Genomic DNA, 144,179 nt, shown 5'->3' with positions numbered 1-144,179 from the left:
TGAAAAATATATAAACATGTTAATAGATGTTAAGGAGGTATTTGACAATATTGAGCTGTCAAAAATATAAGCAAAATAGCTATATAATAAGATTATTTAAATATGATAAGGTCTATTTTCTGAAAGTGAATATCAAACATAATTAGAAATCTGCTGACATTTTCAATTTAAATAAGAAACTACACTGTAGCATGAATCTTAACAGTTCTTATTAATAAAATCAAACCTGAGACGGGATTGGGGTGAACGCTGGAAGATCAAAGAAGCAGAACAAGCCACAGCCACCTCACCTTGCCACTTCCTCAGCTGATCCTGTTTCCTCAGACTAGAAGCTTCTGAGTCCTCATCCAAATGGATCTCAGCTGAACTGTGCTGCTCAAAGCCTAAAAGCTTAAGGAGGCACAAGCTTCTAGTTTCTGGTCCTCTTGCCTTACATACCTTTCTGCTTTCTGTCATCATTTCCTGGGATTAAAGGCTCACTCCCTGGGATTAAAGGCTCTTGTTACCATGCCTGGCTGTTTCCAGTGTGGCCTTGAACTCAGAGATCCAGGTGGATCTCTGCTAGGATTAAAGGCATGTGTGCCACTATTTTCTGGTCTCTATATCTGCTCTGTTCTCTGACACCAGATAAGTTTATTAGGGTGCACAATATTTTGGGGAATACAATACCACACTACACAGGTCACCAGTACTCAAATTTGTTTAATAATACCTGTGTACGAGCAAACAGATAACACAAGAAAATTGGACATAAAGGCAGAAAGAAGCTTTCCTAAACAGCTCAGCAAGCATTTAAAAATTATTGGTCAGCACCAGCGGTGTCATGGGCATGGGAGAGTTGGGACCCCAGCGAAGGTCAGGACTGACCAACTCAGCTACCTCCCAGGTCCAGAGCCAGGGTTTTGAGTTGACCCTTCCCAACATGCTGGAGCCTATGAAGGGGCTGTTCCTGTGAAACCATAGGTGTAGCAGGAGCCAGAGGCCTCAAACAAGACCAAGACTCATTGCAATGAACATCTGCAAGTAAAGATGTTGGGCAAAAGGGGGTATACTGGGAGACAAACTGCAGCCTCCAATGCCACTGTGACTAATGGAGAAGTGAGGAAGACAGAGGAGTGGAGTGGTTCATGCACGATGGAACTGGGTCAAGCCTGCTGTGACTGGTATAAGAGAAGGCTGCAGGTGATAGTGGAGCAGGTCAGTGCCCAGAGAGGTTGGTGAGATGTGTTTTCTTTATTTGATGATTTTAATTTTAATTTTTTATTTTCTTTTGTGGGGTGTAGGGTTACAAGAGTTGGAGGCAGACATGGAAGGGCAGGGAAATGAGTAAGATTGGGATACAAGATGTGAAATTCCCAAAGACAAAATAAAACATATTATGTTGAGAAAAAAATCACAAAATGTATTAACAGGAATAAAAAGGAATATTCTTATGTAAAATCAACTCAGCTGAAAAACATTGAAGCTCTCAGTGTGCATATAACTAATCAAAGAGCATAAACACTAGCTGAACCAAAAGTAGAAATAAGCAAATGCATCATTATAAATGGTGAAGTTAATATCCATCTCTTCTAGCATCTGAGTTTGTAAAAGTCAGCCAAATATGAGCGGCAATACAGAGAACTGAATTGCATTATTAACCAAGCTGACCAAAGAAATTCATTTACAGACTGGAATGCAAGACAACTGAAGAATATACATTCTGTTCAGTATATACAAGAACATACTCAATTCAACTATATTTGATTGATAAAATAAGTGTCAGATCAATGGCAAGAGTATATCATCTGGCTAAAACAAAATTAATTAAAATTTAAAAATATAAAATTCAAGTGACTTGGAAATCAAGATAAAACATTTCTAATTTATTGAGTTCTTTATATATTCTGGATATCAGCCCTCTGTCAGATGTGGGGTTGGTGAAGACCTTTTCCCATTCTGTAGGCTGTTGCTTTGTCTTGTTGACCATGTCCTTTGCTCTACAAAAGCTTCTCAGTTGCAACAGATCCCATTGATTGGTTGTTTCTCTCAGTGTCTGTGTTACTGGTGCTATATTTAGAAAGTGATCTCTGGTGCCAATGCATTCAAGACTACTTCCTACTTTCTCTTCTATCAGGTTCAGAGTAATTGGATTTATGTTGAGGTCTTTGATCCACTTGGACTTAAGTTTTGTGCACAGTGACAGATATGGATCTATTTGCAACCCTCTACACATTGACATCCAGTTTGCCAGCACCATTTGTTGAAGATGCTTTCTTTTTTCCATTGTACATTTTTGGCTTCTTTGTCAAAAATTATATGTTCATAGGTGTGCAGGTTAATGTCAGGGTCTTCAATTCGATTCCATTGGTCCATATGTCAGTTTTTATGCCAGTACCAAGCTGTTTTTATTATGGTAGCTCTATAGTAGAGATTGAGGTCAGGGATTGTGATGCCTCCAGAGGTTGTTTTATTGTACAGGATTCTTTTGGCTATCCTGGGTTATTTGTTTTTCCATATGAGGTTGAATATTACTCTTTCCAGATCTGTGAAGAACTCAAGAAATTAGACATCAAAATGCCCAACAGTCCAAATAAGAAATGGGCTATAGAACTAAACAGAGAATTCTCAACAGAGGAAGTTCAAATGGCTGAAAGACATTTAAGGAATTGCTCAACATCCCTAATTATCAGGGAAATGCAAATCAAAACAACTCTGAGATACCACCTTACACCTGTCAGAATGGCTAAGATCAAAAACACAGAAGACAGCTTATGCTGGAGAGGATGTGGAGCAAGGGGAAGTCTCCTCCACTTCTGGTGGGAATGCAAGCTTGTATAGCCACTCTGGAAATCAATATGGCACTTCCTTAGAAAATTGGGAATCCATCTTCCCAAGACCCAGCTGTAGCATTCTTGGGCATATACCCAAGGAATGCTCAATCATACCACAAGGGCATTTGCTCAGCTATGTTCATATCAGCATTGTTTGTAATAGCCAGAACCTGGAAACAACCTAGATGCCCTTCAACTGAAGAATGGATAAAGAAAATATGGTACATATACACAATGGAGTACTACTCAGCAGAGAAAAACAATGACATCATGAGGTTTCCAGGCAAATGGATGGATCTAGAAAAAAATCTTCCTGAGTGAGGTAACCCAGACTCAGAAGGACAAACATGGTATGTACTCACTCATAGGAGGATACTAGATGTAAAACAAAGATGACTAGATTGCTATACAACTCCAGAGAGGCTACCTAGAAAACCGGACCCTAGGAAAGACACAGGGATCGCCCAATGACAGAGAAATGGATGAGATCTACATGAACAACCTGGACGACAGTGGGAGTAATGAAGGGCAAGGTTTCAGAGAAAGAAAGCTTAGGGGAGCAGGAGATCTCAGCTGGATCAAGAACAGAAAGGGAGAACAAGGAATAACAGACCGTGATAAATGATGACCACATGCGAAGAGGAATGGGCAGAGTGCTGGAGAGGTCCCCAGAAATCCACAATGATACATCCTCTGTAGACTGCTGGCAATGGTCGAGAGAAAGCCTGATCTGACCTAGTCTGGTGATCGGATGGCCAAACACCCTAACAATCGTGCTGGAACTCTCATCCAATAACTGATGGAAGTGGATGCAGAGATCCTCTGCCAGGCCTCAGGTGAAGCTCTAGGAGTCCAATTGTCGAGAAAGAGGAGGGACTGTAAGAGCGTGAATTGTTGAGACCAAGATTGGAAAAGCACAGGGACAAATAGCCAAACGAATGGAAGCACATGAATTATGAACCAAAGGCTGTGGAGCCCCCAGCTGGATCAGGCCCTCTGGATAAGTGAGACAATTGAATAACTTGAACTGTTTGGGAGGCACCTAGGCTGTGGGACCAGGACCTGTCCTTAGTGCATGAGCTGGCTGTTTGGAACCTTGGGCTTACACAGGGACACTTTGCTCAGCCTGGAAAGCGGGGCCTGGAGCTGCCTGTACTGAATCCATCAGGTTTAAATGAATCCCCAGGGGAGTCTTGGCCCTGGAGGAGATGGGAATGGAGGGGAGGGGCTGGAGGGAAGGTGGGGGTGGGAGCGGGATGGGGGAGGACAGGGGAACCCATGGCTGATGCATAAAATTAAAACACAAATATAATAAAAAAAATTTCTAAATAACTTACTGGCAAGATAATACACAGAGAAATTAGCAAATGGTTAAAACAATAAAATGCAATGTAAAATAATTTAAAAGTTCTAAACACTTTTAGACAAACAAGATAGCTTTAATATACTATATCAGAAAATATAGAGGTTTAAAATGTCTTACATTAAGAAGTGAGACAAATAATAGTAAAATAAATCCACAGTAACTAAAGAATAAAATACACATGTTGAAAATAAACAAAATAGAAAATTTATATAAAGACAAAATTCATATGATTTAAAAACTACAACTGAACTTTTGACATTACAGCTGACTTTTTAGTGCAGGTAAAGCGATTAATACCAAAATCAAGGATAAGAAAGGCCCATCCTTGCGCATCCACAGCTCTGAAGAGAGTCAATGCAACAGCATAAAACTTTTGCCAGTAAATCTGTTAATATACGGGATATCAACTAAAAGCCAGCTTCCTAAAACTCTTTTGTACATTTAGAAATGTGGCAAATTCATATAATAATTTTTAATGGAGGATTAATTAACATTTCATAAATTGTGCCATGATTCTAGATTATGTATATACCAAAACCTAATATGGCCATTACTGAAGCCATGCACTCCCTTCTAATCCATAACCCAGCAATACGGAAAAAGAGTAATAGCTCATTATCAAATTGAGTTTACTTCAGAAATGCAAGAATGTAAAGCTATATTAAAATTAATTTAATTCACAATGAAAGAAAAACTGAAAATCATACGGCAATTTCAACGGATAAAAAACATTTAACTAAATTCAATGCCTACTCATGAGAAAACTCAGATTAACAGAAGAAGGGAGCATCCAGGATGTGCTAACATCCCACAAGACTAACATAGTAATTCTGTCTCTCATTCAGAAGCAGGGAGTGATGCTCACTTCATCACTTCTGTTCAACACTGCAGTGAAGGGGTGGAAAATGAAATAAACACAACCAACACCATCATAAAAAAACTTAAGGAAGTCAATAAAAACCGTTCAATAATAACTCAACCTGTTAGTCTCAATTCCTCAGGAAAAAGACATAGACTAACAGACTGAATTAGAAAACAGGACCCACCTTTTTGCTGCATCTAAGGAAAAACTTCACCAACAAGAACAAACAAAAACTTAGTATAAAAGAATGGAAAAATAGTATTTCAAGCAAATGGAATGAAGAAGCAATCAGGTTAAGATAATTTAATATTTTAATCAAATTAAATCAGAAAAGATAGGGAAAAGCACTACATGGGTATTAAAAGAAAAATATTAAAAAACTTATAAAAATATAAAAAATAGGCTGGCTGGTGGTGGTGCATGTCTTTAATCCCAGTTCTCGGGAGGCAGAGCCAGGCAGATCTCTGTGAGTTCGTGGCCAACCTGGGCTACCAAGTGAGTTCCAGGAAGGGTGCAAAGATACACAGAGAAACCCTGTCTCGAAAAAAAAAAATTAAAAAAGAAAAAATATATAACCATCTATGTACCAAACACAAGAGCACCCAACTGCATTTAAAAAAAAAAAGTACCACAGTTACAATTACCTGTTAAACTTAAAAAAGTGATAGTTGATGGCTTCAGTACCCTTCCAAAACTACAGAGAAACCCTGTATTGAAAATCAATCAATCAATCAATAAGAAAAAATAAACTGTCATAATCCTTAACAAAATGGTTTTCCTTATTATCCTTATCCCATTTTAAATAGTTATTCTTATACCCAAAATTAAGTGTGATCCTTAACATTTGTCAACAAAAATTCTGTTTGTAATAGACAGAGGCCATTACAGAATACTACAATTGGTCAAAATATGGAGCCCAGTGCCAAATGATATATCTACAACACATAATTACTGTACATTAGGCTCTTTAGTGTTTGGGTGAAATGTCTTCTTTTCTTCTTCTTCTTCTATTATTATTATTATTATTATTATTATTATTATTATTATTATTATTATTATGTGTCTGGATCTCCCTCCATATGGTTTTTTTCCAATTCCATACATTTCTGCAAATTTCATAATTTCATTTCCTTTACAGTGGAACATTATTTCAGTGCATATACACTACATTTCATTATCAATTCATGAGTTTAAGATATTAAGGGTATTTCTATTTCATAAGTATTATGAATAAAAAAAGCATGTTTGCTCTATGAACATGGTTGACCTAGTAGGATGTCCAGTCCGTTGGGCACATGCCAAGGAGTGGTATAGATGAGTCATATAGTAGGTGTTTTATTGTCGATAGTGTTGTTTTGAAAGCTTCTGAGGATTTTCCGCACTGAATTCCAGAGTAGCTACACCAGTCTATAACCCTACCAAGAATGACTAAGGGCCCCTTCTTTCACACATCTTCTCTAGCATTTGTTGTTGGGTGTTTTTTAGTTGTTTTAATGATCTTTACAATTCTGGCTGGAGTATGATTAAATCTCCAAGTTGTTTTGATTTGCTTCTCCTTAATTGCTAAGGATGATAGACAATTTTTTTTTTTTTACATTTTCTTAAGCCATTTTTATTTCTTCTTTTTTGAACTTCTTGTTCAGATAGATACCAAGTCCATTTTAAGGGTTGTTTCTTTGACTTTGGGCTTTGAGTTCTTTATATATTCGAGATACTATATTCTGTTAGATGTAGAGCTGGAAAAGGTTCTCTGCTGTTCTGTGGGCTTCTTTTTCACACAATTGCTTGTTTAGCTATATAGAAACACTGAGTTTCTGGAGGTCCTACTTGCCCACTGTAGTCCTCTATTTCTAGGCAAATGGAATCCTATTTGGAAGTCCTTTCCTACAACTATGGTAGGGTACCAACTCTTAATTTCTTATAGCAGTTTCTGTTTTGGATTTCACATTTAGGTCTTTGGTCCATTTATAGTTAGTTTTGTGCAGGTGATAGACAAGTCTACTTCCATTCTTCTGCATGTGTATATCATTCTCCCAGCACCACCTGCGGAAGAGGCTGGTGTTTTGTTTTTGTTTTCCTCAGTACCTATGTTTAAAAACACACACATATATGAATAGTTTAAGAAGGAATTGGTATAGATCTTTGAAAGTCTGGTAATATTCTACTGTGAATCCATATCTGACCCTGAATTCTTTTTAATTGGAAGGCTTTTATTACTATTTCAATCTCCACATTTGTATGAGTACATTTAAGTTGTTTACCTTTTCTTGCATTAGTTTTGGTGGCTTGGCTAAATCTAGAAACTCAACTGATTTTTCCTTGAGGTTTTCAACTTAATGGAGTATAGGTTTTAAAGTATTCCCTTACATTCTCAATTTCTTTGCTGTCCATTGTACTACTTCCCTGTTCATTTCTGATTCTGGTAATTTGGGTCCTCTTTTTCTTTCTTTTGAATAGTTGGGCCAAGGATCTGTCAATTTTGTTTCTTATCAAAGAACCAGCTCTGTGATTTTTAAAAATTATTTTTTCCTTGTCTCTGTTTCACTAATTCCTACTTTGATTTTTTATTATTTTTTGAATTATATTTATTCTTGCCTTTCCAAAGTTTTGAGTTGCATCTATAAGTCATTTATTTTTACTCTGATTTTTTAAAATGTGTCTCAGAGGCTTTTGGGATGTGTATATTTACTTTCATTTAGTTCTAGAAAATGTTTGTTTATCCATAATTTCTGCTTTGACCCATTCATCATTCAGTAATAGATTCCTTAATATCCATGAGCTTAAATATTTAGTCAAGATTTTTTGTTGTCAATTTTAAATTTCAATGAATTATTGCCCAGTAGAATACAGAGTTGTTTCAATCTAATTTGTAAATATGTGTTTGTGACCTCAGATTGTGGTCTATTTAAGAGAATAATTGTGAGCAGCCGAGCAGAAAGTATATTACTTGATGTTTGGGTGGAATATTCTCTACATATCTATTAAGTCCACTGGATGTATGATGTCATTCAATCTTGATGTTTCTCTGCTTATTTGTTGGTACACTCATGTGTAATATAGTAATGCCTTCTTGGTTAACTGATACCTTGCTTAGAATGAAAGGTCCTACTTTCTCTTTTCTGATTAGTTTTAGTTTAAAGTCAGTTTTGTCAGGGATTAGGATACTGGCACCTGCTCTCTTCCTAGTCCCATTTGATTGGAATAGTTTTGTTCATCCTTTTAGTCTAAGGAAGTGCCTATCTTTAAAGGTAAGATGTGCTGCTGGGAAAAAAACAAATTTGTTTCTTGACACATTCAGCCAGTCTGTGTCTTCTGACTGGAGAATTGAGGTGATTGATGTTTAAAGTTAATATTGAGAGGTGTATGTTGACTGCAATCATTGTTGATTTTTGAGGGTGTTGTATACTCAGTCGTACTTGGTGCTTTAGTAATTTTAGCTTCATATTTATTTTTAAATTTTGTCTATGCTCATTTCTTTCTTCATCCCATCTTTAACATAGACAAGGAAAAGGGAGTAATAAGGATTCATGGTAAAATAGTAATGCCTAAACAGAAGTTAGAAAGTACAGACTACCCTCAAAAAAACTGATCAACAACTAAATACACTAAGGATAATGGGATTCAAGTTTATCACTAGGAAAAGAAACCATAACAAATGAATATGTTTTTAAAATGCTGTTTATATTGTGGAAAGTTTTTTTTTTCTCCTCCAATTACGGCAGATATTTTTTCTGGGTATATTTGGATGTTGGTTATTCTGGTCATTTAGTACTTGGAATGCTTTGGTCTAGGCTCTTCTGGTTTTCAAAACTCCCAGTGAGAATCATCAATTATTCTAAAAGGTTTTCTTCTATCTGTGACTTTTGGTTTTTCTTTTACGGTTTTCAATACTTTTCCTATGATGTGCCATGGGGGTTTTCTTTTCTATTTGGTGTTCTATGTGCTTCTTGCATGTGGATGGGTATGTCTTTCCTTAGTGTGGTGATTTGAAAAACAATGGCCCCCATAGGTAGTGGCACTCTTAGGTGTGGCTTTGTTGGAGGACTTGTGTCAATGTGGGACTGGGCTTTGAGGTTTCCTTTGCTCAACCTACACTCAATGTGACACACAATTGCTCCTGTTGCCTGCAGTTCAAGATGGAGAACTCTCAGGCCCTTCTCCAGCACCACATCTGCCTATATGCCACCATGTCCTGCCATGATGATAAGGGACTAAACCTCTGAAACTGTAAGCCACCCCTTGTAGTATGAATCTTAAAAGGTCTTATTAAATAAATAAATAAATAAATAAATAAATAAATAAATAAACAAACAAACAAACAAACACACAGAGCCAGAAATTTGGATTAAAGCCTTAGAGAGATCAGGGAAAGACAGAAAGCCAACAGCTAACCTCACCTCACCAACTCCTCAGTTTCCAAAGAGAATGACTTCCTGTCTACCCAGGCTTATATGCCATTTTCTACCCTCTCATTGGCTCTTAGCTCAATTACCTCATTTTCTCTTCTTACACAGCTCTGTCTCTGTCTGTACAGACCTCCAAGTCTCTATGGTTGGTACTGGGATTAAAGACATGTGTCACCACATTTGGCTCTGTTCCCTAGTGTGGCCTTGAACACACAGAGATCCTGCCTGCTAAGGGATTAAGGACTTCTGCTGCCTGACTTCTTTGTTTACTTAAAATGGCTGGCCTTTCCCCCCTGATCTCCAGGCAAGCTTTATTTATTAATGCACAAATAAAATATCACTACAACCCCCAGTTAAATGTGTTCCTTTATAATAGTTGTCATTGTCATGGTGTCTCGTCACTGCAATAGAAACCTAACTAAGATACTTAGTTTGGGGAAGTTTTATGATTTTGTCAAAGATCTTGTCTATGCTATAGAATTGGGATCCTTCTCACTCATCCATACCTACAAATCTACAGTTTGGTCTTTCACAGTGCCCCACATTCCCTGTATATTCCTGTGCCTCAATTTTCATTTTTTCATATTCCTCACTGATTTGTTCTAGATCAGTGGTTCTCAACCTTCCTAATGCTGTTTTGACCTTTTAATCTAGTTCCTCATATTGTGGTGACCCCAACCATAAAATTATTTTTGTTGCTACTTCATAACTGTAATTTTGCTACTGTTATGAATCATAATGTAAATATTTGGAGACAGAGGTTTGCCAAAGAGGTGGCGACCCACAGGTTTAGAACTGCTGGTCTAGTTCCTCTATTCTTTGAGAGCTGATATTCTGTCTTCTACTTGATTCATTCTGCTAGTAATAAGTTATTCTTCTGAGTTTTCTAGTTGGGTAATTGTATCTTTTAATTCCATTTTCATTTCAGCTGGTTATCTTTAATGTTTCTCTTTACTGAATTTTATTTGCAAGTCCTCAATTATCTTTGTCATTTCCATTGGTCTTATGTTTGTTTTCTTGGATATCATTTGAGTATTCTCTTTAAGGCCTTTTTCTTTAATTTATTGAGTTGTTTGAAGTTTATGATTGTTCATTCAAATTCTCTGTTCTGGGTAATTATCACTGCTAGACATTTCTATAGGGCTGGCAGATTTGGGGGTGGTGGTATTTTCTTGCTCTTTTGTGTTTTTTATAGCTTGTGATGAATTCTTGGTATTTTGGTGTTATTGTTACTTCTGTGGCTTATATAGACAGAGGAAGTTAGGGCACAAACCAGGATGTGCTGTGCAATTTGGGCTTAAAGGCTGGATATGGCTTATGCAGAATGAAGTCAGGTGGATGCAGGAGACTGGGCTATGTGTCCTGGCCCAAGTCTGTAGAGTGGTAATAGGTCTTGGTGTTTGCCTGGGTGTGTGAAGAAGAGGATCAGTCACTCACCTGCTAGAACCTGGAGAAGTATATGTAAGATCTGGCTGGGTGGAGATGTTGGTTGTTTTGTAGGAGCAGTCAACCTGTAGGTTGAGGGCAGTCAGAGAAGGTTCTGGCAGAAGCCTAGGGGTTGGTATCAGAGTTGGCAGAGCTAGCCACATTAGTCCAAAATAATGGATCTGGAACTCAGATTAGCGATGGCATTTCAGGGAGTGTGTGGATGGGAGGATCAGGCTGACTCACCTTGGGTGGATCCTGACAAAGGTTGTTCATGATCTAACTGGGTATAGAACTTGTATATGGTGTGGGAAACATCTGAATGTTGAGAGCAGATGCAGTGAGGCTTGTATTAGCCTAGATATTGGTAGAAGTACAAGTAGGGGTGGTTAGACAAGGGTGGTACAAGGGATGTGGGTTATGGGCTAAAACTAGGGGGATGTCTAGGAGAGTACATGGAGGGGAGAATTGGGAGGACTCACATGGCTAGACTTTGGAGAGGTATTAGCATTTTTGAATGTTCAGAATGTTTCATCAGTCATAAGGGTATAATAAGAGTTAAGTACCAACTTCAAATCCATACTAAGGACTATATAATACTTTCCCCATACAGGATATTTATTTGTTGTTCTTGACTTTCACCATTCTGGACACATATTTACAGACATACTTATGCTTTTTCTTCTTAATAACAATACAATTGCTTATGAACAGCAGAAAACAGTGCAATAGAATAAATAAGTTCCAGTATATAACCTGAAGACATTATGTTTTCCTTATTTTTCTCAGGTATACTTTATTTGCTATAAGTACATAGATATATCACTTATTTGTCTTTCCTTTATATATCATCCATTTGTCAGTACAATCTAGTTGAAAAACTTTTGCCTTGCAGAATCCACATATCATAATTTTCACACTTTATCTATTTTCTGCAACTGTGATTGGAGTATTCATTTCCATAAATCCTGTTTGCCAGCTCATGTATGTCGCTGATCATCTCTAGATATTCTTACTGTTTTACCAGACCAGAATTAAATTTTGTTTTATTTATGTCTATTGGGAAATAATTATATGTAATAAATATTGGTCTTCTTAGCCAAAATTCTAGTGCTTCTTCTTTCGTATATTCCATAGATTAAACAATAAACAATATTTTCCTGAGTTTGATACCAGCTATAACAGGGACACAAGCAATGTATCACTAAGGTTTTTTTGGTTCTGGTATTAGACCGGAAGTAGGCCATTCACTGTATTTTTCAATCTATAAAGAATTCTTTCATATACTTGATTTGTAAAAAGGTTTCTTGTGAGAAATGGGTATAGAATGTTTGTTCAATTAAATTAGATGATCATGATTTTTAGGTTACCATTTCATGTGGTATAAAACCATTATTCTAATGAGTCAGAGTTCTCTGTTAATCTTTGGTTACTGTGGAAGTTTGAATGAGATGGACCCCCACAGGCTCAAAGATTTGGTCACTATTTCAAATGATTAGGAAGTGTGGCCTTGTTGGAGGAAGAGTGTCACTAAGGTTGGGCTTTGAGAGTTCAAAAGCCTATGCCAAACCCAGAGTCTCTCTCTCTTCCTACTGCCTAAGAATCTGAATGTAGAACTCTCAGCTACCTCTCCAGCACCATGTCTCCTTGCATGCCACCATGCTTCCCACCATGATGATAATAGATTAGACCTCTGAAACTGTAAGCAACGCTCAATGAAATGTTTTCTTTTATAAGAGCTGCCATGGTCATGGTGTCTCTTCACAGCAATAGAACACTGACTAAGACAGTTACTTAGTTTTTCTTTTTATTACTAGTTTCTAGCTATTAGCAATAAGACACAAGTCTGTGAATCTCAGTCGTGGGGTATTCTCTTAGAAAAGGGGAGAAAGAGACTGGGAATCAGTATTTATTAGGTAACCTGCCAGTGGCCATGTCAGAGGAGCTACTAGTAGGTGGCCATTGACTTCAGGGTGTCAGCCCACCAGGAGGAAAATCCCTGATGGGTGAATTTCAATACACAAGGATCTGAGACCACAGACCCCAGAGTGTCTTTTGCCTCCACTGTGCCTTTACATGCTTGCACTTGCCATCTTCCTCTGGTATCTGGCATGGTGTAAATGGGTGTGGGAGATCCCCACTGCCTGTAATGTGGTGTGTTGATTTCATGAAAACATCCCACTCTACTGGGCATTTTTACCCATGGATTATTATGAAGATTATTTCTTCCTAAGCTGTACTGTCTAATTAATAATAATAATGTTAGTTTATACAGAGTTTTGATGAAAATAAATACAAAAAAAGTCACACAGCTAGGGCCTATGAGTTTCACCTAAGGAGCTACATAGATTGTAGTTCAGGATAATGATTAAGGAAAATAATTGAGTCCCCAAGAACCAGGCTGGATTTAATTCTTTTAAGGCTGAACAATGCAGTTACAGGTTTGGATGTGCATCATTAGCTGGAACAAAGCCTTAAAATAACCTCAGGTTAGATCAGATGTTTTGATAATGGCTTTGAGATGAAAAACTCCAGAAAATAATCTAAAGGTCACAAGGACACATAGCTGAAATATAGATTTATTAGGTTAGAGTCAAAAATACAAAGCAGCCCAAGTGTTGCTAGATGATATACTTTCCTTGTTAGGTTTGGTTAGTGATCAAAGGTGACAATTAATTCCTTGTGCCTATTTTTGCTCTTATCTCCTGATACAAGAAACTACAGGGGTTGGGGATTTAGTTCAGTGGTAGAGTGTTTGCCTAGCAAACACAAGGCCCTGGGTTCGATTCTCAGCTCCAAAAAAAAAAAAAAAAAAAAGAAAAAAGAAACTACAGATGAGTGGGTATACATCCCAAAGAGCTGAACAATTCTTTTTCATATATAAAAGTTTAAGTTTCTCATTCCTTATAAGATTACCTTTCAAGGCAAGTAATAAAGTAACTGACCCTTTCTTTGTAATTGCAAAACTGCAGCCTGCCAGTAAAAGATCTGACTGAGAAAAATATCTTGCTTGCCTACACGGTTAATCTATAACAAGTTGCTTGGGTATGAATGTATGGGGGTCCTAGGGATACTTTGTTTTTCACCTGTAATGTGTGAAATGTTTAATCATGTAAGGGATATGGATAACATGCTGGTTTTTGTTTATTTTTTACTGTTTGTTTTGTATTCATTATAATCATTCACTTGAAAATCTACATAACCACATTGTAATTTTTTTATTGCCTGAAATATTTTGCTGGGGTATATAAGCTATGAGAAAAAAATAAAAATAAAGTTAAAATGGGTTAGAATAAGAATTAGAGAAAATGGTTTAGAAGGAAAACAACAGGAATGAAGGAGTTAGAATACCAAGAATGAGAGAAGAAAATCACCAGGAAAATAAAGAATAGAGAATGCAAATGAATACAGGTCTAAAGGAAAGCATCAAGAAAGTGTGTGTCTTTTTCCCTAACTCCCTCAGATAGAAAAGTCTAGTATGCGCTATCCCTGTGGATTTATCTCCCAGTCCTGTGCTGGAGGCTAGCCTCCCAGGCAGTGAAAGTAAGTGTTTTTGCTAGAACATTACATGAGTGTCTTCCATGCAACATTTCACTTATTGCCTTGCATTTCTCTGTACATTACTTAGTTATGTGACTGTCTAGTAGTCTGATTCATATTAATACTTGTTACCACTATTTGTTTCAGTTCATCTATCATGTGAATCAGCAGTCTAGAATGTTTGGGATAATTCCCACATAAAGTCATCCTACATCTAGGCCTTTAAGAAAGTGTTATTTATTCACTGGAAATTTAATACATGAATAGAATATATTTCCATCACGTCCACTCATTGCTCCCATACTACAACTCCTCATGTAATCTTTAATCTTAGTCTCACCCCTTCCCAACTTCATTTTGTCTCCTTTCTTTTAAAAAATAACCTACCAATTCCTATTAGTACTATCTACATGATGCACGGGTGTAGGGCATCGCCACTTGGAGCATGGACAAACCAGCTATGTGCAAAAGTGCTAAGAAAACTAGTTTGCTCCCAGTGGCTAATGACTCTTCAGCTAGGGATGTGGTCTTATTCCTAGCTACTTCGGAGGGTGAGATAAGAACTCCTTCAGACCAAGAGCTTGAAACCAACCTCAGGAACACAGCAATACTCTTAAGACCTCAACTCAAAAGAGAAAAATCTCTCTCACACTCAGAGTTTACTGAAACCACTGTCTTCTCATACCCCAGAAACTTCACACTGGTCCATTTAGGAACACTCTCTTCTCTGGCTAGCAATTAGAAACTGAGATGTATTCCTGATACCCTTTACTTCAACATTCACCTAGCTTACTTTATTAATTTACATCCATCCATTTCATATCTATTCCACAGACAGCTACAATATCCATTCCATCATAGCTGAATGGCTTCCTTTTATAGTAGTTTCATTTAACTTGTCACTATGATTCTGCTGAATACTTGTTATCTATGCCTTCCATTTTAGTATTCATATTTTTCTTTCTCACACTGCCATATATACAACTGTCACTGTCACAAACCAATGTTGCAGCTTGTGCTTTTATGGATATACAGGCCATTTAAGTTCTACCAATTGAGACTGAAAACTTAAGATTAAAAATACTTATCAATTATAAGTCAGTTTAAAAACTAATAAGAATTTTCATGACTATGCATCAAAAAAGAAATGTACATTTCTACTTCTTTCCTCTACCTTTTCTCTTTGTCCTTGCGTAGCTTCTTTATAATGTATATTCACTTGTCGTCTAATCTCGTAGGAAGTTAGCTTTCCTACCTGTTAGTTCATTACTTACTGCCAGGTTTTTAAAAAGTCTGTTTACTAAACTCAGATTCATTTTGACAAATCTAGATACATTCTCAGTTTGGAGAACTATGATTATCCTTAAAATTCACATCTATATAAGAGAAGCAAGTCATTAAGTAAGAATTCTTGGGTATGAAGAATTTTTACCACATTTAAATGTTTTATGAGGGACATAGAACCTTAAAATATACTGGTGAGATATCAAGAGTATTATTTTCTATTAAAAAATCAGTTATATCTAGGTTTAGGTGTTCAAAAATTCCATCTTTTCACTATGAATATTCTCATTTCTAAAGTTGATTACAGAATTAATATGCCTACCCAATGAGGAATCACTCTGCACACTTAAGAGATTAATAAATGAAAACACTCTTAATAATAAATAGTACACAACTGTTCTGGCTAATAAACAGAGGGGAACCAGTCTCAAATGAAAAATTTTACCAGCTTATATAGCTCTTAGGGTTACTGTCATTTCATAAACGCTGTAATCCATAAAGCTTCTACAGGTTAGTCTAGGCCCTTGAGCTCAGGGTAGGTTTACACAGCAATAATATTGCCAGAATTACTTTTTGTAAGTACAGCAGTGTTCTTTTCAAATAGTTGTTACCTACGGTCCTCCTGCATGCCTGGCAGAACTATATTTTCCTGGTAAAAGCACAGAGGACTCAATGGCAGGTCAGGGTTTAATGACAGCGGTGACTGCACAGCCTTCTTGCGCTGACCTTTATAGGCACGTTCTTTTATACGAGGATGGGCCTGCTACAGCACTTTTCAACCTGTGGGTCAAAACCTCTCTGGGGTCACATATCATGTATCCTGCATATTAGATATTTACATTGAGATTCATAAAAGTAGCAGGGAAATAATTTTATGGTTTGGGGTCACCACAAATGAGGAACTGTAAGAAAAGATCACATCATTGGGAAGATGGAGAACCACTGGCCTAATGGTGGTCTAAAGTCAGGGTTGTCTCCCTTTGTTATGAGAATGGGGGTCAATCTTTATGAACAAACATTAGTAGAAGCTTTTCCTCAGAAACCTTAATCTTCAATTATGGTACAAAATTTTCTCTCCCCTAGATTTTAACAAGCTTAGTTCATATACTACTTATCTTCCTGTCATGTTGGAGGCAATGCTCCTTTCTGTAAGTTAGTATACCCTAAGCAAGTTTATTAGTAAATCCTTTATAGCAGCAATTTTATTACTTCACTTTCCTCTACATTACTATTCCAATTACTTCTGTGGAAACACCAATTAGGAAAACAGTAGATCTCATCATCTGCAAACTCTTGGCCTCTAAACTCAATGAGCCCACCCATGCTTTATTTTCTACTATCAATTATTTCAACATTTACTAACATCTTCCAAGAGTCAAATCTTTTCCACGGCTAACTTTTATTAATATTTGTAATGGAATATAGCCAAGCTCAATGGTCATGTATTGCCTACAGCTGTATTCACACTACCATGACATGGTTAAGCTTGAGGGTCATCAAGCTTTAAAATATTTACTGTCTTATCCTTTACAAAGTAAGTTCATTTACTTCTGCTCCAGAGTAATCACCCTTCTTCTGGCCCTGAACATACAGTATCACAAGAGACATATATATGTACATGACTCACAAAGAGTCTAATATCAACTTTGGGTCAAAAAAATGGGGGAGGATCTGATTCTCCATCTATTTGTTTAATGTGCTACAGGGCAACTTTTCTATCTGGGACTAACTCCATTCTTCAATGACTACAATCTCAGTAACTCCATCTGCATTTTGTTCTTTGATCCCACTAGATAGTTAATTTTTCTCTCTCCAGCTGGTTCTTGCTTTGCCCTCTACAAGAATGAAGTAGGCAGAGAGCAAAGGGTGAACAAATGCCCAGAACTTTATTAATCCAGAATTAACAATTAAAATAGGAAAACAGCTCTGGGGACTGTTTTCTTGGTGAGGGGGCGGGGGAAGGGGCAGCTGGCCAGTCTCTGGGGCTCCAATGGGAACAGAGTAGGAGAACAAGGAAAGAGATACCATGATAAATGAAGACACCATGGGAATAGGGAGAAACAGTGCTAGGGAGGTTCCCAGGAATCCACAAAGAGGACTCCACCACAGACTACTGGCAATAGTCGAGAGGGTGCCTGAGCTGGCCTACTTTGGTGATCAGATGGCTGAATACCTAACTGTCATCATAGACCCCCTCATCCAGTGACTGATGGAAGCAGATGCAGAGATCCATGGTCGGGTTCCAGGCAGGAGCTCCAGGAGTCCAATCAATGAAAGAGAGGAGGGATTCTATGAGCAAGAGATATCAAGACCATAATTGGGAAAAGTATAGACAACTAGCCAAACTAGTAGATACACATGAACTGTGGACCAATAGTTGAGGAGCCCCCATGGTACTGGACTAGACCCTCTGGATAAGTGAGACAGTTGTTTAGCCAGAACTGTTTAGGGCCCCCTAGCCAGTGTGATCAGGACCTGTTTGTAGTGTATGAGCCAGCTTTTTGGAACCTAGTGCCTATGGTTAGTTACTCTGCACAGCCATGGTGCAGGGGGGAAGGGCTTGGACCAGCCTCAACTGATTGTACCAGGCTCTGCTGACTCCCCATGGGAGACCTTGCCTTGGAGGAGGTGGAAAAGGGAGGTAGGCTGAGGAGAGATGCTGGGGGACGGGAGGAGGGAGGACAGGGAAATCTGTAGTTGGTATGTAAAATGAATAGAAACATCTCTTAACTAAAAAAAAAAAATGGGAAAACAGGTTGCCACAGGTAAGTAACTACTTATACGAACAGTAGTATCTGAACTCTTGGTAGAAGTGGGATGGTAGCCAAGAGTTTGCCAACAAGTGTGATACAAGAAGTGCTACGGCTCCTGTGGTCTCTTGGAGAAGAAAGTCTGGAAGGCTAAAACTACAGGTCATAGGATTGGTGGATATGGAGAGCAGCAGGAACGTGTGCCCACTGAAGCCAGGGATCAGAGACTTGTAAGTTGTGGCAGGACCACAGGGGATCAAATCTTGTAAACTAGAATAGTAGGTATGTTTGGAGATAGCAAGTAAGAATATCCTGGTGACATTTTGAAGGCAGTCTTCCTTTCCTCCCATAGCTGATGAGCTATGAAAGGAGTGTACCTATCTAAAACCCACATACCTTGTTATATGGAGCCAGGAGGGCCCTGATAGGGTCAGTCTATGCACATTTAACTGTGGTATGCAATCTAAACAATCAAGAAAGAGCTGCCAAATCTAAACAGTGGGGGTTTGAGAACAGAAGCTGATCTCATCCAAAGAATTTTTAAGTGGGTCTGGGTTCCATTTCTCTTCCTGCCATAGAGGTGGTAGAGAAGTAGGGAAGCAGGGTGGCAGCTCTCAAATGGACACACAGGTCTGTAGGCACCCAGGAGTCTGTGCTGGTCACAAGTTGCTAAAGTGATGTTCTATATACTTCTCTTTGACTGGAGCTGTCCTGCTGTTATCATGGTCCACTCAAATAGACAATCAATTGGCCATCTATAAGGCAGTCCAATCTTTGATCATCACTGTAGGCTGTCACATACAGCTTGTTTCTGCCCCAATTGCACTCAGAATCTGTGTCAATTTCAGTTCAACCTGGAGTTTTGTGATTCATTCTCAGTTCTGTCATGATAACTAGTACCCCTCCTACCTCAATTAACATCTGTATCTTCCTGACTTTGTGTGTTATCATTCTCAAATCTCATCTAAAATAGCCAAGCATTATGTTCCACAGGAACCTTAAGTTGGGATGAGGGTTCTTTCAAAACTACTCTAATGTTTGTGACGCTCTGTCAACAGTGATCTCCTCCATCTGATTAGTCAATGCAAACCTGAGTCACTCTACTCTCTCCCACCAATCACACCCAACTAATCTTGAAGTTTTCTTCCTATTTCTTCCCAAATCTTCTCTGCTGCAATGTTCCAAAGTCTTACACTGAGCACTAACATCATTTACCTTTTAAGAGGGACTCTCCATTCTAGGCTCCTCTACTCTTGGTGAAGGATAGATTGCTACTCACAACAACACTTCTATTCTGCCCAATTTTAAATCTCTCAGGACTGATGGGTTAAATATAACTTCTATAATGAAGTGTACTAAAACTCAAATCCTGGATTTTTACATTGTTTTTCCTTCCATACTAGAAAAGTGGCATGTCAAATTCTATGAATGTTCCCACTGGACTTCACATGACAGTTAAGATAGCACCTCCATTAAGCAGCCTAACTTCTATATAACCAATCTCAATTTAGATGTATGGGTCTTCCACCTCCCTCATTAGTGTTCCTCTTGTACTACTTGTAAGACGAATTGCTAAATGGTCTTATTAATTAAAAACAAAAACAAAAACAAAAAACGGAGCCAGATACTAGGGTGAATGCTGAAAGATCAGAGAAACAGAATCACCTTGCCAATTCCTCAGCCGATCCTGTTTCCATAAATCCTCCAGACTGAAAGCCTCTGAGTCTTCATCCCTAGGGGTCTTAGTTCAACTCTTAAGAGCTTAAAAGTTTAAAAGCCTGTAGTTCCTGGTCCTCATGCCTTATATACCTTTCTGCTTCTTGCAATCAATTCCTGGGCCTAAAGGTGTAAGTCTTTCCAAAGCTAGGACATGAGATCTCAAATGCTGGGATCAACGGTGTGTGCCACCATGTCTGGCTCTGTTTCCAGTGTGGCTTTGAACTCAGAGATACAGATGGATTTCTGCCTCCAGAATGCTAGGATTAAGGGTGTGTGCCACCACTGTCTGGCCTCTATGTGTAATCTAGTGCCTGTTCTCTTCTCTGATCACAGATAAGTTTTTTATTAGGGTATACAAAATATTGGGGGACACAATATATCACAACTACTACCAGCAATTTTCTCAGAAATAGTAACATTTTCTTTAAGAAAATAAAATTTCAGAAAACTTAAGCCATTTCTACTTTATTATTATATACAAACCAGCACAGCACTAGACAGTCCACTTAATGTACTAATAAATGAAATCAAAGGGAAATCAGTTTCTTTTCATTTCTCTATTCTTGCTCTTGTATGACTGTGTCCTCTGCCAATTCATATACCTGCTGTTTAATATCCTTAAGTTTAATACACCCAACTTTATATTCCTTGTCAAGTGCATACCATTTGCATTTTTTCATCTCTGCTTTTAGTACTTTGAAAAGTATAGGGAACTGGCCGTGTGTGTGTGTGTGTGTGTGTGTGTGTGTGTGTGTGTGTGTATGTGTGTGTGTGTGTGTATGTGTGTACTATAATCATTCTTCTTAAATGATACAATTTTTCTCTTTAGTTACATCTATTAAAGCCTGGTTTGAATTTGAGGAAAAGGGTAAGATTGGGTTATATAAAGATTGCATGGATGCTGTATCACAGACTAGCAGAAGATCATCACATCTGAGTCCTTGGGAGAGAGGAAAAGAAATGAACAGAAATAGATATTGAAAGCCCCACAGTAACATAAATCTCATTATTCACTGCAAATGTGTGAAAACTTTCCTGGTGTTAAGAAAAAAAGGAATCGCATGTTTTGTGAATGAGTTCTACTAATTGTCTTTCATTTAAAAAGTAGGATTGAACCTCTTCACTCAGTCAGATTCTACACATCCTTCCTCAGATGTAGGAGGCATTGAGGTCTTTGCCCTTATCACAGATAAGCACTAGGAGTAGTAAGTCACGACCCTCTTGGGCAGCAAGTGACTCTTTCGCAGGGGTGGCCTAAATCATCAGAAAACAGATATTTACATTACAATTCATCACAGTAGCAAAATTACAGTTATGAAGGAGCAAAGAAAATAATTTCAGGGTTGGGGATCACCATAACATAAAGAATCATATTAAAGAATCACAGCATTGGGAAGGTTGGGAAACACTACACTAGGGGAACCTGGAATGTTAAACACATAAGGTTGTTTCTTCAAAGGAGGATGTATAACCTGTTATCAACCTAGAAGGCTGGGAGATGTAGGTAAGACCCTGGTGACCTTTGCACTATCTGTGTGGTAGGAGACCACACCACATCCACCCCCCAGTCCCTTACTGTAAGCTTCTTTTTCTCAATCAATCTATTTTTATGGAAGGTGTAATGTACTTTACAAAGGGTTTTGATGTAGTCACATCCGATCTTTATATAGCTTACTTTGTGCCTTATTGTGCACATGGTGATGTAATTATTGCCATAAGAGTTTTTGTCAAATTGAGCTGTGCTTAAATAAAGTACTTGGGGTGTGTGGTGATATTTTATTTGTGCTTTAATAAATAAAGCTTGCCTGGAGATCGGAGGAAAAAGTCAGCCACAACCCAGAAGTCATGCAGTGTTAGCACACACCTTTATTCTTATCATGGCAGGTAGGATCTCTGTGTATACAAGGCCACACAGGAAACAGAGCCAGGTGTGGTGACACAGGTCTTAAATTCCAAAACTAATTAACCATGGCGGTCCGGAGGTCTGTAAAGATAGACAGGAAATGACAGAGCTATGTAGGAAGAGGAAGTGATGTAGCTGAACAGAGAGAGCAAATCAGGTGGCAGAATAGCAAGGGATATAGGCGTGGGTAGACAGGAGGTAACTCACATTTAGAAGCTGCAGAGTTGGTGAGGTAAGGTTGGCTGCTGGCTTTCCCTATTTCCCTGATCTCTCTAAGGCTTTCACCCCTGTATTTGGCTCCATGTTTTTTATTTCATAAGGCCATTTAGAAATTCATCTACAGGGGTGAGACTCACAGAATTGGAATCAAAACCAGGCACTGAGTCATGCTGAGCTGAACTGCTTTCCTGCCTCACATATCATTATTCTGCTGGCTGTGATAGAATCAGAGATGCCTGCACCCAGGATCTCCTCCTCCACACATACTCTCTAACATGTCAGATCTAGCCAGAATCCCACATCCAGTATACCAGCACTGTCTGGTCACCCCTGTCCGCTCCAAACAAGCTCTAGGCTTCTACCAGGACCTGCTCTGTTTGCTCCCCAAGTCAAAGGGCTCATTCACCTCCACACTCAACATCTGGACCAGGAAAAAAATCTTACATACCAGCCTAGTCTCTTCTGTCTACCTGACTTCACTTTACCTAAGCCATTAACAACTAGGCCAAACCAGCAGCATATCCTCTCTTCTGCTCCAGCATATTCTGTACACAACAAACAAAAGAAGTCCAAATGCTAGATCTCATCTTAAAAATATAAACATGATCGAGCCAGTATCTCCCCTCCAAACCTATCAAGCCTGTAGAAATGTTTGCTAACAGATTTACTTAGGTGAATCCCAGCACACATAATTTAAAAGAACAACCACTAAATTCATCCGACAATTTAAGGAGTTGAAAGAAATAGTTTAAAAAAAAAAAAAAAAAAAAAAAACGGAGAAAGAAATTAAGGAGAATTTAAAGCCTGAGTGATGAACAAGAAAACATCAACAAAAGACTGATCAAAATGAAGTCCAACCAGGACTCGAAAAATTAATTCAGTAAAGAGAAACACTTTAGAAGACTCAAGCTGAAATGAAAATGGAATTGAAAAATCCAATAACCCAACTAAAAAATTCAAAGGAAAGCCTTACAGCAGAAGGAAGCAGAAAACAGAATAACAGGACTGACTCTAAGAACAGTAGAGAATCTAGACCAAAGAAGCAAGGAATATGAAAAAATAAAATACAATAAACAACAACACAGGAAAGAAACATATAAGAAATATGGGATACTATGAAAAGATCAAACTACTGAATTATAAGTATAGATGAGGGAGAAAAATCCTATCAATGGCATAGACAAGATCTTCAACAAGATCATAAAAGAAAAGTACAAATTAAGAAAAGGCATTACACATACATATGCAAGAAGCACATAAAACACCAAATATACAAGACCTAAAAAGAAAATCCCCATGGCATATAATTATTAAAACATCAAGTATACAGAACAAGGAAATGGTATATTGAAAGTTTCAAAAACAAAACAAAACACAAGTCATGTATAAAGGAAAATGCATTAGAATAACAGCTGATTTCTCAATGGAAATTTTGAAAACCAGAAGAGCCTGAGGCCAAGCATTTCAAGTCCTAAAAGACCATGACAGGCTAGCTAGACTAGAACCCAACAAAAGTATTGGTCATAGCTTAAGGAGAAGGAAGAACTCTGCCTGATAAACACAGCCTAAAAATATTCATATCCAATAAAACAAGCCTAATGAAAATTCAAGAAGCATTATTTTGTGCTGAAGAGAGGAATGAGACTGCACAAAGAAATATGATGCTTTAATTATTAAAGCACAAAGTACCACTGAGAACACAAAAATACCACCCAATATCAAGAACACAGTGACAACAACTGATACACATTTCAATAGTAACTTTAAATCAATTGTCTCAATTTTCCAATCAAAAAACAAAGGCTGAATGGATCAAGAACCAAATCACATCTGTCTGTTGTTTACAAACAATACATCTTACCTTTAAAGATAGGCATCATTTTAAAGCAAAAGGATGGGGAAAAGTACAACAATTAAATGGTATTAGGAAGTAAGAAAACATCACTATACTAACTCAAAAAACACACTTCAAATTAAAACGAATAGTTAACCAAGAAGACAAAACTATCCTAAACACATCACAGACAGGTCATCTGAACAAAACAAAAATCTAACAACAACAACAACAACAACAACAACATATCAGGATGAAATCACAGCATACAACAAATAGATTTAACTGGCATTTACAGAACATTCTCCCAAACATCAAAGAATATACATGGAAGCTTCTCTAAATATACAAAAAGCACACAGAAGCCTCTTTAAACTAGATTATATCCTAGACACAAAACAAATGTGTACTAATTCAAAAAGACTGAAACAACTCCATATATTCTAACTACAATATAAGAAAACTTAAAACAGACAGCATATGAATCTCTAGTACATACACAAACTTATTAATATTAAACAATTCATTACAAATTGGCAGATAGGTCAAAGTCAAGGAAGAAACAAAAAAAAAAAGGTACAGTTAAGTGAACAAACTATAACAAAAACTCTGGGACACACTGAAAGCAGTCCTACAGGAAAAGTTGTATCTCTAACTGCCTACATTAAAAAAAAATCAGAAAAAGCACAAATAAATGGCTTAATTATACAAGTTAAAACTCAGAAAAAAGAAAATAAGTCAAATCTAAATTCAGCCAATAACAAGAAATACAAAAAATCAGAGAAATTAATGATATAGATACAAAGAAAATACTACAAATAATTACCAAATGAAAAGCTAGTTCTTTGAAAAGATAAATTAAAATGATAGACCCTTGGCCCAACTGTGGTGGTTTGAAAGGAAATGGCTCCTAAAGGAAGTAGCACTATTAGGAGGTGTGGTCTTGTTGGAGAAAGTGTGTCATTGTAGAGAAAGACTTTCAGGTCTCATATACCCTCAAAATACCACCTGGCCAGTAAGAAAGATCACTTCCTGTTGCCTTCAAGATGAAGGACTCTCAATTACTTCTCCAGCACCACTTCTGCCTGCATATTACTTCCATGATGATAATGGACTGAATCACTGAACTATATGTAAGTGAACCACCTCAATTAAATATTTTCCTTTATAAGAGTTACCATGGCCATGGTGTCTCTTCATAGCAATAGAAACCCCAACTTAGACAGAAGTTGGCACCAGGGACTGGGGGTATTGCTATGATAGGACTAACAAAGTTTTCATTTGGAGGAATTTGGACTTTGGTACTTTGGGTTAGGAAAGCAGTGGAATGCTTTAAGAACTGCTTAATGGGCCAAACCAGTAGGAGCTTGGAAGACAGTGGTGCTAAGAGTAATTTGAACTTTTGGGGGCTGGATCAAGAGGTTTCACAGAAGTACGTTGCAAAGATATCAGTCTTGTGATATTTTGGTGAAAAATATAACTGCTTTTGCCCAGACTCCAGAAAAGTCTGCCTGAGGCTAAAGTGAAGAGTGTGGGATTGATTCCACTGGCAGAGGAAATCTCAAAACAACCTAGTATTGGCTCTGTTGTTTGGTGATTAGTGGTAACTCTAATAAAGATAAATAATGATAAGGAGAAAACTGAGCAAGGGGGAAAACATTTTGAGGAGAGGGAGCATTAGGAAGTAGAATGTGTTCAAGGAGATAAACAAATTAAGAAATGGTAATAAAGGGAGTGGTGACCTCAGGGCAAGATCTCACGCAGCTAAATTTCCAACTTGTGAAAAGGAATTAAAGAAAATCTTATAGCTGGGTGTGGTGGTACATGACTTCAATCCCAGCACTTGGAAGGCAGAGGCTGGAGGATCTCTGAGTTTGAAGGCCAGCCTGTCTCTGAGTTTGAGGCTTCAGTTTCAGGACAGCCAAGCTCAGGCAGTGAAGAACAGAAAGCTGGTAAAGATGTAATTGAATGAGGGGACTATGTTCCAGCCCCAGTAAGCAGCAGAACTTGGCAGATTCGGTCATATGGTTTTGGAGTTAATGATAGAAGAAAGGGGTTATGCAATGTGCTCCCACAACTAAGGAAAGCCGCTGAGGCCAAGCATGTGTCAGGGGCGTCCCTGTATGGAGGCCTAGATAGGTCATTGTGTGAAGCTGTGAAGGAAAAGCCTAAATTTCAAAGATCTAAGGCAAACTTTAAATATATATATATATATATGTGTGTGTGTGTGTGTATAATAAAAAAGAAAAGCAACAAAAGGAGTATTCCCAAAGTCTTTCAATGAAGCCCCTATAACTCTAATACAAAATCCATGTAAAGACATAACAAAAAAGAAAACTACAGGTTAATATCCCTAATAGACATAGATTTAAAAATGTTCAACATAATACTTGCAAACATATTACAGATACACACCAAAAAGGTTCTCTACCATGACCAAGTTGGCTTTATCCCTGAAATTCAGGGACGGTTCATCAAATGCAAGTCAATAAATGTAATAAACCAGATTAACATCCTTAAGAACAAAAAGCACTTGATCATCTCAACAGATGCAGAAAGTATTTTAGAAAACCCATATGCATTCATGATAAAAGTCCTAGAAAATGTAGGTACAGAAGAAACATACCTCAACACAGTAAAAGCTATATATGAGAAACCCACAGTCAACATCTTCCTAAATGGAGAAAAACGTGAATCAATCCCACTGAAGTCACTAACCTTGAAGAACTAGTTTGGAGCATTAGGCAAAAGAAAGAAATTAATGCTTTACAAAATAAAGAAAAGTCAAACAATTCCTATTTGCAGATGACATGATATTATGCATTAGAAATTTCAAAAATCCTACCAGAAAATTTCTATAAATGATACATTCAGCAATGTGGCAGGATATAAAACAAGTTGCACAAATCAATAGCTTTTCTATTCATCAACAGCACACTAAAAAAGAGATCATGGATACATACACTCCCATTCGCAGCAGCCACAAAAATAACCACCTATCTAGGAAAAAAAAAAACAAAAAACAAAACAAGGAGGTGAAAGATGTTTGCAATAAAATTTTATAACACTATCAAAGGAGATAGAGAAAGACACTAGAAAATGGAAAGCTATCCTATGGTCATGGATTGGTAGAATTAATACTGTGAAAATGATTATTTTACCAAATGCTATTTACGGATTTGTTGCAATTTCAATGAAAATTCCTATTTCATTATTTGAAAGTAGAAAATTCATAGGGAATCCCAAAAGAACCTGGATAGCCAAAATAATTCTGAACAACAACAAAAAATAATAATAATGCTGGAGTTACCATTTCAGTTCTCAAGATATATAAGAGATTTACAGTAATACAACCAATATGGTATTGATAGAAAAACAGACACGTCAGCCAATGGGACAAAACTGAAGACCCAAACATGAGTACATATAACTTCAGCCATTGATCATTTGACGAAGATGCCAAAAATATACACTGATGAAAAACAGTACCTTTCACAAACAGTGCTGGGAAAACTGGATATCCACATGCAGAAGTATGAAATTAGACCTGTACCTAACAGCTTGCACAGAAACTCAACTCCATATGGACCAAAGGTCTAAATGTGAAACCTGCAACAGTGAAACTGCTAGCTGAAGACACAGGCAGTACTCTACATGATCAAGGTGTAGGACTTCCTGAGTCAGACTCCATTTGCCCAATATTAAGGCCAACTATCAACAGGTAGGACTTCTTAAAACTTAAAAGCTTCTTGACAGCTTAGGAAATGATCAACCAGGTGAAGAGTAAGCCCACAGAATGAGAAAGGATCTTTGTCAGGTATGCATCTGTCAGAGGATTAATATCCAAACTATAAAAAGAACTCAAAAAAAAAAAAAAAAGTCAAAACTACACCAGAAAAAAACAATCTATCCACTTAAAAAATGGGCTTGGGATCTGAACAGGGAGTGCTGCTCAAAAGAAGAAATGAAAATGGCAAATACCTCAAATAATGTTTATGATCCCTAGCAATCAGAGAAATAAAAGTGAAAATAACTTGAGATTTCATCTTACCTCAGTCAGAATGACAGATCAACCTAACGACAGAAAAGGAATCAGGGAGGATGGAGGTGGAGAGGCGGTCACTGTTGTGGGATTGTAAACAGGTCTAGACACTCTGGAAATCAGTGTGAAAAACTCTCAAAAAATGAAACATAAGTCTACCACATGACCCAGCTATTCCATTCCTTGGCATAGGTCCAAAGATTCTATAAATACTAGCTCAGCCATCTTCATTGCTGGTCTAGTCACAATACCTAGAAATGGAAAGAACCTAAATGATTTCACCCAAAATGGATAATGAAAATATGGCACATATATATTTTGTAGTATTACTCAGCTATAAGGAAAAACTAATTCATGTCACTTGCATGTAAATAGATGGTTCTAGAATAGACCATATTGAATGAGGTAAGGGAGACCCAGAAAGAAGAAAGACACGTTCTCTCATCTGAGTGTGAGCATACATCTTAGAATAACTTCAGAAACCAGGAAAGTAAAAAGGGAGGAGTGCTGTGGTAGGGGAGCAAAGAAACAGGAACAGCATAGAACACGTTTTCTGACAGAGACATTGGGCAGAGTGGGGAGGGGCTCTGGCTAGGGAGGGGTGGAGATAAATACAGAAGGAGAGAAAAGGGTAAAACAATAGCAAGGCTATCTGAATAAACCATAAGGAATTATACTAGTACCTAAGATATATATATATATATATATATATATATATATATATATATATAACTACATATAAATATACATATATGGATTGAATGAAATTTTCTCATCTGGGTAATAATTCTCTCACCAAGGTCCAAAGACCCTCTAATGAAAACCTTACCACCAGGCAAGAGAAGCCCTCTTTTGAGTTGTTCATCGGGGTTTTCTAAGAGACTCCCAAAATAGTATAATACAGTGGTTTTCAACCCTTCTAATGCTACAGCCCTTTAATACAGTTCCGTATGTTGTGTTGACTCCAAACATAAGTTTATTTTCATTACTACTTCATAATATAATAATGTGCTAATTTTATGAACTATAATGTAAATATTTGTGTTTTTTGGTGATCTTAGGTGACTCCTGGAAGGGGTCAATCGATCCCCAGAAGGGTTGTGATCCACAGATGGAGAAATACTGCTGTATTACACACATTGTAATAGCCGTTGCTATTGCCCTTGGTTATACCCCAGAGTTGGAAGGTAAGTCTCTATTGTTGATAACACCATGTACTTCAGACAAAGGGCCCAGAGGAACCTGATCTGGATCTGACCTAAATGAATGCCTTCTTCCTGAAGATTACATTTCATACTGTCAGAAGGAGCCATACCAGTTTTGAAAAGAGGGAAGCAAAAGTCCTACCCAGCTATGATGCCTATGAACACAACAATGACCAGCATGGCATAATAACCCAAAGGGTGCAGTAATGCATACATAATTGGTCAGTCATCAACAGCTCTCTAATTGGACTTAAGACCCACTGAGCAAGAGAGAAAGTTAGACAACTGCTCGGGGCTACTGAGATGGATATTGGAGAACCTATAGCCATCACTTTACACTACCAGCATAATCCTTAACACCCACAAATAAGTGTAATCTTCACCCCTCATCAAGGAAAGTTCTCTTTGGAACAGACTTGGAGAATGTTAAAGCAGACAAGAACTAATAGGTTTTCTATAATAAGCTTCTCTGCCAACACAGTAAGAAAGATCAAACTGAATTGAAAAAGTATAGCAACATGCATAGTAAGCAAAGCAACTCCCAGGTGGATTCACTGGCGTCTGAGAATGAGGCCAGAGAAGATGTGCATCTAAACCAAGGCAGGGAGATTTTATAGACTGTAGGTGGGGGTGATGACATGTCTGCCACAAGCTGGGTTTGTGCCCAAGATTGGTCAAAAGCAGCTGGCCACAACAGGGGATGAAGCTGCAATAGGCACCAAGCATGAGGAAAACTAGGTTTTTAGTACCTTTCCTTTGTCTAGAGACTCTCTAAGCAGGTCAGGTTTGGAAAGAGACAGGAATGGGGCTTCCAGGACAGTGGAAGGGTGAGCCAAAGACTCCAACTGAACAAAAACCAATCAAAATCAGCTGTAGAACCCAGTCCCAAAGGGATACCTCTACAATACAACTAGAACACTAAGGCTCAGGGATCATGGCTCTCACACACAAAAATACTGGAACTACATAATTCTGAAAGCAGGAGAAATGTCTTCCACCAGGAAGAGCACTCAAATTGGTTATTTAATACCAAATGGTCATCCCTGAAAACATATATAGTACATAGAAGTAACATCATACAGACTGAGTAGGCTGTATTTATGTATTCATGAAACACCCCCACTCCAACCACCCATATACATATGTATCAACAATTCATGGAAAAAGAAGTCATGAATTTGAAAAACAGCAAGGAGAGTTTTGAGCGATGAAAGGGAAAGGATAAATGTAATAATAGTATAATCTCAAAAAATCAAAGAAACAGTTTAAAAAAAACTGTGAACAAGCACTATTCTTGGTCCTTTAGACCTCCTCTGAGGTAGAAGATAACACAACATTCATCTCAACATTCCCAAGCAGGCTGACTGTGGCAGTGTATGAGTAAAAGTCTCTTTTGAGTTCATTTTTGAGTCTGAATTCCAACCTCTCTATTTTATTTGATTACATTTGCATGGAAAATGTTCTATTTTATAATCCTAAGAAAAATTCAGTGTATGTACATATATCTATGTATGTATTAGGTATATGAGAGGCATGGTGTCCTTCTAGCTGACATCATGGCCACAACTATTAAGCACTTTGTTACTCTCAATGAGCTGATTTAGGAATATGCTGCCTAGGCCTGCCCTTTAATAGCAGTAAATATTTAAAACTGTCAAAAATATAAGCTTCCCTATGTAGAAGACACATGGTATGTGAAATTTAAATTTTCATGTTAAAGTAGTACACTAAAGCAGACTTTTTTGAGAAGACTCAAATAAACCCAAACAAGCAAATTAATTCTGAATAAGTAGTAACAATTTTATTTTAACTCAACGTGCTGAAACACAAAATCTATTTCCAACATCGAGACACAAATAGTATGTAACTCATCATAAAACACCAATTGATTAAATAAAGGCCGAAAGTTAAATGTTTATATATCTGAATCTTGAAGTCACCTTCCTTCAGAACTAATAATTAAATAATTTTAGCAGAACTTTATTTCCATAAATGGGCTCAATTCACTTTTAAGCAATGCAAAATTAACTAGATTATAGTATACAATAAGCTTTACTAACAGGAAAATATTTAAATATAAGTATTCCTTCTCAGACATAAAGTTCACATACAACAACAGAAGATACAGTGTGATTTCATTCCTAGTGAAGAAGTCTTGCATTTGAGGCACTCAGGATTTGTTCAGCGAGACCTAACATTGACATCATTCCATGAACACTTAAACTGGAGCTCACAATCTATATATAAAAAGGTTTGCAAAATATTCTCATGTGTGCTGAAAGTGCTGTATTTATACTCTGAGGACCCTGAAACAACTCACTCATCCACTCACTTAAGACCAGGCATGTCTAAGTCAGCTCAGTCTAGCTCTTCGTAAATGTGGCTTCTAGTAAAACTTACTGGGTTGGATTTTCATAAAACTTACACGAGTCTTTGTTGCATTTCTCTAACAAGGAATACTATCGTTGATTCCTCATTTGTGTGTGTGTGTGTTTTGGTGGTACTATGGATCCAACCCAGGGATCACAAATGCTGATAAGCACTCTATCACTGAACCACTCTCAAAGTCCTTATCTATAATTTTATATAAAAAATTCTTAGAATCTATATACAAAATTTTAAATGGGAAATTTAATATCTTTGACAATTTAAACTTTCAATTAGATCTAGTTAAAAAATAAAACAGTAATGCTCATGACACTTTTAAGATATGTAAAGCAATTATTTTAAATTTTAATTATACTTGATATCCTAAACCAGCACTGTTTTCCTATTTTATCATGCAGAATGCTGGTCACATTTTTAAGGAGTACACTGTCTTCTGGCAATTCACTCTCTTCTCAAATAAAGCACACTAAAATGAGATACATCAATTAATCTGAACTTTCAGCATATTTTAACTAAGTTCTATTTTCATAAATTCAGTCTTAAACATATTACACACAGCCCAAGGGAATACAGATACAAACACATACAGACCTCACACAAATGACCACATTTGATTCAAGGTTCTCCAATAGCTATCTGAAGACAGTGACAGAGAAGTATTTAAGGAGGTAACATCAGCAAGCCATATTATGGCACCTTCATATTTGTGCTCCAAATATCAAACACATTAAAAGTAAAAAATGAAAAAAGGCACAAATAACAGTGTTTCTAAATCTTAGTCCAAAGAACAGTTTGCCAATGGCTACATTTCTTAACTGTAATATTTAAAACCACTCCTTGTGTTGTGAGGAAAGCTTTGTTTGGGTGACTAGAGAGTAATTGGAGCAAACTGATAACTTAAAAGACAAAGATTGCATTAGACTGAATTCGTACCATTTTGGCCAAGTTTTATATAGTTTAAAACTGGGGGAGGTACATAGGGGAAATGCTATTATGACACTTCAATAAGAATACATTAACAGCCTCTTATCACTGACTCAAGAACCTAAAATATGCTACTTAAATATACATAAAAAATTGTATGATTCTGTGGGTATAATGGTGGGTATTGTATTATCAGAAAAGTGGGCATTTCAGATAACACTGACATTTGTAGAGCACAGTGTTTGACATTTTTGGTAGAAAATATGTTAGCAAACTAAAAACAAAAGTCTTTATAAGAAAATCCTTAAGATCAATAAGCATTTATAATGACCACTATATGGTACTATTACTGATTTCATTGTATTTGGAAATGTAGACCAAATTAATGAGAATCAGTTTATAATGTGTGGTATATAGATTTCAGTGTTTTTATGATATGTGACAATATATTTCACAGCTGACTGGCATCTTTGTTTTTTGTAAGACCACAGGAAAATCTTGTAATAAAAGTATATATATGTATGTATGTGTGTGTGTGTGTGTGTGTGTGTGTGTGTGTGTGTGTGTATTTTAAAATCGTGTAATGGTAAGGTAATAGGCTTCATCTTATGATGAAATTAAGGGAGTAAATTTTTGCTTGTCATGATTCTCCTATACAGAGTGAAGCCCACTGTCAGCTGAAAACTTTTCTTCTATCAAGATAATTTGTTCCATTTTAATGTAACACAAGAAAGACTCAAACTAAAACAACTAAAAATAGATTTTTGCTCATTTGCTCTTTTGAATTGTGCTAATTTGACAATATTTTCTCAATGTAAGTATTTTAGAATTGCTTCAGTTAACATCCAATAAAGCTATAGTAAAAATAAAGTATATTTTAAATTCATATGCTTAATTATTTTGTCCTGAATTTTAAGACTAAGTAAACAAATTACACAAATTTTAATATGGGAAATAAAGCTTTAAATGCAAACATACAGGCATATGTACCTGTTTCTTCAGCAACATGCTCTGTCTTTATGTAGGAAGCATACTACCATGCTTCCGTCATATATGATCCGACACTGACCACTTCTGCTTCTCTAGGACAAGGCATCAGAACACATCTCACAATAACTACCAACTTCCAAACATTTGTGTGTGTAAAGCTAAATTCATAATAAAGAACTGGCTCATGAAAAACAGTTGATATCGTTTATGCTGTTCACATTATGTAAAACTTCAGCAATCTACAGTTAATCAGTAAGTGAGTCAACAAGAAGAAAACAAGGGGAAATAAAGTTTCCCAATGAGGCTGCACATACTTTCAGAGGGTTCTCTACTTTCCCACATCTCCCACAGGCAAATATTATCCATTCATTGTTTAAAAGAAAGTAGATTGTACAGGACTCATTTATTGTTAGGTGCCTTTTCCAAAGCCTGATAAATCAGTAATAAATTCAATAATGACTATTTGAAATCCAAATCAATCTATAATCAAGCAAATGTTTATCTATTATCCCAAATATCCAAGTTGGCTCCATGTGTCATATAAATGTTTAAACGTAATTATACCTTATTAATCCCCTCAAAAGGAAAAAAAATATATGTACCATTCATCATAGAAAATTTACACATTAAAAGTGCATATATATCTTAATTGGCCCACTCATGAAATGTACATTTGGTCATCCTGACTTTAACATCTACTAAATTATTCTTTCAAATATAAGTCATTATAAATTTAAAACTTTAGCAAAAACCCATGCTTTCTTTTTACTGAAATCTTAACTTCAAATCATTTCTCAATCATTGAAATGCACATAAACCCAGTTTCTTGAGCAGTTAATATACAGATAAACACGAAAAATTTTACTAAAAGTTTAGGCCAACTCATTACTTATCTGCCCTATGAAATGAAAAATAAATTAACCAGAGCAGTGTGTGGCCACCACTTACCTCAACAGTAATAGGCTCTTTAGTGTCAACAGAACTGAGACTGAAGGCGCCTCTGGCAATCTCCAAATCCAGGAGACCTAGTTTTAAACTTGGAGACTGCATAGAACAAAACCTATAAAATTCTTTTGTTTCCAAAATAATGGAAGATCCTTTTTAAACTCAGTATCTTCAGTTATCAATATTACTGCATTGTGGAGCTAGTGCAATCCTGCATAGCCTTGGCAAACTGACAAGGCACGATAAAAAAATTAAACTATTATGAACAAGAGAAGTCACTGAAGATAATTTAAGGCCTTGAAGTGAATTAATCAGTCTGATTTAAAGCTGAAGTATAAACCATAAATTATCCACCTGAAAGCAAGCAATATGCTTTTCTAGCTTTTGTTCTGTGGACAAGAGACAGAAACAACTGTTGCTTATGGTTTGTATTGGAATCCTTCTGGACCTGGGGGGAGTAAAGGCAATCAATTTTCCTACTGTCCATGGAAGACTCAAGACTGCTTTAGCCGTTTGCGTGGAATACCAAACTGTGGACACTGTGCAGATGCTAGTGCTCGGAAGGCTTCTGCCACTAAATGAGGATGAGACTGAATCATAGACTTCCACCCTGCGGTTTCCATGATGTCAGTTGCTTGGCTGAAAAAGAAGATTAAGTGATGTTTATTAAAAGAACACTTCTCAAATACATTGCTGAGTTATCAGTTTTGCTTTTTCTAATTTGTGGATTTTGAGATTTTAAATAGTGTTCTACCTCTTTCCATACATCCATTTGAATTTTAAAAAATATTATCTTTATCTTATCAGCATTTTTGTCAAAACTGAAAAGAGTTTTCTGCATGTTTGAACCCGAGGACATGTGTGGTTGTTCTCAGAGCTCTCTGTCCACTGTTAGCAAATTCTATTCCAAGTACTTGATGATCTATTTTCCTTCTGAGTACCTGCTACAGGTTTTCTCTAGGGTCCCAATCTTTTCCTTACACTCTTCTCCTTTACCTACACTATGCATTTTATCTCATCTCTTTGTCAAATTTCTAATATGTGCCCAACAGTTAACTACTGATAAGTTCAATCCTAGTGCTTCCCCACAAGATCCATCATCAATCATTGGCTCTTTTCATTTGAATGAGCCTCCAGCATCAGTCACATAAGAACTCATCATCTTTCTTCCTTAAGTCTCAAATTGTTTGTCTTTCATTTTGGCTGAGGTTTTCACCATTGCTTGGCATTTAATTTAAATATCTGGGAGGTATCCTAGAACCAGTCCTCTAATTAAGCATCAAATTCCCATTTTAATTCCCAAAGGCATCAGGTGTTCATAATGCATCCTCATAATCTCACAACTGATTCATTATCACATTTTATTTGTCTTTAATCTTAAAAGTTGTTTCTCTTATTGCAGCTTCCATAAGGCTGCTATAGCAACAGGAGTATGACTATATTATGCAGTACCCCACTTTTCCCTTTCCCTGTATTTAAGATTTAAAAATGAGGAATGTGGTTCTATCATCTTTATTGCTTTTCATTCCCACTTCTATGCTCCAGCTGCTCTGTTACTATTTTATTTACTGTGTCCTATATGTATAACATTCTCAATGAGCAATCAGAGTAACTGGAAAAAGTAACACATTAGTTCTTTATACTTTCCTTCTCTCCTCCGCCCCTTCTATTTACCTGAATTTAACCTTGTTTCTCAAATACCAACATTACTCCAACTTTCCTCTGCCCATCTATCAACGTGCGGAAACACTGCTAAGAATGGAAGCCTTATTGTGTTCAATCAGAGGCATTAACCATTACTAGAGATTCATTATTCTTCACTTCACTGTCAAAAGTCCTAATTTTGCATGGTTTTTAGGATCTGATCTTTGCTTGCTTTCTCTAGCTTTTATTCACTATATACCTACTTCACACACCTTTTTTTCTGCTTTTCTGTAATATAAAGGAAAGTAGATACCATAATTTATTGCAATTGCTTGTTTAATTAATCTGCTATATACCATAAACTACTTGTATAGAGGGGAAACATCTACTATGCCTGCCACTATATTCTCTGACTGAGCAATAGTGTTTGGGAAACTCAGAAAACAAATAATCACACAACTCTGTACAGTGCTCTGCTTTGTTTCATGTAACCCCTTTCATCCTGTCATATCTGCTATTTCCTTTTTATTCCTTCTTCTACCTACCTCTTATTCATGTTTTGAAATGAATAGCCTGCTCTGTGCAGCCATTCCTAACTCCCAGGGCTTAGTCAAGTATCTGTACATATCCTCTTCTATCATCACCATTTTAAAATAAAAAGGGACATATGTGTGTATCTATCTCTGTTAGATCAATTTCTTAAAAACAAAGACATTTCATCAAATGTGATTTTACATGCAGTACCTTAGAAAAGTGCTTGAAATATAATAAAAAGTTAAGTATATTGAACAAAATAGTAGCTGATATCAACAAAATAATATTCTTTGTCCAGTATCACTACTATATCATCATGGTCTTAAATTTTAACTAGTTGTTTAGGAGAACATTGCTAGTTATTAATTTACTTTAACCTTTTCTTTTACCAATTCAATAAGTATTTATTGAAAGTTTGTACATATAACACCAAAGTGTATAATTACCTCATTTTAATAGAAGGAAAGGTGCATGATGTATTTTCTTAATAGAGTAAATAAATCTTGAAAAACTAAAGCTATGTAAAAGGATCAGAGAGAGCCATTGCTGCTAATGTACAATGTTAAATTTAAATTTTTATTCTGATAATCCTCTAACATCTTACATTTGTCAATAAACACGACTCCCACAGATTTAAAAGCAGCAAAACGCTTTACTTTCAGAAAACAAAATTTAAAACTAATATGAAACCAACAGATTAATGCAATGGAAAAAAGTTAAGTGAACAATTATCTTTAATCCTGCCCCCTTTTAAATTTTATCAACTATCCCCATGCAATCATGAGGTTTGTTATAGATATCCCAGAGTGGCCTATAACTCAGTATGTCAACATCTCATAATTTCAAAAGTAGTAAAACTTAGGGGTTTATAAGTAAAAATAATCAAAACATTACAAAACCCTTTAATTTATCATTTCTTCCTTTTGTTATCTCAAATAATTAAAAAGAATACTCTAAAATAAGAGAAAGAAAAAGGTAAAAATTACTTCTAACACTTTGTATATAAACATCTAGAATCATCCAATCTCTTAGAAATTAACATGCTACTGATTTAAACTATTAGGCAGCTTAATGTATAATGCAAGATGTCTAGCTGATCTAAAGAGTAGCAAGTTAGCTCTTAAGGTAGAACAAGAAGTCTCTGAGTTGGATGACAGTCTAGAATACACAGCAAGACCTTGACTCAAAATCAAGCAAACAAATAAGCTCAATAAACAAACAAAAATAAAAGAGTTTCATGGACCTATGAAGTCTTTTTAGTCTGCAATCCTCATTATTTGAGAGATTAGGGCAGGAAGAGTAAAATCTGAAGCTATCATAGAAAACTTAACAAAATCTTGCCTCAAAATTCAATTTCAAAAAGGTTAAGATTCAGGTAGCTCTGTGATAGAGTCCCTGTGTAGCATGTGAAATCCAGGGTTAAATCAATAAGCATTATCAAAATCAACAAAAAAAATTAAAGACTTCCAAGGCAAATCTTGAGGATGTAGTCTTCCTTAACACTTTCTAAAATGGCAGAAACCAGATTTCCAGCAATGCCTATAATGCCTGTACTCAGCTATATACTATGTGATATGTATGCATGTGTTCAAAAAATTAAGAGCACCCATCCCAGTTTGTGTGAAAAGACAAACTACAAGGAATTCACTAAAAGCAGTCAAATTATTATTATTATTATTTTAAATAACTGGCAGTTAGCTTCATCAGGAGCCACACTTACTGCTCTAACTTCTTAGGCTTTTAACTCTGCTTTTGGCTCTGTGTAGATGTAACCGTCTTGTTAAATAAGGAACACAGAGCCAATTGCAGAGTTAAAAGCCAAGAGGTCAGAGCAATAGCTGAGAGCTAAAAATCTTTCCCTTCACTGTTGCTCTGTCTTTCAGCAAGAGAGCTAATTCCTGTGTCCTGTCTTTTATATAGACTTTCTGTTCTGCCTTCTCATTGGTTGTAAACCCAGACACATGACCTCCTCGTCACTGCCTGTCTGTACAGACCTCCAGGTCTTCAATGGTTAGTATTGAGATTAAAGGTGTGTGTTGCCATGCTGGCTGTATCCTTGAACACACAGAGATCTTGCCTAGCTCTGCCTCCCAAGTGCTGGTATTAAAGGCGTGCACTACCTCCACCCAGCTTCTGCTATGGCTTGCTCTGACCCCAAGGCAACTTCATTAATATACAAATAAAATCACATTTCAGTACAAATAAAATATCACTATAGCTCTGTGTTTCTTATTTAATAAGACCGTTTAGAATTACATCTACACTTATTGTTCGTGAGCAAAAGGCTATATAAACACTTCACTAAACGTATAGTATGCAGACTGAAACTGATGCCATCTTACTTGTTATTCCAGTTTTTCCCATCCTTACATCCAAGTTGTCGAAGTACACTGCACCTGCATGGCAGATTTAAACAATGTTTAAGAAAAGCCCAGTGAAAGAATGTTAAATGTGTCATATACAATGAAACCCAAGTATAGCTTACCTATTAATAAAGTCTATTGCCTGGGCTTTCAACTGTTCTGCACTGTGCAAATCTGCAAGGACAAGGGTATCAGCAACATTTTCTACTGAGAGGCTACTACACAAAGCTTCTTCACACATGACCTTCAGCCGTTCCAGTGCATACTACCCAAAAGAAAAATATAATCATTAAACATTAATTCCAGTTATTTAGAGTGTAAGTACTTGATATTTGTAACTTAGCAGATAAAGCACAAGAAAACTTGATTTGAACTAATGTTATATTAAATCAATAAACTGTTGCTTTAGCTTATGAAGAAAATGTAAATGAATGCTTTTAGGAGAAATACTAATTTGTTTTAGAAATCATAAATGCAAAATATGGTGGATTTTAAAGTAGGATTTACAAGACAGTTATCTTAGTATTCAGTTATCCTAAAAAGTACATTGTCAAATAAACATTTATCTCAGTTCTTGTCTTCTCAAAGAAAAGAATTCAGCTGAGAGAAAATTTAAGCTGTATTTTATTTAGTAAAAGAAAGTGAAGTAATGACCGTATTTCAAAGAGAGACCTGAGTGGGCTTGTCCTTAAGTGGGAGAAGCATAGCAGCAGTTGGCTGGATTTTGTATTATGGATTTGTAAGTTTTATACAGTTCTTATCTCTTATGACATCATTTTTAACTTCCTTCTTCTAGGTAGCACTTTCATTTCATCTCACTTGGTGCTGATATCGTATTCCCCAAAATATTGTGCACCCTAATAAACTTATTTGGGATCAGAGAACAGAACAGTCACTAGATACAGAGGCCAGAAAATGGTGGCACTCACACCTTTAATCCTAGCATTCTGAAGGCAGAGATCCATCTCGATCTCTGTGAGTTTAAAGCCACACTGGAAACAGCCAGGCATGGTGACTCACACCTTTAATCCCAGGAAGTAAACCTTTAATCTCAGGAAGTGACGGCAGAAAGCAGAAAGGTATATAAGGCATGAGGACCAGGAACTAGGCTGGTTAAGCTTTTAGGCTTTTGAGCAACAGTTCATTTGAGATTCATTCTGGATGAGGACTCAGAGGCTTCCAGCCTGGGGAAACAGGATCAGCTGAAGAATTGGCAAGGTGAGATAGCTGTGGCTTTCTGATCTTCCAGCGTTGACCCCAATACCTAGCCCAGGTTTGTTCTTACTAATAAAATCTGTTAAAATTCATGCTACCTCACTCTACTGTGCATGGTCTGGGACCAAGATGCCCTTTTTTTTTTTTAACTCCCTGTTTATTAGATCTTCACTGGTGGAGTGTATGTACCATTGTGAAAAGTGCCCTAAAATCTCAAGTTCTCATTTAAGGGGAAGAAACCAATCTCAGCTTCAAGATGTCAGACCACAGAAAAGCATCCTGACTACCAGGAGATAACAGTTACCAAGTAGCTTAGCTAGCTCCCTGCCTACTCATTGTGACTGACCTAACTACAGAAGTAGTGGTAGTCCAGGACATTCCCCACGCGCCTGCTCATATGTGCTACTAGTTACCTACTTTAACAATTCTTTTTCTTTTCTATTACTTCATACTTAGCATGTATCACACGATATTTTGTCACTAATCTTGAATGATTAAATTGAAAGCCAAGTAAATATTAATAACCACTAATTTTTGCAACTATTAATGTAAAGCTGCAATATTAATACCTGCATTGAGGTTTAATGACACACAATAAACAGCGTCCACTTAAAGTTTGTACTTTGATGATTTAATACCCATGGTAAACCCAACATCTATGCACGAAAGAGTAAATATACTCTAAAGTCTTTCTTCTCCATACCATTCCAAGCAATATTTGTGATATGCTACTAAGAAATTAGCTTGCGTTCTTGGAAGTTATTTTTCACAAATGTAATCACACAGTATATCCTCATCCTCTAGCACTGCTACTCAGTGTGACTACTTTCAGATTCATGTACATCACTGCTTTCATAGTTCAGACCTTCTTAATGCTAGGCCATAGGCCATTAAATATGAGTATCTCTCTCTTCTCTCCTCTCCTCACTCTACACGTATTTGTGCGTACGTGTGTACATATGTGTGTGTGCTTGAACACACACATGTGCATGCCAGTGACCTACTGTAACAATTCATTGTCTTTTCTAGTACTTCACACTTGGGTTTACCTTGCCTATATTCAGTCCTGAAGAATGACCACTGAAAGCTAAGTAAATGTTAACAACCACCAATTGTTTGGCAGCTAAATATATACATATACATACATACATTCACTAACTGAAAAATATTGTATTTGTTGCCAGTTCTTAGCTATTACAGTTATAGATACTCATATAAATCTTAAATTAGCAGACATATATGTTGTTGTTGTTGGGTTTTTTTTTTTTTTTTGGGGGGGGGGTACTACAGGGAATACAAGCCTCAAAGTAAACTCAATGGAGTACATGGTAAGTTTACATTTAACGTCAAAAGAAACTGTTAATTTTCCAAAATGGTTGTACCATTCTATACTCCTATCAGCAGTGTCTGAGAATGCTAATTTTTCCAGATCTTTGACAAGTCTTATATAGACTTTGTAATTTTAGCTATTATGATTGATGTGTAGTGGTGCATCATGATGGGTTTAATGTCTCTTTCTTTAAGGACATTGGGCATCTTTATTTAATAAGCTTCATTGGTTTTATTTGGGAAGTATCTATTTAAACATTGTGTACTCTTAGCAATAACATTTCTTTTTAGCTGAATATTAAATATTCTTTACACAGTCTGAATACAAAAGTCCTAAATATATGTACCATGAATATGTTTTTAGGATTGAGAAGCATGAGATTCAAAAATTTTCTGATATTTCTGCATTTTCTCTGTGTTAAAAAGACATAACATATTTATAACAGAACAAAATTATTAATAATTTTGCTTTCTATACTATCATATTAAAAGAAATCTACAAAGAGAATAATATAAATATACTGCTTTTAAGAAAAAAAAAAACAAAGGTTATGTAGTGTATCTGAAGACTAAGAACATCTGCAAGTTCCAATACATTAGATATGTAGCTGTATTTTGTATTTACCCCAGAAATTATTAAGCTTATGATTTAATCTTCCATGAGAAGATCTAGGCCCCTCATATTTTCCTATCATATAGATCTTTTAGACAATTTTATTTCCATAATATTCTACATTGTGCTATTTGATAAAACTCTTCAAGCTATCTATAAATAGCAAAAATTATGTCAAAAGTTATTTGTAGTTTTTATGTATGATATTTTCTATGAATGTCAATTTGAGGGGTTGCTTTTGTTTTTGTTTTATGTTTGTCTCTTTTTTGGTCCTTTAAAACCACATCACTTACTTTGTCTGCAGCTGCCAACAAGTTGTCGGCCATTTTATCAAGATTTGGTGCTTTTCCTGTGTAAACGAATCTCATCATTTCTTTAAAAACCTCAGGGTCTAAATCATTTATTTCCACTCGATTCTATTATTGAAAACAACACACACATATATTAGGAACAGGTACATATATGTGAATTCACATGAGTTATTTATTTCCACCCAATTCTATTACTGAAAACAACACACACACACACACACACACACACACACACACACACACACACACACGGGAATGGGTACATATATGAATCCACATGAATCTTTGACAGTAATTAAAAAAACATATTAATATTTTCAAACTCTACTTTTACATCAAAGTTAAGTAAATCTGTAGTAACTTAACCATCCAAACCTCAGTATAGGTAGTTCTAAGAAAGAAAGCATATACCTTTTTTTTATAAGAGCTTTGATCAGCTAGAAAGTAAATACATGGATAGTGAGACCATATTAAGTATTATCATGGGGTAAGCTTATGAATTTTCATAATTAAAAGAGACAAAATACTGCAGAACAAATAAATTTCATCCATGTTCAGTTTCTGATCACAGTTTCAGAGGACAAATACTGACTTTTCCCTGGTTGAATTTTAGGACCTAATATAATACCTAAACCCTATAACCACAAACATTATTCAAAGTTATTAACCAAAAGAAGAGTCTGTATGTAATTTTGATGAGAGCTCACTCTAAGAACACTTGCTTTTGCAAAATGCCACGTAACATTATTTCTGTTCCTTCTGTGCTTATTTGAAACATACTCCAGTTCAAGCAAGACCAGTTGCTTTTTATACTTTGTAGCCTTATATCCAAATCTCTTCTAAGATAAAGGAAGCAAGGAGTGTCAACACTTCAGAAAACCATCTTGGGTCATTTTTGTGAAGTCAAGGTGTTAGGAATGTAAGTGAAATCATTTTGTGTAACTTAAAAACAATTTAGTGTGACTTGTTACAATGTGCTGCCTAAGCTTTCCACCAGTGAGCTTTGATAGAGCTAGGCATCAGAAAGAAGCCCCAGACAGTTCAGATTAGTACACAGCCCAGGACAGGCCTTGATATGCTAATGAACTAACCCCAAGGTGGTACTGATATGCCCTAATAGAGCACAGCTAGCATCCAATGAAATGATACAAAAAATTGGAACTTTGGAAACGATCCCTAGGATCACACTATTATGCTCCAAAGAAAAGTTTCTCTAGCCTCTATTGATAGTTGCAAGAAGATGAGAGACTATGTGGCCCTGGCTTCAGTGAACACTGAACTTCCAGAGCTGTCCAACACCAGGGGCAGTTGCTGGGCTCACATATGCCTGCCTGTCAATTATACAGCCTCTTGCCTATGCTTTTCTAAAGGATCTCCTGGGACCACCACCAGTGCCGTCTTCCCAGCCTTTTCACTATGGATATGAGTTGAGCCTGCAAGCTTCTGAAGCATCCCACTGGAGAAGATTCCCCAGTGGAATCCCACAACAGCATTTTCCTCCCAGTCAACTGTTCCCCACTTGGAGATTTATCTATTTGGTTTTTAAATTCGTACACTGTTATAAGGAGTGTTTGTGTGAATAAACCAGGCATATTTGAAAGACAAATCTTGTGTGAATATCCTAATTGCTGAGCACCACACAGCCCATTGGCCACTGCTCTCCACATAAGGCATGGGCTGACACTTCAGACCCCATCCTGTCACCCTGTGAAATATGGGAGTGTGTAGGAGACTTTGGACTCCACCCCTGGCCACCCTCAGAGGTCAGGGAGCACACTAATACTTCAGACTCTACCCTAGGATATGATGAGAAGTCAGGAAATATAAGACATCAGACCCTACCCTGGGTCAACATTTCAGGTCAGTTAGTATCAAATCTGACCAAATGGAATAAAGTTTAAGACCAATAGCAAATGAATCTTGAATAATTGTGAAACTCACAGAGATGAAATAACATAATCGTTAATGATGAAAGGCAAAGAAATCAAGGAAGAAATTTAAAAAATACATGGAATTCACTGAAAATGTAAACAATACAACAAAACCTCTGAGACACATTGTAAACTGTTTCAAGAGGAAATTTTATAGCTCTACATTCCTACATTAAATATTCAGAAAGAGCAGAAATCAACTGTTTCGGCAAAGTGACAGGACACAAAACCAACTTAAAAAATATAAAGTCTTTCTTTCTATATACTAACAACAGACACATTAAAAAAGATCATAGGCATGCTTCAATTCACATGGCCTCAAAGAAAAGAAAGTCCCTAGGAATAACCCAACCAAGCAGGAGAAAAACTGATACAATGAAAACCTAAAATACCTATAGAAACTGACTGAAAACACTAGATAACAGAAAGACCTCTAATGTTCATGGGTTGGTAGAATTCATATTGTGAATTCTGCCAATAATTTACAGATTCAATGTAATCCCTATCAAAATCTCCACAACATTCCTCACAGAAAGACTTTAAAAAATCCTACCATACATATAGAACCACAAAAGACGGAGGGCAGCCAAAGCAATCCTGACAAAAGTGAGCACTATTGAAGAAATTACCAATACAGATTTCAATATAAAACACAGTGCCATAGAAATAAAACAATATGATACCAGCACAAAAAACAGATATTCAGACCAGTGGGACAAAATAGAAAACCCAAACACAAGTGCATGTAACTACAGACATCTGATATTTGATGAAGATGGCAAAATATATATATATAAACTGGAGTAAAGACAGCATCTTCAAGAAATGGTGTCAGAAAAGCTAGATGTTCACATGTAGAATGAAATTTAGAACTGTGTCTACCATCCTTTACAAAAATAAACACCAAATGATTCAAAGACATCAATGTGAAATGCTAAAATCTGAGAATACTAGAAGAAAACAAAGGATACAGGACAAAGGAGTAGGAACCAGCAGGATAGAAATGCTAGGAAGAAGGGCATGGGAAAATGGAGAGGGCTTTAAACTAGAGAGAGGTGGGGGGGGCAAGAAGAATGGGGGAAGAGCATAAGTAGTGTAAGTATAGATATTTGAAAAAGCCACAGGAAAAAAAAAGATTGTCTAGTTACTAAAAAATGCTTTTAGAGTATATATGCATGCTCACTTGTGTGTGTGTGTGTGTGTGTGTGTGTGTGTGTGTGTGTGTGTGTGTGTTTGTGTGTGTGTGTGCATTTTTATTTTTAGAAATGTTATATCACTTAAGTTAATAGTGTTCCCTCAAGAACCACAGACGTTCTAACAAAAATCCAAGTATCAGGCATGACAACCTCCCTTCTAGTTTCTGGACAGAGTTGTCTAAGTAACACTGAAAGCAACGTAGGCTACCACTGTTGCCCTTGGACGCCTTCATGAATGTGAAGGTTAAGTCCCTATTGATGAAGCCACCATGGTCTTCGGACAGGACTCAGAAGAAGTGACCTGCTTCAAACCTTGAAGTTTCCTCCCTGAAGACTAGAAGCTACAAAGGAAGAAAAACAAAGAACAGTCCTACCAAGCTGTGACACCTACAAACCACAGCAATGACCGGCAGGGCAAGATATCTTTAAAGGTGGAATGGTGGTACTTATATCCTGGGAGTAGCTATCAGCCATCTAGATGGACTCAAGACCTGTTCTATTGAATTCATGCTGGTACTGAAAACTAGCTAACACTCGTATCTGGTGAGGCTGTGGAACCCAGGAGACCCTACTAGTGCTATTTGCCCAACCCAGTGGAATCTAACTAAATTCTCACTCCCCCCAATGAAAGGGCCCTCTTTTTGCAGCAGAGGAGACCATTACAGAAAACCACGACTGGTAAAGTGCAGAGAACAGTGTGCCTTGCCCAAATGGATACATCTACAACACAATCCTTACACCTGCAAAACATTACAGAAGTGGAGTTAGAGCAAGATTATAAGAGCCAGAGGCCCAGGAAGTCTACTGGAAGACTCCATCTTCCATATATGACAGAGAAGCTCTGCCAATGAAATTTCAGAGCTATAGCAGCCTCAACAAGAGAAATCTTAAAAAATAGTAATAATAACATAATGATGCACCTTAACACTTCGGGAAAAAATTTAAAGAATATGACTAATATTTCTAAGAAGTTTGGGATATATTCAGCAGATCAAAATCAGAATGCACGGGATAGAAGGAGCTAAGGTAAAGTACAAGGAATTGATACCTAAACTGTAACAGAAAATCCTCACAACTACAGAAAAAAAATTGACTTCCAAACATCAGCTTCATTTAGAACCCCAAGTAGACATGACCAGAAAAGAACTTCTCCATGACACATCATAGTAAAGAAGTCAAAAATACAAAGTAAGGGGGCTATAGAGATGGCTGAGAATTTAAAAGCACTGGCTGCTCTCCTAGAACACCTGGGTCCAGTATTCACACTGTGCCTCACAGATATAATATAATAATGCTAGGGCCATTCTTAACAGACATAGAAAACAAAACAAATATAAATCCAACAAACACTCCCCCCCCCCAAAGAAAAAACTGTCCTAACACTATACAGAAGTGCAAAATACTCTACATAACCAAAACCATCTTGAATAAAAGAATACTTCTGGAAGTATTACAATACCTGATTGCAAGTTATACTACAGAGCCACAGTAATAAAAACAGCATAAATATGTCTATGTTCTACAGATACCTGATATTTGACAAAGACGCCAAAAACATTAGGAAAAAAAAAACTTTAATAAGTGACGTTGGGAAAATTGGTATCTACATGCAGAAGACTAAAAACGAGAACCTTCTTTCTAACCTTGCTTGAGGGAGAGGGGGAAGGCAGGAGAGGGAGGGAGGGAGGGAGGGAGGGAGCATGCAGGAAGCACAGGGGAGAACACACACTTCAGTGGATCAAGGAATTCAACATAAGATGTGAACTTCTGAAATGCCTAGATGAAGAAGCAGAAAAGATACTACAATCGTAGATGTAAGGAAGGACTCTGTAAAGATGACGCTGGTTACTCAGGAAATAATGCTAACAATGAACAAATAATTAATTAAACCTCATATAATTGTTTCTATACATCAAAAGAAACTATTGAGCAAAGAGACAGTCTACAGAATGGAAGAAAATCTTTACCAACTATGCATCTGATTAATAATTAGAATATACAAAGAACTAAAAACAAACTAAAAATCAAGAAAACAAATATTCCAGTTAAAATGGACCATGCTTTAAAGCAGAGACCTCTTAAAAGAAATGCAAATGAATAACAGAAGCAGTGGTCAATATCCTTAGCCACTGGGAAGAAGCAAATTAAAATACCTTTGAGATACCATCTTAACCCTTTCAGAATGGCTGTTATGAAAACAAAAGAAAATATACTGAAGATGTAAAGAAAAAGGAACCCTTTATTTACTTTTGGTGGGAGTCCAAACTGATACAACCACTATGAAAATCTGTGTGGATATTTTTAAAACTCTAAAAGCTGGTCTGCCACATGACCCAGCTATACCACTCCTGGGAATATTTACAAAGGAATGTATACCTGACTACAGAGAAACTTATACATCCATGTTCACTGCTACTCTATTCAAAATAGCCAGGCAATGTAAGCAACTTGGCGGTCCCATCAACTAATGAGTAGATAATGAAAATGTAGTAAACATGCATTTTAAATTTTTAATTAGGTACAAAAAATGAATTATGAATTTTTTAGGTAAACAGATGGATCTGTAAAAGACTATATATTAAATGAAGTAATCAGGCCTTGGAAAGAAAAATTCCCCATGGTCTCCCTCAGGATACTAGCTTTGAATTCTCAGACTGTGATATTTAACTTGGAGAGACTATAGCAAGGGTCTATTAGTGCAAGTGGAACAAAATACAGGCCTAAGTGGAAGAGGACATTAACAGAAAGCATGTGCTATGAAAGTAGAGGGAGGAAATATTGAGGCTGAAAAAATTTACTTACATGGGGAACAAGTTGGGGAACACAAGAGAAGTAGGTGAAGAGATAATCAAAAGCAATGACAAAAAAAAAAGCTCTTCAAAGCTTACTATTGGTTATTTTATAAGCCAATTTATTAAAAATATAATTTAAAAATATGTAAATACAGGTCTTCCACATGGGTGGGTAATGTATGCTGCAGAAGCCAGAAGTTACTCAACAACATCCCCAGTGTGGTTCCTCTTCCTCTCTCTTTCTCACTAGGGATGAAACCCAAGGCTTTCTGCATGGAGGCAAGTGTTCTAGCAATGAGAACATCAAAATAGCTGTTACTTAGAATGTTCACTGAGCATTCACACTGAGAGGCACCTACTGTTTTATTTCAGAACACATTTCCCCTAACTCTGGTTTCTAAAGTTCTTCTCTGTTAGAACTTGAGAACAAGAACATGCACAGATCTTTTTTATATGTGCATTCTATCATGATACATGTACACAAATTAAATAGTATTAAGCCTTTTAACAACATTTACCTTTTTGCATTCTTCCATTTCATGTTCAAACATTGCATTAAAAACTGGGGATCGAGCTACAACAAGAATAAGCACCATTACTTATTGCACAAATTTATTTAAAAAATATTATATTATCCAAAGGAGAAGATACCTGCAAGCACAGACTTATGAGCTTTGAATTCTTTTCCTCTCACAAAAAAGCAGCAATCTGTAAATCTTGTGTTTTCCCAGAGATTACCTAAGTCTTCTGCTAGTCGACATTCCGGCACCTTCAAAGTGTTTGTATTTGTATGTCCTGAGACATTGACTGAATCTTGAACCACACTCACCTGATAAAGAAGACAATAGGAAAACATATTCATACAGTATTATAAATAATCAGTTACCATGTGTACATTTAGTTTTTAACTTAAAATGCCCTGGTTAATTCAATATATTGCTAATCAAAAATCCTAGTAATACCCTAAACAAATTTAATATAAGTGAAAGAAATAGCACAGAAACCTAGAAATAACCTAAATCGTTTTCAGTAGTGACACTGTATTTAAATAAATGACTTATCAGTTGATTTAAAAAAAAAAAGCTCAGTTATTACAATCACAAAATTATTTTCTAAGAGAAACTCCACAATATCATCAAACTTGACAAGTTGACATTTTGTTCATGCCTATTAGCATTTCATTTTTATTACACATACAACTTATATAGTTAACGGAGTCCTTTAAGGTCCAGCCTCAAAGTCCCTTTTAGGGTTCAGAAAAGACTTTACAACAAGCAAAGGAAACCTAATGATCTGAGGGCAAAAGAATCGGTTCACACCATTCTCCTTCTATGTATGTCTCTTTCTTATTCTCTACTATTCTCCTCTTACTACAAAGTTTCCAGCTTACAGACATTCACAATCATCAATTCTTGGCAACCAAGGTACAGGGCTAGAACTTCTCAGGATCATAAAACGCAGGTAAGAGTTACTAACAAGGCAGTAAGTGTCAGCTTCTTTTATGGCACAAGGTGAGAGTGGTAAGTAGAAATTCCCTGGTGAGGTCAGCTAGAGATTAAATCAACATGTGAATCTACATTCCTAGATGTGGCTAAGTATGTAAAATCACAAGCAAGGTAAAAATTGTCTTTATCTTCCATGTGCTGCCTTCTTCCCCAGCAAGCAGAGGAAGGGTCAGGTATGTGGGTAACCAATGTAAACAACAGGGGAAAACATGCAATGATTGGTCCATGTTAGCACTTACAGCAAATGTTAGCTAGCTATAAAGAAGCTTTCAGATCTAAGGATTAAACCTTTACCCTGAGTGGTTAGAACAAAGAAAGGATCCAAGCCTATCTGGTATAGGATCCCCAGCCTGGCACCTCCCAGCCACCCTAGTCATTTGCGGCGTAAATCTCAGCAGTGTCTGTGGGAAGATTATCTTTCTCCAGGAATGAATAAATGGTTAATTGCTTTTTCTGTTATCTTCTCAGGGTAAAACTCAAGCAGTAAATCTTTTAAGCTAAAATCTTGTATTAATAAACCGAGGTGAAAATAAGTACAAGGAGTTAAGAATTCGTTTAAGGTAAGTGCAAGGTTAGTTTAGGGCATAATTTCTCTTACCTACTGGCAAAGTGAAACCAGGGCATGCTTGTTCCCTAGCTATCTGAGGGCTGTGATTCAACAAATTCACACATGTTGTAATTCTATGTCCTTGGGCATCTGTGAATGTCTCAAATGAGATCCTTTTGCCTGGACACTAACACTGAACAACTGTCTGTTAATAAAGATAATTGCAGGAAGGCAGACTTCTAAGTTTATATGGGGAAATGGAACAAACATCTGGTTGTAAGAACAAAGGTTTTGACTGTGTGACTTCTTCCACACATTGCTGGGGGAAGTCATCCAATATACCAATGCATGGGGAAATTGTGCTCAATAAATGATAAATACACTGCTAAATCAGTGGGATACATCCCAAAGCTGTAATAGATGGGAAGAGCTAAGGCTTCATGTAAGAAATCTACAGCAAGAACAGCCAATTCACTCAAAGGCAGTAATTCCAAAATGCATTGCATGATGGTTTAATCCTCCATCAGAATATCCATGTCTCTGGTGGGTTGACTTTCTAAATAACAGCTGAAATCTTACTGCATAATCATGAGGCCTGCAGTATATAGTTTTCAGAGACATAAAACTATTAACATATAAAACCTGAAAACTTCAGGCTGGAGAAATGGCCCAAGAGTTAAGAGCACTGCCTTCTTTTTCCAAAGGACCTAGGTTTGATTTCCAGCACTGACATGGAAGTTATCAACCATCTGTAACCCTATGGGACACAACACTGTTTTCTAGCCTCCGTGAGCACCAGACACTCTGGTGGTACAGAGACATAGATGCAAAACACCCACACACATAAAATGATAAAATAAAACAAATATACAAAGGAAAGGAACTTAATTGTTATTCCTAGAAGTTTCAACATCAGCAGAATGGATTTAAATATCTGCTAAATTGATGTATTTTCTTTTTTTTTAGTGTTCCATGTTTCCTTTATTTCCTGTCATATTTATTACTAATGAACAGAGATTCAGCAGGGACTCTCTCCTTTTCTCAGACAGGAATTTGAGAATAAAGGAAAAGGTGTGGCCTTTAGAGGCACCTGGATCAGTCTTGGCCTTCTTTTCTTCACTTAGACTTGCGTGGATTTACTCTACACCCCATGAACATAGTTTCTTCATCACAAATGACTGCGATGATACACATGGGGGTGAATCAGAGAAACTGTGCTTAAAAATGGCAGGGGCTCTCCTACTGTTTCTTTCACATAGGTCAGAGTCCTGTAAGTCATCGCCTCCAGGAACCATGACGTTTTCTTAAGTGCGTTGTTTGTATACAGAGAGCAAGTCCATACATTAACTGATAAGGATTTCCTGGGACAGGTTATCAGAATAGTTGTTAGAGAGGAGGGGCTGTAAGACAGAACCAAGGCTGCCACCACTCCAGCCCCGTCTTCACTCCATTTTGCTCACATTACATGGGTGGTGGGATACCTAAGCTTAAATGATGTTGGGGCAGTAGAATTTGTACATCAGAGTAGAAAAAAGCTCAAAACTAAAGCCAACTGATTTAAAATTTTAAGTATAAGAAGTCCCACAAAAGTGACTATAATTATCAAAGTTCACAAAATTTTATAGAAAGTCCAAAGTGAGTTCAATACAAATGTACTTTAGTTTAGTTTGCCACTTTGCAGACACTTCACTGTCTGTGAGATCATAAGTAAGTGTGGGATAACTTTCACTCTGCTTTTATGTAGACTCCATGAAATATCATTGTTTACTGAATCAAAATAACTTCCACATCATCTTTAAGAGAAAGCACTCCATTACATTATGTTGGAAATTTCATGTTACAATAAGCAACAACAAAAAAGAAGTACTTCAACTAACAAAGCAAATAATTCAGGGCAAATGAACAATTTTTAAACATTTAATTTTACATGCTATTTGAGTTATGTTTTTTTTTTTCCTCCCCGAGTTATGTTTTTGAGTGCTAAATATTGGGAGCATTTGCAATAAAGCAATGGATAATTGAATTCATTTCTTGAAAGCATAATTTAAAGATACACAGTGGGGTTGGTAAAATGCCTGCTATACAAACATGAGAACCAGAATTTGCTCTCTAGCACCCATTTGGAGAAAAAAAAAATTACAGCTCCAAATGTAATCTCAACACTGGGCATGCAGAGAGAGGAGAAACCTTGGTACTTATATTTCCTTGTAACAATTATGATCAAAAGTATTTATTACAATAATCTTAAGCCGGGCAATGGAGACACACACCTTTAATCCCAGCACTTGGCGGGGAAGCAGAGCCAGGAGGATCTCTGTGAGTTCAAGGCCAGCCTGGTCTACAGAGCGAGATCCAGGACAGGCACCAAAGAAACCATGTCTGAAAAATACAAACAAACAAAAAAAAGAAAGAAAGAAAATACAACAAAACAAAAATGTAAAATAAAAAGTATTTATTACAATAATCTTATGAGATGGTATTACAAATATGGGGATATGAGGGCCAAGATATGCACACAAAGCCATCCATAAAGGTTCTATCTTAAGACTTCCATCATTCAAATTAATTAAAATTTCAGCAACTTCAAAGAGAAAAAACCACTTGATTGTCCTATTTTACTATATTCAGAAGTCAATGATACACAAATGAAATGTGCTGATGTAAATAAATACTCAGGGTTTATCTAGATATCATTTTTAGTATATAATATATTTAATTGCTTATATTAAGCATTATTCTTAAAATTTTTTGGGTAGAAATAACTGGATCTGTTTATTAACTTGCATAAATTATATAGTAGTTATAAAAAAGGTATGGTAACATTTGATTTAAAAAAAGATTTCTTAAATTCTATGTGCTGTCTCTATTTCAAGATAATATATTTGTGTGTGTGTGTGTGTGTGTGTGTGTGTGTGTGTGCACGCATGTGTGCGTGTGTGTGCTGCAAGTACACAAACGTCCTCCTACCACTGTGGAGGCAGAGGAGAACTTTGAGGAGTCAGTTCTCTCACTGCACCTTCTTTCTGAAGTTAAGTCTGTCTTACCATGTTCTTCTAGCGAGACCACCATTTGTCTGATTCTCCTATCTCAGACTCTAATCTGCCATAAGAGTCCTGGGATTACAGGTACATGTCAAAACATTTGGCTTTTCATGTGGGTTCTGGTCATCAGGCATGTGTGTGGCAAGTGATTTTATCTACTAAATCATCTCCTTGGGCCCCAAGATAATATATTTAATGTAAAAACTTGGAAAAAACAAGAAAGAAAGAAAGAAAGAAAGAAAGAAAGAAAGAAAGAAAGAAAGAAAGAAAAAGAAAAGAAGAAAAGAAAGGGAGGGGGTAAATTACTGAATGAATGAATCAATAAGAATGAAAGAAAATAGACATTATCATCATAGTTGTGAAGTACAGCTGCATTCTGTATAATCAAAATTTAAAGGACTTGTATTACTCTCATATCACATATTTCAATTCAGATGGAAATTAATGACCTAATTAGAATAGAGATGTGATGGGTTCACTGCTTTGATATTTATAATTTAAATGATAAAAAATTTGACAACTGGTAATGAACAACTTTATTTATGGAACCTAGAGAGAAAAATTCAGGAAGAAGGCTGAGATTTTCTGCTGACTTAACACAGAGCTCTCTTATTAAACTTGCTACTGATTGACCCTAAGGATATAGCTTAAAATGAAGACGAACATTTGAGGGGTGTAACTGAATGTGTATCTAGCTAACAAATCTGGTTCTTCTCTTCTGTGGGACTATAGACAATACTGGTTCTAACTTTCAAAAACCTGAACCCTCCAAAACCATCCTAAAAGGGAGCTACTACTAAATCCACAAAGTATTACAATGCTGTCTCTCTAATCAACTACTTGCTTAACCTATATACTCACTCCAAAAGCAGAAACTTTTAAAAGTCTAGCTTTATGTATCTCCTAGAAAAGGTAGCTAATAAGAGTCTGGGGCTTTCAATATACCACTTTAAAATTTCTGGTGACAGCAAGAGGGTAGTCCAGTTTTCACTTTTCACAGCTAGGAGTTAGGAAAATAAAACCCATCTTCCACTCATTAACGAAGTGTCTGTACAGTCAAGTCAAACTGAACCTCAACTAAAGGAAAACGTTTTGTTGGGTTTTTTTTAATACGTTATTAAGAACGAATGAGTTTAGCTTTATGAAAAGCTTCTCATATATTTTAGCTATACATATATTTTTTCTGTTTATCAAAGAATGCCATAGATCTGTAGACTATCAAGAATTTAAAAAGTGTTTAAGGTTTCAAAAGATGAGTGACTCTGACCAGTGTTTTCTTTCTCTAACTTATTCGGAATTCTTGTTTGTTGCATCACTTTGGAGAAGGAAGCAGAGCTATTTACACTGTTAGACATTTTCATCTAACTCTTGCACATGAGCCACTACATAGACAGCAAGACTAAGCTATGTCTTGCTTAAAAAGGGTAGCACCCAGCTGCCTTACCTGTCTACAGCACCACTTGCAGTGGAGGGGGAGGTGCCAGTTCTTTAGGGAGGGCAGTGCAATGCTTCCTCCTCTTCTGCAAGCAGTGTTGGAGATGCTGTAGAAGGAAGGGCATCCATGAGAGGAGTGGAAGGAATGATGAAGGAAGGGCACAGAGAATGTCGTTTAAAGGTGATTTTTGGCCACCTATGCTAAAGGTAGTGTCCAAGAGACAATGTCTGGGCTAGTGAAAAGCATATTCCAAGATTTAAAAATGGGATCTGATTACCACCAACTTAAAAACATGTGTCATAAGACATTCTATGGGTCACCAAATGTATTTAGCATATAGATACCAAACAGACCTCAAAATTTCATACTTGAATGATCCTAAAATTAATTTCAGCCTTAATTCTGAATTTATTGATTGTCTAGGTTCCAGTACATACACCCAGGGAAAATATCTATTAACAAACACTATTTCAGTTCTATAATGTAGATTATTTAGATTATTTTCTAAAAAAGGTTCATTTACTTGTTGTTGTTGCTTGGGTTTTCTTTTTTAATACATTACTCAAATAATCTTTAATTATAAATTCTAAGATGACAGTTAAAAAACCTAACATTTTCAAATTAGGGTAAATTCTAAAATTCTGGAAGAGTCCATGCAAAAGGCAAGAACTTAAACAGTATGACCTCTATCTACTTAAAATACTGCTTACATACCTGCTTATTACAAACAAATGCTTCAGTTTTTCCCTTTGAAATCATGAGAAACTCATCAAATAATTATATTTATAACAAATAGATTATATAGTTCATTATCCAAGTATTTTTCTGTGGTTCTATTTCAATTCCAAAACATACATCAATATGATATAATACAATGATACAGAGTTGTAATCTTGAAAATATAAATCCTTGGGTTTACTTCAAAAAAATGAATCTCATGTTTTTATATAAATAAACCTACCCAACGATAAAAATGACAGAAGCAAACCCAAACCTAAAATCAATACAAATCATAACAGTAAATTCCTGGTAGAGAAAATACTCATAATTTTCAAAATATGATGCTTTATGAATATAAATTAAGCACGTAGCAGGGCAGTGGTGGCACATGCCTTTAATCCCAGCACTTGGGAGGCAGAGGCAGGTGGATCTTTGTGAGCTCAAGGCCAGCCTGCTCTACAGAGCAAGATCCAGGAAAGGTACAAAGCTACACAGAGAAACCCTGTCTCAAAAAAAAAAAAAAAAAAAGAAAAAGTATGCTTGCCAAATTATATGATCATATCATTAAAATCTCAAATTTGTTTCTTAGAATATTAACACTTATTTGACTATATTAGTACAGTCCAATAGCTTGAAGGACTAGAAAGCTTTCCAAAATTTTCCACATGCTTTTCTTATTCAAACTAACAAACTGTGAGTAATAAACTAGAATCAGATTAACCTCAAAAACTGGCTAATTCTGGCTAATCAGAATTACTTAGAATGAAAAATATATTAAATAAAGACAACAAAGACATACATAAGAAGCTCCTTCAATTATAAGGATTTAGTATGTGGTAGGTATAACTATTCAAACAACTAGAGATATGATAAAAATATAGACCACCACATCGATTTGTAAGGTAATTTTTGTCATCTTTTTCTGTTGAATTTACAAAAGAATTTATGAAATATATCAATTACTTTAATTTTAAAAGTATAATCAGTATTACTCTAGTTTGTACTTTTGCCATGTGGTAATATATTGGGTACCCTACTAAACTTGCCTAAGGATCAGAGGACAGAGCCAGCCACTAGATTAGACACAGAGATCAGGCAGTGGTGGCACACACCTTTAATCCCAGCACTCAAGACCTCATGCCTTTGTCTGGGAAGCACACACATACCTTTAATCCCAGGAAATAATATGGCAGAGCAGAAAAAGGTATATAAGACATGAAGAAACAGGAACTCTCTCTCTCTCTCTTTCTCTTGAGGCTGAGGATTTCATAGAGGTAAGAACTACTATCTGGCTGTTCTGCTTCTCTGATCTTTCAGCTTTCACTCAGATATCTGACTCTGCGTTTTCAGTTAAAAGAACATTCAGATTTGAACAACACTGCCACATTACTAAATAAACCATGAAGTCTTTATTAATAAAAACATACCCACCTCACAGAATAATGTAAGCTTGTCATCTGGTAAGAGACCATTGGCTTCATCAAGCAAAAAATCTCTTCTAATGAATTTTTTAAATCCCCAGTCCTTCCCCTGTACAAATCGATAAGCTCTTTGGCTTTCTGGTAGAAAACAGAAGTTTAAATAAAACAAGTATCAAAGATACATTTTTTTTCTTAATAGTGAAGATATATACATTTACAGGACATAAATAGAATAATCACTATGATATATCAGCAATGTGTGTAAATAAGGTATCTGAAGAATTATGTCAAAAAGAATCAAACCACTACATTGTTGCTCAAAAGTCTGGCCATAGTCAATGAACTTGAATTAAGACTTATGACTCTTAAGAAAAGTCATCAAATCTGCTAGAAGGGAAAGATGCATACAGACACACAGAAAGCATTCTCATTCTCTGTCTCTGTCTGTCTGTCTCTCTCTTTCTGTCTGTCTTGAATGCACACACACAACTGCCCCTAAATAAATTCAAAACATACTGACATAGGCATAAGTAGTCATCTAATCTAATTACAAAATATCTTATTAGCTGTTTCTCCCTTAAAACCTGTTGCTTAATCCATTACAAAACCTTTTAAGCTCTGCTGGCAAACTCATCCTATTTAAGTTTGCTGAATTACAGAAAACTTCAAATTTGTAAGAATGCTAATAAGCCTCCTACCATTCCCAAGATTTTAGATATAATCTCCTGGAATACACTTTCATACATAAAAGACCAAAAGACACTGTCGTTATAATTTGTAAAAGATTTTGATAAATACCTAAGATGTTTCAAACATCTCAGATACTGCTCAATTGTATACTGTAAAATATACAAGAATCTCAGCAGATATATATTATTATCTATACAATCAGGATGTAAATTTAACTAAAATACTCTATTTTAAATGTCACGTAATATGGAAATATAAATATTAAAAAGTGTGTGTGTGTAATAAGTTCCTTGGCTCTTTGATTCACTTCTAGAAATTATTACAATTCAGTGTGACAGGTTAAAAACATTGTAAATATTCTCTAACAGTCTTCTGTTATGAAGCTCCAAAATAAAGCATTTTCACTAGGATTAATAGGCTCTGAATAAGAGAAAAACTGATTTTCTTTCATTTAGTGTTAGTTAACTTGTAAAAATAAGTCCCACGGACAAACTATGATGCCATTCCACCTGCTTTGTAGTGTTCCTCAGCAAGAAGGCAAGGAAGAGAAATTCCCTAGTGACATGTACCAGGAACTCCATTTTAGCACCAACTATTTTTTCAAGTGACAAGTGAAAAGTCATTTTAGGGACATGAAGCAGTTAAACTTTAATATTATTTGAAGTATGTCTGTGGGAGCTAAAACTTATGAAGAAACTTTAGCTAGAATGTGAAACTCAAAATTAAGTAGTAATGGTTACAGGTAAATTTTTGGACTAAAGAAATTTAAGGGAGGAAAATAATCTGAAACTTTTCCAGATAAAGTCACTGTATGTAGATAAAGAGACTTCTTCATCCAGTTTGCCAAACACTTACCCATTGCTTTTGTTTCTTCCCTTTTGGCATTCAGAAGGGAAAATTTGAATTTTGCTCGAACCTCACTTTTTGGGCAGCTGACTAAAAGCAAATATAAGGACAAATAGTCTTTACTTTCATCATCTAATCCCTTTGGGTTTACCCTCAGGCACCTAAAATAAAACAATAGGTCACTTAGAGGAATTGAGTCTTTGACATTAACAAAAAGACAGGCAAATACTGAAATCACTTGCAAATTACATCACAACAGCACTCCTGTAATAAGTCCATGATTTTTCCCTTTCTTCATTTTAATAGGAATTAATTACTAATTTAATGAAAAATTATATTAATACCCATAGGGCCAACAACAATAAACCCAAAGTAAGAAAAACTATAGTTAAAAATATAGTAATAATGCTTACCATTTCATCTTATCATTTGGGCCAGAAGAAAATGTTGAACTCTTTAACACTTCCCCCATTTCTTCTCGACAAAAACTGAAGTTATTAATAGTCCACATGTAGGAAAATTTCACCACTTTAACCTATGAGATCAGAAAGCCACTTTTTATACTCAGGACTTAATCTCTTAACTTGTCACGAATCAAATATTCATCCTAATCCGTTTAGCAATGATGTCACACTGTTTTACAATTTTACAATAATACTTGTCATGACTAGAAAATTTATGTGACGTGCATCAAATGCATTTTAAATGGCTGTACCTGTGTGTAACACCAGCTTTCTGCAACAGGGCTAGGAGACATATCTCCAGGCAGAGGTGAAGTAGATTCCCGAGACATTGCCACCTTATAACAGGCTTAAGATTCATATAGTATCCCACAAACTTGAGTAATTTAGCTACAAGAAAAGAAATTAAATTTATTGATCAACCTTTGAGAAAATCAGGAGAGAGAATATAAAATTGAGGAAATTACTATTAAAATTAGATTTGAAAGACCACATTAAATGTTGAAATAATTTTAGAAATTTTTAATAAATGAAAACATAAACATCTGTCAAATACACATCTGAAATCCAAACGAGCTCAATACTTATATGTAACACTACTAGAATATGCTATGTGAATATTTTTGATTTGTGATATTTGGAAAAATAGTGTCAAAATATCACAAATCAAAAATATTCACGTAGCAGATTCTAGAAACCTAATGACATCAATGTCTGATTCATCCTCTGCCATCACTTCCTGAAATCCAAAGGGCCATGAGCAAGTTGTCACTAGCTACTTGTCATCACCTGCCAGTTCCCAGTTCTCACCAAAGAACCCCAGATTTCAAAAAAAAAAAAAAAAGCCTACAAAGAATGCAGACAACCTGGCTGTGTCATAAGACCGTATCTCTGCCCGAGCGTTTTCGTCACAGATGGACTGAATCATGTATTTCCCTTCTAGTTATCTGTTCCTGTACCAAATCAACCGGATGCACAATCAACAATCTATCTAGGTGTTGTTGAACAGCATTTGTTTGAGATATTCTCCTTTCTCCAATGTGTACTTTCGCAAACTTTGTCAAAAGTCAGTTGGTTGTACTCTCATGGGAGAATTTTGATATACTAAAGCAATATATTTCATTATTGTTGAACTGTGTTCTTTTCTTCAATGTTCACGCCTTCCACTCTCCTCCTCCACTGACTGTTGTTGTTGATATTGTTGAATACACTATACCGTGTAGGAGCAATGAGAATCTACTTTTGATTGAAGAACTGATAAAGAAACCATTTTAATCCTATGGAGGAGGATTAGAAGATGACAAATCCTTCAATGAAAAGAGACGTAACTGTCTCTACAATTATAGGACATTAGTTTAAGAGGAGAAAAATGAAGATTGAAGTAAGCCACTTCAAAGACTGAGAAAAAAATAAAGCTATAAAAGATAAGCCAACAAATAAAATTGTTAGTGAAGAAGCACTTTAAAACTCTGCAATATAGGCATGAAGCAGGAACCAGGAATCACTGTGCAGACCTGGATCCCTAGGCATAGAGCAGCAGGATCATGGGAACACAGCCTCCTCTGCATGGAAAATTCCAGGAGGATCTACTGGAAAAGGAGAGAACTTAAGAGCCCCACAATGGAAAGGAGGGCTATGAAATTCTGTATTTGTGGGGAATGACATTTGTACTTAAATTCACAGCTACAGTTGCCTGAAAAGGGCCTGCACAAGGTTTGACCCATCCATTCATGAATGGAGGGCTTTCCACATGGGGCCCAGAGTATTGATAGCTGATGGGTGTTCGTGGAAAGAGAGTCACTGTCTTCAATGGTGTAACACTACTGAGATATTTAGACTTGACTGAGATAACCAACAAACGTGTACTACAGTAACCAACCAAAGTAAGAATTCAAAACTGGACCAGTGAGATGGCTCAGATGGGAACAGTTCTTGCCATCAAGCCTGACAACATGATTTCTATTCCTTGAATAAGGAAAAATTGATAAAGAAAGAGAACTGGCTACATGGTAAAAGAAGAGAATTGACTCCTGGGGTTGTCCTCTAAGCTCTACATGTGGGCCATGGTATACAAGTGCCCCTCCACCCTTTCCACAAACAAAGCAAACAAACCAAACACAGACAAAAATCACCAATGAAATATACTTCTATGAAATTCAAGATGAGAAAAAAAACAAATTAATGTGGCCTCATTTTTCTACTTGCTGATTAAAATCTAAGAAAAACAGAATGATTACTAGTCTCACAGATGTTTTTCATGCTTAAAAGGGAAAACAACATTTCTAGATAATGTAAAACATGTATACCATACTCACCTACTTCTTGAAAGGGAAAACAACATTTCTAGATATGTAAAACATGTATACCATACTCACCTACTTCTTGAAAGAGATAAATTCCCTCAAATTACCTCCCAGTCAGACAGAGGAAAACAACACAACCATCTCCATATAAAGCAATTCTAATTTTTATCCCACTTGAAAATGAACAAGAAACTCATGTTTTGAAAGAGATAGTGGGGCTGGAGGGATAGCTCAGCCATTAAAGGCTCGGCTCACTACCAAAAATATAAAAGAGATAGTGGCCAAGCATGGTGGCACACACCCATAATCCTTGTAACCCCACCACTTAGAAGCAGGGGAACAAAGACTGTTAATGTGAGACCAGCCTAGGCTACATAGCAAGACCTTTTCTCAAAAAATAATAATAAAACCAAACTCTTAAAAGACTATGATGAAATAAATCAATAAGATAAAACACTAACTAAAACTATAAAATAAGTTATTTTTTAATACATAAAGGGAATATATTCATCTTATTTTTTAAAGAGGTTAGTATAAACTATAAGTGAAATTTGATAAGGTTTGGTATATAATACAGGACAAATTATAGTTCATTTATCTATAAATATTTTAAGTAGCTGACATTGATATATGCTCCTCAAGCTTAGGAGACATTAATTTTAATATGAAATATGTAAAATTTAAGCAAATAAAAGAAATAAGATTAAGAAATTGGTATTCACTAGATGAGAAATCCTCACTTAGTCAGGAAGGAGGCTACTGCAGAATAGGGTAATCTCTAAGGCTTCTCTGAAAAGTACTTGAATGGAAGACCAGAAGATTAAATAACATCAGACACAAGTCAAAGCCAGTAACTTGGAGAAGAGAAGGGCAGCAAATGTGAATGCCTTGGTCAGAAAAGCCTATGAGAGTCCTGAGAACACTGGTAGTAGTCAAATGTGTCTGATGTTATTTCAAGATTTTAGGGGAAAAATATACATAATTTAGGTGACAGTGCAATAGAAAAGACAACTTTCAGAGAACAGACTGGTTTAGTAAAAGCCAGGGAAGAATACATGCTGGAAAACAATTTATGAGGCTATTAAGGACAGTTTGACAAGAGATAATTCTACCTCAGTAAAATTACAGGAAAGGACCCTCTTATTTGAAGAAATATTTGACAATCGACAAAATTTTTGATGGACTGAAATTAAAGTGAGGAGCAATCAAGGGTAAGTTCTTGTTTAGGACTTGGGGAATGGGAGAATGTCAATACCATAAACTAAGACAGGGAAAACGGGATAAAATTGGGGGCTGGAGAACAGGTTCCAATACACTGAGTGTGCAACATCTCAAGTATATCTCAAGTGGAACAACCTTCAAATGAATCTTTCCAATTAGATTGTGCTACTTCCTTTTTATTATTAACACCAGATCTAATGTAGTGACCCAGATGTGCTCACAGGTTGCATAAAATAAGTAAATAAATAAATAGAACCTGTCATAACATGCTTGTAGCACAAGGATAACCTGAGGGATGAACAAGTAGCTAAGTAAAATTGAAAATCAGAATACTGGAGGCATCCTTGAAAGTTCTCAAATGCTTGTGTCCTCATAGTTCACAATGGCTAAACCACAGCATCAACCTACTCAAGAAAAAACTAAAGAAAAGGTTTGCATGGTTAGAAAAGATGAGTTTTTTTAGTCTGGATTCTTTTCAAATGAAGTATCTATCACATGGGGGTACAAAGAATACTACTAAACTGCATCTTGAGCACTTTATAAGGTATTATGACTGTTTATGTTTCAGTAATGCTATTAGTAGCAATAACCTCACCTTAACCACTAGGGAAAAGATTTCAAATGTTTTAAAAACTTATACTTTGGAATGTACGTAATTAACAAGGGATTGAACACACATTTGCCTGTCTCCAAACCTATGCTCCTCCCCTAGATTACTGCTGCCCATAAAAAGTGTAGAGATGCAATAGACCCACTGTTTCAACACTTAATTTTACAGATAATAATCAAAATATATAGATTAAAATAGAATAATAAACCATCAGTTTTACAGTGCTAGGCAAATACTGGAATAAGTAACAAAGATGAGCCCCCAATGTCAACTTAACTGTTTCCAGTACTCTTTTCCAATCTCTTTATTTTAAAAGAAAAAAATAATATATTATATTATCTAATGCTATTTAGGCTTTCTTATCTTTGTTCTTTCAAAAAAAGAGCTTGCATAAAAAGATGCTAGAGTACACTGCATTTAAGTTTGCAGTCTACCATGTCCAGACAGCTCTCTGAGCTTGAAGTAAAACTGAGGACTTCCTTTCCAGCAGGGTTTCCTCCCTACCTGAATAATGTCTCTAGGAGGCCTGACCTTATCTGGAAGCTGGAAGCTGTCTCGAAGCCTGGATGCCTGACCTATCTCAAACATGACCTTTGACACAGCTCCCTGCAGATGTTCTCCCCCTGCTGCACAAATGATAATTAGGTTTTATGCTCTCATCCTATGATATAAGTGTGTTGCCAAATATAAATTAGGTGATGCCCCAGCTGCTGTCTCCATCCTATATATTTCCCCTTACTCTGAAATAAAGCTGAGCTGTAACACTCAAAATGTCTCCCAGAAAGCTGTTTCCATCATAGTCACAGGCCTTACAAAGCCCTACAGGTTGCCTCTGCTCCCTTTGTCCTAGTAGCCTGGTGGGCAATGAATGGGCAATGGACCATGAGGAAAAGGGATACCCCAAAAAACTAAAACATAAATAAAATAATATCTATTGTAACAAAGGATGAGAACAATAAACAAAAGATTTCTTCCTTATTCTATGGATATGTGACAGAGCCATGGCATGATAAATCCATCCTAAGTTTGAAAACACACTGAACATCACAACATAACTATATAATATACCATTGTATTTACTTGCATGGCTGAATGGCAAGTGTATCTTGCTACAGTCTAATATCATAAGAATGTAAGAAAAAGTAAAAGTCTTCTGATAAAGTTAATTTGAATAAAACAAGAATAAACTGTTTTGAAAAGGTGTTCATAAATGGGAATTACTAGAGAAAGACTAATCAATCTGTAACATAAGAAAAAAGGCTTCAACTCACTCATAATTGGAAAATAAAAGATAAAGGTTATTTTGAAGACCCAAATATAGGAAATAATGAGCCACTGGGAACCAGATTTAGCAACAAGTACTCATGAACAAGATTAAAAGAAGAACAACAGTGATATATACATTTTTTAAAAAAGATAATAGTCATGAGATAAAGGAGGCACAAGATTACAGTCAGGTCTCATTAGATGTCAAGAATGATTACTGAGAAAAGAGCAACACACAGACACTTCTAGTAAAACTTCGGAATTCTATTTTTTAAAAATGTAAAGAAAATCCTAAAATTCACCATGTTATCTATGAAAGACCAAGACACACTGAAATCTAAATATTGCTAACACAAATAGTAAGTATTTTTAAGATTTTTCTGAGAAAAAAAATGAGCTTGGAATTCCATAATCAAATTTCTTACATTTGAGTGTCAAAAACAGAACAGTTTCAAACTACAAACACTTAAACAGTCCACTCGCCTCCACTAACAATTTCTCAATATTGTATTCTGATCCCAACAAACCCTACATTTTTTCTATATTACACAGATGATTTGTTTTCTAACCTTCCTCCTTCACAGTATACTTTATATCCCTTATAATGTGGATGTTTCATTTTGAAGACTACAGCTCTAACCAAGTGAAAAAGAAATCTGAGACAGAGAAAACACAAAAGTTGAAGAAACAAGAAAGCTATAGTCTCAGGGGAAAAGGAAGAACTAGGAAGAGTTAAGAGAGAATCTATAAGAATTTGTTCCTTGTAATTTTTTCAGTGGGGAATACCACTCAACTTCGTTACAGAGTGTGCATATAATCACATGTTTCTAGAATTAAATATTTTAGCATGGACTCAGAAAATAATGAAGAAAATATCATGCATTATATAAACACTTTGATGATATAAATTAGCAGGAGGACTGGGAGTTTGGGGGTAGGGAAAGAAACAAGACTATTATTCACGAAGATGGGTAGCACTGTCGAGAGCTAAGCAAGAGAACTTTCATAGAAACCTACTAACATAGCTACAGGCAGACACAGCTCAAGAACAGAACTAGGTGCTGGATAGCAATTTGGTCTTTTTACTCTGTAACTGAAAGATTCATATGACTGGAACTTCTATTTTTAAAAGTGTATTTTAAGCAGGGGAAAGGGAAGTACCTAATCCAGTATGCCAATTTTGAAAACTGAAACTATATTTGATTGCCAAGCACTCAAATTAAACAGTCCTTTCACCCCATAGGCCCTGGAGTGTGCAGGGTGTGTGTGTGTGTGTGTGTGTGTGTGTGTGTGTGCATGTGTGTGTGTGTGTGTGTTGAGGGTCCACTGTTGTTTTGCTAAATGGTTATGTAGTCAAAACAGCCTTCCAAATATTTATATTTATACATATTAACTTGTGCTAATCTCCACTTTGGTCAGAGAAGTTTCTTTCTGTAATAAGAAGTGTCTAATATGAGATTTATAACTGGTCAAAGTTCTGAGAATAAGTGATCATGTGTGCTCAATACTAGCAGGACACTTCTATCAACCTTGCACTCCCTATCCCCCAAAGGCTCAAGGAATGGTTCAAAAGAAGGGGCAGGAAAAATTTAAGAGCCAAGAATACGAAGCAGTGCTATAAAACGTTGTCTTCCAGACATAACGTGGTCCTTACACAAGCACCTCATAGCAGCTGTGGATGGCTAAGCCAAGTCAAACTAACCAAAATTACAGTCTCCCAGTGAGAGACGACGGTCCCGAGGCCCTATCTCTAGCTGAGGAATTATACTGGCAACTAAGGGATACTATGAAGGGAGAGTAATTATTCACTGGGATATGACAATGAACAGTTGCACATAGGCAAAACTAACTGGGCTCACTGGGTTACTGAGGGAGTAGGAGGATTTAACAGGTAATCCATCAAGGATGATGACCTGAGTTTAATCCCTAGAACCAAGATGGTGGAAGGAGAAAACTGATTTCCTAAATATGTCCTCTCACCTCCATTCATGCACCACAGTACACATGTACACACATACGCACACAAATAATTGAAATTTAAAACTAAAATTTTAAAGAGGCCATGAAGTTGGGTGGGGCTTGTTAGGAGGAGTCATCTGAGAAGAGTTAAAGAAGTGGGTATGATAAGAATATATTTCACACATTTACGAAATTTCAAAGAATAAAAATACTTTAAAAAAGCACTAAGTTCTACTCAGTTCTACCATAAATTAACAGAAAGATCCCCAACCTGTACACTATGTACTTTAATTTCACCACATAATATTCTCACAACCCTATAGTCTTTCCAAAAATCAGCTATAGGCCATGCAGAACATGACTGTATACCTAACAGCATAATAAAATCATGCCACTAGCTCCTTGGGTACCATTTTTTAAATCAGCATTTGTAATGTAATAATATTTGTGTCAAGCTTGTAACAAATAAGCCCAATTATTGTTTTATTACTTGTATAACAACATACATACAGGGCATACTGAGTATGCTTTGTATACAAGCTCTTGGCATCTATGCTTATAGTAAAATAAATAAAGATAAAGGAAGGAAGGAAGAAAAGAAAGAAAGAGAGAAAGAGAGGAAGGAAGGAAGGAAGGAAGGAAGGAAGGAAGGAAGGAAGGAAGGAAGGAAGAAAGAAAGAAAGAAAGAAAGAATGTTTCACCTTTAAAAATCATTTCCAAAGGACAGTTAATAGCAATCTTTAAAACCAGCTTTGTTTAGCATGGTCTATGTGGTGGCTAGTTTTGATTTAACTTGACACAAGGTAGAGTTATCTGAAAAAGGGACCTTCAATTGAGAAAATGCCCCATAAGCTCCATCTATAAAGTATTTTCTTAATTAGTGATTGAACCACCCCACTGTGGGTGGTTCCCTCCCTAGGCTGGTGGTCCTGGGTTCTATGGGAAAACATGTTGGGGAATATTATTTTAAGGTGTATTACTTTTGTTTATGTTGCATTTGTTTAACTCTGTGAACCTACATTACTATGCCTATCTAAAACACCTGAGGGTCTAAAGAAATGAATGGCCAATATCATGGTAGGAGAAAGGATAGGCAGGGCTGGCAGGTAAAGAGAATAAATAGAAGAAATCTGGGAAAAGAAATGAGAGAAAAGGAGTAGCCAGAAGGAGGAGGACCCCAGGGACCAGCCACCCAGCCAGCCATGGAAAAAGAGTAAGATTACAGAAATAAGAGAATGGGGAAAGCCCAGAGGCAAAAGATAGATGAGACTAATTTAAAGTTAAGGAAATGCCAAGCTAAGGTCAGGCATTTATAAGTAACAATAAGCTTTTGTGTGTGATTTATTTGGGAGCTGAGTGGCAGGTCCCCCCAAATAGCAAAAACAAACAACAACAGAAACAGGTTGAGCAAGCCATAAAGAAGAACTAGCACTCCATCATTGGCCTCTCCATCTGCTCCTTTCTCCATGTTCCTCCCGTCTGAATTCCTGTCCTGACTTCCTTTAATGATGAACAGAGATATGGAAGAATAAGTCAAATAAAGTCTTTTCTCCCCAACTTACTTTTTGGTCATGGTGTTCCATCCTAGCAACATAAACCCTAGGAGAGAGTTTGTAAGTAACATTTTAAACAAGTGCAGTATGTAAACAGAATATTGAATCAGAGCAGTAGACAGACTACTCATCATGCCAACCTCATAATCTCTTTGAATTATTTTTACATCACTGCTTCATTTATTCATATACTCTCTTTTAATCATTAACCCATGTGAGTATTTGTGGTGAGCCTACACTGATTTGGGCCCTGTAGAAACAGGAAAAAAACAGAGAAGGCAGTCCTTAGTTTAAATTTAATATAGCAGTCAGGTATTTTGGATATAATTTTCTATACTTCAATACTGTTTAATAGAATAAGGAAGGTAGCAGCAATCTGACCTTTTTTTGAGGAAGTTTAAAAATCACTACAATGTATTTGTACTCAAATGTATGTATATGTGTGTGTGTGAAGATGTAAGTAGCATAAGCATAATAAAAAGGACAGGGTCATTGGAAGATGCTCTTAACTCTAAGCATCATATTCAAGTTCATAGTCAATAAGATTACACTTGCTTTAGTATCTGCTTACAATGTTTTAAAATTTTTACCAATGGTTTAAAGCTCTGACAAGACAAAAATTACCCATACTGTAGCTAGCTTAGCCAACCAGGTAAGAGGTTGATACAAGTTAGCAAAATGAGCAATACATTTATACAATTTTAAGTTTTTAAAGTCACTTGAATTGAAGAAACAATTTACAAATTCTAATTTAGCCTTATATGTTCAAGTAGCAACAAACTGTGTGTGAGAGAGAGAATTTTTTAACCTATTGTCACAAGATATTAGTTCCAATACAGAGGTTAGCAAGGAAGACTGTTCCAGAAGGCCAGAATTTAGTCCAACATAATTAACCTCCAGCACTAAACACTTCACTATCTCCACGGTACTGAAATTGTAAGCAGACAGCCTCTACAGACAGACGCCTTCAGAAGTTTTTGTTCACAGCCAGATGCAACTTCTTTTCGAAAGTTTTCATTCAGAGTTCACCTTATTGGCCAAACATCACATTTTGTGCATTCGGGAGCCATGTGTTGTTTATTAACTATTATAAGGTCCCTCATAGCTAGGAATCTTAAATGCAGATAAGCCTGAGTAGTACACAGCAAAGCAGTCTTCAGGAGAGAGATACAGCTGGTAAAGGCCATTAAGAGGAAAATTCCTGGATCATATCAAAATTATTAGCCGTTATGATCCGGGCCTGAATTTTTTTCACCCTCTCTATTTGGCATAATATTTACATGTAACATAGATTATTGTGTCTAAAATTAAATAATAGTGAACACAGTTTGGTCTGATGGAGTGAAGATTACAGATGAAACAAATGTCTAAAATAAACAAAATTTACTGTATTGACTACATAGTTCCCTCTATTTACAGTTATTTGCATTTGATGAACTGTCTTACTTAAACAGTTAGAAATGATACTTTAAAAAGTAGTTACTGTAGTATTTTCTCCTTTATATAACTAAAATGTTATTTAAGTTTTAATCTCAGCAAACTGTACTATGGAATATTTTAGACAAATCAAGAAACATCAATCTTAAAGTATAAACATCATTAATATTATTATTAGTCATCGATATCTTTTGTATAATTTGGATAGGAAGAGTTTGTGGAGTTGTAGTTTAATTTGTAGACTAGACTCTTGTCTTTTCTTGTGACCTGATATCTTTATCATCAGGCCCTCATAAAATTCCTAAGCTAAAGGCCTGACAAGGTCATGGGAGAAGCAGCAGGAAAATGCAGAACTGTGCATTTAAGGAGAAATGTCAGGAGACAAAGGACAGTGATAAGAAATCAAAATATTTCAAAGACAAGAAAAACCAGGACAAAACCCAAAATGTTTTCAAAATTCCAAAGTTGAGCAAAATACTGAATACAAGCCAAAAAGCCAGAATCCAAAATGTCTTTAGAGATCCAAAAGCAAGCAAGCACATGAAACCAAGTATCTAGATCAAAATGCTTACTTACAAAGCAACCAAACTAGATACTGTAAACCAAATACTTTGAAAGCAGACAATAATGACACCGGATGAAGTAGGATCCTTCTGAACCAGCTCAGAATCCAGAAAATGGATCCTCAACCAAACTAAGGGAGATCCAGAGCCCTGGAAAGCACTAACAATACACCTGAGGACAGAACACCGATGCACTGTATTCAATGGGTCCACGCAGGTACTCAGTTTCCATTCATAGGATTCATCCCATGAAAGGTGGATTGGATCATTCTCAGGGCTTGAGGTTGGGCACCATGACTGTCAATGTAAAAGCCACAGTTCTCATCTTAAAGGGAATAAGAGATAGTTTGCCAGGCAGTGGCGGTGCACGCCTTTAATCCCAGCATTGGGGGGTGGGGTGCAGAGCCAGGCGAATCTCTGTGAGTTCGAGGCCAGCCTGGTCTACAAAGTGAGTTCCAGGAAAGGCGAAAAAGTACGCACAGAAACCCTGTCTCAAAAAACCAAAAGAGAGAAAGAGAGAGAGAGAGAGAGAGAGAGAGAGAGAGAGAGAGAGAGACATAGTTCACAGTAGCCATTCTCTTCCTGGCAGTGGTGGGGGTGCTCTAGGGCCTAGCCTGGGCAACTACCCCTAGATAGAGTTCTTCAGGCAATACAGAGGGTCCTGTATCTGCCTCTCCAGACATGGCCATTCCAGTCAGTTCCCTGCATATAGCCCTTCTTTAGGGACAGAGAAGAGTTGCCATACTTGTGTGTGCCAGTTTGGTGCTGCAATATGTCTCTGGATCCCTGGACTGTCATACCGTCTACCTGTCTAGAGGACTTGTTGGTCCCCATCTAAATGATGGTGGCACAGTCAGTCCACAGCAGTGAAGTGGTTCTTGGTGGCTGTAGAAACATCACTTGGTACTACAGGCCACCATACTGGGTTGGTTGGCACATTTGTTGGTGAACATCTGCAGCCCAAGGAGGCACCAGCATATCTTCTTAGCTATCATTATTTAAGTTCAGCTGTTGTTTCTCCATTTGATGACATGTCCAGCCGCTCCAAGACATGTCCTTCCCTGTCAGCTGCCTCATATTCCCACTCTCCAACAGGTTCACTCCATAGCTGACCATGGCCTTGAAGTTGGAGAGGACTTCTAGCTGGTGTCAGTTATGCACAGAGCAGCTGATCCAGGCTAGCCACATCTTTCAGACCATCAATCTACCTGTAGCAAGGCTTCACTCTGGAGGTCGTATGTTAACAGAAGGTCGTATGGTTCATGACCTCAACTCCCCCTTAGTCAATTGCCTGAAGCTCACTGGGTGAGGGACACTGGTACCAGATAGAACTGGACAAGACTGGAAAGGAATGAATGTGCATGGAGGCAGAGCTAATTTGCTTTTCTTCAACATCACCTTTATGATAAAACTTAATCACCTTTTCCTTCACAAAATAATTTGCTCACAAGCTATCTGACCATTTTTGTAATGCTTCTTCAAGAATTAATGAAATATACTACAACTAATTATACAATGATCAGTAAGGTTTTGCTTCATACCTTAAAATTCGTGCCTATACATATTATTTATTTCATTTGATCTTTTAAAAAGTCCTGTGAAGAGGCGGGCTAGAGAGATGGCTCAGTGGTTAAGAACACCTGTTGCTCATCCAGAGAAAGTGGATAGATTTCCAACACCCATAACTCTCTTTAACATCTCCTAGAGCATCAGGTATCAAGAGATTCATGTATAAAAAACACCCAAACACATAAAATAAAATATTAAAATTGTATTAATGTAATCAACAAACATTTGAGTAGAGATTTAGAAGTCATGTGAACAGACTATTTTGCAGAAATATTAAATACAGAAAAATGATATAATCTTAGGGTATAGATTTTTTTCCTAAAAGGTCAGGAAATCAGAAATTAAAATCATAATTTTTAGTTGTAAATATTACTTCTTTTTCAAATCTAAAGTCCTTTTAATTACTATATTTTCTCTTCATGCAACCACTGCTTACTTGGTATAGTAAGCCAAATTTATTATTAACTGGGTTTGAAATTAGCCACTGTCAAAGAATGATATACTTAGAAAAAGCAATACATAAGTTATTGCCTTCAAAAACAAAGCACAAAGTTGGCCTACTCTTAATAGAATTCAGAGAATATTATCAAAGTTGATAATTTGGTTACAGATATTAGGTTTAAAATTAGTTTAAAAGCAGTGTGAACTTTCTGAGCCTTAATTTTCCTATCCTCAAATGGGAATAATAATTACAAAATACTAGAAGATATTTGATGAGGTACCTGGTACAGAGAAAGACTTATAGTCTTACTTGTATGTTAATATAAACCCCAAAGACAAAATTAACTTAGAAATCAGTGTTATCAGGAACAATGAAAGAAAGGGAATTTTATCAGATAAAGCTTCTGAGGTCTTACCTTTGCTTTTTTATGTTTTATCCCTGGGCTCCCCATCAGTTTTTCTATCAGCTATTTACTTAGACCCTCTAATGGTGCTTATCTCTAACAGTCTCGTCTAGTCTACTTTTTAATCCAAGTTAGATGAAAGTAGTTGATACCCAAGCATTCACCCAGGAGTCACATTCTGGACTGAGGAAACTTTGTCAAACAATGGGATCAACTGATATCTTCACTGAGCTGTTGAACACCTCCATCAAAGCTCACTGAAGTTACCTTTAAAAATCTATGCATAAAACTTTGTTAACTTAAAAAAGAAAGTGCTAGCCGGGGGGTGGTGGCACACGCCTTTAATACCAGCCAGGCGAATCTGTGAGTTTGAGGCCAGCCTAGGCTACCAAGTGAGTTCTAGGACAGGCCCCAAAGCTACCTACACAGAGAAACCCTGTCTCAAAAAAAACAAAAACAAAAAAAGAAAGAAAGAAAGAAAGAAAGAAAGAAAGAAAGAAAGAAAGAAAGAAAGAAAGAAAGAAAGGGCTGGAGACTCTGGGGAAAGATGCAGCAGAGGAGGATGAGTCTGTAGATCATGAAGTATCTTTGGAACAACTAGATAAGGCAAGTCTTATTGGAAGATGCTTTTATAAGGTGGTCTCGTGACACTGGAAGAAAAGATGGCAAAGCAGAGCACTTGAGGAGAGAAGCAAGGCTAGGGACTCGATGGCAATGCCTGTGGGTTAGCAGCTGCAGCAGACAAAGGAACATGTCATTGCTAAGTCTGACTGGTCCTTAGTCTTCCAGCAGGATCAGGCCAGCACGCCAGGCCTGCAGCATGGAGCCACTTCTGCTGCATGCAGATCGAGGGGCTGAAAGCACAATAGTTGTACCCAGTGAGCAGGTGGGGCAGATAGAAGTAAAATCTTTTCATAAAAAAAAAAAACAAAAAAAAAAAAAACCAAGCAACTGCAATCTACCAGTTTATGTAAATACTTACACTATTATTTTCTGTATGAACCCTCTGAAACAAATGTCTCATTACAACTGGTTAACTACATATTTTAAAATACATATTAAAATAACACTTGTTTAATCTGTTGTGTAATCCTTCTTGTTCTAGAGCTCTAAGACACTGGGTTTTTGCTTTGTTTTCGTTTGTTTGTTTTTTCATTTCTTTAGCATATACTGAACAAGTTTCTAAATAGACCCACAACTGAAACAAAGACTATAAAAGGTAAGATCAGAGAGGTGAAGTAGATAAGCAGAGTCCCAAACTAACTGGCCTCTCTGACACCTGTGAAGATCTAGAAGTACTGTCCCCAAGTTCCTCCAACTGCCTATAGTTCTTTCCAGACCACTGTTCCAGCCTTCTGTCAAAACTGACAACTTCAGGGCCTAAACATTGACTCTTTTCTCCATCACTATCATCTAATCACCTCTTACTCTTTGGTTTACTGAGGATTTCATGACTGCCTCCCTCACTTCTAATCTTCACTATTCCTAACATCAGTTAAGATTACTCCTTACACCTCTGGACTTTCAACCTACTCAAAATCCCTTGGCCTTTCTGAATAATCTCATCTACTTAACATGTTATCAATCTCAAGTAAGCTTTCTTGATAGCTTTACTAACTCTGAAAATAAATCTTGCTTTACTTTTTTATGACACAGATTTAATCCTTTAAGATCTTACTACCAATACATCTTTGCTCTGTCACCAGTTTTTCTTAGAATGATCTTCCTTATCAAACCTCAAATCTACATGGTATGACTTCAAACACTTTCTAGATGGCATGCTTAAAACCTCACTCCTGTTCCATTACCATGACCTCCAGGTAATCCTCTGTTCTACACCAAGCCCACCACCTTTATTTGAGCTGATGAGGAAAACACAGAAAGGCTTCAAAGAAAGCCGAAGAGCAGCTTTGTAATAGTATAGATTTCATTAATCAGTACTTCTTTTTTAAACTCACAGCTGCCAAATGATTTGCTTCAAAATAAAAGCCTTACTAAATGAGGAAATAATTAGTTCAAGATTATATCTAAATATAATATCATAAGAGCTTTCTGACTATTCATAATGCTAGGCCCTAGCCAAACATTCCTATTTCAATTTAAATTATAAAATTATTAATCCATTTCTAAGTCTATTCTAGATTCACTTTGGCTGTTCACAGACCTACAAAAGTAATAACTCCTATGTTATAAAGCAAAGATTCCAGAGTATTTGTATCATGGCACACAGATTTGTTAAACAGAGCCACTAAGCATGTTCTAAGATGAATGAGCCAATATTTCAATTCATATACCCTTCCCCACTTGTGATGGCTAATCTTAGCTGTCAACTTGTCAATCTCTGGAATCAACTAAAACCCAGGCAGCTGGACACACCTGTGAGATATTCTTCTTCACTGGATCATTTGAGATGGGAAGACCCTACCCTGAGTCTGATCACTTGAGGTCAGAAGACCCACCTAAAATCTGGACTACACATTCTGGTGGCAGCACATATAAAAGAACAACCGAGAAGGAAGCTTTGCTTCTAGGCTGCTCGACCTCACTCTCACAGGTAAGTTCATTCCTTCACTGGTATTAGAGCCTTCTTCGAGATTCCAATGTAGTCTAGAGACCAGCTAACACAAGCAGTCTGTGGACTTAACAGCTATTCCTGACCTTTTTGTCAGGAGATGACCACTGTTGGGCTAGCCAGATCACAACCTGTAATTAAGTAATAATTAATTAAACCATTCAATTAAGTGCCTTTTTACCATATTTAGATTTATCCTATCAGTTCTTTTCCTCTAGAGACGTCTGGATAATAACCAGTTTCCACTTAGTCCCACCCGGGCAGTTCAAGAATATCACAAGCTACAGAAATATAGTCTTGTCTAAACTCAAAAGTAGCCAATAAATGGAGCAGTATTTGTAGTGGGTAGCCATCCCAGCCTTGGTCTGGAAGTTCCAAGCCTCACTGAGGCTTCTGTAATGGTCACGCCCACAATGCGGGGCTGAGGGAGGAAGCTGAAGACCCAGGATCGAGAGAAGAGGTTTCTCTTGGTTCTGGGACCCTGGACGCTGGAGGTAGACCGAGCAGAGTTCTCCAGAGAACACCGCCGGACTGCGCCATACCTTTGCCAGACCCTATAACCTATCCCTTCATTTGTAAGTTACCACACAAAATAAACCTCCCTTTTAACTACGTGGAGTGGCCTTAATAATTTCACCAATAAGTATCAAATATCTCTGTTCTATCACTCATGGCAGGAAAGAATTTGCTGTTCTTAACCCTCAGTGTTTGTCCTGGTTAGGTTTTCATTTTGTTTTGTTTTGTTTTGTTTGTTTGTTTGCTTGTTTGTTTTGGTTAAGTTGACACAAGCTAGAGTCATCTGAGAAGAGGACCCTCAATTGAAAAAAATGCCTCCATTGGATTGCCTGTAACCAAGTCTGTAAAACATTTTCTTGATTACTGATTGATGTGGGAGGATTCTAACATAACCTACATTCATTAAGAGTTTAGACGCCCCCAGCATCCAAAAAATAATACAAATAATACAGGCTATTACCATTGCTCTTGGCTGCCTACCAGTCCCTACTGTGAAGACACTGTACATTGTGATCTCAGAACATGGAGTATGCCAGTGACTACTGACTAGGAAACATCCTTCCTGATGGCCAGCTTTCGTAGTACAACAGGGTGCTATGCATGCTGCTCAATGAGAAATATCATCAACAGTCTTACCTATCTATGAAGCCCAGGAGCTACAATAACCACCTGCCTGGCATGGTATGTCTGCCCATGGTGCAATAGTGATACGAAAATTAAGGGTAAGCAGCTATTTTTTATTCCATTTAAGAACAGCAACAGAGGAGAAAATGTATACCTGGTACTGTAAATCTAGTCAAGAACTCACAGCAGGAGAGCTCATGGGTCCTGGAATGAACCTATGTGCTGGCTAGTTTTATGTCAACTTGACACAAGCTATAGTATTCTGAAAGGAGAGAACTTCAATTAAGAAAATTCCTCCAGAAGATCAGGATCTAAACAGACAATCCTGTAGGGCACTGTGGGTGGGGACACCCCTGAGCTCTGTAAGAAAGTCAAGTTGAGCAAGCAATGAAGAGAATGCCATTAAGCAGCACTGACTCACCACCCTTAGGACAGCTCCTGCCTCCATGTTTCTGCCCTCCCAGTCTGAGTTCCTGCCTTGGCTTTCCTCAATGGACTGTGATATATAAGGCAAATAAACCCTTTCCCCCCAGGTTGCTTTGATTATGGTGTTTCATCACGGCAATGATAACCCTAAGTGAGAAAACTCTGTACTACTACTTTCTAAATGGGCACAGTATCAAACTGCCCTCTAAACAGGTAACTCTATAGCCACGAATTAATGCAGCTCCCAGACCTCCTCAGCAACACCTTTTTTAAACAGTGGACAGCTGCTGAGCAAAGTGGGGTGAATGTGAGCAAAATACACTGTATGAATGTATAAAATTCTCAAAGTATAAAAAATTATATTAATAAGAGTTGAACTACAATATTCACAATCAAAAGAAAAATTATGTGACTTTTAATTCCATAACTTAATAATGAAAAATAAAATTCAGCAACACCTCCTTCAGTGAAACTTAAGTTTTAAACACAGATGTAACAAAACACACAAAGAACAAAAAATTAAATATTAAAATAAGCATGCTATGAGCCCACAGTGAAGTTGAATTTCTCCATATTTGTTCATTTCAAGTTCTGGGAACTGAGTAAACTTGTGTAGACAGTGTTTCTTTTCTTAAAAGGCAGCAAAATCTTACAGAAAAACAAAAGGGACAATCACAACCTTGGTAGTAGGTCAAGAGCAAGTATATTACAATATTGTGTAATTAAAGCTATAGGCAAAGTCGCAGATTAACTCTTTAAGTGCCTAAAAAACTTGACTAGCTTGCAATATTTGAAAAGCTGTTCCATGTGTATCAAGTTACTCAAAAATGTATTATACTGGGAAGCTATAATTTTCATGAAAATCTTATTTTCCTCAAACAATATTTAAATGCGTTTTATATTCTGCATCTGGTCAACTGGGACCATCTTTAAGATTTTGTGAAAATATGCAGGTCTGTGTTCCATTTCCCCTGAGTGTGTCAGATCATGCTTATTTTGAGAAAACAACCCACTTACAATGCAATACCATTTTACAACTGCCAGGATAACTAGAAAATAAGATGTGACATAAAGCTACTGTGGCAGAATATGGGAGGACCAGAATCCCTGCTCACTATTATATGATTATAGATGCATAAATCAGATAATGCTGCTCGCAAACCACAGTAGAATTAAACTAGAAATCAAAGCTACAGATGATAGAGAAAACCCAAAATACGTGGATATTGAACAGCACACTGCTAAATACACTAAACTAAATAAAAATTAAATGACAACTTATTAAAGTTTGTACGATATACCAAAACAACCCCTAAAAAAAAAAGTTAGGAACAATGAATGAATATATAGTTGACCTCTGTTATGCATTTGTGGAGTCAATAAACAAAATGCAGACTAAAATTATTTTTAAAGAAACAAACTGCATATATACTGAAAATTACATTTGTTTTTACTTGTCTTTCTTCTGTAAACAAGACAATATACTGTAATAATAACAAATGATTTACAATACAGGTAATTAATACTCTCTGTATATGCAGTATACAATATAGGTAACATGGGTCATATTGAGTTAATCTAAACCATTTGAGAAGTTATGTCCTGGTTATATGAAAATATTGCCCCCTTTTAGAAAGTCCTTGAGCAACTTTCCATCTAGGCATTCTTAGGAATCTTAGAACTAATGTCCCATAAACAGCAAAAGACAACTAAATATCAAAACAGCAGGAAGGATTTACAATCTCACCTGAATTTCTTTCTACCTTAGTAAACTAAAAATAAATAAATAAATAAATAAACCCAAAGTTAATAAAAGATGACATTCCTTGGAAAGAGCTGTGAAACTGGTAAGCATCCAGCATAGCTGGTAACAAAAAAAAAAAAAAAAAAAAGGAGAGAAAGGACACAAGATCATAAAGGACTCCATGGATGTGAAATGGGTAATATAGAAACAACACAATCAACTCTATGACCACTATTTGGTAGTCAAACTGTAATGGATCAGTTTCTTGAGACAGGGTCTTCAAATTCACACAGGAGATAGACCATGGGAAAGGCTGATCTGTGAAAGAAGCTAAATCAATAAAAAAATAAACTTCCAAAACAGAAGGTACCATGCCTAGATACTGAACTGACAATTCTACCAAATATTTAAGGAAGAATTTATGGCAATTTGGGGACATGGTTAAAAGCGCTTACTTATTTGCAGAAGCCATGATTCTGTTTCCAGAACCGACATGGAAGCTCACAATCATCTCTAACTCCAGTTCCTGGGACCCTACAGCCCTCTTGTGGCTTTCACAGGTGCTTGTGCACATGTGGTGCACATAAACTCACTAAGGCACAAACATATACATAAAAATAAATGGAATGGAGAGATGGCTCAGTGGTTAATAAATAGTGCATACTGCCCTTCCAGAACACCTGAGTTTGGTTCCTAACAACTATGTAGAACAGCTCACAATTGCCTGTAATTGTAATGCCACAGGATCCAGCACCTTTTTCTACCCTTTGTGAGCATCCTAATACACCTGGCATATACACAAAGAGATACAACACATACGCATAAATAAAAATAAATCTTAAAAGGAAAAGAAACGTGGAGCAGTGTAAATGCAGTCCTTACCTCTCATCAAGGATGCTTTCTTTATGACAAAGAGAGACCGTTATACAACACCAGAACCAGCAAAAGGCCCAAGAGATGTATTTATGAAAGAACTCCCACACCTAAGGCTCATGAACATAGTAAAAGATGGAGCAGAAAGATTATAAAAGCTAATCAGGGAGTTTGCAGTGAGATTCTGTCTCCCATCAAGTCAGAAGTAGGCTATGTTCATAAAGTCTCACCAACATGACTGCCTAAACACGATCTGTGCAAGGAAAATAACAGACATGACTAAGTATACAGGGGAAGACCACAAGGCCTCAACCTCTACACAGAACTACAGAGAACTAAAATTCTTTAGTAGAAGAAATTTCTGAGTAGAAGAAAAAGCCTTCCACAGGAAAGAGCACACCAATCGGCTACTCAGTATCAAATGCTCAGCCCTGAAAACATACATACAAGTAACACAAGTAACATGATACAGACTGAGCAAATGATACTGAAGAATGTATGTGAGTGTGTGTGTGAGTGTGTGTGTGTGTGTGTGTGAGTGTGAGTGTGTGTGAGTGTGTGTGTGTATGCAAGTAACAACAAAGAAAAAGGAGAGGGGTATATAGGAAGGTTTAGAGAGAGGATGAAAGGGAAGGAAGAAATGGTATAATTATATTAATCTCTACAAACTGTTGGAAGATCAAACCTACCATAACCTTAATACTAAACTAGACCAGAACACTTCAACAAGTAAGTATTTGTCATAAACAGAAAATTCCTCAGAACAAAGTAGACAAATCAAAACCAACAATAAATTGCCGTGTCCCACGGAAACTCCATTTCCTGGTGGTGAGACAAAAGCCAGTATTCCTCAGGAACTTGTTAAGTGAGCTCCCTGCTACCAAAGGAGACATTAGACTAACCAACCTTAACCAAGGCAAAAGGGACAAATGGCTATCCGTGGTGCAATTAGCACACCAAAGCGCTGCTGCCCTGCCCTCCCTCGGGCCTCCCTCACTACCACAAGTACCCGTCACCCCATTTCAAAGTCCGTGCTAGCCAGCAGAGCAGCTCTTCCCATCTCCTCCCCCAGCTCACGGCTCCTCCCCCAGCTCACGGCTCCTCCCCCAGCTCACGGCTCCTCCCCTCAGCTACTCATTCTCCTGTAACTCTGCTACTTCAGCTATGCTAGCTAGCCCTCTTAGTCTTCCTCTTAGTCTCTCTTCTCCCCTTCCCCACCCCCACCTCTTCTCCAATCCCACAGATCTGACAGTTCTTCCCTGACTGCTCTCATTTTTTCACTTTATTTGCATGCTTATATTGTCAATCTGGGATCACATGCACCCGACACCAGAACACAGGCATAGAACCACAGCAGGTGTAGACGGAGGAAGAAGAGAAAGGCCTGCTCCTGACTATGGCCATGCATCTGTCCCCAGATCTTCCCCTCACCCGCACCCCCACCCCCAGGAGGAAAAGAAGCCTGTCTCTCAGGCAGCTTACTCTCTGAAGTCTGGGGCTTCTGCCCTCATCAAGAAGAAGCATGGTTGGGCCAGCATCCAAGGACTGGACAAGAGGCACAGGGCAGGCTGATTCTTGCCTTCAATTCTGATACCACAAATTTCAGCTATAGATGGGAACTCACTTCTGCAGCCTCCAAAACTTTCTATGCCCTTACTTGTAAACTTGCTCTGCAAGCAACTGCTCTTCACTGGCAACCCCAAACCCTGCGAATTTCTGAGCTATCACATTTCTCAGAACGGGAACAGCTCTCTGCTGGTGTATTAGTGACTTTTCTATTGCTGTGATAAAATACCATGACCAAGGCAATTTAGAGAAGGAAGGGTTTATTTAGGATTACCCTTGTGGAAGGTTAAGAGTCTATTAGGAAAGCAGCTGGCAGGATGGTAGGAACAGCTATGCACTTATACCCCAAAGGCAAGCAGGAAACATACAAAGAAAATTAGCAATTGAGTCTTTAAACTATCAAAGCCCATTCCCCAGTGATATACTTCCTCTGGGGAGGCCACATCTCCTAAGATGCCCAAATAGCTCCACTGGAGACCAAGTATTCAAGTGTTCCAGGCTACAGGAAACATCTCATTCAAACCACCAGAGTTCAAACCTAGTTCATTGAAATCCTACATGGCAGTCAGTTCTAGGTTGGTTGGTTTGTTTGTCTGTATCCCACTTAAGGTACTTAAGCCCAAATCAACAATAAAGGACTTCTCACTGTACTCTTTACTGTCTCCCTACTCCATTCTTGGGAGAGGAAGGGAAACTGCCTCAATACAGCCAATAGACAACCTAAGAAAATCCCTAGATGGCCTTGGATTTAATGATGACTTTAAAGATGAAACCGAAAGTATAATCCATTAAAGAACTAACGCAAGTCATAAGAAATAAAATAACTGTTCTGACTTGTTAAAGTCGCTGTTGAGAGAACAAAAAGACAAGCCAGATTGGTAGAAAATACTTCCAAATGGTGTGGATGGAAAGAGGACAAACAAATCAAAACTGTAACAGAAAATAAGGGGTCTTGAAACAATAAAAAAACAAACACGTTAGGACAGAGACTACACATACACCAAAAACGTACAGGAAGAGGTACTTCTCCATCACTTACATTTACTACAATGGTCAAAGTCCCAAATACTGACAACTCCAAATGGAAAGAAAAACATGAAACAAAACTGTTTTATTCGCTGCTGGAGGAAATGCAGTGAGACAACTACCTTAGAAGACAGCTGATCAGGGTGTCATAAAATTAAACATAATCCAAAACACAGCAATTACAATACTTGTTATTTGCCAAAAGGAGTTGAAATTTTATATCTTTACAAATTGGTTATTCATAACAGCTAGATTCATAATTGCCCAAACTTTGAAGATATGTCTTTTAATAGGGCAAATAAATAAATGGCGGGACATCCATGCAATGGAATACTACTCAGAATTAAAAGCAATATTCTATTCAAGCCATGAAAGCCTAAGGAAGCTTAAGTGCATAGTAAGTAAAAGAAGTCAGAATGAAAACAATATATACGTTGTATGTCTCATTTATATCACATTTTGGAAAGTCAAACTCATTTCTTAAAATGTAGTGGTTTTTCCAAGGATTGAGGACAGGTGGATGAAGGGGTGTCACACAGAATTTCTATAACAGTAAACATACCCCGTATGACACTATCATGAAGGGTAAATATAAATCTGATGGAATTCATAGACTATAAGGAAGTGCTTCTTAGTGCAGGGAGTGGAGTAACCATGCTCTGTTAAGTCAGATGAACCATCTGTAGAAAATGAACCACTCCAGCAGACAAGAGTGATAATGGTGGAAACTGTGTGGGTACAGGCACAGGAGAAATTTGAGAAATCTTTGTACCTTCTCTTCAACTTGCTGTCAACTGAAAACGGACAACTTCAAAAAGTTTCTCCTACTCTTCTGTAAATTATTAAATTACTTGAGGTAGGGCAACTGAGAAGTTTACAAATACACTTTATATAAAACTTTTTAAAAATTAATTTGCTTCAGAAAACATACCCACGCAGGAAGCAACAAGATGTTCTTTCTTTTTTTCATTTTATGATGTGTGGGTGTTTTTTTATCTGCCTGTGAGTCTATACATCACATGCATACAATGCCCATCTATACCAGAAGCGGGTAATGGGTCCCCTGGGACTGGAGGTGGAGACAGTTCTGAGTAAGCCCAGGTCCCCTGAATAACAGCCAGTGATCTTAACTACTGAGCAATTTCCTAAGCCTCAATAAATACCAGAAATATTTTAGAAGCATGTTAACACGTTTTAGGTATATAAGATTGTATATCTGTATTAGCTACTAAGATAATAAAACTGTTCCTTTAGTTAAAATTTTCACTTCTGATTTATGCATTGTAAGCAAACAGTAGTCCCAAAGGTGGGAGGAGCATGTTTTCTAAATATGTTCCTCTTCTACAGGTGTTATTAACTTTCAAGACTTTCAAGTCTGCAGAGCATACAACCCATCACAATCACAATTTGAGACTTGATGCATTTAGAGAAACTGCTTCCCTATCTAGTCCCTGAACCCCTAGAACTGACAATCTTCCTATCTTAACCTCTTAGATGATAGAATTAAAAGTGTGTGCTACCACACCTAGACCTTAAGGTTTTGTTTTGTTTTTTTGTTTTGGTTTGGTTTGGTTTGGTTGTTTTTTTGGGTTTTCAAGACAGAGTTTCTCTGTGTAGCTTTGGCGCCTTTCCTGGAACTCACTCTGTAGCCCAGGCTGGCCTCCCTTAAGTTTTAAATTTGGTAGATTTTAGCAATGGAAAATTCAGTTGCATATAACTATGTTACAAAATTCAGATACTATTGCAATAATTAAGAAATAATGACAACAATTCAAGGACATGAAAAGCACAGTTGCTACTTACTTACTATAACCTACAAAACTAAAAAGCAGGGAGAACTCAGGAGCAGCAGCTATTAAGGACAACAAGAAAGTGCAAAAAGAAATTTCAAAGTCACAACTCTTTTAACCTCAAATGTAAGGAGACTACCTTAGATTAGAATCACACAATGTTTCCGCAGCATATTTTATACAGCCTCTCTCTCCTTTTAAAACCAATGCCTCCTAGGCCTTTTGTTTTGAAAATATGTTTGTGTGAGAGGGTTCAGCAGTTAAGTGCACCTACAGCTATGCCTAATGACCTGAGTTCAATCCCTGGAACACATGGTAGAAGGAAGTCAATCCCTCACATTGTCCTCTGACCCCCCACCATGCATGTTTGTACACACATGTGTACACACACACACACATACACACACACACACACACACACACACCAGGGGTAGAGAATTGTGAAAGCAATTTAAACCCATTTTACTGGGCATGCTATGCATGAACATATTCATTCCCTACACTTGAGGACTAAAATTCAAGGACAGCCTGACCTACCACAAGAGATTACCTCAAAACAAATGTAAGCTACATCTAAAGTTCCTTTTCCTTCATGTCACTGTTTTCTTTGGGACTCTGCTCAATCAAGGCTTTGCCAGCTACAGCATTAACAACCTCTGTCTATACATGCTGTCAAAATACCTGAAGTATTTCTTTATACTTCTCAGCTACTATACTACCCACTCCACCCAAGTTCAACTTGCTGTTTAACACTCTGGTCCAATGTCACTCTTTTCCAATTCAACTTTAACAAATTGCTTTGACAGCACTATTCACAGCAGAGTAATGAACATGCCTCTACCTGTCCTCTGTTATCTACACGCCAAATTCTTAACTACATACCTAAATCTAGAACTCAGTATCTGATGGTGAGTCTTCTAAAAATAACTTTAAATTACTAAGGGGTGTGGGGTGCAGATATGTATAGCATCCAAATGTCATTAAAAATCATGGGCCTGAGCTCAGGAAGGAAAAAATGGCTCACACTATAGATTTTTTCCCCCTCTATGTTTATAGTGGTAGCTTTGGCAATTAAAACAGAATTTAATCATCAAATATTTATGGGTGGACTGACTGAGAAATTCAAAATTTTCTTTATGTTGCTAAACCCAAAGTGTATTCTATAGTTTTTTTCTCAGCTACTACATTCAAAATTGTTTCCTGGGATCTTCAGAGATGGCTCAATGGTTATATGTGTTTGATGCTCTTACAGAGGACCTGGGTTAAGTTTCTAGCACTGACATGGTAGCTCACAACCATCTGTAACTCCATTTCTGGAAGTGTCCTCCACAGGCACTGCATACCTGTGGTACACATGCATACATATTACTAGTCATGGATACTTGCCTCTCACTATACATACTTCAGGTACCAGCCTTTGCCTCTTCCTGAGATCCCAAATCTAATCCATCACCAAGTCCTATCAATTTTGCCTTTCAAGTATTTGTAAAATAAAAGCTTCTTCAACTCCACTCTTGCTACCCTAAAGTTTCATCATTTTTTTGTCCAAATTACTTGGAATACACAGCAGCACCTTAGATATGCACCATTCTAGCACTGAGCTACATGCTCAAACCAAATTACTCTTACAGCTATATTCAAAGCCATTCCAAGTATGTTCTTTGAACTAACAATACTACTACTCCACAAACTTTTAAAAACTTAAATAATCATCTGACATACCAAAATATTCATTCTATTGTGTGTTGCTGAAAAAAGACAATGAGCAAGACAATCAAACACAAATGCCTTCCATATCTGGTCACATGTAAGTCCTCAGATAAACCATCCCCACTGCTCTACAAAAGCACTACTTTATTTCCCTAAACAACCCAGAAGGGACCTCAGCATCTAGACCCAATTCAAAAAAATAAGTAAGATATTCAGAAAGGTGAGCAGCTTATCTAAGGTAGTCGGCCAAGTAGTAGCAGATTTGAAAGGTGTTAGCAAAGGGTAACAGACTCTAAGTCATTCTTTTGTCACTGCTGAGCTTACTCAACTGTGGAAGTAATACTGCTCCAAGTCCGTCCTTTGCAAAAAGGGAATGGCACCAAAGCCTTCTTGAAGGGATTCCCAGTTTAAATAAGTTAATGTGTGAGTATGTCTTTGACACAATGTTCTATAAACACTAGCCACTATCATTATCTTTAATATTACCAGTCCTCATTTCAACGGCTCTGCATACTTGCCACCATCTGTCAGTACCACACTAGACTATAACTGGGGTGGTGCTGAGGAGGTCATCATCATAATTGTTCTCTAACAGGACATTCCCTGATCCAATTCTCAGCAGAAATTAATCCTAAAAATCTCATAGCAGTGACTTTTTTGTTCTCTGAAGTAAACGTTCTCTCAAGAACAGTATAAAACTAGTATCATGAAAGGTACTTAGGAGATGAAGTAATTCATTATATACTCTGAAAGACACTGGAGTATTAAAAATTTGATTTTTTTCCTGGGAGCATGAATAAGGACTTCAGTGTTTTCCAATGTGTGGCACACAACAAATACTCATTAAATATTTTTAGAAGGAATGAACCTTTATAAAATAAAGGCAGTTCTAAGCAAGTGATAGACACTACAAGCCAAATTTCTCCCCTCCCCCTTCAAAGTTTCTATAAGCTTTAAGTTAGATTCTACACCAAAACAATACAGAGAAACCCTGTCTCGGATTAAAAAAAAAAAAAAAGTCAGATTCTATGTGAGTTGTTTTGCTTCTAATTGTGCTACCTATATTATTTCAAAGCAAAAAAAAAAAAAAAAAAAAAAGTGCAAAGTGCAAATCTGAGCGAACCAAGAAACTAACATTAACAACAACTAGTTTAAAGGTAGGACATAGAATCTGGATATGCAAAACTTCAGACTATTCTATGCCAAGGTATAGCTTTAGCAAAGGCAATGTCACCCAAGGCGTAATGCACATTCCATAGGTAATACAAAAACCATCTCAGGTTCTACATGGGAAAATGTCTTTATTCCAAATGTTATGTACTATGTTGATTAGAATGAGAAATGCCCCCATGGGTTCACTGGCAGTGCTGTTTGGAGGGCTGTGGACTATTTAGGTGGAGGAAGCACATCACTGGGAGACAACTTTGGGAGTTTCTAGCCTAACCCCATTTCCAACTTGTTGTAAGATATTTTATTACACTGTGTAAAGATGTATCACTGTGATTGGTTGAATAAAGAGTAAAACAGCCAATAGCTAGGTACAGAAAATAGACGGGACTTCCAAGCAAAAAGAGGAACTGGGGATGAATCTAGTCACACAAAGGAGATGCCAGGAGACTCAGAACAAGTCAGAGATACAGAATGAAAAAAAAGTAAAAAGTCACATAGTAGAATATAGAATACAAAATATGGGTTACTTTAAGATGTAAGAGCTAGTTAGGAACAAGCCTAAGTAAAGGCCAAGCTTTCATACTTAATAGAGTCTCCATGTCATTATTTGGGAGCTAGCTGGAAGAACAAAGACTCATTACACCAGCTCTTGCTCCTCTGTTTCCTATGTGTGGTAGATATGCACCATCTTGGTTTCTTGCTAAGACTGCCTGCTGTGACATCTTCTGCACCATTACGGATCCCCACCTCACCCCCCCTTGAGGACTGTAGGCTAAAATAAGTTCCTTATGTTGCTGTTTCACATAGTGGAAAAACAGTGGTATTTTTTCACAGCAACAGTAAAGTGTGGTGATATATTGTGTCCCCCAATATATTGTGCATCCTAATAAACTTATCTGGGGTCAGAGAACAGAACAGCCACTAGACACAGAGACCAGAAAATGGTGGCACACATGCCTTTAAGCCTATCACTTGGGAGGCAGAGATCCACCTGGATCTCTGTGAGTTCAAAGCCACACTAGAAACAGCCAGGCATGGTGACTCATGCCTTTAATCCCAGGAAGTGAGCCTTTAATCCCAGGAAGTGATGGCAGGAAGCAGAAAAGTATACAAGGCTTGAAAACCAGGAACTAGAGCTGGTTAAGCTTTTAGGCTTTTGAGCAGTAGTTCAGCTGAGAGCTATTTGGATGAGAACTCAGAGGCTTCCAGTCTGAGGAAACAGGATCAGCTGAGGAACTGGTGAGGCAAGGTAGCTGTGGCTTGTTCTGCTTCTCTGATCTTCCAGCGTTCACCCCAATACTTTTGGATCTGGGTTTGTTTTTATTAACATGAACTTTTAAGAGTAAAGTAACTAATACATGTACATACATATTTCTGCATAATAAGGAGAGCAAATAGTTCAAATTTTTATTACTTAGAATAATGAAGTGGCTGGGTGGTGGCGGCGCATGCCTTTAATCTCAGCACTTGGGAGGCAGAGCCAGGCTGATCTCTGTGAGTTCGAGGCCAGCCTGGTCTACAAAGCAGGTTCCAGGAAAAGCACAAAGCTACACAGAGAAACCCTGTCTCAAAAACCAAAAAATAAAAATAAATAAATAAAAATAAAAATAAATAAATAAAAATAATAATGAAATGATTCAAAAATATCTTAAATTACAGTTCACAGAAGGTAGACAAAAAGACGTCACCACTTACAGGTGAAGCCTGTGAAGATGAATGATCGTAACAGGTGTAAAGAGCTACCAGTCTTCCAGATGAAGGCAGAGCTTTGCCTCATGTAACAATTCTGTAAGTCATGCACAAGGACTACCACCTCGGCTTTGAGTATTTAACTTGTAGTACTAAAATCGGCATGTAATTTTTCCACTGTGAAAAATCTGCTACATATTCCACTTCATTTGTTCTCAAAACAATGATAAAACCTGACACGTTCCAAACAGATATTCGAAATGGGAACTCACCAATTTTCCTATGTGAACATAAAAAGCTAAAACCTTGTATTTTTTAAGAAATATTAATTCAAACAATAATGCAGTACAAATCATATATACATAAAAAATAAAAGACAAGCAATTCTCTCTCTCTGTCTCTCTCTCTGTCTCTCTCTCTCTCTCTCTCTCTCTCTCTCTCTCTCTCTCTCTCTGTTTTGCTTTGTTTTGTTTTGTTTTTCGAGAAGGTTTCTCTGTGTAGCTGTGGATATCCTGGAACTCAGAGTTCCACCTGCCTCTGCCTCTCTCAGTGCTGAACTAAAGCTGTGCCACACCACTACCCTGTACAACCCTCAATTCTTACCTTCCTTTCCTATCATCAACTTACCAACAATCACATCGAGTCAGGCCAAGCAGTGATGATAAAGATAACATTTCTGAAGCATTTACCATATCCCAGGCACTTTCAAGTACTTTAACTGCATTAACTTATACAAGCACTGCTACCAGAATTTTATCACCATCACCTTTATACTAAAGGCTAGAGAATTTAAATGACTTTCTCAAAACCAGAACAGAGGTAGGGAGTTTGGCAATTCAACTATACTCTCTGAGCTCCCAACCATATAAGCCTTTTACCACTTCAGTTTCCAGCCCAATAAACAGTGCATTTCAACTATACAAGAAAATAAGAAAAGTTTCCTAATTGGGCTAACTAAGCCCGGAATTATTCAGATATAGATGAGTGTCAGAGACGTGAGAAGAATGGACAGACTGCTTAACCATGGTATTCTGTCATGGAAATAGAGCGGTGGCTTTCATTTCTACAGGGACCTTCAATTCTTCGAGGGAGAAAACTCTACCACCCATTTCCCTTGAGTCAGCACACAAATATACATACTTAAGAAGAGGAAGAACTATTAAGAAGCAGCAAAAGATAAAAGGGGGTAGCAAATTGTCGATATTCAAAAACCAGACCCTGAATCACGGGGTTAGCATGTCACATCCTGGTAAATAAGAGCAGTTAGGGGCGAGTGTGTGGTTGGAGACGCACACTCCCGTGGTCTGGAGAGCTAAAAAGTCGCCCTGAAATGAGCTAACAAGAACGACAGTTTTCAGTACCCATGCTTGAGATGAGGGGGACGGGTGAAGACGCTAGAGGGGTGCAGCTGCTTGCTTTGGGGAGAAAGGGAAAGGCATAAAGGTGCAGGCGTAGATTCGTGGATGCAGCTGAGGAGGGAGTTAGAGGCGATCAAAAGGGAACCTAGGGCCAAAGCAGCGGGCTCCCGGAGGGCCACGGACGTCCTGGGGAAGCATAATGGCCAGAGGGAGGGCCCGGGGACAGGGCCGGAGGGCACAGGCCGGAGCAGCGGCGACTGGCGCGGCGAGCGGAGCCGGCCCAGGACCGGGCGGCCGCAGGAGCACCTACCCGGACACGCGGGGCGGCGGGTGGACCCTCGGCGGCCCCGGGGGCCGAGGCTGAGGCGGCGGCGAGCTCCTGCAGCGGGCGCCCCGGCCAAGCCGCATCCTCCTCCCGGCCTCCCTCCTTGCTCTCACAGGCTGCCAAACTTCTTCCCCACCGTCAACACACCCGGCCGCCAGAGGCTGCGCTTAGCCCGAGCCCCCGCCCGGCCTTGGGGCTCGGGAGTCCAGTTTCCGCCCCGCTAGTCACCAGGGCGCGTGCGCCGGAGAGCTCTTCCTGCTCTGAAGCTGGGAACTTCCGGCGGTGGATGTTCCTGCTGGGCTGCAGACCCTGAGAGTGTTATGCTAAGCTCACCTCCCATTCCCCCGACCCCAACCCCGTACCTCCCAATAGAAAATTCCCCTGGGATGCCTCCTAACTCATAAAATTCCACACAGGAGAAAACAGGAGGGCCCAGGACCCTTTAGGATGCACCAGGGTGTAACATTTGCTCACCTCCCATTGTGAACCCTTAACTGTACTAATTTCTGAAAACTCAGTGTGGGTAAATCGTTGAGGACACTTTAGGTTGGAGGGAATGAAGGGGACTTTTCATACAAGAGAGAAGTCTGTAGAGCCTCTTTCAACAACTGGAGATTGAACCAACATAAATTAAAGTGACTCAGAGGAGGATCTATCTATCTAAGGGGCCACAATAAAATTTAACTGATGGTAATGATCCAGAGCATAGGACAGCCATTTGGTGACGATGTGTATATTTGGAACTTGTCTTACGAGTGGGATACCATCTATCACATAAAAAAGGGAGACCTTGTAGTACTGTAATTCCTTCTGAGAGCACAATTTGAAAAACAACTGGGGCGGTTTTGCCTTTATGAGGGGAAGAGGACAGGAAAGAAAATCATCCCAAGAAATCTTGGCAGAATTTGTCATAGGTAACAATGACAATGATGATTTCTCTGCCACCATTGCCTACTGTAAGATGCGTATACCTTGGAGGAGCCATTTGCCTAGTTCAGGACTTCAAGAAGCCTTCCATCAGCCAATTTAAGTTCAGAAGTCAGCTATTGAGTTTCCTCTATTATAAACCTCAGGGGAACATTAGGAGACAAGGTTAGAGAGGAAAGTTCTTTGACATCATGATTAACACAAATTTTGTTTAGTAAGGTGAACTGTGACTGCATGACCAGCAAGTAGTGCACCAGAGCCCTGCAGGACTGGAGGACTGTTTGGAAATCTCATATGAGAAATTGATGACAGTAATTGCATTATTAATTAGTCCCTCCCAACAATATATACCATGCATAATTTTTGATGGAAGTGGACAGTAGAAGACAAATTTAGGTGAAGTCTGGGTTCCATTCCATTGCCCATTGAGGGCAAAGGCAAATGCCATTTTCCTTTCCTTTTTTTCCTTTTTTATTAAATTTGTACATTTATTATACAACCCAACTGCAGTTTCCCCTCCCTACTCTCCTCCCATTCCCTTCCCCCACCTCCCCTCCACACCCCCAATCCAGTCTTCCTCTGTTTCTGTCCAGAAAGGGGCAGATCTCCCACGGGTGTCAACAAACCATGGTATATCAAGTTGAGATAGGCAAGGCAACCCAGTATGAGGAGTAGTTTCCTAAAAGCCAGCCAAAGTGTTAGGGACAGGTCCTGCTTCCACTGCTAGGAATCCCACAAGTAGACCAAGCTACACAACTGTCACACATACATGTAGACGGCCTAGGTCACTCCCAATTGACATTCTGAAAGGGAAATATGGCTACAACACTGGTATTAGGGATAATTTCTCCTAATCTTGTGATTTTGACAATAGAATATTTAATTGCCTCATTTAATCAAAGAACACGGGACACATGTTAGGACACAACATGTCACATTGCAGTTGTTGGAGGTTATCTTCCAGAGGATCAGGTACCATTACTAGTGAAAATATGGTTGGATTTAGCCTCAGCATTTAGGAGGATGGGCCATTGGCCCATAGTTAGGTCAGATCTCATTTGAACTTAAATGACCAGCAGATCTGCTGGGCTTATGCACAAGCTCCCTCTCAGGAAGTAGTAGATGTGTACCACAAGGAGATCTGTTTTGTGGCCTTTATCCATTCTTTCAACCCTAAATTTTATTTTATTAATATTATTTATAATATTTAATAATATTTATTAATCCACCTTTTCCTTCTTGTAATAATATTGAAATTCTGTGTCCTACTTTAGATAGAGGCATGTCTAATGAGTATCTCTCTTCTGAAGTGGCTCATTGTCCTGCAATGCCTAAAACTGTACCAATTTCCCCCAAGTAAGTCTGTCCTTTTAGGAAGTGAGGATGTAGCCATAGGGTACTCTCAGTCTGTCATTTCCTTCGGCCAAGTTTGGGATAGCAACCAAAGGAACTGAGTCTGTTGGAGGACTGTGGTTTGGATACAATTGGTATAAAATCAATGGATTCAGAATCTAGAACTATCCCACTGAAGGATGAAAGTAGTTGGTACCAATCCCAGGAAGGCAAAGGTTTAGGTGTGCGAGAGAGGCTTTCAGATCCACCCAACCCACAAAGTGTCAGAAGGCCTTAGGATCATTTTAGTCATGTCAGACTCAGCCTGGAAAATGAGATTAGCTCTAGAAGGTCTGTGTGCCACAAGTTAATTCCTGTCAGTTGGGGTTGTAACTCCACAAGTATCCCACAGGTACAAGGCAGGGAGCTTTAGGGACAGCTTTATAAGTTACAGGGAACCTTATCTGGTCAGGCTCATAAACTCTGCACACAAATGTTCCAGATTGGAAGTGGGCCTTGCAGTTCATTAGTCATTCTTGCCCAGGGGCATTTATCATACTGATTGTAACAACAGCTGTGTCTCTGGCAATTTTTGTTTTTCCACACAGGTGTCAACCAGGAAAGAATTGAAGGAAGAACTTTTACTGGAGCCTGGGCCCAAATAAGAGAGTACTTTTGAAAATGATTCCCTCTTATATAGGTCTAAGGTGGTCTTGTTCCATCTTAGAGCAAGAGGCCCTGCTGAAGAATGACAAGTGGCAGATCTGTATGAGCCCTTTACCAGATGTTGGTATTGGAATATATCTTTAAATGTCACCAGAATCAGAGGTGGTGCAACAGGCCTCGTTTATATCTGTCCATTTCTTGGAATCTGGTTCAAAGAACCTTGATCCAGCAGGGGCACTCGGCCAAAGAGGGCTCCACCAAGATTGTTGAAAGGAGTGACCACAGAAACATTTTAATCATGAGAGAGTTGTACCCCAACAGGGTACCTCCCTTATGGAGACTTATCCTCGAGTTTGGACAGTTGAAGAGCAACCTGAGGTCTTCTAGTGGCTTGCAGGTGTACCTGAAACACACAGCTTCAGGGGAATGTGATGTATGTAGTCTCGGATTTCAGTAGCTCTCTAGGGCTCGACACAAATGTGATGGATCCAGGCATCTAATTCTGCAACTCAAACTGCCATGGGAGTGGACAGGAAAACAGAATATGGACCCTGCCATAAAGAGTGAACACAGCCTTTATTGGGATCTGGTATTTTGAATAGTATCAAATATCCAGAGCAAAAGAGGTAGGGGATCTGTTTGTTCTTCCCTATAAAGTCCTGTTTGTAGCTCTGACAGGATCTGTTGAAATTTTGCCTGGTGGATGACATGTTTGGTGGTTTCATGGTCCAGTACAAGATCATTAGTGAGGAAGGGCCTACCATATAGAGCCTCAAATGGTGTGAAGACCTGGTAATGAGGCATATTCCAAGATCTAGGAGCAATAGTTTGGCCAGGGAGATCGAGTCTCCTGAATTAGCATTTTTAAGTTTTGCTCTAGGAGATCATTATCCTTTTCTACCTTTCCAGTGGACTGGGATTACCACACTACATATAATGTTATCTAATTAATATAGTGTCCAGTTACCATAGTAATAGTAGTAGGTTTTCTCCCAAAATCTAGCCATGGGTTCTTGGCCCCAGTAATGATGCTAGATATGGGTTTCAATTTTCAGAAAGTGCTTAAATCAAATCAGAAAGTGGTTGATTACTCCTGTAACATTTTGTGACATGATTGCACAAATGGCCATGTCTACAGACCAGCTATTGTTTGTTGTATGTATCTCATAAGGTTCATAGCTGGGTAAGACTGGTGATCAGTTTTCTCCTTTGATAGTAAGCATAACATTTTCCAGTGCTATTAAAGCTAGCAACTAGAGAGGAATCTTCAAGGTAAGCACCATCTTGACTTCTCTACAACTTTATTTCTCTATGACTCAAGTGTGTGGTATCTTCAGCAATAGGATCTTTCTGCCAAGTTCAGGGAGGGGGGAGGGGGCGATGCAGGTAGTAACCAAGAACATTGGTAAAAATTGTTAATGTTTAATGGTCTATGGGCTATCACTTGCCAGCAGCTCCAAAAGAAGTGCCACTCTCCTGTTATTGAGCTTTGTATTTGCTAGGTACTAATGTGTAAAAGTGTTAGGAGGCCCTGTTGGTCAAAGGTTGCAGTCTATGTTGACTTGGCAGCTCTCTCCAAGTTCAGCAACATAGAGAGCACTTTCCCCCTGGTGGAGGGCTTCCTGCTCTCTATCTAATCTCATTTGGAGAATGTCTCTAGGCCCAGATACCTGACTTATTTCAAGGATAACCCTTGACCCAGTTCTCTGCAAATGCTCTTCCGTTACTGCCCATGTGGTAATTAGGTGACATGCTCTAGCTATATTGATAGGGCCATGCTGCTACTACTCCAACTATATGATAGGAACATGCCACCTAATGTGAAATAGATGATTTCCCAGCTCCCATCCCTAATCCTATATATCCCTGATACTCTGGAATAATGCCTCGCTGCCTCGATGAAGATGTCTCCTGGATGTACGATGCTCTCTATCAACCACTTCTGCCCCTTTGTCCTCATGAATTGGCGGCCAATGAACCATGAAGAAAATGGACCCTACACAGAAGGAGTGTTGTTGCCCTATTATAGGATGAGTTCTTTTAAACTCTTTTTATCTGTATATTTATATAATCTTAGGAAGATTCTACAGTAGGTTTCCACATGACTTTTTCAAAATAGCTTTAGCACTGGTTCTGCCTGCCTGTAGTCCCTCATCCATCTTTCCCTCCCATCCTCTTTTCACATTTGAAGATGTTAGCCTTTAGTCTTATACGTGCTCCATTTGCAATACCCAGGGAGTTACTAAGGGGCCATTGGGGAAGGGGTTCTAAGAAGAAGATGTAGAATGAAATGTTATGAAAGTATAAAGGGGAATAGTGGTATACGACAGTATTTTAAAAATTCTTTTCTGATGTAGTCTACAATTCTGACTGGAAAGGAGGTAAATTATTTTATTTTCATGTTGTAATGACTTCAAAACAATTTCCTCAATTTTGACTTTGGAGTTTACTGTGTACAAAGAGATGCAACAAAAATATCGTTATTTCTGAACATCCAATTTATCTGTATCATTGTATTCTCTCCTCCCCCCTTTTTTTGAGACAATACCACTCAATAGTCCACTGGTCACAAAATGTAGTGACCATCCTATCTCATCACTCCCAACTTCTTAAAAAAAATGTGTGTGTGTGTGTGTGTGTGTGTGTGTGTGTGTGTGTGTACATATACTATTTCTTTTCATTCTCATAACTTAACATTAATAGAACTGCATGTTTACATAAAATCTTATTAGCTTCATTTCCAAATGCCTTTATTTCCTGAGTTTCATTTTTATTTCCTTTATTTATTTGTTTGGTCTAGGATAGACCAAAGACATCTTACCTTGAAAGAAACCATGACCATACTTCTGAGTATTTACTTGGTGCTTTAAGCCAATGTGTGCCTTATTCTTTCCACCTGCACCTGTGTGTAGGACAGATTCTTGTTTGCCTCCCTGTCTTTACTTCCTCTCTTCCTTTTTGCCACCCTTACACTCTTATGTGGAGACCTGTGTCAGCTAGATGCCTGCTGTGTTGGGTCAACAGAGGATATGTCAGGTGACTGGAGAGTGGGAGAAACCACTGTATTTTCCTCCTCTCTTCCTGCTTTTGGCATAGTTCCCTGCAGCAACTGTGTGTCTTATGGAACAAGCCACTAGGGACTTAGCCATTGGATCTGGAAATACCACCTCCTCAGCCATAAATTACCATGAAATACCAACTTCTCCATCCTATCTGTTTGAAAGTGTCAAGGCTTCCTCTGGTGGCTGTTTCTTGGATTCTTTCCAGTTTTTCCATCCCTCATGCAGTAGATTCCTTGTATCAAATACTTTGAAGTAATTGTTACAGTTTCTGTTGTGAGTTTTGCACGGTTCAACTTTGTTTCAATAGGGGTCTTAACTCTTTACAAGAAGAGTGATTTTCCCCCACAGGAAATTAATCACATTAAATTTAAATAAGCCTGCTCCTCTAGTTGGCTTAACTAAAGTCATTATTTTTCTACTCTATATTCTATACTTGTTCCCCACCACAATCTTTCCAGCTTAAGAACAGTCTGTTATCTGTCCTCTGGAGTCACATATTTAAAGGTGTGCAATGATTTGTTTTTATATTTACTTATTTACTTTGATTTTTGAAATAAAGTTTTCCACATAACTCAGAGTAGCTTTAAACTTGTGATCCTCAATCCTCCACCCTCTTTGCTTCTTGAGTGCTGGGCTTATATAGGGTTACAAATATGTACTATCATATCCAGGCTGTTCAGCTAGTTATTTGTTGTTTATTTCAAAATCTATTTTTATATACTTTTTATGTTTCTTTTATTTGTTATCTATAATATTACATTTTTCTGAAAGTTTTCATTTACATTGGTATTTCTATTTGATCTATCTTTTTACAATTTTATCAGTAAGTTTGTTCTTTCACAACTTAATAAATGTAATCAATGTTAATTACTCTCTTGCTCAATCGTTTTTATCTCCCTCCCAACCCTATCAATTGTCCCTCTTCCTTACAGTCTCTTTCCCAGACTCATAATCTTGGGTTTTGTATTGTGACCAGTTTAATTTAGTCAGCACCATTGGGGGACCATTGGTTCAGACATCCATTGGTGCCTTGGGAATTCTCCACTGGGTACACAACTAAAGACAATAATGAATGCTCACTCTGGATATATCAAAAGAAAGGGGTTCAGTAATGAGGGATTGGGTACCCTGAACCCTTCCGCTATACATGACTGACTATATATGGGCCCATTTTTCTTGAAGAACCAGTGCAAACATCTGAGGAAAGAGAGGCAACTCTGATTAAATCTGATAATAGTGTTTATTCTGACTTATGGTTCCAGGGGAAAGTTCACCAGGTAGAGGAAACATGGCAGCAGCAGTCAGAGTATGAAGCTAAGAGATCACATCTTCCACTACAAACACAACGCAGGTAGAGAGAACTAGAAGTCTCAAAGTCTGTCTAACTCCAGCAAAGTTCATCTCCTAAAGCTTCCATATGCTTCCCAAATAGTGCCACTCACTAAGGAACAAGTGTTCAAATATATGAGCCTAATGGGAAACATTTTTATTCAAACCACTTGGCCACTTCAGTGATGTGATTTTAGAGCCCTGAAGGGTATGGGAGTAAAGGAGTTATGGAACCTTCCTCTGCAGTTAAGGAAATCCTCTGAGCCCAGTATTCATCAGGGAAGTCTGTACACTGAGAGACCATTGTGTGAAGCTATAGCAGTAAAGCCTGTATTATGTTGGAGACCTCAAGATGTTGAAAGTGCCAGAGTTGTGGAATGTCTGCAAAGGAAAGCTGCAAACAGGGAGTGAAACCAGCTCAAGAGAGAGAGGTGTGTTGCAGTCAACAAAGCTGAAAGGAGTTGGAGATCTGAAGAGTGCTTTGACATCAGACATGGAGATGAAGAGTCTGGAGATTTTCTAGCTGGTTTTCAGTCTTTCTTTGGTTCAGTATTTCTTCACTATGCTCCCTTTCTTCCCTTTTGAAACAATAATGCATGTCCTTTGGTTTTACACAGGATTATATTTAAGAGATTTCATGAGTCTCAGAAGAGACTTTGGACTTCAGACTTTTCGATAGTGCTGAGACTGTTATAGATTATGGGGACTTTTGAAGTTGTACTGAATGCATTGTATATTTTAATATGGTTAAAAGCCTTTGGGGTCAGGGAGTGTAATGTGGAGGTCTGAATGAAAGTGGCCTCCATAGACTCATAGGGAGTAGCATTATTGGAGGTGTGGCCCTGTTATATCACTGGGGGTGGGCTTTAAAGTTTCAGAAGCTCAAATCAGTCTTAGTGGCTCAATCTCTGCTGTCTGCTGATCTGCTGATGTAAAATTCTCAGCTACCTCTCCAGCACTGTATCTGTATGCAGGCTGCCATGCTTCCCACCATGATGACAATGGACTAAACCTCTGCATTGTAAACTAGCCCCAGTTAAATGCTTTCTTTTGTAAGAGTTTCCATGGTCATGGTGTCTCTTCACAGTAATGAAACCCTAACAAAGACACACAGTTGAAAGACAAAAGAAAAATTTGACATGTTAATAACAGGCTAAAAGAAATTGTGTCCACCAAACTAACCCCACAGGGAGTACTGCAAGAAGTTCTCTGGATGGAAGAGAAAATAAGCAAAGTCAGAAGGAAGCTTATCTCACTTTTGCTCATTTGGCTGCCCTCTGACCAGCTAGTTGTTTTGCCCTATTGTTTCTGCCACTGATAATTGCTCTGTGATGGCAGTACCATAGTTTTCAAGCTTTCATGCTGTCTCAGGAACCAGCAACTCTCCAGGAACCCACTGGACTTCTGGCATCGCTTTGGGACTACTGAGGTACCCTACCATAGGGACTGAAGAACGACAGGCTGTTACCCTCCAGAAGGCGACAGCTATCATGGGACTATTCTGACTGTTGAGTCATTCAGCCCCAAGGATGAGTAACTAATGGGTGCACAGCTTCTCTGGTGTGATTTGGCTGTTACTATTTTAAGATGTAATAAATTGGTTCTGTTCCTCTAGAGAACCCTGACTAAAAGAGTGTCTATGTAATGCTTGTTATTTTAGTGTCTATATAATGCCAGTGTGGTTCATATCTGTGTAATGGTAATGTGTTTGTAGTAATAATATGTTTAAACTTATTGTGGCAGCAATCATTTATTGTGAATGTATTTGTGCACCATGCTGCCTAAAAATAGAAACATATATATAACTATCTGAATAGCATGCAGATAGAAATTGTGGTTTAAAATAAAAATCACAAACTCATATTTGCCAGGGAACCAGGTAGATAAACTAAAGCTCTTCATGTCTCCCTCCATTTCTCCAGACCCAATCCCTTAGTCTCATGTAACAGAACACTTGATGCAGGCTTCCCTGCGCCCCACCCCATTCTCATCTACTACTGTGGATTCCACAGATCTCTCTCTCCTAACCTCCTTCCCCTGTCAACACAAAGGCCTCTCCTACCAGGGAAGCAGAAAGGCTGACTGCAGATCTTTGCCTCTCCTTCTGCTCCTCCAGTTCCAATCCCCCAAGGCTCATCCCCAACTTTGTAGCAGAACACCTGCATTGGTATCGCTTTCCTCTCTGACGCCATGCCCAACTGATCACAAATATCTTCTCCTCCACCCTTCCTTCCCACAATTCATCCCAGTATCCCGGCCACCAACACCAACAGCCATTCCCTGTAAACATAGCAGCTGAGCAAACCAGGGAAACAGGTAAGCTAACTGAAGATGTTTACAGTTCCCTCCTCTCCTCCAAAGCCAATCCTTGAGTCTCATCTCTACTTCTACAGCAGAACACTTGATGACATCTTCCTTCATCCTCTACCATGTCTCCTGTGGATCCCACAGGCCTTCCCCTCATAGCTTCCCTCCCACCACTTGTTGTTTTTATCCCAGACCCTACTCCAGCAGGCAGCCCCTGCTGACCCAGAGGCCACTCCTGCCAGGGAAGCAGGGAGGCTGTCTGTAGATCCTCCGTTCTCCTTCTGTTCCTTTAGATACAACCCCAGTCTCATCCCCAGTGCTATGGCAGAGGTGAACTCTGTTCACTGTCTCCCTCCATTCCAAGGACATTAATGAAATAAGCAGATCCTGTTTGAACACTCTGGTCTCCTTCCTCCTGTGAACCCTTTCCTATCCCCAATCCTAAGTGTTAATTCCAAATATGTAAAAACACATATTTGGACCACAACATATCAAGTCCAAAGAAAATTTCCCACCCAGCAGCACACAGGCATCACACTCTTCAAAAATACACAGAGTAAACAGAAACTAAGGGAAACACACACACACACACACACACACACACACACACACACACCCTCAACAAAGACAAATCCAGAAATTAGCACTTAGATCTATAATCATCACAATCCCAGATGCCTACATGCCAGCATAAAAACATAATCAATAACAGCCATGGCAATATATGTCCACTAGAGACACACCCCAGTTTTCCTATCATAGCAGGCCCTGAATATTCCAACATAGATGAAGTACAAGTAAAGGACCTTAAAACTGCCTGTATGGGTAGGATAGAAGTCTTTAAAGAGGAAGTTAAAATCACTTAAGGAAATCAAGAAAAACACAAACAAGTAGTGTGAGGAAATAAAGAAACCCAGGAAAGCACAAACAAATAGTGGAAGGAAAAATGAACAGAACACTGTTTAAAACCTGAAAATGGAACTGGAATCAATAAAGAAAACCAAAGTGAGGGAATTCTGGAAATGAAAATTTAGAAATTGGAACAGGAACTACAGACAGAAACTCCACCAACAGACTACATAAGATAGAAGAGAGAGTCTCAGGTATTGAAGATACAATAGAAGAAATGGATACATGTACCCAAGAACATCTTAAACCTAAAATCCTCCTGACACAAAACATCCAGAAAATCTGGGACTCTGAAAAGAACAAACCTAAGAATAATAGGAATAGAGGAAGAAGAAGAAAAAAACCAGCTCAAACCCCCAGAAAATATTTTCAATAAAATCATAGAAGAAAATTTTTCTAGCCTAAAGAAGTAGATGCCTATCAAGGTACAAGAAGCTTATATAACACCAAGTAGAATGAAGCAGAACAGAAAGATAGACTGACACGTAATAATCCAAACACTCAACATACAGAATGAAGAAAGATGTAAAAGCTGCATGAGAAAAAGAACAAATAGCATATAAAGGCACACCTATTAGGATTACACCTGACACATCAGTGGAGACTCTAAAGGCCAGAAGTGCTTCCTGCCATTGTATGTGACCTCTTATATTTTTGGTTGTGAGCCTAGCCTTTAACGGCTGAGCCATCTCTCCAGCCCTATATGTGACCTCTTAAAAGGAATGGGAGAGCGGTCATAAGGCCCCTTCTCTCTGCTTCCTGCTTCCTGGTATGATCGAACTGCCAGGTGGATTTGCTCTCAGTCAGGGCAGAGGATGACTTCAGCTGTCTACTTGGTTCTGTATTCATGAGTGTATTTCCTCAATTTATATCCTAATAAATTCCCTAATATTCCTTAAGCAGACTACCATGGATTTCTCACATTACAAACAAACAAACAAACAAAAAATCCCACAACCAAATTGCTTCAGCACAGAATTCTATCAGATTTTCAAAGAAAAGTTGATGCCAATACTCCTCAAATTATTTCACAAAATAGAAACAGAAGGAATGGTGTTCAATGCAATTTTGAAGCCACAGTTACAATGACACCCAAACCATGTAAAGACCCAACACAGAAAGACAATTACAGACTAATTTCCCTATGAACATAGATGCAAAAATAGTTAATAAAATACTTGCAAATAGAATCTAATAATATATTAAAAAGATCATCTACCATCATCCTAGAGATGAAGGGATGGTTCAATATATGAAAATCAATAAATGTCATCCACACTGTAAACAAACTGAAAGACAAAAAAAAAAATCATCTCATTAGAAGCAGAAAAGGCCTTTGACAAAATCCAACACTCCTTCATGATAAAAGTCCTGTGGAGATTAGGTATATAACTGGCACACCTAAACACAATAAAAAGCAGTTTACAGCAAGCCCATAGCCAACATCAAATTAAATGGAGAGAAACTTGAAGCATTTCCTCTAAACTCAGGGACAAGGCAAGGATGTCCACTTTCACCATATCTCTTCAATATAGTACTTGAAGCCTTAGAGCGATAAGACAACTAAAGGAGATCAACCAGATACAAGTTGGAAAGGAAGAAGTTTTATTTGCAGATGATATGATAGTATACATGAGTAAAGCACCCCTCCCCCAAATTCTACTAGCAAATTCCTAGAGGTGATAAACACTTTCAGAAAAGTACCTGGATACAAAATTAATTCACAACATCATTAGTTATCACATATATGAATGACAAATGGACTGAGAAAGAAATCATGGAAACAACTCATTTCACGATAGCCTCAAATAATATAAAGTATCTTGATGTTACTCTAACCAAGCAAGTGAAAGACTTGTATGATAAAATGTTCAAGTCTTTGAAGAAAGAAATTAAAGAAGATGTAAGATGGAAAGGAAAGCTATCCCATGCTCATAGATCAGTAGGATTAACATAGTAAAAATGGCCCTCCTACCAAAAGTGAGCTACAGATTCCCAATCCTCATCAAAATTCCAGAACAAGTTTTTACAGACTTCTAAAGGAAAAGTCTCAACTTCATATGAAAAAAAGCAAAAAACCCAGGATAGCCAAAACAATCCTGAAGAACTGTTTGAGGCCTCATCATTCCCAATTGCAAGTTGTACCACAGAGATATAATCATAAAAACAGCATGGTACTTTTAGCTGGTGCCTACATGGAGCTTTCACCCCTATGTTCTAGTGAATTTAGTGAGGGAAGATACTCTGCAGGCTGTCAAAGAATAAATACAAATACCAACCCAGCCACAAAACCTTTGACCTACCATCTGTCCTTCCTGCTAGAAATGCTAGGGTCATGGTGGCATAGAACTTGCAGGAGCAGCCATCCAATGTCTGATTGACTTAAGGCCAACTCCTTGAGATGGAACACCTATCTGACCCTGTTTGGTTGACCAAGAACCAGAGACTAGATATACCAGAGATGTAGGGTATAACCAAATACTACTGGTCTAAAAAGAATTCTGCTGTACTCATAGATCAGTGCCTTGTTCAGGCATCATCAGAAGCTTCATCTTGCAGCAGACAGGAATAGATGCAGAGATCCATAGCCAGACATCACACAGAGGAAGACTTCTTGGAACACACAGCTCTAAATGAGATGTCTCCATCAAATCCCTCCTTCAGAGCTCAGGGAACCCCACAGAAGAGGAGGCAGGAATAGTCTACAAACCAGAGGGGATGGAGGACACCAGGAGAACAAGGCCCTCTGAATCATCTGAGAAAGGCTCATTTGAATTCACAGAGACTTAAGCAGCAAACACCCGGCTGACACGGGTTTATGCCAGTTCCTCTGTGTATGTATTACAGGTCTAAGCATAATATTTTTATAGTACTCCTGAGTGTGTGAATGAGTGGGTCTTTGATTCTTCTGCCTGCTCTTGGGGTCTTTTCCTTCTGTTTGATTTCCTTGTCCTGCCTTGATGTTATTGTTGTTGTTTTATCTCATTATATTTTATTTTATAAAAAAGGAAAGATATGATTACTTAAATAATTGTATCTGACCATAAAAATTACAACCAATAGCATTGTATCTATTTATATAGTATCTTCTTAATCAGTACTTTTCGAGAAAAGTAATAAATTTATGTTCTACAAACTGTTAGAAGATGATACCAACAGGCAGGCTTGATTTCTTGACTCTCTAAATGAACAATATTTGCCTGAAGACTGACTTTTACCCATAACAGGCCCAGAGTAAACAAATATCTAAATTTTGTTTATTAAACTAGTATATTTTGGTTTTATTTTTTACATGTAGTCTATATCAACAAATCTATAACTTATGTTTTAACTGACCCAGGAATATAAAGATGAATTACTAAGCAGGATGTTCTGGTATACACCTATAATTTCCATATTGAAGATTCAGAATCATGAATATCTCATGTTCAAGACTTATCTGGGCTATACAGCAAGGCAATTAAATAGAAAAGAAAAAAATAATAAAATAAGGTGGATTCTTATTGTTTTATCTTGGTAATACTCTGTACTTTCTTATAGGAACAAAGCAAAATAATAAATGATTTTCTTGTTACTGTTACTAAATGTCTGATAAGCATTTATTTTGTCTTGTGTATATATATGTATGTGTGTACATATGTGAGTATACATGATTGTGTGCATGTAGAGACCAGTGGGTAAGCTCGGCATCTTTATATGCTACCCACCTTTTGTGGGGAACTGTGGGTTCTGGGCATCAGTCTCATGTCCTTGTCACTACAAGGTAAGCTATCTCCTCAGCCTACAAGAAACAGTTGAAGGATAAAAAGTTTATTTGGGCTCGTTTTTCACAAACACTATCCACTGTGTTTAGGGAGGCACAGTTCATTCTGTCGAGAAAGGTAGCAGGAGCAACTCACGGCTGGGGATGGAAGAATTTGCTTACATCTAGGCAGAGAGTAGAAACGGCAGCACTCAGCTGGCTTTTTCCTTTTCTTTTTATTCAACCTAATACTCTACAGCATATGGGCTAGTGCCATTCACATATGGGGTAGCTTTTTCCTTCTCATTTGCATCTCTCATAGACACACCCAAGATACACATCATCAAGTAATTCTTTAATCAAGTTTTTGATGGAAATAAGCCTTAATAAGTGATTTACATAAATAAAGAAATATGGATATCAACTCCAAGAATATTTAATCTAGAAACGTTTAAAATTATTATTTATTTAAAAAAATAAAAATAAGTTAGTGGTTTTTCTTTTGTTGTTTTTGTGATAGTGGGGATTGAAACCAAGTCATAATTATGCTAGCCAAATATTTGCTATGTTTTTGAGCTATTCACCAGCCAAATGAGTTTTTAGTGTCACAAGTCATATAGAAACTTTAGGAATTTGTTAAAATATCATTATCATCATTTTTGAAAATTTTATTTCAAGGTAATTATTTAAAGATATCTACACTTCCTAAAAACTTTAAAGACTAAATTATGTTGTCCTAAAATAAGAATGATACTCAAAGCTACAAATGGAGTTAGGAATTTAACTAGTGTCTTTGCCCATGCTGTTAAAGTAAATAGTCAAATGTTTAGTATCATGAAATACAATAAAATCATATCCTAGTGCTGTGAGAATCTTTCTGTAATAAACACTCTGACAACAATGAGAGGGGAAGAGAGGAGATGTCACTGGTGGGCTGAAGCCAATAGCTCTTGAAATACTTCAATCCCAGGTCCAATTTGTATTCTCATACTCTAAAACCACAAGGTAAGGCAGGAAAGCAGGCAAGATTCTAGAGAAGTGTGAGTGCCCATCAGCAGGTTGTTAAGGCTAGTGTCCCATTGTTTGGGTTATTTCTTCAAATTCTGTTTCAGTTAGCAAGTTGTGGTGGTTGACTATGAACGGCCCCAGGAGGCTCATATATTTGAGTGTTTAGTCACCAGGGAGAGAAACTGTTTGATAAGATTAGAAAGATTAGGAGGTACAGCCTTGTTGGAAGAAGTGTATCACTGGGGGTGGACTTTGAAGTGTCAAAAGCCCAAGCCATGCCCAGGTACTTGCTCTACCAGCAGATCTGGATATAGCTCTCAGCTGTGTCTCCAGCACCATGAGTGCCACCATGCTCCCACCATGATGGTAATGAACAAAGCCTCTGAATCTGTAAGCAAGCCCCCAATTAAATGATTCCTTTTATAAGAGCTGCCTACATCATTGTGTCTCTTCACAGCAATAGCATAGTGACTAAGACAAAAGTGAAGTTGTGATTAGCAAATAGGTACTACAAGCAATGCTTTAAGTAAATCACAAAACAAATCAATAAATCAGTACCCAATAATTGGTCTTTTATACCTAATTCTACTTCATTCCCTCCTCTTCATAACACCTTATGAATCTGTTTTGATTCATAAATAGCATATATCTTGGCATATGGTCTGCATTGCACTTGATTGGCACTTATTTGTACCTCTAACTGTAATCCTTTAAATTAGTGTTTTTTTTTTTGTTTTTTCCAAATTTTCTCCCTCTATTTCTGGCTGATTAGAATAAAACACCATTCCTTATTGAAAACAACATATTTTTTCCAGTGTTAATTAAGTCTAATACTTGAGAATTTTGGAGGAACTTTGCTGCCAGTGAATGTGTTTTATTCTGAAGAGTCACTATGCTGTCCTGCACAATCTGAGAAGAAAATTGACTATGCTGAAATTGTTGGATGGGATGCGTGATGATTTAGTTAGGGTTTCTATTGCTGTGAAGGGACACCATGACCACAGCAACTCTTACAAAGGAAAACATTTACTTGGGGTTGGCTTACAGGTTCAGAGGTTTAGACCATTATCATTCATGGTGGAAGCATGGCAGCATCCAGGCAAACATGGTGCCTGAGAGGCGGCTGAGAATTCTATATCTAGATCAGCAGGCAACAAGATGAGAGAGGGACACTGGGCTTGGCTTGAGCTTCTGAAAACCCAAAGCTCACCACTAGTGACATACTTCCTCAAAAAGGCCCACCTACTCCAACAAGGCCACACCTCCAATAATGCCACTGGCTATGAGTCTATTGGGGGGGGGGCATTTTCATTCAGACCACCAAATTCCACTCCCTGGCCCCTATAGGCTTATAGCATTCAGTCATCCCAACTTTAAAATGCATTCAATACAACTTCAAAAGTCCCCATAGTCTATCAAAGTCTCAACCTTGTATAAAAATCCAAGGTCTCTTCTGAGACACAAGGCAATCTCTTAACTGTAATCTCCTATTGCTGGTAGCCATGTCAGAGGAGCAGCAGAAGTCAATTGACTTTAGGGGATTGACCCACCAGGAAACAAAACCCTGATAGATGAATCTTGGATAGGCAAGGCTCCAAAATGTAGTTGGAGACCTTCTCTCCAGCCCCTGCCAAGCCTGTTATTCCAACAAACCACTTATAAAATAAACACACAGACATTTATATTATTTAAACTGCTTGGCCATTAGCTATGGACTACCATTGTCTAGCTCTTACTCTTACATTTAGCCCATTTTTATTAATTTATACTTTGTCACGTGGCTCGTGGCTTACCAGTACCTTACATCTTTCTTATCATGTTGGTGGCTGGCAGTGTCTCTCCACCCAGACTTCCAGTTCCCACAATTTTCCTTCTCCTTGTCCCACCTACCCTATCCTTCCTGCCTGGCTACTGGCCAATCAGCACTTTATTTATTTTAACCAATCAGAACAACACATTTGACATACAGAACATCCCACAGCACGGAAAACCTTGGCCACAGAGTGTTTTCTGTTACTACTGTGTCTACATGTTTGCTGCTGCCAGTTTTCTCTGGTATCTGGACTGCTATGGATGGCATGAGGAGGTCCCCACTGCCCTTAGTGCAGTGTGATCATCTCCTGGAAATATCCCGGTCTACTGGGCATTTTTACCTGTGGATTATTATGGAGATGATTTCTTCCTAAGCTGTAGTGTTTAACTGAAACAATGATTATATACAATAATAGTGTTAGTTTAAATAGGAATGTTATGATTGAGAGCTTTTTAAAAATATAGTAAGGGATTATGTTAGAGGTTAGTTTAATGAAAAAATTAACATAGGTAAGTGTGGGATAAAATGTTGCCCCTGCTCCTACTAAAGCAGAGGCTGCAGAGGAAGTGTCAAAGAAAGTTTCACACAGCTAGAACACATGAGTTTCTATTGAGGAGCTGTATAGTCTGTAGCTTAGGTTAATGGTCAAGAGAAACAATTGAGTCCCATTAGCCCAGCTAGTTCAACTTCTACTATTAATGTTGGGAGATGTGTTCACAGGTTTTGGATTATATCATAGCTGAAATAAAGCCTTAAAATAACTTAAGGTCAGATGAAGATGTTTTTGTTAAATAGCTTTGAGGGGAAAAACCCAAAAAGATAATATGAAGTTTTAGAAAGGCACATAGCTGTGTGAGGGACTCATTAAGGTTTGGGATCAAAAACAAAGCAGTCCAATTATTATTAGCTGATGTACCTTTCTTGCTAGAATGGTTGGTGACCAAAGATGATGATTAACTCCTTGTACCCATTTCTGCCCTCAACTTCCCAATATAAAAAACTACTGATGAGTATATATGCAGCCTGAGGATATAAAATAGAGCTGACTGATTCCTCTTTATATATGAAGGTTTAGATTTGTGATTCTTGTAAGATTTCTTATAAGATTATCATTTGAGATAAATAATAAAATGATTTGTCCTTTCTTTGTAACTGCAATATGCAGCCTGCCAGTAAAAGATCTGGCTAAGAAGAATACCTTGCTTGCTTACACTCTGTTAATCTATAACAAGTAGCTTGGACATGAATGTATATGGGTTCTTGGGACAACTTGTTTTTCATATGCAATATGTAAAATGTTTAACATAAAGGTTATGGAAAACATGTTGTTTTTTACTTGTATTCATTGTAATCATTTACTTGAAAAATAAAATGTAACTATATTGTAATTTTTAGATTGCTTGAAAGACTTTATTGGGGTATACAAGCAGTAAGGGAAAAAATAAAGTGAGTTAGAAGGAAAACATCAAGAATGAGAGAAGGGATACACCAGGAAATGTGTAGAGGGAGAATACTGAAGAAGACTAAAGAAAAGGTCAGAAGCAAACCATTGAGAGACTGTGTGTGTCCTTTCCCTTACTCCCTCAGATAAAAAGTCTCAGTACACTGACTCCATGGATTCCCTTTGCACTGCTGGAGGCTGGTACTCACGGGGAGGGGATGCAATACCCTACAGAATCAAAATGAAACATCGGATCATATACTTCCAACATATAATGGCACAGGCTATATCTTCCCATTCCAGAAGGGAAGAAAGGGAGCATAGTGAGGATATACTGGACCAAGGCAAGACCAAAAATCAGCTGGGCAAACTACAAATTCTGCACTCCATGTATGATGTCAAAATGCTCTTCCGATCTCCAACACCTTTCATCTTTGTTAACTGCAACACACTTTTCTTTCTTGGGCTGGTTCCACTTCCTGTTAGTAGCTTTCTTCTGCAGAAATCCCACAGCTTTGGCACCTTTAACATCTTGGTGGCTCAAAGGCAATCTAGGCTTCAGCTTCACAGTGTCCCTAGGCCTCCGTACAGCACCCCTCCCCCAACATATGTCTGGCGCCAGTGGCTTTCCTTAATCGCAGAGAGATAGCCCTTATATCCCTGATTCTAATATCGGAACCACATGGATGAAGCTGCCATGTTCTGCTGTTGGCTAGGGCTGGAACATGATCACCTCATTCAAATACGTTTTTACTAACTGTCTGTTTTTGGTCGTTTCTTTCACTACCTAAGCTTGGCTGTCCAGGATCTTGCTCTGTAGACAAGACAGGCGTTGAACTCAGAGATCCACCTCAGTCTGCCTCTCAAGTGCTAGGATGAAAGGTTTGTGCCACCACATCTCGGGCCCTAAGCTTTTCTTTAATTAATTATCACAAGTTAGAAGTTTACTGGGTGGAGTCGGCATGACTCTCTTCATTCCATCTAGCATCAGGCTTTTCTTTAATCTGTTTATCTCCCCACTTAAAATATTCAACTGCTTTCCTAATCCAAAATCCAAATTCTGCCAAAGAGAATCATAGTCAGGCCTATCATAGCAATATCCCTGTCCCTGTACCAAATTCCAACTTTGTTAGTGTTTCTATTGCTGTGAAGAGACACCATGACCACGGCAACTTTTACAGAGAAAAACATTTCATTGGAGCTGGTTTACAGGTTCAGAGGTTTAGTCTCTCAACCTGGCCTGATGATTGGAGGTGGTATCATGTGTGCAAGTTCCAAGTGATTTCTCTGTGCATGTAGGAAAAACTTCTATGCAGCCTAAGACAGAAAACACCATCTGCTGGGTTCAATGCCACTAAAGTCTACTTCTAGAAGTTCAGATGCATAGGACCCCTGTTTATGTGCCCATATGGTCTCTACGTGAATGTGGCAGTGCACCACCGCCATAGCCCGGGGCCCAGACAGTTTCTAGCAGTTGGAGGACTTGATCTCTGTTTTAATTTCTTTGCCCCCTGAGGTAAGCAGACCCCTTTCTCAACACCTTTCTCCTTTTAGTCTCTTGGTGTGAAGGGCTATGCCCCATGTTAGGAGCCTCAGTGTCTATCAGTAAAATGTTCCAGATCTGAATTCTGGGAAGTGGCTCATCGTTTAGACTAGTAATTTCTCCACTATCATAGGCAAGTACATGGCAGAATAACATATCTTCCATCTTCTTGGATGAGGGAATGTGCTGTGGGATGTTCTGTGTGTTACATGTGTTGCTCTGATTGGGTAATAAATAAAGCACTGATTGGCCAGTAGCCATGCAGGAACTATAGGCGGGACAAAGAGAAGAGAATTGGGGGGAGTGGAAGGCTGAGGCGGAGAGACCTGCCAGCTGCCACCATGACAAGTGAGATGTAAGGTACCAGTAAGCCACGAGCCACGTGGCAACTTATAGATTAATAGAAATGGGTTAATTTAAGATAGAAGAAGTAGAGAACAAGAAGCCTGAGCCATTAGGCCAAACAGTTTAAATAATATAAGCAGCAGTGCATTTATTTTATAAGTGGGCTGTTGGACTGCCAAGGCTTAGCGGGACCAGGAGAAAACTCTCTAGCTGCAGGAATGACCTAGCACTCCCCTTAGTTAACACACTGGAATGGGCTCATCCTTGAAACACAGTGGACCAGATTCCAATAGAGCTGGCCAGACAGATAAAGTTGTTGAACATTGCATGGCCACAGATCTTATTGGAGCAGCGGCAGTAGGAGGTTTTGTGACTGCATCAGAAATAGTAGAGAGACAGCATCATGGGTGAAATTTCATCCTCTGAGGAAGCCAAAGGGTATGCTTCCTTGGTGTCTTCAGGCTTAACAATGTTTGCAGTATCATCTGGGACTGGGAAGGTCCTGGTATCTGGTAGTAAACCCATCCAGAGGATATTCATCCAGCAGACACCGACTGGTCTGGGTGGCAAGGTGCTCCCATACAGACCTCTTTGGCTCTGTCAATCAGAGTCAAATCTAGAGTTCCTTGAGATGGCCAGAAGACATCAAAGGTAATCTAATCAATTTCACTGAGTCTTTCATTTGGAGGGCTTCATCTTTATTCTGTAGTTAATATTAAATCATCTCTTAAAGTTGTCAAGCATAGTTTGTGGGACAGTGCAGCCCAATTGACAAGGGTTCTCTAACCAGGAATTGGAAAGGTTATATATACCTAGCTCCATGTGGTGCATAGGGTGGTGTGGGGAAAACAGGAGTCTCCTGCAAGCAGGTACCTGCCTGTCCTGCCACCTCACAGCAGTGATTTAAAAGGACTTGCTTTAGGGCCGCACGTAGATCTCTGAGTTCAGTAGTCTCTGATTAGAGAAGGTGAATACCATTAGGTTAAATGATGGTAGTGGAAGCACAGGTTGGGGCCCAGTCAGATCTCCTAGCCATAGGGCTGTGGGACAGTCGCAAGCATCCGCACGCAGAACCTATACATTCCCACTTTAAGTTCCTAGTATGTCTATTTCTCCAGAGGCCAATACCAGTGTCTCAGTATCTTTTTGAAGCTCTTCCTTGGAGACTCATGCCACCTCAATATTGTATTGAGGTTTTAGATGCAATCTCATGCAGGCTACTCAAGCCAGCTCAGCTCTTCCTGCCCACCTCCCTGGGTGTCCTTACATTGTCTGAACATCTAGCTTAGTCTCTTCTTCCACATTAAGACTCTGGTTCTGGGACTGACAGTCCCCTTTACCACTGGAATGGGACCCTGGAATCCCATGAGGGGAGGGGGCACTTGCTTCCCTATTTCTGAGACATTCAGTGGGCAGAAAGGCCCTGGAGTGTTAGACTCTCTGGACCAACTGGAGTTGCAGAGAAAGAGATTTTTTTGGGCAACGGGAGGCTCTAGAAATGTGGGAATCTTTCTGGAATAAGCACTGTGACACCAATGAGTGAGGAAGAGAGGTGATGTCACAGGTGTGCAGAAGCCAGGGAAATTCCAGAAAGGCTTCAATCCTGGGTCCAGGTTATTATTCTGTAGTCTGTTTTCATACACAGACCCCAAAGGGAGGGGGCAGGCAAGCAAGCAAGATTTTAAAGAAGTGTTCTTGACAGTCAGTACGTTAAGGGCTATGGTCCACTGTTTCAGCTACTTCTCCAGGTCGTTCTGTTTCAGGTAGCAAGGGAAGTCATGATCGGCAAATAGGAAGTACAAGCAGCTCTTTAAATCACAAAAGAAATCCATAAATCAGTATCTAATAACTGTGACTCTAAATAATGACCAACATGTTATAATTCCTACTTTTACAAGAAAGAGAAGTGTGATTACAACCCGTACTCTACAAAACCTTCCTTTGTTTTAGCTAGGAAATTTTATCATGTAGCACTTTCACAGAACTCAATTACTGAGTTAATGTATGTGCCCCAGGTGCTACTTAATCCTGCCATAGGTCAACCATTGTTCCAGAAAATAAGCATCATAGCCATCTGCAGTTGTCAGGTGACCTGGACTCTCCTGCTCTTCTGTTTTTCCATAGCGTGTTAACATAGCTTGAACTGTGGTCTGTAAAATGAAGTCATGAACACAATTAAATCTTATTGGACCAAACATCATGTATAAACAAGAGGACAGAAAGATAATCCAGCTTTAAAGCCAACATTTGACTTAGAGTTTTAGAGTCATATTTAGAATTAAATATTGTAGAAAATTGGTACCTTAAACCTGGCCAAAAGAGTGGCTAGGCAGGTCATAGGCCTTAGTGTGAAAGCTCTAGCTATTGTTTTTACTAAATGGCCATGGCATGTCAATTAAGTTGCCTTTTAAATGGTCATTTTATTCCCATATATTATTTCAGTTGTCAGCTTTTGTCAGAGAAGCTTCTTAATGAGGCAGGAAGTATAACTGCAAAAATTCATAACTGGTCAAAGTGATGAAAATAAGTGATTGGTTGAATATTTAGCCAGAAATGTGACATCTATGTCACCTCCTCAACTGCTCGGGGCATCATGGAAGAGAGGGTGGAAAGAAGTTACAGGCAGAGGATGGAGAAGAGTCCTGTGTAAAGCTGTCATCTGGACACAACATGGCTTTGACTCTTTTGAACTCATTCATAGTAGCTGTGTTTCCCTGCTTGATATTTTGCCTGTCAACATCCCATAACAGAGGAGAAAGGATTCCTAAGGCTTCATCCCCAACTGAGGAACTACAAACAGTTAATGGCTATTGGGGGAAGAGGAGTCATATCACCTAATGGTAGTCCAAACCTAATAGGACTCATTGGCTCCCACACAAAGAAAACATGAAAGTAGGAGGGGGACATCTGGGAAGAGGAAGGTGCGCAGCAAGAGTGGGAGGGAGACAACAAGGTAAGGGTGGGTAAATCCAATCAAAATACATTACATACGATTGCCCCTAACTCTGTTTACTTTCTTGCTTTTCTAACTAAACAAAAATGCCAAAAGGTAGGAAGGCAAAGGAATACAAGATAGCCCTGGCCCCTGCTGTCTTAAAGAAGAAGGAATCTGAAAAAAAGGGGGCAAATTCTCAGTGAAAATGCCTAACTCCAGCATAGGATAGGACATCCAGCCTCAAAGAAACCTTACACCCTTCATCAAATGGCCTGGCAACATTTGCCTGCAGAGGCAAAGGGCTGCCCTCTATATGTGGCTGAATGTACTGCCTATGGTTAACTACTTTGCCAAGGCCCCAGACCATCAAGTAATGACCTCGCTGTTTAATCTCTCCTGTAAGCAGAGGCCAGAGACAAAACAAAACAAAACAAAACAAAACAAAACTAAACAAAACAAAACTAAACAAAATAGCAATAGAGGCTGTTGGTTCATTTGACCACCTGACCTTAAGCAGGGATCAATACTATCACTCTCTTGGTGGAGAACAAGAAAGTTCAGCTGGTGGTGATTGCAGTTGAGGTAGATCCAATCCATCTGGTGGTTTTCCTGTCTATCCTGTGTCAAAACACAGGGGTCCTTTATAGCATCATCAAGAAAAGGAATTTCAGGATGGAGGGACTGGTCCACCTTTGACTTCACACAGGTTTGCTTTGAAAGCAAAGGCTAAGCTGGTTATAGCTATGAAGACCAATTGCAATGACAGAAACACTGATCTCTACCATGACAGAGAGGCAACAACAGCCAGGGTCCAAAATTTGTGGCTTGCATTGCCAAGCTGGAAAAAAAAAAGGCCATGAATTGCATTAAATGTACATTGTGACTTTACTATACATAAATATAATATAAAATTGCTCTTCAAAAATATGTTATATACATGTATTAAAATGTTATGATGAGATTCATTATTAGGTATAAATATGCTACTAAAAACATTTAAAAACTTGCAGAAATGACCTGAATCTTTTCATCAGACATCTGTTTATAAAGAAATAATATTCTATTTATCCAAAAATCCTTATATGCGAAAAATTACCTACCTATTGTTTTAGAAAAGATATGGGGTGCACTCTATCAAAAGATTGCTTAAATGGAGCCATATGACTGTAACTTAGCCCTTGGAATATGGAAATGAAGGATCAAGAAGTCAAAGTCATCCTCAGTCACAAAATGAATCCAAAGCCAGACTGGCATCAAAAGTGAGACCCTGTCTAAACAAATATATAAATTACCTAGTGAGTTAACTAACACAAGAAAACCTTATTTAGTTTTAATGTTTTTGAGCAGTGTGACTCTGGTAAATAATAATTAAAAAAAAACTATTTAAAAATTACTCCATCAGAAAAGAGTCCTAGAACCCACATCCATCTAGTTTTTAGAAAATATATCTGAAATATCCTTTTGATTTTGTGGCTTTCCTTGATGACTTCTCCATAAGCATGTTTTTATTTCTCTGTATTTTAAAAAGATAACAAACTGTGTATAAAACAGAATATTGGCCACCATCTGAAAACCCACAAACTTGGTTCTTCTTTGTTTGTGAGCCATCTTTGGTGAGTAAATCCCCTATTGCCTTTCTCTATACCCTCCATTCCCTAAAATCCTCCCCTTACTATGGCATCTTTGCAGTCATTGGCCTAGGTCTATATCCTAGTTAAAGGGCCACCTTTGACTAGTGGCATGTCTTCCTTCTCTCATCCTTCCTCCATTAGCTGCCATTTCTATACCCATAAGCCCACTTCCAGACCTGTGGTTTGGGAGCCACCTTTGCCTAGCATTTTTAAACAGATCATACAGCAGCTTCACATGGCCTACCTCAAGCCATACAGCTTCTGTAGTGACCCAATTTAAAGAAAGCCAGATTTTCATATCAGACACAATAAAAGAGAGAAGTTTACATGCTCGGGTCAAATTGCAGAATAAAAAAACAGGACTGGCCAGGACAGCATGTTTCTAATCATGCCCCCAAGTCTTATTGAAGTGTTCTGAAATAGGAATTACCTTGATGAATGTCAGGACACCAGATTAAAAAAAAATCACAAACTTTACCAAATAATATGGGAAATTTAAAGAAAACAGGAACAAATATTTCTCTGAATTCCAAGAGGATAAAAATAAGTATTTGGTGATAGCCAAGAAAATACAAATACACAGTTGAATGAAATGATTCATATAATTCAGGATTTAAAAACTAAACTTAATAAAGAAATAGAAACATTGAAGAGGATGCTATGAAGATAGAATGAAAATCTTCAATATTCCAATTAGAAAACTCAGAGGATGCCTTACAAGTAGAATGAATGTAGAATAAAATAGAATATCAGGATCCAAAAATAAAGTAGAGGATCTAGACAAAATAAGGAAAGAATGTGAAAAATTAAAAGAAAAAAAAAACAGAAAAGGAACATACAGAAAATGTGGCACACTATGAAAAGACCAAATAATCTCCAGGTTGGTGGCATAGACAAGATCTTTAACAGCATCATAAAGAAAATTTCCCTAAACTAAGGACAGACATGCTCATACAGATAAGAGAAGCATGAAGGACCCCAAATATACAAGACCAGAAGAGAAGCATCCTGCATTTAACATCAGTTAAAATACTGAACATAGAGAAAAAAGAAAAAAAATATTGAAAGCTACAAGAGCAAAACAAGTCACATATAAAGGAAAACATATCAGAATAATACCTGATTTCTCAGTGAAGATTTTGAAATCAGAAGAACCTGGAGAAATATGCTTTGAGTTCTAAAAGATCAAAAATATCCACGTAGACCATTATATTTAGCAAAACTGTCCACCATAGCTGAACAAGAAGGAAAAACGTTCTATGACATAAACAGCCTTAAAATATTCATATCTAACAGTAACATAAACACTACACAAAATACTGGAAAAACATTTCTTCAAACTGAGGAGAGAAATAAGCACAATCAAGAAACTAGAAGGAAAGCAATCAAAACTATAATTTAATTAAATACATAAAAAACACCCCTAAGAACACAAACTAGCAGATACAAACAAATTTAACAAAATTCACATACTTCAATAATAATTCCAAAAATCAATAGCCTCAACTCTCCAAACAAAAGACACAGGATACCTGAATGAGTGAAGAAACAAATTTCATCTGTCTCTTTTGTACAAGAAACTCATCTTAAGTTTAAAGGTAGGCCCTACTTTAAAGCAAAAGAATGGACAAAAGTATTCCAAGCAACTAGAATCATGAAGCTAGCAGATGTTGCCATCCAAATAGTTTCCCTTTCACTAAAGTATAATTCAGGGCCAACATACTAAAATTTCAATAATGTATTTTATTTAATAGATTCTGATAGCTAATATCAAAATTGTCATGATTGATGAGCATCTTATATGACTATGTATGAAAGCACAACTTTCATAGTGCCTTCCCAATTCCCAGTAACTATTTCTAAACACAAGTTTGGATTTTCTTTTGACTGTGAGAATTATTTTTCAAGCTTGTCTTAATAGCTCATATCTATATTCCAATCACTTAAGAAGCAGAGGACCAGAGGTTCACAGCCAGCCTGGGCTAAATGAGGACTACATTTTTGCCTCAAAAAAATCAGAAAAAAAAGGAGGGTGAGGAAAAGAAGAGAGAGGAGGAGGAAGAGAATATTAAAAAGAAGAAGAGAATATTTTCCTTCCTGATACTTTTCTTCATTTGTGTTCAGAAATTAGTTTTCTCTAATATAACAAAACCATGGAGAGACATTTGTGGTTCAGAATTCCATTATCTTGAGAAAAATATTCATCTTGAGGACTTGATTATGGCATGGGCAGGTGTAAGCAGTGAGGGGAGAGAGATCCAACTTCATAATGTCCCTTTCAGCAGTCTGAGGAATCACTTAATCTTACAGAGACAATGACTCAGAACAAAGCAGAACCATGGCATTGCCATACAAAAGAATTGCAAGCATATCCCATTGTAGCAGAGTTGGAGATTATATTAAGGGTACTTTGATACAGACGTAAGTGTAAGAGCTAGGAGGAAAAACAGATGATTAAGGAGAAAACAGAATGTACCTGAGAGCATAGGTATGGGCTTCACTAAGACAGAATCACAAACAGTAGGTGGAAATGTGTGGACAGAAACTACTCAAAGCTGTCAGAATTACTTATGTTAATATTAGCCATATATACCATTTTGGTGACTCTAAAGTTACATCTCACAAGGTTAGTAAGAGCCCTCTTTTCACCTTTCTTTTGATTATTGAAATTATAATCTCTCTGTGGCTCTGGCAATGCCTTGGGTAGTTATTGTCTGATGAAGTAAAACAAGAACCAAGACTGTGAAAGAGGCAAGGAGTTTCTGGTGAGATTCTTAGAAAATTGCAGTTTTAAGCTGGGAAGGAACAAAGGGCTTAAACAATTGTTGAGTATACTAAATTTCTTTATTGGCCAGTCTTCAGCAAGATTCCTGGTGGAAGGTTTCCTCTCCTTTTCATATCCTTAAGATTTTCTCTGTCTTTCTATCATAAGGACTTGGAGTAGTATCACTAGTGTTCCTCCTTCCTGGACTATGGACAAACTTCCCTGTCCTTTAAAGCTATTTGGAAGCTTTGTATTAGGCACTGAATACTTCTGTCAATACTGTTCTTAAAGTGGCCTTGTTTGTCATTTTCTCAAGCTACTAATATATACTAATTTGATACATGGTAACATTCATCACATAATTATCTTTTCTCTCACAAATATCCTGTTGAATATGATCCATGACTGCTCTCCCAGGGTTTCTCAGTTATCATAATTCTAGAATTCACTTTCTCTTTTCAGTTGAATTGCCTGTTTCTTGACCATAATCTTCTTTCTTTAATTACTCTTTCTATTTGATCAAATACATGATATGCATTAGTTGCCTAAGAAATGTTACATAAAAAAATAAATGAGATTAAATGGAAAAAAGCAAAACCATTAGATGACATATCCTTGGGTATTTATTTATTCTACTGGCTCACTTGGCTTTGGAAACTGGGTAGGCAAGTACAGAAGAAGTAGAGTGGGGGAGAATTCTTAATTGTAATGAAGTTATAGATCACAAACAGTTTCTCCTTTTTCCTGGAAAAGCTCAGTTCCCAGCAAAGGCCTTTCAATGGATGGAATCTGGACTAGTCAGATTACCTTGGGTTATTTCTTTTAAATAAAGTCAAACGATTATAGATGGCTTTTCCCCCACAACTCTTTATCCTTTCTTTCCTGGAATCTTAAAGATAATAAAGAAACTTAGAAAAAGCTTGCTGATTTGCCCCTACTCATAGCTATAATACACTCCATGTGACCTAGGTATAGTCTCTTTTCTTCGAATGTTGAATAAACCTTTTACTAGTCTATTTTGGAAACCTGTTTAGTTTAAACTGCTATAGTGTGAACTGTTGTGATTCTACAGATATACCCCATTCTTTCTACACATAAACAATAAATAGATCTTATTGGTTAGGTTGCATTTTTCTTATTTGCATTTTATTCCTTGCTTCAATTTGAACATCCTTGAATGTCTGGAGCTCACTTCTCTGGTCCACTGTGTTTTAACTCTTGTTGATTTCATTCTTATTCTGGCCTGTTTTTTTTTTTTTTTCTTTTGCCAAAGCTCCTGAGAGTTTTACAATGTAGCCACAAAAATAATGGAAGTTCTAGTAAATCTGAACATGTAGTATGAAAATCCCAAGTATCTGGATATTGTTCTTTTATCACTAGAAAGCAACTTATGAAGTTTAGCAACCAGTTTCCTATTATGTGACAAATTCTACCCTAAACAGCTTGGGAATAACGCATTCCAGCTTTATTCACATTAGTAGTTAGCTTCGGAAACATTCTCATTCCCTTCTCACATTCTTATCTAAAGCTGCAGCCTCAACCCAGTCCCAGAGACATATGGCTCTGTATTTCTTGGAAGATTTGCAGTTACTCATTACTTCACTCCAAATCCCTTGAGTCCAGCTACAACACTAGGTAATTACTCCAGTGTGAAGAGTCAAATTGCATGCATATGTGCTTCTCAAATATTGTAATGCAAATCTTCGTTAATGACAAGTAGTGTGTGTGTGTGTGTGTGTGTGTGTGTGTGTGTGTGTGTGTGTGTGTGCTTTACATTGGAACTATGAAGAAAAATTTGAGTTAACTGTTTTTGCTACATTGAACCATAAATATTGGGAATATATGCACTTTAGTCACTGTTGTGCACTGTGTTTTAAAATAGCACCATCACTGCTACTGCTCAATAGTAGGCTTGTCAACAAGCAAGAAGACCCATCAAAGTGAAATATTCACTTTCTATTAGTACAGCTGGGACAACATTACTTATTCTCCTATTTATTTTACAAACAACATTGTGTGGAATCCTAATACAGAAAACAAAGACAGAGTTGCATAAATTGAGGCATTTGGAATGCAAAAGTATATTATTTAAAGGACCATTTTGGTTGCTTCCTAAATAATATTATCAGTTATTTTGCCATATTTATATCCATTAAGACTGGAGAGAGGGGAATTTTGTTGAGTACAGCCTTAAAATAAATATTAAGGGGAAGAAATTGTTATGGAAAAAAGTAACTTAAAATTTGAAGAAAAATCTCAAATGAAAACATGAGAGAGAGAGAGAGAGAGAGAGAGAGAGACAGAGAGAGACAGAGAGAGACAGAGAGAGACAGAGACTGCTGGAGGATATACAAAACTTGAATAAATACATGCATAGGCAAATGTCTTTAAAGCATTTGTTTGACCTAGAAAACTGTATATAGGTGATCTTGATGAGTAATTGAACAACAACAACAAAAATGCCTAGGGCTACTGAAAGCTATAATTTCACCAAATAGTTTGGGGGCAAAAATGCTGTTGCATGTACCAGAAATCTATTAAACAACTGAGATACATTGTTATCCTAAAGTACATTGTGAGACATTAGGAGATTACATTTGAGTATACTAATGACTGCAATATAATTAAGCAAAGAACTGTGAATTATGGTTGGAAAATTGTGATTGTGCAAAACCTTATATGGAATATCTGAAATAAAACTTAACAGTTATTGGGATGCTGTAGGGCCTGGTTATTATACATCCTAACTGTATCATATAAAAGAAATTCCTTCATATATGAGTTGAAGATCTTTTCAACATTGACAATGTCAGAATCAAGGGCATAAATGGGGATGGTTTTGAGGACTTTAAGGTTGAAAGAGATCTAGCAGATAATTTAGAAGGCATTTCTCATTTCTGTTGAAGAATCTCTTTGGTCTTATATAGCTTTATAGTCACTTTTTCTAAACAATTAGTGTATTTGTAAGGTACTGACATTCTAAGAATAGGCTTGTGTTTCAAATACAAATGGTGGTAATGATTCTTCTGCAGAGCTTATCGGTGTGCCCTTGACTAGTGAGACTGAGCATAATGTAGAGTATGAATTTGCTTCTTCTAAAGGGTGCTTACTTTCTGTAGCTGTACCACATGAACAAAGTCAGAAATAATAGCTGTATTTTTATTCAGTGGTGACCAAGTCCCCAACACTGAATTTTCTAATTCTACAAAATGAACCAATTTCTAGAGACTTATATGACTTTCATTTGGCTTCCCGCCTTTCATTAATTAACATATGCATTCATTTTTATATATGCTTACTTAGGCATATATAGCTATTATAGGAATATAAAATTTAATCCAATATCATTTTCCAATAATGATGTCATGATGGTTATTCTTATATCTTCCCTTTCATCCATTAATAAAAATGTGTGGCTTCCCTTCTTGGTATAACATACTATAATAAGACTTACTAGCTTAGAAAAATGATTCATTCTCTTGTTTGTTAGGAGCTCTGTACAGACTCTGCCCAATCTAATTCAGTACCAAAGGGAATATGTGTTTTGTTTGATTAGTAGTGATTCCTGAGCCCAGGGTTCTGGAAAAAGAAAGCATGAATGTTGTCAATGTTTATGAAGCCAAGGGGCGTGGGGGGGGGGACAGGGGGGATGTCCTGACTATAATCTATCCCTTTTACAGCTGTGCTAGGACCAAGTAGAGGACTTAGAACATTTACTGTGCTCCCATGGCAACCCGGATGCTGCATGCCACAAATGCTAGGCATGAAAAACACAAGCTGGATATCTTATAAAACATCCAATTCCTAAGTTAGCAGTGAATTTGCCTTTGGTAATTTCACATTTTTGAAGTAAATCCTCTCCTACCACCCCTTCAGAATGTCACATTACTACTTAACCCCACAATGATCCATAAATATCCACAGTGAACTCATGGGAGTGATTGGATTCAACACTGTAATGATGTAGGCCTTGACTTTTCTACTGTGTCAACAGCCTTTTTCCTTCAGTGTTTCCTGGTACTCATGTCATGTCATGCTAGATAAACTAATTTACAAAGATAACATTTAACTTGTTGTCACTTTCAACTTCTAACATATGGTTAATGACTTAAAATGGTGGATTTTTGGATATGAGTACACAACTGGGAGTAACTGAGATACCAGGAAAACAGAGAAGGACCATGGGGGATGGGAGAGAAGGATCTCTGCCAAGAAGAAAGCAAGACGTAGGTGCTATGAAGTGGGAGAGGGAAAAAATGGTGAAAGAGCTTGGGGGAGAGAGCATAATTTTATGGGAGAGGAGGAAGGAAAGAAAAGTACATATTACTAAAGATGTATTAAAAGAGTTCCCCAAACATGTAAGTTATTGCCTTTGCCTTTGAATGACTCCAAGAACTTGAAGGTTCTGCTTTTTTTTCCCCCCCCTGGGGACACCATACATTTTGACCACCAGACCTGGAGGACTGGAATTAGTACTGATGTGGAAGCCTCCTTTCTGAGGGCTAGCTCTTGTCATATCAGAAGGTGCTATGCAATATGTGAAAGGAGAAAAATTAATCAGTAGTCAAAGCATCTGTAAAGCCGGTGAGCTATAGTAATCACTTGCCCTTACATACATCCCCAATGGTGCAATACTGGCATTGGTGCTAAGTCTACTCAAGTATCCTCATTGAAAGAGAACTAATGCTTGGTCTTGTAAACTTCACTGCCCATGATTAGAGAGGTCATAGCCTTGAGGGGAGAGCCAATTATTGTGATTTTCTTAAGTAAATACAGTTTCTGACTGTAATTTAAGTACTTACCTTTGTAACATGAATTGCTAAATGGTCTTATTAATTAAAAATACCTGGAGCCAGACATTGGGGTGAAAGCTGAAAGTTCTCTAGAAAACCCTGAAAAGAAAATTTTAGGTTAATTGTCAAGTCCTGGGAGAGGTATCTGTATCATTTGTTGTCCAATCTCTGCTTAATGGGAAAGTGCAGGGCTTGTCTCCAATCCTTGCTTGAGTAGTCTGTGAAGCTGGATCATCTCAGCTAGCCATCTCCAGGTTGTCCTGAGCAGTTTGTAGCCCAAAGCTGGTTTTTGGGTGATGTTTGTCAGCTTAATGGTATTATCATCATCCTGATGGAATCATCATTGTGCGGCCCTAACATCTTTTTGCAGACTTCAAAGTCACTATCAGGCTCAGTCATGATTCCCTGCAGAAAGCTGATATAGACTCAAACTCAAAATCATGTACAGGAAGCTAGATGAAGCCTTTTTTCTAGGATTAGTTAGTACTCTATATGACCATTAATATCATGACAAACATTTAAAATATATACATATATTAATCTTATAAATTTTGAGATAATATTCCTATGTTATGAAAAAGTTTTGAAGAGTGAACATAAAACCAAAAGATCACGAGATTAGTGGCTACAGAATAGTCCCTTAATTTTGGTTTTTCTTCTGTCCCATATCAAAGTGGCCCTTCTGATGTGAAACAGAGATTTTGCATTTTCTTTTAACAAGCATGCTTGAATTTAGAGGAGGAGAGAGCCACACTAAAATTCCAACGCCAGCTTTAACTATTAATTGAACTGGGACTACATAATGACCACTTACGTTATATGTCTGTAGAGAACAGTAGAAACAAACATTTAAGAAGACCTATAAAATTTTATCTTGTTAGATATGAGATATACCAATAAGCCAATTTACTCTTTTTCTTGAGACATTTTTTTCTGGATGACTTGTCCTTTTTCTTCAGATGTCTCATTTATCCAGTGTTCTTCAGATTCCTTAGCTTTCATTCTCCTGAAAGATAAAAACAAAACCCTTCTCCAACCCTAACTTTGGGGACGTTCCCTTTCTAATCTTTATCAATTTTGATTCATGAGTCTCCTTAAATTTTTTTTGTACTCTCTTCTCTAGCTGTTCTATCACCCCGAGTAGTATGGTTTTCTACAATAGGCTTAGATTATTTAATTGCTCTGGGAAGGGGTTTCTTCTATGATGGTAGGAAAAGACTGAAATGAGTTTGTCATGGGGGTATGCAACAGGCCCCTCTGGGAGTTACCTTGTCCCTTGTAGATCTACATTTCTTAGTCTAGTGTTTGCCTTTACCACACCTTCTGCATAATTCAGAAAGGTGGGGCATTCTGTTGGGATTATTCTTTGAAAAAACATTGTTTCTAGGAATGTCCTGTTTATAGTCCTTTTTCAGGTGACCATATTTACTGCAAATGAAACATATGACATTACTATTTTTCTTCAAACCTCTGGAAATCACCTCTCCTATCCAAGCATCATCATGGTCATGAGATTCAATATTAATTGTATCTTGGATCTATTTATCCAAGGGTGCTGATCTTGCCTTTACTGGCCTAATTATCCTTTTGCATTGTGCATTAGTATTTTCAAAAGACAGAGGTTCAATCATTATCTGTCTAGCTTCTAAATTTTAGTATCATTCTATATACTGCTGAAGACAGTATTTGTAAGAAATCCATGAAGGTTTCTTTTGGGCCCTGTATAACTTTTGTAAATTACTAAATTTTCTTTCCTACTATCTTCAATTCTGTTCCAAGCATTCAAGGTTGCCATTTGGCATAAAATTAGGGTGTGGTCATCATATAAATATTGTCTTTGCATATCAGCATAATCTCCTTCTCCAAGAAGTTAATCTTGGGAAATTTCCATACCTCTAGCACTACATCATTGCTCAATTGTCTTAACATCATTTTTCCACCAGTTCCTCCATTGTAACTGTGGACCAGCTTCTAGGACAGCTATAACCAAATCTTTCCAGTCTTGAGAGATAATTGTATTACAAGTTGACCATGAGTTTGACATTTGCATCAATAATGGAGAATGCATACCATATGAGACTATAGCTTCTTTGAATATTCTCCAATCTAAATGCACAGGAGTTCAATCAGCTTGTACACAGTCTTAAGCATTTAGCAGTTCTTGTAAGGTTATCAGATAGATTAAAGTTGGCTGTTTGAAAGCTTTAGGCTGTTTCTCTGTAACCATATAATGCAATGCTGAAATTGGTTCAGCTTTAAATTCTTCTGTCTGGGTCTGAATTTCTCAATGATCTTTTTTAAACAAGTTTTTCTAAAACTTTTATCTTAGCTCTCATATTAACCAACTTTTTCTTTCTTTTTAAAAAATATTTATTTATTTATTTATTTATTTATTTATTTATTTATTTATTATATATCAGGTGTTCTGCCTGCATGTATGCCTGAAGGCCAGAAGAGGGCACCGGATCTCATTACAGATGGTTGCAAGCCACCATGTGGTGGCTGGGAATTGAACCCAGGACATTTGGAAGAATAGGCAGTGCTCTTAACCCCTAAGCCATTTCTCCAGCCCCCTTAACCAACTTTTTTAATGATAAAACAAAAATGATCAAACACATAATATTTATAATTGATGTTATATAAATCCCATCAACATTAATTATCCTCTCATTTAATTGTTCAATTTTCAGACAGCCTAATGTGTTATCAAACAGAGACCAAACACGCCTCATTGTAAAAATGTTCCCCATTTTTTAATGTGGAAAAAATTCTCTTTTAACTAATTTCTCCCTTTAAGATATCTTAATTGACTCACCCACTGTGCTGGCTGCATAGAACAGTAGAAGCCCAAGTGGGTTTCAAGACATCTACCTAGTTGTGGCAGCAGCCTGAGATGGGGATCCAGGGAGAGCCAAAATCCACCAGGAGAGGAATGAAACCAAAAAGCCAGTTTTCTGCACTGGGGAATGTGTGAAAGCAGCTAATTCTGGGGTGTTTGGAGCTTGAGCCTGACAGAATTTGCTGCGGAGAGGCTGCAATAGAATCTTAGCCAGTGGGTTAGGGACTCCAGCCCAGGCAGGTTGGAGATTCAGGCTGTATGTAGCTCCAGCCTGAGAAACAGGCAAGAGGCTTTTTCATGAATTTGTGCCACAAATGTTATGTCACCAGATGTAACACAAATTGCTAAATGGTCTTATTAGTAAAAAAAAAAACCTGGAGCCAGACAATGATGTGAAAGCTGAAAGACGAGAGAAACAGAACAAACCAGCCACATTCTTACCTCTAGGAAATCTTCAGCCTCAAGAGAGAACGTTCCTGTTTCCTCATGCCTTGTATACCTTTTTTTTTTTTTTTTTGCCCTGCCATCTTACTTCCTGGGATTAAAGGCATGTGTGCTTCCCAAACAAAGGCATGAGAGCTCAAATGTTGGGATTAAAGGTGTGTTTTACAACATCTAGTTCTGTTGCCAGTGTGGCCTTGAACTCACAGAGATTCAGATGGATCTCTGTCTCCCAAGTGACAGGATAACGGGTGTGTGCTATCACTGTCTGGCCTCTATGTCTAATCTAGTGGCTGGCTCTGTCATCTGATTCCCAGGTAAGTTTTATTGGGGTGCATAATATATCACCAGATACCTTTAAACATACAGGTAATTGTTGCTCTTACTTATTAAATAAACTTCTTTTTGCAGCCTATGGAGCCTACTACAGAGATTCGTAATAAGAGAAAATTCAGAGAAGTTTTTGGTGAGATGCCTAGCCCTCATTAGTATATCTACCATCCACACTCTATACTAAGCATCAGACATCATCAAGGAAGAAGAAGCATAAAAATTATAACAATCAAATAACCATGATACCTGCTGGGAGGTAGTTATTTTTTTAGACATAACAGGGATGCTGCATCTATGAAAACTCAACAATATGGTCACCTAACAATACCTGTATAACAGTACCAGTCAACATGCCAAAATGAATGATGGAAATTTCACAAGGTCACATAAGAGCTATAGGTATTCAATGGTTACTGACAAATGGAGACAGTTTTTTTAGGGATGAGCCCCTTATACATATACAGCCCTAAATACATATACATATGGAAAACACTAAATAGTTACACATGCACATATGCATATGCATATATATATACATATATATGTGTTATAATTATAGAATAAGAGGTCATAAATTTGAGAGGGATGGGGGTACATAAGAAAAGTTGAAGATTGGAGAGAGGGTGGAAAGGATGTCAGTAGAGGACTTCTTTGTGAAATTTAAAAAATTAAACAATGAAATGAAATGATTGCACAAGTACACTAAAAACAGGTGATATGTGTGTAGGATATCTGAACATTTAAAGGTACTTTTACATCTATTGCCTTATGAAATATTCACAATTATCCAGTGAGGGATGGTAAATCTCTACTTGACAAATAAGACAACTAAGAAACTGAGGCATAAAGATTAAGTGGTTTCTTTGAAGTTGTACTTTTGAAGTTTGACAAAACCAGATTTAGATAAGTTGCTTAGAATCTTGAATTCTTTTGTTAAAATTGTCATCTCATACTATCATTCCTAGAACATAAACCTCAACAGAAATCTCCAATTTTAACATTCCCTTTAAGTACTGCAGTTTGAATAATACATAATTTTAAGTGGACATAGTGAGCACTTGGTGAGTACTTGGCTTGCTCAAAGTAGCAAAAAGATGTAAGGATGAAACTATCAGACATATTTTATTTATCATGCTGATATGAGCTAGTATGATCTCTGGTCCACTTCATAGCAGTTTATACTAGAACTCAGCTTTTACCACAGATAACAGTGAGTGCCCTTCTAACAGCCACAGCAGTTCAGTTTCTAACAATGTACAAAGAGAATGCCTCAGAGCAACACTGAGTGTCTGTAGGTCTATGATCATGACTTTAATTTTGGATCCCTAAAGAGACCTTAAAAAGGATCATGAATCACATTTTACAAGTGAGGGCACAGGTGATGTAAAACTAAATGACCAGATCAACTGAGACATGGCTCCAATTGTGCCTCTTCACTCATTAGCTGATTCATTTGAAAAATGTTTATTTCAAAGTTTTTTTTTTTTTTTTTTGTTCTAGGCACTGAAAAAGAGCAGTAGAAAAGTAAAAAGAAAGCAATACAAATAAAAGAAGGCAAAGAGAAAAACAAAAATATTGCTCTAATGAATTTATATTCTGGAGAATGGGCAGATATTAAGTTAAAACAAAAGGGTAAATTATAGAATAAAGAAAAGTAATGACACATTTGTAGCTGAAGTTTTTCCCAGTCCTGCCCAGCCCCAAGGACTCCTCAGCCACTTATAAAATAATCACTCAGAAGCTTATATTAATTAAAACTGTTTGGCCATTAGCTCAGGCTTTTCACTGACTACCTCTTACATTTAAACTCAGCCCATTTCTGTTAATCTATATATTGCTACGTTTTCTGTGGCTTTACCTGTGTGCCATTACATGCTGCTCCCTGGACTGTGGGCTGGAGCCTCCTGACTCAGCCTTCCTTTCCCCAGAATTCTCCTTATTTGTTTATTCCTCCTATACTTCCTCCCTGGCTACTGGCCAAGCAGCATTTATTTATCAACCAATCAGAGCAACACATTCACAGCATAAAGAATACCCCACAGTAACTCCCCTTTTCTGTGTAATCAAAAAGGAAGGGTTTAACTTTAACATAATAAAAATTACATATAACAAAACAGTTATGAAGAAAGAATTACAGTTATAATATCTAGTCTATTTGTATTTGGCAACAATCAAAGAAGATATCCTATCTATCTTATATTTGTGAGTCCAAGGTTCCATATCTACCTTATCTCCTATCAAAACCAAGGAAACTACTAGTCTTTAACTACATCAAAGACCTCAGAAGTATATAATATTACTTAAGCAAACAGGAAGTCCATTGTAAGCAACTTCAAAAAATCTTGAATGACAGAGACAGTTGGCTGGCTGGACAGTCACCCAAAGTTCTTTTGCAATATTGGTGCATCCATTCTTTAGTTTACAGGCCTAGAGTCTCTCAGTTGCTTCTCTCAGTTTTGTCCTGTAGAATGTCTGGTAGTTTCTTCTGTGAAGTAGGAACATGAAAGACCATCTTGCCTTGTAAAGTTTGTTGTTGGAGACCTTCTCTCCAACACCCACCAAGCCCTGTTAGTCCAACAACCCACTTATAAAATAAACACACAGACACGTATATTATTTAAACTGCTTGGCCATTAGCTCAGGCTTACCGTTGTCTAGCTCTTACTCTGATATTTAGCCCATTTCTATTAATCTATACTTTGCCATGTGGCTCGTGGCTTATCAGTACCTTACATCTTTTTTTTTCCCCGAAACAGGGTTTCTCTGTGTAGCTTTGTGCCTTTCCTGGATCTGGCTCTGTAGACCAGGCTGGCCTCGAACTCACAGAGATCTGCCTGGCTCTGCCTCCCGAGTGCTGGGATTAAAGGTGTGCGCCACCAACACCAGGCTCAGTACCTAACATTGGTAGGGCAATGGTAGCATGTCTGACTCCAGTACCTTACATCTTTCTTGTCATGGTGTGGCTGGCAGTGTCTCTCCCCCAGCCTTTACTTCCCAGCATTCTCCTCCTCCTTGTCCTGCCTACCCTATCCTTCCTGCCTGGCTACTGGCAAATCAGCACTTTATTTATTTTACCCAATCAGAGAAACACATTTGACATACAGAACATCCCACAGCACAGTGCTCACCTTCCTATGGGTTCTGCATGTCCAGTTGATACAACATTTTGTCAAGCAATCCATGTAAGAACAGTTTTTTGCCTAAACAACTGTCTTTGTCAAGAAGAAGATAAACTCCTTATGGAGTGTCTTCAACATCCATCTTTTTTTCTGAAGTAAATTGGTGTTGCCAGGAACAGATGTGTCTAATTTTCCAGGGAAGTCTAAGTTTTTAAAACATTTTAAATGCCATATTCTGTAGGTCTTTGAAGTGTTTGAAGATTACTTATCAATCTGAAAAAAATATATATATATATATATATATATATATATGTATATATATATACACATATATATAAAACTAAACTAACATGATTATAAGTTTGACTATCATAAAAGACTAATTATTCATCTGTATTTTTAAATTATCCATTACAATTTAAATGAGTTGAACAAACATAATACCTTAAACAAGAGTAGAAATATATATATGAAATTAACTCTAAATTTGTATCAATAAACTGAAATCCATTGCAATGTAAAACATTTCAAACAAGTTGTTGCTCTTTAAAAGTAGATTCAATAATCTACCCATTTATCTTATCATATCTATATCCTATATTTCTATATCACACATATGAGAAAAAATGAGCAAAAAAGACATGTAAGAAACTCTTTGGGAAATAGAAACATTTTAAATAGTGATTGGACAGCTACTTACTGAGTAGGTGACCTTTTGAACAATAAATTGAAGTAAGTGAAAGTGTATATAAGAATATTTGGAGAAAGCCTATACAAAGATCTTAAATCCACATCCTAATGATATCTTTGGAAGTCCATAGCTAGCATGTTTGGATGCAAACCAGTAGATTACAAGGCCCTACAATCAGGTCTCCATGGGCCTTGCATAGTCTTTGATTTCTACTGAGTGAAATGATTGGAGAATTTAGAGCCATAGAGTGCTGTCTTTGGGCTTAGTTTTTATTCATTTTTTAAAGAACATTTATTCATTTAATGTTTGTGTGTATGTATGCCTGAGTGTATGTGTACCACATATGTGCAAGAGCCTTCTGAGCCCAGAAAAGGGTACTGGATCCCCTAGATTTGTAGCTATAGGAAGTTGTAAACCACTATGTGGGTGCCAGGAAATAAAGGTGGGTCTTCTGCAAGAGTAGTAAGCCCCTTTAACAGCTGAGCAATCTCTCTAGCCCCTGGGCTTCATAATCAATCTTAACATATTAGATTACTCTCTGGGATTGGGGAAGAATGGATTAAAGTGAGGCAGGGTGGAACCTGGGAAATCAGTTAGGAGGCCATCCCAACCAACATTTCATGGGAAGGAAGATGGTGCTTCAGAGTGGTTGATGGTTACAGAAATGGGTTGAAGTGGGATAGATTCTGGATGTATTTTGAAGACAGATTCAAGAAGTCTTGAGGTATTACATTTAGGGATGGGAAATAAGCTACGACAGCTTCAAAGTCTTTAGCTTGAGCAATTCAAAAGATAGCTTTTAAGTTAATGGGAAAGAGCATATTTGGAGAAAGATGAAAGCTTAGGGTCAGAAACATTACCCCTGAGATATCTATGCTAAATATAAGCAGTGATGTCACATAGCATTGGATATGAAGCTAGACATTAGATACAAATAATCAAACTAGAAAATGCAGTGAACATCAGAGTCAAGGTGATATTTAAAAGCTATAATAAGATTAGAGGAAATGGGGCACAGATGCAGGGACAAAGAGAAATCCATAGACTGAGTTCTAGGATAGATTCCATCTTTAATTCTTAAAATGGAAGCTAAAGTATTGATTGAAGGCTATTGAATTTAATTCTACATTAAAATACTAAACTCAAAATTTCCAAATCCTTTCAAAAATTAGACATCTATTATAGAATATTCTTGATTTTAAGCATCAGTGGAATTGGAGCATTGTTCACATTCTTGGGATAAGATGAAGGTAATAGTTTGCAGGGCTTGCCTCCACCCATAACCCCTTGATGCTGATTTACAGCTCTTTGTTTCTGAGCACTCACTCAATATTCTATTACTTTCTGAGCAGCCAACCTGCCTCACATGATGTAGTACTGCAGTACTTGATTGTGTGTGTGTGTGTGTGTGTGTGTGTGTGTGTGTGTGTGTGTGTGTGTGTAATGCTTTACAGGACTTTAGAACTTTCAGACAACTGTGGGAATGTTATAGCTCTTGATAAATAAAATTATCTGCTAGTGTGTTTAAAGATAGATCAGTCCACAAAATATATTTATTCTCTTTTCTTCGGGAATGGTTCAAGGATTTAAATAAATCATATACTTATGTACAACATGAATTCTCTAGGAATTCTGATTCACTCTGTCTGGAGGTGAGTCTAAGAATTTGTACAGCAAATTATTGTGAAGCTGATTCAGAATCAAATCAAAAGCCACTTTTGACAGGGTGTAATTCATCCTGACAATCTGTGGACATATTATGACCTTGAAAGGAGCTTAAAGTGGACTGTGTTAAGGTAAACAAAACACCTCTTTAAGAATAGACTCTATGAATCTGTTGAAAGCAATTTTTTTGAACTTTGGCTTTATCACAACATGAGGAAGTGAAGTGTGCTTTGTTTTGAAGAAAATAAAGTAGCAGTTTGAGATGGCATGTATGATATCCCTCTCAAGAAAACAGGATTTTTCTGGTTGACTTCTAAAGATACAGTAAGTTATGTTTTTAAACACAAACAAGAAATACATAAGGAAGTAGACCCTTCAGTTGCTGTAAGCTCTTGAATGTTTCTAAAGTAAACAAAAGTCAGTAGAGTAGTAGCTCGGATTTTAAAATTTTCTCCTACTTTAATCCTGGGCCATCCTGCTATAAAAACATAAAACAACACAAAACAAAACAAAAAAGAAAAAGAAAAAAGAAGAAAAACTCTTCCTACACTTTTTTGTTTAAAGTTTTCTCTCAACTTTGAGTACCAAGGCTTAAAGCTGAACCCTAACCTCCCAGGACAGGATAGCTATACGGGAAAGTGCTATTTAGAGGCTGGACTGGAAGAACTATAGGTCTCTTTAATTCTATGCTCTGAAAGTTCTAAAAATATCTGAGTTAACAGAGGACTAACTTATTCTTATGATAAACTGCACTCATTTGCCAGAGAGCTCCAATTTACACCTCTAGACTTCATTTCTGGAATAAAGGCAGAGTCAAACATCAGTAACACTACAGCATTATTCCATTTTAAAATCATTTATAGATTCCAAATACTTATCATATGCCTGCATTGCATTTAGAGAAAACAGCATGACATTTTGAAACAAATGGCTTTAATTTCTGTATATATACTTTCCAAACACCTACTGCTTTGTCTTGAATTCTTAGTGTGAATTTGTCTGAGAATTTACTATGTAATGATTGGCCAATGGCATTCCTGAGCGTATGTCATTGTCAGGATTGCAAAAGCCCATCAGCCGAGGTAAAACAAAGCTCTGAGGTTGGCATATTTTACTGCAAGATAACATTCCCCCTTCAGGCATTGCTTGCTGTGCATCTCTGAACACCTAGGAACTACATTATCTTACTCTAGCAGAAGGCATCGTGCTTTCTAATGGAAATAATGAAATAAACTGTAGTTTATAATGAACTATATTGTGCCACCGGTGTCATTTTTAAATAACAAGTTTAATATTAAGGTAGGCAATTATGAGTAAAATAACAGCAATAACAAAATTATAGCTAACTTCATATACTGATAACTTTCTAAAATAAGTGTCTATAATGATTAAGTGCAGTAATCTCAAAGCTTATGTCAGTGTATGCTTTCTAAGTTTATCTGGAGGAAGTCTTTTTTTGTTTGTTTGTTTGGTTGGTTGGTTTTTTTTTTTCAAGACAGGGTTTCTCTGTGTAGCTTTGTGCCTTTCCACGATCTCGCTCTGTAGACCAGGCAAGCCTCCAACTCATAGAGATCAGCCTGACTCTGCCTCTCAAGTGCTGGGATTAAAGGCGTGCGCCACCATCACCTGGCTTCAGGAAGTCTTTACCCCTATAAACATCTACCTAAGACATTTAAGCTACAAGATTAATTTTTAGCAGTTCCAGAATGTTTTTTCTTTCTTCTAGTTATAACATTATGATTCCCTTTGGGGAATTACCTTTTGCCCACTGTTCCAATCTTTTTAAGAGTCAATCAAAGACTCCCTGTCCCTTGGGTGCTTATGCAAGTGGTAAATACATGAACCAACAGAAATTCCTGTCCAAAATTTGACTCTCAAAGGGAGTTGTGCAAAGGTGGGGGAAAAAAAACAAAACACCTTATCATATGGGATTGGCCTAATAAAACCAGGGTCTGCTTCTTTCTATCAAGTTCTTGGCACGTGCCTTTCTGTGGCCTTTTCTGGGCAAACTGAAATTTTTTGTTCATTTCTATAACCTGCCAATATATTTCCAATAAGTTCATTTTATTTTTCAAAATTTCCAGGGCTAGACTTTGTTGTTGATCTTTAATTGACATGAAAGACCTTGTACTTTTTAATATGTATTTCCTTTCTGAAGAGTTACATAGTTTAGCATTTTTAACTGTAATCAGCCAGTGCTCCACTGATGTGTGTGTGTAGATCTACCTGCTTGCACACATGAGTCATATGAAAGACACATACAAATAACAAGTTTCTGCCAGCACTTTTATGAGGCCCTGATCTTTCCCAATAAAGGGATAATATTTGATTTCTGCTAGAGAACATATGCATTATAAGGAGTATTCCTTAAATATTCTCTGTTCAGTTCATTGTGAGCTTATGAATCCCTCTTTAGTTGAATGAAAAGGAAAAAATAAACTTTCACAGACAGAATATAAAATGAAATACATACCAACCTCATTACAGTTTTGTTCTTGGTATGTGATGAAAGCACATTAATTTCTATAAGCACTATTAATTGTATTGTTAGTACTAGGTAGAAACCAACATATAAAAGATTTTTAAAAACATAGAAAAGAAACATTTTGAGAATGTACATGTAAATTTTTAAAAAAGACTAAATAAGATTTTTAAAAGGCATTTCTATAGTTTTGAAGCCTGAAGAATGGGATTTTGGACTAGTCTTATCTCTATCAATGTCTAACCTAATATATTCATTTAATATCGCCTGGACTTAATTTGACTGTGTGTGACTATGTCCTGGGAGGATATAAACAAATGTCTACTTATCCCAAAAAGGGCACCAATGACAGACCAAAGAAATAATTTTATCTTAGTCTAATTTGGTGAACCACTGAGTTTATTGAGGTGACTTACAGGAGCATGGACAACTTAAGGAAGACTACACCATCAAAATCTCTCTTCCCATGTAACCTATAATTGTTTGTATAGCTTTGAAAAGGGGCAGAGCTCTGTGAGCCCCTCCCTTCTAGGCTAGATGAACAGTCTCCATTTCTATTGCACTTTCTTATGGGAGCAAAATGTACACACATTACTCAGGTGCTTGGGTAACTAGGAAGAGCTTGACCTTCCCCTTGAACCATTTTATTGTTTTTGTCTTCCATGAACTTCAGTTTAGGACTTTAAAGTTTCCCAGAGGCTCACAAGCACTGAATTTCCCATTCTGTTAATTTCTTCCATGGGAACTGTGGCTTCTGTCATATTTGCTTTTTGACCCTTATCTAATTCTTTTCTTTTCTTCGTCCTCTGTTGATTTAGTTCACATAGTACTCACAGAGAAGCACGAAAGGAGCCTGGTATGTTAATCATGCAGGGATGTCTCCTCAATGGAGGAGATAAAACCAAATACCTGCATTTCATCCAGAAAGCTGAGAGTGGATTTTGTGGACCTGGTGACCTTTTTGCTATCTGTGGAGGCAGACTTCACCTACCTTTTTTTGCTATAGAGGCAGACATCACCCAATTTTTCCAGATGATTACCACAGACTCTTCCCTGCCTAGACCATTACCCATCCTTAAGAGAGATTTCACATGTATTTTTTGGCCTGCTGACCTCTATGCTTTCAGTCAGAGACCACAGTTGATCCTAGGCCTTTTAGCTGTAGAACTACCCTCATGAACACAGGTACTTTGTAAAAGTGTTTCTATGTAGTCACGCCTTAAGCTTTATTGTGCACTTGGAATTGGACTGACTAGACTGATTGTTGCCTGGAAACTTTTTCTCAAACTGCACTGTGCTTTAAATATACTGACAATGAATCACTTGGCATTAGACTCCCCAGAAGTCTGATCCAGATTGACAAAGTCAATCTGCCCTGGGTTTTCATTCTTAGATCTTCCCTGTATGACGCCAGCAGGAACCTCGCTCAAGTTCACATTATGTAAACATCATTTACATAGTGGGCTAAGTATTGAGATCTGTTAGGGTTTCTCTTATTTGGCCTCAGCAAAGCTACTAAAGTACTGGAACAATCCCAGGGTCCTCACTGAATCAACTTGTTTCTTAATTTATCTGGGAAAAGTTCGACAGCCAAGTAACTTATAAGAAATGCCCACCAGTGCGTAACTACCAGTAGCATGGTAGTTATGGGGTAACCAGTTACTTTCTGATTAGATATGAGGCTAGAACTATAGGAGGGATTATTGCTGCATTTAATGAGGCAATTCCACATAATTTATCTGGTGACAAGAGAGGTTTATTTCTGAGATAACTTACAGCCAATAGAGATGGGTTACAGGATCCATGAGAGATGAGGTACCATCCAGCAGAGAACTCCAGCTTGGTCTCCCATCAGATTCCAGGACCACAAGGTATCCAGAAGAGAGAGAACAAGCACATATGCACCTTGAGTCTTAAGAGGGTCCCTCTCGGCCACACCCCAGAGGCAGGTCAGCCCCAGGGGCAGGTCATAGGCAGGTATGGCAGTTACCTGCCATCACTCTAGGGGCAGTATAACAAAGTCAAAGATGGAACAGCTACCCACTACAAGGGACTTACTGCCTGGTGTTGTAAACTTGGTCAAAAGTCCATGAGAGTCTAATCTACTACGTGTTTTTCTGTTTATTTATTGTTTTTGCTAAAAAAAATTATGCTGTTAAATTTCCTTCTAAATATTTAAGCATTTAGTTAATTTTTAATGTCTAAGCTTTAATTGAGTGTTTAATATAAAGTATCTAAATATTTAATCCCCATAAGTTTTTACCTACTCTTAAGTTTGGTCAGATATGTTTCTTTTCTGAAGTAGGTCAGTGCTTAATGCAGAGACTCAAACTTGTTCATGATGCTAAGTATAAGTAGCTATAATTGTTCAGCTGTGAGTGGTCATCTATATCAATTTCCCCCATCTAAGGAAGAAGCAGTGGAAAGAATGTGAGAGCTGGACAATGGGGAAGAGTGCTGAGGAGTGCTTCCTTGTGGACATGTCATGCTAGCAGAATTCATTAATTCATAGCAGCTGTGCCTTCCTGCACAAGACTAAATCAGTCAGAATGTAATCATCACTGGAGCAGGCTCCCCAAGGCTCCACCTTTGGAAAAGCACTCTTGGCAGTTGATGGATGTTGATAGAGAATAACTCTCATTTTGGGACACGGGCAGTGAGAGTTCGTCATGCACCAGTGGATGACACTACACCCATGTATATGGACAACATTAATTGGACTCAGGGAGTATAAATAACATAGAAACAAAAAAGACACGAGGTTAGTAGGGGTATGATGTGGTAGAAAATGAAAGTAGTTGCATGGAGGTATTTGTAGATAGATTTGAACAAAATACATTTAATAAATTTGTGAAAATGTTAGATAGTGAAGATATTATTTTAAAAAAGAAATGCAGACACTAATGAAATTGAAACAAAAATATAGGGAACAATAGAGAGGGGATAACAAGGTAAAGGTGATCTAAAGGGGGAAATAAGAAAAGTAGGGGATTCTGATTAGGTAGAAGGGAAGGGGATAAATACAGAAAAAGTAGAGAGGAGGGTAAAATAACAGTAAGGACATCTGAAAGGGTCAGAAGGAGTCATACTATCAACTACCACCTAAAATACCTATAATACACTTTAAGTTGGTATATAAATATACATATATAATTTAGTTGAAATATTCTCATTTTGGCTAACAATGAGAATAGAATATATATAGCCATAGCCTATCTAATAAAAACCCAGTGCCAGGTAGGAAAAGCCTTCTTCTGAGTTGTTCATCAGAGCTGCCTAGTGATGCCCAAAACATTAGAGCTTATCATTATTGCAACCTTGGCTGCCTTCCAGAAGTGGATATAAATCCCTGTTGTAGACACTGCAGATTTTAGACACAGGGGAAGACATCTCTGAATTGGACCTGATTTAAAAGCCTCTTCCATGAAGACTAGTTTCATGGTTCCAGAAGATACTATGCAAGCTTCCAAAGGAGGAAAGCAACCAACAGTCCTGCTGAGCTATGGTGCTCTGAAACCACAACAACATCAGCATGGCACAATAAACCTAAGTGTGCAGTTGTGGAAGATAGACCTTGTTGGTGACCAACAGCTCTCTAATTGGATTTATAACCCACTCAACAAGAAGGAAATCAGGCTAGTACTGGAAACCTTGCTATCTATCCAGGGCTAGTGAAGTCATAGATCTTGAAACAGAACCCACAACTCCCATTTTACTAGGCCAGAATAATGTCTAACTGCATTTTAAATATCTGTCCAATGTCCACAGATAAGTGTGGTCCTCATCCTTCATTAAGGAGACTTCTCTTTTCAACAGATGGAGTATATTGCAGAAAACCACAACCAATAAAAGTACAGAGCTGTAGAACTCAGTCCCAATGGAAATATTTATACTACAACTCTTGCACCTAAGGCTCAAGGAGCATTTCAGAAGATGGGGCAGAAAGATTGTAAGAGGCAGTGAAACAGGGAATTGGTTGTTAGGTTATATCTCCTAAAAATATCAGAAGCTACACCCATAAAATTTAACAATATGAGCAAGGAAGACTCCAACAGACATGCTAACATGCTAACATCCTCAAGGCCTCAACAGAACACAAATAACTATTGGCAATTAAAGAATGCAAGGAGAAGGGTAAAAAGTCTTCCCCAGGAACAAACACTCCAATTCAGTACCAAATGGTCAGCTCTGAAAACATATATGTATCATTACACAAAATGAGCATGTTGTACTGTATTTAGAAAGTCATACCTATCAATCTATCATTATTTTGTTTTTAGAAAGACATATATTGTGTACATACCTATCATTCTATCATCATCTATTTAAATGTTTGTGTTTAGAACAATTAAAGAAAAATGAGATCATGAATTTAAAAGACAACAAGTAGGGTACATGGGAGGGTTTGGAAGGAGAAAGGGAAGGGGGGAATAGTTATACTCTCAAAAAACAGAAAATATTTTTAAAAGAATTAATGAAATCAAGGGTTGCTTTTCTAAAAAGATAAACAAGCTTAATGGAGTAGTTAAGATTTTGGAATTCAGAAGAAAAACAAGATTGACAAAACTCTAAGATAAATCAACCAATTAATATGGAGAAAATATTCAAATTAACTAAAAATTGAGATGAAAGAAAGATATTAAAGAGGGAACATTGAAATTCAAATTATCATGAGGCCATCCCATTAAAACTTATAATCCAATAAATGAAAATACTTTAAAAATGGATAAATCTCTAGATGCATATAATAAATCAAAATTAAACTCAGATGAAATAAATAATTTAAGCAGATCCACATTCATCAGCAAAATTCAAGTAGTAATATAAAGTCCTCTAGCAAAAAAGCCCAGGACAGAATGGAGTCACTTCATAAATTATACCAGAGCTTCAAAGAATATCTAATACTCAAACTATTCAAATTATTCCATAAAACAGAAAAGTAAGGAAAGCTTCCAGTTGTTTATATAATGCTAGTATTTACCCTAATATGAAAACCTGATAAAGAACCCATGACAATGAAAATAAAGAGCAATCGCCCTGATTAACATACATTGAAAAATTCCTTAATAACATACTTGAAAAGCAAATTCAAAGTCCCATAAAAAATTGTATAGCAAAGGAAACTGTGAAACAAGTGAAGAGGCAGCCTACAGAATGAGATGATATCCTTAATAACTATTCACTGACAGAAGATTAGTGCCTAGACTGAATAAAGAGCTTTACAAACTAAATACAAAGAGAGAAAAAAAAATAAAGACAGTGATCTAAGGAAATAAACAGATAATTCTCAAAAGAAAAATGCAAAGTGCAAGTGCCCAGCACTCGGGAGGATCTCTTTGAGATCCAGGAAAGGCGCAAAGCTACACAGAGAAACCCTGTCTCAAAAAAAAAAGAAAGAAACAAAGAAACAAAGAAAGGAAGGAAGGAAGAAAGAAAGAAAGAAAGAAAGAAAGAAAGAAAGAAAGAAAGAAAGAAAGAAAGAAAGAAAAGGAAAGAAAAATGCAAGTGGCCAATACATACTTTTAAAAATGTTCAACATCCTTAGTCATCTGAAGAATTAAAAACCTTTATCCACCACTGATGGAAATCTAAACTGGTATAGTCCTTATGGAAAACACTAAGGATATTTCCTCAAACTGTTAAAGATAGAATGCCATATGTGTGGGGGACCTGCCCCTACTTTACCCTGGGTACTCTTGAGGAGAGAGGGATAAGAAAATACCAGGTAGGAAGAGAGAACTAGTAGACAGGAAGAAAGAAACACAGGATAGCTTCGGGAGGACCTGGGATCATACTCAATGGCCCAGAACTTTATTCAAAAGGGCTTTTTATAACAATGCCATGGAACGAGGCAAAAAACGTCTCCCTTGCTAGATACAGCCAAGTGTAGACCCTTCCAAACACCTGGTACCCAGGCCTGTGGTCAAATCATCCTGTTATTGTAGCCCTGCTGGTAAAGCAAGCTCAGATCTCACTAGGAAACCTCTGTGGGCCCCCACATACATGACTTAAGTATACTGTTCCTGGGCCTATACTCAAAGGAATAGATATCCTACAAGACAGGCACTTGCCTCATGGCTCTATATATTATGGGAAGGATGTGTAACAAGCCTAGATGTCTACCAACTGATGAATGTGTAATAATCACATAGTACATACAGGTAATGGGATTTTATTATTTGGTGCAGAAGAATATGAATATGGAATTTTGGGAAAATGGATGAAACTGAAAAATACACTGTATGAGGTAACACAGATCCCGCCTATGAACTTTTAGAATAGTGTGCTTCACGTTGTGCATTGGTGAAAACAAGAAAGGTGGAAAGAGGCGTTATAAGGAAGGAGCAGGGGAATAATAGAACACATCAATCCTGAAAATGGAGGGGGAAATATTGGATATAGAAAGGTCTAAACAAGGAAGAAAATAGAAAAATAGAAGAGAGGAGGTGAAAGGAGGGGGGATTATATATAGAAAAAATACAATCCCAAAGGATAATTTAAATGGAAGTACCTTTTGAGGCTGGATAATGTTTCTCCCAGAAACATTCGACGCTATACAAAAATTCTGGTTCCAAGCATGGGACATCTACCTATGACACAGGAGTTTGAGCTTGCTCATAGCTGCCCACCAAAATTTGAAGATAAGATTTTTTTGCTGAAGACACCACTACACACTTTTGTCATAGGACACAGGGAAATCAAGCTGGAGCTGAGAGAAAAATTTCCTCCATATCAACCAGCCTTCATGGTCACAGAAGGTGTTATGTAGGTTGCTAGAGGAAAAAAGTTATCAAAAGTCTTCCTCGACTGTGAAGCCTGTGAGTTACAGTAGTGGCTTATTACACAAGATACACCCTGTAGTGGAATAATGGCATGGACATTACGAATGTAGCCATCCACTTTTCAATTGGATTTTAGACCTCCATGGGAGGAAACTCATGCTTGGTTCTGCAAACCTTGGCCAGGGAGGCCATAGACCCCCTTGGTAAGGGATGTACTTCTATTGTTTTGTTGCCGAATTGCCTTCTAAATATTCATATTTATACTCGTAGATCAATGCTGTGCCCAGCCTTCATCAGAGAAGCTCCTTACTACAGCAGGCTAGGGTTAATGTAGAAATTCATAACGGACCAAAGTGCTGAGAATAAATGATAACGAAGGGCTCTGTTCCAATTGAAACAATATATAATTCTCTCCAAGTTTTAGGAACCATCCTGAAATAGAGAGCAGAAAGAAGGTAAGAACTGAGGGTGGTGAGATGTAAAAAGATGTCTTTAGGGACATGACATAGCCATTATACCCAGGAAATCATTGCAGCATTCATTATCATCACTTAACTTTCACAAGATTGGGCATACTGATATCCCCAGGACTATCATCAGTTAATGTTTTTTGGGTGAGGGGTGTCACTTTCTTCAGTGGGGTAGCCAGAGATAAATTACCTTTGCTCCAGTGTATAATTGTCCACTCCTGCTTGGGCAACTAACTCTAAATTTAGTGATCCACTCACAAAAAGAAAACTTCAAAGTAGGTGGGAACTAATTAAAATGAAGGATGAAAATGGGAAAGGTATAAGGAAGGGTAATCAGAAATTAAAATGCTTAAAATTCATAATATACATCTATGAGACTGTCAAGCAATAACATGGAAAAATACATTAAAATTTTCTGATGTTTTCTTACTCTTTTCTATCATCTCAATAATTCAGCTTCTTTCATACACTCCCCAGTAGTTCTATGTGATTCACTCTCTGCTCAAGGCCCTCTCCTTCCTGACTCTTGCATGCTTTGCTAAAAGCATCTATAATTCAGGAAGCTGACAGAGAGTGGAAAAGGTGGAAAGGCAGCAGATGGGTAGAGGAAGCAGGGAATCTGAAAACAGCCAAGAGACAGTAGCAACCCAAGCCTCCAGACATGCTGCTTCATTTTGAAGAAAGATATGCATATATTCTCATGAATATTTTCATGTGATGGTAATATCATACAGATGTGTGACACTTGCCATCAGTATATGAGACAGGTCCAATAGGGCAAGGAACAACTGACTGTGTGTGTTGGCTTTTAATTGGAGTAATTTACTGTAAACTTATCTGTAAATCTTTGGCAAATCAATTTAACCTCTCTGAAGCACAGCTTCTTTATCTACAAAATGGACTAGCTTCCACAGCTTTTTCCGAGGGTGCCTTGAGGCAATAATAAATACAAATATTAAACATGGTTTGTCAGCTTTAACTTACTATTAAATGAAGAATTTGACATGTTGCAGTAAAAATGTTTTAAGTCATTTTTTTATTTCTTTTTTTGAGGTTATGATGTAATGACATCATTTATCCCTTCCCTTTCCTCCCTCCAAATCTTTCCACATACCCTTCTTGTCACTACTCTACAGGTAGGGAGACCTAGGAGAATGGAGCCAATCCATGAGGTGGACTCAATTTTCATGCAATAGCCAGCTTTATTCAGAACATCAGACAATTTGTATTCAGGGGGTTAAGATGAGTCACATGAGTAAAGTGTCCAACCATAAGGGCAAGCCATGTGTGGCAGGCAAGCTGCATGTGAAAAAAGATGTTTTTCCGTAGAGACATATACACAAATAACAATATCCAGTTGTAATGAATAATATGAAGTAAACTCACTCCTATCTACAACACCTGAGAAGAGCACAAAAACACATTCTAAGAACAATTCTGTGTTTTGAAGAAACACGTCACAAGACTCTTGTATTGTTTTCTTGGCATTTTCTCATAAGCACTCGGAATTCTCTTCATGTGACTCTATCCTTGAACCATGTTCTGACTCTTCCTTGCTATCTTTCAAATTTATGGCCTCTTTTCTCTCTTCTTTGTTGTTACATATACTCAGAAAGTCTTATCAACATGACTGCCTGGATATGAGCCCAACAAGGACAACAACAATGATATGATGGGGTGGGGGTGTCAGGAAGCCTCAATCCAACACAAAGAACTACAAGGAGCTAAGGAATGCTAAGACTGTGAGAAACAGTCTTCCTTAAGTTCTTATTCTTAAATGCTACAAGTTGTATGGTTCTCAGAGCTGTGAAAATATTCAGTTTCATGGGTTTGTTATAGGGTGATGAGGACTAAATACACGTTAGAATACCTCGAAATATTATAACATATATATTTTTTCCTCTTTGTATTTTATGCCTCTCCTATTAGCAACACCTAGTCTCCCAGTCTCACTTGGGTAAGATAGATAGAGAGGGTTGGGAAGTAAACAGACATTGAGCAGCCCTGTGCTAAGGAATCTCATTCTGTGTTTGGTTGCAGAGAGAAAGATTTCAGTAACATAAGGACAAGGCCAAAGAGACCTTGAAAACCCACCCATATTTTCTAAGATCCAGTGTGGCAAAAAAAAAAAAAAAAGCAGAAACAGGAGTTATGAGACATGGAGGGGAAATCGAGTAAATTCAAGGCGCTTTGCAAACCTTACAGTCTGACAGTTGAGGAAGCAGATAGAAAGAGATATTTCAAAGGTTCCATGTAGAAAAGGGGCATTTAGGATTGAATCTGTCAAGGTCATAGCAGAAAAAGCTCCCACCATCACAGGAGGATATTTGCAGAGTGATCATCACAAAGAGCAGATTGCAAGGGGCTGGCACAATGTAGAGCCCAAATTTCCAAAGCTAGCCACAGTAGAGATGTTGCCAAATAGAGACTTGGAAAGTGGAGGTGGCATGGATGTGGCAGCCAGAAGAAAAACAAATTAATTCAGAGAAATCTGATCACATCTGAAAGCAGGAGAAAAGAGAACCCTACTGGTGTGATTTGTTTAATTTTTACTCCATGACTGAGTGATGAGGATGAATTTAGTAAAGATCTGGAGTGAGTTACTAGAAGATTTTTTTGAAGCTTTACTCCAACCTTGTGGCATAGTATGAACCTCTAAAACATTGGTATAATCCAGCAAATAGGAGGAAGATGGGCACAAACTGATTAACATGGAATTTTTATCACTGCAGAGGAAAGAGGACTTCAAATGGAAAGTAAGCTTAGTTATATATAAAAAAAAAGACATATGTTATCCTTCTTGCAAAATGTAAGTTATGGACTGAGAATTGTATCCACATATATCCATATCATATAATATTTTGATTATATGAGTCGTGACAAGAA

At 37.5% G+C, this 144,179-nt stretch overlaps 1 protein-coding gene across 4 annotated transcripts; it reads right to left on the bottom strand.

Moving 5' to 3' along the window:
- Positions 1-31,147: 31,147 nt before the first annotated feature.
- Positions 31,148-90,155, bottom strand: Spopl (speckle type BTB/POZ protein like). Of its 4 annotated transcripts, none has more exons than XM_036185264.1 (11): positions 89,910-90,155; positions 59,464-59,599; positions 59,162-59,283; positions 58,758-58,909; positions 57,223-57,350; positions 49,195-49,372; positions 49,062-49,117; positions 42,607-42,729; positions 39,279-39,421; positions 39,136-39,189; positions 31,148-35,254 (listed from the first exon to the last, which is right to left on the bottom strand). In XM_036185264.1, the coding sequence occupies exons 2-11, from the start codon at positions 59,539-59,541 to the stop codon at positions 35,110-35,112; spliced, it is 1,179 nt and encodes a 392-aa protein (XP_036041157.1). In that variant the 5' UTR covers positions 59,542-59,599; positions 89,910-90,155; the 3' UTR covers positions 31,148-35,109. The 4 variants fall into 4 exon arrangements, with proteins under 4 accessions (XP_036041157.1, XP_036041158.1, XP_036041160.1 ...); XM_036185265.1 differs by having other exon boundaries at positions 49,282-49,372; XM_036185267.1 differs by lacking the exons at positions 59,464-59,599; positions 89,910-90,155 and adding an exon at positions 55,081-55,177 and having other exon boundaries at positions 58,758-58,838; positions 59,162-59,227.
- Positions 90,156-144,179: the final 54,024 nt, after the last annotated feature.

Source organism: Onychomys torridus, chromosome 4 (genome assembly GCF_903995425.1).
Source record: "Onychomys torridus chromosome 4, mOncTor1.1, whole genome shotgun sequence".
NCBI lineage: Eukaryota > Metazoa > Chordata > Mammalia > Rodentia > Cricetidae > Onychomys > Onychomys torridus.
This window is presented reverse-complemented; position numbering and strand designations above follow the sequence as displayed.

Coding starts and splice junctions, on each gene's coding strand:
- Spopl (XM_036185264.1), bottom strand. CDS start 59,541: ATGTCTCGGGAATCTACTTCACCTCTGCCTGGAGATATGTCTCCTAGC. Junction 58,910..59,161: donor CCAAATGATAAGATGAAATG/GTAAGCATTATT, acceptor GTTTTATTTTAG/GTGCCTGAGGGTAAACCCAA. Junction 35,255..39,135: donor GGGAAAAACTGGAATAACAA/GTAAGATGGCAT, acceptor CTTCTTTTTCAG/CCAAGCAACTGACATCATGG.